Source organism: Macrotis lagotis, chromosome 3 (assembly GCF_037893015.1).
Source record: "Macrotis lagotis isolate mMagLag1 chromosome 3, bilby.v1.9.chrom.fasta, whole genome shotgun sequence".
NCBI lineage: Eukaryota > Metazoa > Chordata > Mammalia > Peramelemorphia > Peramelidae > Macrotis > Macrotis lagotis.
The window spans coordinates 260,886,145-261,030,323 of NC_133660.1; the positions used below are offsets into that span (position 1 = coordinate 260,886,145).

Consider the following 144,179-nt stretch of genomic DNA (forward strand, 5'->3'; position numbering starts at 1 on the left):
AAGCTGGGAAGGATGGCTAGCACAGTGAATGGTCAGAAGATTCAGCTAAATCTCATATAATAAAATTTGATAAGGATAAAGATTTGAAGGAATCAATTTCACATTCTAAGAAGGGAAGATATGGTTAGAACATAATTTATCTGGGATAAAAAAAAATCAGGGATGCTTTAGTGGGCTTCACACTCAATAAATTGAAATTGGAATATGATGGCCAAGAAAGACAACACAGTTTTAGTATACCAGGAATAAGAAACAGAGAGTTCTCTATACCCAGACTGATTAGACCTCATCTAAAGTCCTATGTTCTGTTCTGGATACCACATTTTGGGAGGAATGCTGATAAGTTGGAATTTTCAGTGGATGTATCCAGGATGGTGAAAAGTTCATGCCATGAGGATCAGTTTAAAGAAATGGAGTGTTTAGCCTTGAGAAGAGCCAGCCTTGAGTAAAATAATAAATGTTTGAAATTCACACACTTCAAAGCCTATCATTTGAAAGAGGGATCAGATATATTTTGTCTTCTTTCAGCATATGGAAGTAGACTCAATGGGTACAAGTTGTCAAGAGGCAAATTTTGGCTAACAACTGTAGTAGCCTTAAGTAGACTAGGCTCCCTCCAGAGTCAGTGGGTTCCCCTTCTCATAATAGGTCTTCAAAGAAATGATCCTTTTGGGAATATTTTGTTGGGTTTGATTTTGGTTCCTTCTAATTATGAAATTTGGTGAAATTGTAACTACTATGGATTGTAGCATGCAAGAGTGACTTGGAGTCAGAAGACATAGATTTGAATCAATATAGGACATAGATTTAGAACTGAAAAATAAGTTTAGACATTAACTACTACATTTTACAAATGAGGAAACTGAGGCCCAGAGTGGTTAAATAATTGACTCAGGGTCACATTGGTAATAAGTGGCAGAGCTGGTTTTTGAACCTGTATCCTTTCCCTCCAAATCCATGACTCTTCCCCATATTTTGTGTGGATTCACATCAAATCTTACATGGTAACAAAATATTATTAATCAAAAAATATTAACAGACTTAGGTAGAAGTATGCTAGCATGCTTTAGGTAAGGGTTGCAGAAAAAGTATAGGAAATGAAATTAGATGAGGTTAGGGTCTGGTCCTATTTGATCTTGGTGAATATGATCCCCTCTCCTAAGTCACTTAACTCTGATGCCTCACATCCAGGGCCTTCTCCAGTTGTCTTGATTCACATATCTTGCCACTGGACCCAGATGACTCTGGAGGAGAAAATGAGGTTGGTGACTTAGCACAGTCCCCCCCTCACTCAAATCCAATTTACGTGCTTGTCATGACATCACCTCCCTGATGTTGTGGTCTTTGAAAGTGAAGGACAAACATTATTATTATTTGCTTTACCTATAAAAATGGGGAGAAGATAAGATGGTTTAAAAGTCTTGGTGTAGTTTAAAGTTTTTCCAAGTTCCAAGTTTAAAATTTCATTAAGATTTTAGGAATATCATGTATATTTGTCCTATCATAATATTAGATTATTGTGAAGATCAAGTTTGACCATGTATGTAAAGTGGCCTTTAACCACAGAATGCTGTATCAGCATGAATTTTGATGATTATGACATTTTGTATAGCTTTTCGGACCTTCAGTTGGAAAGACCTGTGCTTTGTTCTGCCCCTGATATTTATTAACTGTGTGACCCTGGAAAAGTCACTTAATCTTATCTGCCTGGTAGAGAGTACAGATTTCATCATCTGGAAAATGAAGCTAAAATACTATAATTCATAGTTAAAAAGCTTGTTTTGAAATCATGTGTATAAAACACTTTATTAATTTTAAAATATGCTATAGATGTCACTTATTGTGATTACTACCTGATAGAGGCTAGAAGGGGTACAAGCCAAAGAGATAGAAAATGAATATCTCAGGAATCAGTAAATGGGGTGCATAAGAGATTCCAGAAAGAGCTGTCACCTGAAGCTATGGGACAGAGTTGAGAAACATGAATGAAGACAGACACTGAGGAATATGTCAGTCTGGTTGAGAGGTGTTTAAAGGATTTTGAAATGGTTCAGGGCTCTTTGGAAAGGATATTGTTCTGTGTAAAAAATATTCAAAGCGGGGATTCCTTTAAAACATTGCTAAGAGAATTGCTTTTAATTAAAAAAAATAAACTTCCATCTTAGAAGCCTCATCCATGGAAGACCCATCAAATTTCAGTAGTTTAGAGGAAAAGCTTAAAAGAAAACTGTTGGCAGATCTTGGGAACAGCCCTTTGTTCTCACTATGAGGTATGTTAGCTTGAGGCAATGTATGTCTCTATGATGGTAAAAATCTCTGGTCAACTTAGTTGGTTAATTCAGTGAAAAACTGGCTGCACCATGGAACCAATTGGCCACAATGGTTGATTTTGTAGCTCAGAATGGACATAGCCAAACTTTTAGGCTAATGACTTTCTGTACAATTTAATTAAGTAATTATTTAATGATCAATCTACTATGTCACAATGAACATACTCTGAATCTTATATGACTGACAATTGAATTTAATTCAACAAAAGTTTATGAAGCCCCTACTCTATTAATTGCTGAGGGAGATAACAGAGATCAATAAGACATTATCTTTGTTCTCATGAGACTTATAATCTAGTGGAAGAATTGGACATATGTACAAACAGATATATTATCAAAAGGACATGTTTGGAGAGAGACTGAAAAAGTATTTCCTAAGAAAGGAAATCTCAACTAGTTATACAACTGGAGAGAGTACTGAATTTGGAATCAGGAAGAGCTGAGTCCAAATCCTGCCTCAGATACTAACTTGAAACTGGGCAAGTCACAATCTCTGTCTCTGCTTGCTCATCTGAAAAATGGGATAATAATAATATCAGATGCCTCTCAGGATTGTTGTGAAGGTCAATGTGTAAAGCTCTTTGTAGATGCTAAATGTTGGGAATCATTTTTGATGGGAGTTTTGGGAAAGGAACTTAAGGGACATAGAGTTTTATAAGAGTTATAAACGGTGGGAACTGGGAATAATACCTATGAAATAAAGAAAGACATTGAGGCAGAGAAGTATAGGATATAAATGGGGAAATGCTGAGTAGCTCAACTTGGCTAAAGGGTAGTAAGTGTTTTAGGAGTAGTCTATAATGCTTAATTAATTAATTATTCTACTTTTCCACTTATATATTAAGAGAATTTGTTAAGTGAGGAAGGGAACAAGTAATTTTAGAGAGCATTATGAATGGGGGTCCTAGAGCATGATGTTAACTTCTATCCCAATTAGTAGAATTCTTTGGTAGGTGTTTGCTGGGCTATTGATGGTGTGTCACAGGCCACTTGCTGAAGGATCCTAATCACAGAACAATAACCACTCCTACTTTATCCCACTTTAAAAAAAAGAAAGAAAAAAGCCTGTAGTATCCAATTATTTGCCAAATAGACGACAATTGAGTGAAGCCTTGCTAACTCTTCAATAGCTCATCTTTGTGGAGTATCCAAGACTCTTGGAACTTTTCATCTGGAAAATTCTTCATAGGGTACCACAGAACACAGAGAATATGGCACAGTGCCCCACAAGTTTGAAGAATCCAGGGATTTTTATAGCCAGTGTAGATACAGCCTTATAATTTACAGCAACATTCTCTAATTAAAATTGCAAGCATAATTACAATTCATAATACTTATTAGCTTGCATTCATAAAGCTCAAGTTGGCTTCATCCTTTCACTTGGTGAATAATTATTTTCTTTGGGTCTGTAGTTTTATCTCTTCTTTATGGCCAGTTTGGAAGGAATAAACAATGAAGCCCTTGAAAGTCTGTTTTCAAAAGCTGGAAATGCAATGTCTGGCTGATGCAGTAAGGGGGAAATCAATGTACAGAATAATAATAACAGCAGGGATTGATATAATGGGCTAAAGTTTGTAAAGAGTTTCACATACATTATCATTTCAATCCACAAGCTTTTATTAAGCACCTACTATATGTGGATTATGTCTATGTCTAACTCTAACCTCACAGAAAACTCCTAAAAGTAGATATAACATTATCCTTTCTTTTTTTTTGTTTATTTTTTCCTTTTTTTTTCTTTCCCCCTTCCTTTCTTTCTTCCTTCTTTCCTTTTCTTTCTTTTCCTCTTCCTTCCAGCTTTTATTCCTTCCTTCCTTCCTTCCTTCCTTCCTTCCTTCCTTCCTTCCTTCCTTCCTTCCTTCCTTCCTATTTTCTTCTTTCTTTTTTCTTTTCACAGATTGGGAGAGGGGGTGACTTACCCAGGAACTTACAGATAGCAAGTGTCAGAGACAGAATTTGAACCCAGGGGCTTCTAGTCTGATACTTCTGGTCTATGACCCCAGAAGTTATCCTTTTGTGTAACTGCCTCTATTTTATTTTAGTGATAATGTAGTATCAGCTTCTACCTCTGACTTGAATAAATAAAATGTCTGGCATTAATTCTCTGTTTCTCAAATTTCCACCTGATCTGACCTTTTCCATTTATTCCCAGGGGCCCTCATCCTTGCCATCATGGAAATACCATTGGCACCAAGTGGAGGACTTAACTCTGCACCAGATGAAATCCAGCACCCACACATGAAATTTTCTGAATGGAAATTCAAACTTTTCAAAGTACGATCCTTTATGAAACCCTCTCCTGAAGAAGCTCAGGGACCAAATAAGAAGGCAGTGGAAGGACAAGCTTCTCTGGAGGAAACACCAGTGGTTATAGGCAGTGCTAACATTCCAGCACCAGAAAAGCCAGTTCTGGTCCAGCCAACCTTCACAGCCCATGCCAAGTCTTTGGAGAAGCCTTCTGATGTCAGGAAGACCCGGGAGAAGGCAATTCACCAGGCCAGTCTCCGGCAGCTTTGCCGTATCTGTGCTGTTTCTTTTAGAGCTGATGGACAGAATAGGAGATACCCTGTCCATGGTCCGGTGGACAGTAAAACTCAGGATCTCCTCCGAAAGAAGGAAAAGAAAGTCACCTCCTGGCCAGAACTGATTGCAAAGGTTTTTAAAATTGATGTGAAAGGGGATATTGACTCCATCCATCCCACCCAGTTTTGCCACAACTGTTGGAATGTTATGTATGGAAGGTTCAGCAATGCTCCATGTGAGGTATACTTCCCAAGAAAGGTTGCCATAGAATGGCACCCACACACCCCATCTTGTGACATCTGCCAGGCAGCCCGCCGGGGACTCAAAAGAAAAGGTCATCAATCCAACCCATCACTCAGCAAAAAACTCAAGGCTGTGACCAACCGGGATAGGAAAGTCACCCATCTCCCCAGGAGTCAAGTTCAGCCTCGAAACAACAACAAAGATCTGATGAATAAGATTACCAATTGCAGTAAGATGCACCTGAGTACTAAACTGCTTGCTGTGGACCACCCTGTGGACTTTGTGAAGGCCATATCTTGCCAGATCTGTGACCACATTTTGACTGACCCAGTGGAAACCACCTGTAAACATTTATTCTGCAGAACCTGCATTTTGAGGTGCCTCAAGGTCATGGGTAGTTATTGCCCTTCTTGCCAATATCCATGCTTCCCTACAGATGTGGAAAGCCCAGTGAGGTCTTTTGTGAACATCCTTAATTCCCTGGTGGTGAAATGCCCTGTAAAAGACTGTGACAAAGAGATCATCCTTGAAAAGTACAATCAGCACATCTCTAGTCACAAGGAACCAAAAGAATCACATGTATACATCAATAAAGGAGGCCGACCCCGGCAGCATCTCCTGTCCCTGACCAGGAGGGCTCAGAAACACCGTCTAAGAGAACTGAAGCTGCAGGTCAAAGCTTTTGCAGACAAAGAAGAAGGAGGTGATTTGAAGGCAGTATGTTTGACTTTGTTTCTTCTGGTCCTGAGAGCAAGGAATGAGCATCGGCAAGCAGATGAGCTTGAGGCCATCATGCAGGGGAGAGGGTCAGGTCTCCAGGCAGCTGTGTGTTTGGCTATTCGGGTCAACACTTTTCTGAGTTGTAGCCAGTACCACAAGATGTACCGGACTGTCAAAGCCATCACCGGGAGGCAGATCTTCCAGCCCTTGCATGCCCTTCGCAATGCAGAGAAGACTCTCCTGCCTGGATACTACCCATTTGAGTGGAAGCCCCCTCTGATGAATGTCTCTGCTCGCACAGACATAGGCATCATTGATGGACTTTCTGGGTGGTCTGCGTCTGTGGATGACTATCCAGTTGACACTATTGCAAAGAGGTTTCGTTATGATGCGGCACTGGTGTCAGCCTTGATGGACATGGAAGAAGATATCCTAGAAGGCATGAAATCCCAAGATTTGGGTGACTACCTGAGTGGCCCTTTCACTGTGGTGGTGAAGGAATCCTGTGATGGGATGGGAGATGTGAGTGAGAAGCATGGGAGTGGGCCAGCTGTTCCCGAGAAGGCTGTTCGCTTTTCGTTCACTATTATGAATATCAGTATAGCTCAGGGTGAGGAGACTGTAAGAATATTTGAAGAAGCCAAGCCCAATTCAGAACTATGCTGTAAGCCCTTGTGTCTCATGCTGGCAGATGAATCTGATCACGAGACTCTCACAGCCATCTTGAGTCCCCTCATTGCAGAGAGAGAGGTGATGAAGAGCAGTGAATTACTTCTGGAGATGGGAGGCATCCAAAGAATATTTAAGTTCATCTTTAGAGGAACTGGCTATGATGAAAAACTTGTTCGGGAAGTTGAAGGTCTTGAGGCTTCTGGCTCTGTCTACATTTGCACCCTCTGTGATGCCACCCGGCTGGAAGCTTCCCAAAATCTTGTCCTTCACTCCATAACTAGAAGTCATTCTGAGAATCTAGAACGTTATGAAGTTTGGAGATCCAACCCCTACCAGGAGTCAGCAGAAGAACTGAGAGATAGAGTGAAGGGAGTCTCAGCCAAGCCTTTCATTGAGACAGTTCCTTCCATTGATGCTCTCCATTGTGATATAGGCAATGCAGCAGAGTTTTATAAACTCTTCCAGCTGGAGATTGGGGAAGTTTATAAGAATCCCAATGCATCCAAAGAAGAAAGGAAACGATGGCAGGCTACCCTGGACAAGCACCTCAGGAAACAAATGAACTTGAAGCCCATCATGAGGATGAATGGCAACTTTGCCAGGAAGCTCATGACCAAGGAGACTGTGGAAGCAGTATGTGAGTTAATTCACTGTGAGGAAAGGCAAGAAGCCTTGAGAGAACTAATGGATCTTTACCTGAAGATGAAACCTGTATGGCGCTCAACATGCCCAGCCAAAGAGTGCCCAGAATCACTTTGCCAGTATAGTTTCAATTCACAGCGATTTGCAGAACTCTTGTCTACCAAGTTCCAGTACAGATATGAGGGCAAAATCACCAATTACTTTCACAAGACATTGGCCCATGTTCCTGAGATCATTGAGAGAGATGGCTCCATTGGAGCCTGGGCCAGTGAAGGGAATGAATCTGGTAATAAACTCTTCCGACGTTTCCGGAAAATGAATGCTAGACAGTCCAAGTGTTATGAAATGGAGGATGTCTTGAAACACCATTGGTTGTATACCTCCAAATACCTCCAAAAGTTTATGAATGCCCATAATGCTGTGAAAAATCCTGGGCTCATTGTCAACTCACAAGCAAGTTTTGAAGACTCCCTAGGACTAGAAGACTCATTAGAAATTCTTGATTCAATGGAATTCTAAATTGAATAACTTCCTAAAAGTAGATTTTACAAGCTAGTCTTCCTGTGGGTGGCCATGGGTCTTCTCCCTCATGTGGTAGCCTTCACTTCTGTGTATTCTAGGCTTTAATGAACCACCCCCAAGATGGGTTTAGTTGTCATGAGGGTGGCAGATGGTGTAGCACAGTCTAATAGATGGTTTAGTATGGGTGGATTGATCTGTTTTAAAGGATTAAAGAGGAGACAATGGTTGTCAGTCTTTTGAAGGTTCAGTAACTCAGGTCCTGAGTAGTTACAGGGGATGAGAGATTGACATGTTTGTTCAAGTGACATGGATTTCAAAGCTATAGATGCAAAAGAAGAATCCATAACACCAGTCAGGGATTTCTCATAAACTGGTTACATTTTATTTGTAATCATTTATGATAATATCATTGTTCTGACATTTTCATTATTATTACTATATACTATTTTTATTTCATCTGAATAGTTAATCATCCTATGTGATATTCCACACATTTACTCTTGTCCACAATTTCCAAAGACTTGTTCAATTTTACAAAATATCTTGGTTATAGATGAGTTAACAATCAGCATCTGTGGAAGGAGTTTCTCCCTTAGGAGTTCCCACATAAGAGGAAATCACAGGCATGGGTCACGTTTGTCTAGTATTTTTGTGCTTTTGAAAATGCTTTACTAAATATTATATCATTTGATGCATAGAGTTTTAGCATGTTACACTTGGAAGGGACTTTAAAAATCTAGGCTGATTTTCACATTTTTCAAATGAGCACAATAAGACTCAGGAATGGGGAGTTGATTACTCAAAGTCACAAGGTTGGTTGTAAATTCAATGACATATAGGTAGGAATGCTATATTTTAAGACTGCCATTGCAAAATGACATTGATTGGAAGTGTGCCTATAGCAATCAGAAAATTTTACAATCAAAGCAATACCTTTCATCCCAGGGGAAATTCAATCCAGTTTGGGAAGTCATACATAGACAAATAAAATAAAATTAAATTAAAATAAAGTAAAAATAAAAAAATAAAATAACAAGCATTAAATGATTTCATGTGAGGTGAACTTTACAGAAGACCATAGTTACAATATTTTGGTTAAGCATGGGCATCTAAGAAAATGTAGCATTTTTCAGTTGGTTGGTTGGTTGTTTTTAAGTAAGCAAGACAATCTGCAGTACTGAGAAGCATTTCTATGATTTTCCAAGACCAGGGAAGCTTTTAAAATGTGAAATTACTCCCTGGAAGTATATCTATGCGATGGAATGCTTTGTTTCAAATTTGACTGTAACTTTTTTTCTTCATCTCTGGAAACCTGGTTCAATTCACTAAAACCAGGTATAATCTGGGGTTTTTCTTCTATTGTAGACTGTTTCTATTATCACCTATTCACTTTCCATATGGATGAATTTTCACTCATAGTATACCCTCCTACTTTTTCATTTCCTATTCTAAATGACTGCTCATCAAAATCACCATGACTTGTTAGCTCTTCAATGGGCAGAATTTCTGAGGCTAACTTAAATGAACAGATAACCTTGGAGCTCACAATTTTGCAATTAAAATTCTGTGGGCAAATTTGAAAGTTTGGGAACCACCTGGTGAATAATAGGAATTAAGCTGAAGGAAGTCATTAAAGCCTAGAGTCTGTTTCATTGCTTAGAAACTCAATATTTTTGTGTGTGTGTGTGTATGAATGTTGTAGTATATATTTTTTTTAAAAATCTAGAAATGTGCTGGCAATTTATAGTAAGCACAGGTTTTTATATATTAGCGATTTATAATGATATATTGGTTAATAAGGGTTTTTTTCCTTTAAAAATATTTTTAGTGGGCATCATTGCCATAGTTTACATATTATTCAAGTGCTTGTAATTTCAGTTGTCAGCTATGGATCAGTACATTTGTCCACCATTGCTTTATTTTTGGTGCCCTTCCAGGTCTAGGATCAGGATGGGATTTCTGACTTTTCTGATGGAAATGGTTCTCATTGCTTTTGATGCAGTGTCTCAAAAGACTTTATATATTTAACTGTCAAAAGTATATGCATACATTTTAACATTGAGAGGTAGTGGAGCATAGTCAATAAAAGCATGACCTTGGCATTGATAAAACATGGGTTCCCACTACTTACATATCTATGTGTGCGTGTATATCTATATCTATATCTATCTATCTATCTATCTATCTATCTATCTATCTATCTATCTATATAAATATATATATATTTCAGCACATGGGTGAAATACTTCAACTGCCAGTGCTCTAAGAGTTGCTCATGGGTGAATGGAGATTCCATACTTGGTGTTCCTTACCATAGTGAAATTACAGGTCTGTTCTCATTTTTCTACTTTCTCATTTTTTAAAAATGTTTGCATATTTTTTTTAAGTTTTTGCAAGGCAAATGGGGTTAAGTGGCTTGCCCAAGGCCACACAGCTAGGTAATTATTAAGTGTCTGAGACCGGATTTGAACCCAGGTACTCCTGACTCCAAGGCCAGTGCTTTATCCACTACGCCACCTAGCTGCCCCAATTTTTGCATGTTTAATGAAAACTATTAGCTTTGTTTTAGGACCCTATTGCAAAAACCAAGCTACTCATTTCAGTAAAAGTTATTTAGTCTCTACAACAACCCTTGGAGGGAAAGAGGATTGTGTGATCGTATAGCAATGACTCACAGCGGTAGATGGTATATTAACTTGTATCTTTGTCCCTCTCCATTTACAGTGTGCTAGATGACTGTACATGCTTTCTAATATTAAATTCTAGCACCCTGACTCCATAAGAACTCTTTTGAATGCATATGCCTAAGAGAATGATTTATAGCCCAATTTTTCCAATAATCTGCTAATCAAATCATATTTTTGCAAAGCCCCAGGACTATATGGCCAAGGGAACATTTTGGTATGCAGAAAGACTACAGATAGTTGTTGTATCTCTGTTGTTGAGATTGCAATATCCTCTATACTTGTTTTTTTACTCAAATTTTATTTTTAACAATGCCTCTTGTAAATGTAATAACAGACTCCAGGGAAATTCACCACATTGAACAGAGCTGCTTTTTGAAGCATGGATTGGGATTTGGGAAGGGCAATGCATTATTCTCCGAACTCATATGTCAAGCCACCAAGGTACACTGTAGAGACCAATGAGGAGCCTTGATGGAAATTGATGAATGCTTAGCATGAGGTCAAAAAGTGGTTTGGGATTAATAAATATGTACAGAGATGCTAGAACAGGAGAGACATATGTCTTTTTTTTCCAGGTGAACTGGAAATTCCTCCTGTCTCAATTTGTTTTTGCAAGATTTAGATGAAGATAAAAATTTGTCTGGTTGAGTGTTTGGACCTCACATTACATCCAAGAGAATTCAAATTCCACACGCCTTCTAGGCAAGATTTGTAAACAACAGTTAGACAGCGGTCTGGGGAGAAAGGAGCCGACCCTCATTTGGATGCAAGCGATTTCTGATTGTGGAGATTAATCGTCTCCTGTTATTTTGGGGGAGATGCTATGTTCTTCCAATTTTTAGATCCTTTGAGGGTAGGGACATGCTCATCTTACTTTTCAAGATTCAAATGTTCTTTCTCCTATAGTGATCTGCATGGATACCTCAGGTGGTCATTTATAAGAGATTGCAAAGGACTTCTTGTGTGGATATATGAAAAAAATTATTTTGGAGAGTTTGTGTCAAGGCTTCTTCCTCAAAGCACTTTTTTGGGGGGTTTGTTTTAGAAAATGAAAACTTATTCACATGCAATGAGTATAATGCATTGAGTTATGGGGACCTATATTTATAACCTGATCATTTCTCAGTTAAATAAAATGAATTTACAGTTTGGTTTCTCTGTATTGTTATGATTATTGCTAAAAAAATTTTTGTCTCAACATTTGAAATAAATATTTGAAATGACCAAAAAACTAAGCATCTTAATTTATGTTCAAGGCCAAGTAAAAATACAAAACAGAAAAAAAAGCAACTTGGGAGTGGGGGTAGAGTATACATTAATATTTCCATATGGATGATCTTGAATGTGGAAAGGATCTGTAATTGTGTCAATGAGGGGAACTTCCAGGGTGGGAATTCCTAGGTAGCTGTTGATGTAGTAGAGAGAATGATGAACTTGGAGTCAGGAAGATCTGATTTCAAATTCTGCCTCAAGCACTTGCTAACTTGTGTGGGAAACCTGTTTCTTCATTTCCAAAATGGGAGAAGTTGAATTCTAGTTATTTCTAGTTCTACATGTATGATTCTATCATAATAACCCCACAGGATGCTGTAGATAAGCTCTTTGGAGGTGCCTGAAGGTTCCTAGGGTCATATTTATATCTAGGTGTCAGAATTGGGGATGGGAACACTAGTTTTTTGGGCTCCAAGTCCAACATGCTCTTTTCACTATGTTGGTTTTGTACTGGGTATCCAATTATATGATATTTCAGCATGAATTTCTTGATGTTTCAAGGGGTGATTTGGTTAAAACAATTAATCACATTATCAGGATATTTAGAGTATACTTAGAGTACATATTATATTTTACATAGAAACAGTACCCATTCCCCAAGGAAAAATCAAGGCAAATCTAATCAAGTTAACAAACACTTATTAAATTTCTACTATGTGCTGAGGGCACAAAGAAAGGCAAAATAGTCTCTACTCTCAAATCTGATGTTAAAGGGAATGTGGGAATAACAGACTATGGGATGGGATGGAGAGAGGAAAGGGGAGAAAATCCCTAGTGTTTAAAAAAATCTGTCTTAATATAAATAAATCTTTTTGGCTGGGATTTTGGAAGGGGGTCATTGAAAAGATCTGATTAAGTGTGCATTTATGTTTCACCTAGTAATCCAACCCTGTTTCAGTTGTGCAAAAACTTTGAGTTCATTTCCAGAATTGCCTTTGAGTGAAAGCCCAACCATGAGAGGCAATTATTTTTCCACTTATGTTGTTATTTAATTCTAATATTTTGTGTGGTATATAAGTGCGTGTGTGTGTGTGTGTGTGTGTGTGTGTGTGTGTGTGTGTGTGTGTGTGAGAGAGAGAGAGAGAGAGAGAGAGAGAGAGAGAGAGAGAGAGGGAGAGAGAGAGACAGACAGACAGACAGACAGACAGAAACAAATAGAAAGAGACAGAGAGAAAGTCTAAGAACCAGAGAGAGAGAAAGAGAGGAAGAGAGAAAGAGAGGAAGAGACAGACAGACAGACAGAAAAATAGAGTAATAGATTATGTGCATATCTGGGCACTGCACACTGGATTGGGTCCCTTATAGTGGGCCTGTATATAATGAAGTAATCTAAGCAAGCCTCACCCAGCTGTTGCATTATTTTCTTCCTCTGGGGGTGGGGAGAGAGAAAGGAGGAAGTTCTGTTTTTTTAAATCCCCTTGTTTTTACTTTCATGGAGGAACTCACACTAGCCCTACCTTGTCCTCACATTAAACCAAAATCTGCCTCCTTGTTACTTCCACTGATGACCTTAGTTCTCCTCTCTGGGTCTAAACAGATCAACTGCCATATCACTTCACCATGATATCCCTTTACATATTTGAACACAGCTGTCATGTAGCCCTTAGTCTTCTCTTCTCCGACTCCTCCTACAGCATGGACTTGAAGACTCTTGTTATTTGGGATGGTTGCCCTTCTGCCAATCTTCAGATTCTCAATCACATTCCTTCTTTCCTTCCTTCCTTCCTTCCTTCCTTCCTTCCTTCCTTCCTTCCTTCCTTCCTTCCTTCCTTCCTTCCTTCTTCCTTCTTTTTTTTATGAAAATTTATTCTGTTTATTTTGTCCAATTACACAAAGGTAGTTTTCTACATTCATCCTTTTACAAACTTTTGACTTCCACATTTTTCTACCACCCTCTCCCCTCCTCAATGTAGCAAACAATCTTTTATAGGCTGTACAGGTTCAATTTTAGTTAACATATTTCCATATTAGTCATATTGTGAAAGAAGAATTAGAAATAAAGGGGGGAAAAACCATGATAAGTAAAGAAAACCATAACATTTTTTTTAAATGATCATAGTATGCTTTGCTCTGCATTTAGACTCCATAGTTTTGGGACTTTTTTTTCCTGGATGTGGATGGCATTTTTCTTGCCTTGGCATTGCCTTCTTCCCTTATCATAACTACTTGACTCCCAACTGTAGATTCACAAAAAAATTGTGAAGCTGTATTTGTGTTTATGTGAATGGAGAAGTAGGGGTGGGAAGAAGATGTCTAGAATCCAGGAAAGAAGGAAGGGGCTATTTCCAGATGACCATGCATAAAAATTAGCTATATTATTGCTACCACAATTAATTTATCATTTACCCAATTGATGTTTTGATCCTTGAGAGATTAAGAAAGAAATATCCCAATGTAAGAGCTTCAGGGAATCAGAGCATAGGAACACAATAAGGACTTGGTATTTTAGAACAAGAAGGGACCTCAGTGATCATGAAGTCCAAATGAAGCCCAAAATAGGGGAATGACTTGTTCAGGGTCACTTGGGAAAGGGGACCATAGACACAAAGGTAGAAGTGACCTGAAAGAGTATCTACTCTAATTCCTTAATGTCCACAATGCCCAAGTAATTGACAGAACTGGGACCAAAATCCTGGCTGCCATTATCCTTAGGCCAGTGCGGTGTTTTTTGTTTTTTGTTTTTTTCCACAACAAGAACTTTATTTACAGGTAAATCTTTTAGGAAATCACTGGAGTTTGGAAGGAGGCAGCCATATTTATTAATAAATATTTGAAGAAATAGGAACTGGAGACTGCCCCTTGAACCAAAACAAGCAACTTCTTTCCTTAATACACGTTTTTTAGTTTTGCAAGGCAATGGGGTTAAGTGGCTTGCTCAAGGCCACACAGCTAGGTAATTATTAAGTGTCTGAGTCCAGATTTGAACCCAGGTACTCCTGACTCCAGGGCCAGTGCTTTATCTACTGCACTCACCTAGCCTTAATACACTTTCAACAAAGTGCTAGTCTTGTGTTTGTTTGAATTGGAGACTCACCCACCAACCCACTCTGACCCTGTTAGAAGGAAGGTGAAGGTTTGGGATTTGGTTTCAGGAACTAGCACTCTTTCCTTGTTTCCCACAAGCACTTTTCTGTTATAGTTAGGCCTTTCTCCTCACTGTACCCTAAAGATAAAAAATAAAATAATAGATTTAGAAGGCAAAGGAAACTTAGCATCCATCTAGTTTAAATCACTAATAAAATTAGTTCAAAGAGCATCTTCTATGTGATAAACAGACACAAAGTGGTTGGCTCTTGTTTTGGAGAAGTTTCCAGTCTAATGGGAGAGATGACATATATACAAAGAGATAAAACACATACAAAGCAGATAATAGGAAACTTGGGAATAGAAGGCCCAAGTAGTTGAGTGGGTAGGATCATGGATGGCACCATGAAGTACCTGATGAATAAATTGGTGCTGGAGCTGAGTCCTGAAGGAAGGTACAGAGACTCTAGGAGGCAGAGGGAAGAAGGGAAGACATCCCTGGGGCATGACTAATGTGGGAGAGATGTCTTTGGTGCCAAAGGATTGGTTTTAAATCTCAAATGGGCTACTTATTCTCTATGTGACTTTGGACAAATTGCCTAACCTTTATGAGGTTTAATGTCCTCTTCTGGAAAATGAGGGGGTTGGACTAAAATATATCCCCTTTCCCTATTCTTCTCACACTCCCTATCCTTCTTTCAAAGAATAAAAATCTAAAAAAAAAAGAAGAAAAGCAATTCAGCAAAACTATCCAACTGACTTTCGAGCTAGGTGGTACAATGTATAAAGTACTGGGCTTGGAGTCAAGAAGACTCATGTTCCTGAGTTCAAATCTACCTCAGACACTTACTAACTGTGTGAACCCTGGGCGAATCACTTCACCCTATTTGCCTCTATTTCATCATCTGTAAATGGGCAAGAGAAGAAAATGGCAAACCACTCCAGTGCCTTTGCCAAGAAAATCCCGAATGGGGTCACTAAGAGTCAGATATGACTGAAAAACGACTGAACAAAAACATGCCCTTCTTGGTTGAAGATGAAGATTAGTCTTGCTTTGTGGAACTGCAGTCACATGCGCCCTTCCATGCTCCCAATATCTCTACCAGAAGCCAATATATTAATACTTGGCAATACCCTTGAGCATCACCCCCATGTTGGCACACATTTGCTCAAACTGTATCATGTCCTCTTTCCTTCAAATCTAAACCAAGTCCGAACTAGGAAGAGCTTATGTATTGTTATCATATCTACTGTTTCCTCAGCACAGTAACATTTCATTACATTCTTGGATAACATTTTGTTCTGTTCTTCCACAAATGATGGGCATCTACTTTGTTTACAATTCTTTGCTACCATAAAAAATGTTGCTATAAATCTTTTGGGGTAAATGTAGTCTGTTTTTGTCCCATCACATCATTTTCAATCTGTGACCAAGTTTTATGTTCTGAAATCTATAACACACTCCATCCTACTTTTGTTAGCAAATCAGAAAGTCAACAAGGAAACAAATAGTGGCTAACATTGATGCAGCATGTCAAAGGTTACACAGCATTTCACATATATTAGAGGCTGCTTGGTACAGTAGAAAGGAGGGGAGCCTTGGAGTCAGGAAACCCTGAATCTCAGTTCTACCATTGACTTCTTATATGACTTTGGGCCAATCACCTCACCTAGACCCTAGTTTCCTCATCTGTAAATTGAGAAAGTAAATTCAATGACCTCTAGGGGCCTTACCAGCTCAGAATCTATGATCCTATGTTCTTAGGAATTTCCATTCTGCAACCCTGTGAAGTAAATATTTTAGTTTGTTGTTTAGGTTAGTTGTTTAGATGAGCAAATTGAGACTGAGAGATGAAATCTCTTGTCTGTGATCACAAAGCATCTGAGGCAGGATTCAAATCAATTCAAACTCTTCTGATTGTCATTTTAGCAATGACTAGAGCAAAAACTCCTTAGTATACTCAGCCTTTCAGGAAAATACAGTGAATCAAAGATAAATCATTGTGCAATACACTTGGCTCCCATGGATTCTGTCCACTTCTTCTATTATATTATCCATAAGAACGAAATGATTTCAGATAGATGAATTGAATATCAGTCCTGACAAATCTGTCACTATGTATCTCTCTCAGTTCAGGAAGACACTGTATGGAATCCATTAGGTTTGCTCAACTGGCAGAGACTATTGAGTGCCATCTCAACAATGATGCATGACCATTGATTGTCCTCCTTCTGCCTCTCACAAAATATTATGTTACTCCACATTGTCATGTTTTTTTTCTTTTTTTTTCCAGCCCTGCAGATAAGTTTTCTCAGTCATATTACTGAATCTGTAATTGCTTATACATTTTCAACACTTGGAGATATTTGGGATGTGAAAGGAAATACTCTACCCATGACTGATGCTCTTAAATGAATTTGCAAATCACTGTTAGGGTGACAAAATGGTAAAGTATAGAGATGTCTTCTCTTTACCAACCCTGTTGGAACCCTGGCAATCAAAGGGATTAGTTTGCAAGTGCTTCAATAGAAACCTATTCTCTTATTGTTTTTTTCACCTTTCTTTTGACCTCAAACCATACTACCCAGTGAGTCATACTTACTTCTTAGATATGTCACTGAATGACATTTTCACAAATCATTCCACCCTCCATGGATGAAGCTTTGCCACCATTGGGCACATTTAAGAGGATGTGAAATGTTTTGTGAATTCCCTTTCTATGGATACTCCAAAAAGTTTTGAGCAATTCAGTCTAATAAACATTAATGGGATAAGTTAATAAAACTTTTGATTAAATACTATGAGTCAGGTCCTATGCTAAGTGTGATAGGGATATAGATAGAACAAGTCAGTCTTTGAACTCAGAAAGTTGGCATGCTAGTGGAGGAATTCCTTCCAATGATGCAGATTGCAACCTGCCCATGTCTTTGCATCTTGTGAGACTTTTTATTCATGTCCTCCCATAGGTCCACTTTAAGTGGTTCATTCCAAGTGCTGGAGACCTACCTCCATTTCTTCTGACATCAAACAGATATCAATATGCAGTTTGACTGTTCAACTATCACCCTTTTCTGTCTCCATGTGACCAGTCCATCTTTTCTTCCTATTATTCATTTCCTCATGGTGCTTTTTACTACTTAGGATGGATGAAGGTCATGGTCTGAGGGGAAGAGAGCATTAACAATAAAGGATTATGAAAAGTTTTCTGTGGGAGAATTCATATGAATGAAGCCTTAAAAGAAGGGGAATTTATTTTAAGAGAAAAGGTAACATATGTGATGGAAGATAAACTCCTTAAGAGTGTGATCGTATTTTGTTTTCTTTTTGAGTAATCAGTACTTAACACAGTGTTGTAAGGGTCCCATAGTAGGTGCTTAATAAGCTCTCATTAAATTAAATTAAATTAGAAGAAGTGAATAGTTTCTCAAGATTACTCCTTTAAAGGGGAGAGAGAGATTGGGTTTTTGGGAATATTTAAGTTCTTGCACATTCAATTTTGTCATATTACAGTCATAGAATAAACATTCCTCTCATTGCTGAGATGAATTAAAAGGATACATTTTGTACACTAGTTCCCCCCCCCCCCCCAAATAAGCAATTTCTCAATCCAATTGGGAATTAAAAGCAACATTGTGAGATGTAAATTTGTCTGTAGATTAAAATGCACAGGGATGTGAACTGCAACAGTGATTTCATTAATATGAGGAACCAATTCTTCCAATGTGGGTTGGCACCTTCTTTGCAAGTTAATCTTATAGAATTACTTATTGCACTGAAGGCTTAGGAGACTTGCCCAGGATCACATAGTCAGAAATTGTATCTAAGGATCTGGATGACCTCACAGAATGGGAAAAAGCCCTGGGATGCTGAAATCTCCTAAGTCAAATTGGTGAAAGCAATGTCCCTGTGAATGACCAAAAGCTCTGTTTCCTTTCAGTAACTTCCAAAAATCCTTTCTCCTTCCTTCTCCACCCCCATGGACCAGCATGAATTAATATCAGTCTGGGCTTCTCACTCCCACCTCCCCAATGCCTGGTCCTGATTAACCCAGATGAAAACCCTCTGAAACACACCAGATTTTACTGGTTTGGTGTGTCCTATACCTCTGGGTCCCAGGCAATCTGGCCTTTTCCCATCGCCCCTGACTACACTTCTTTAATGTGGATATGTTTCTTTTGTTTGTGATGCTCAGTCATGTGCTATCATGTCCAGCTCTCCATGACATCATTTGGGGTTTTCTTGACAAGGATACTGGAGTTGTTTGTCATTTCCTTCTCAAACTTACTTATTTTTTTTTTTTTACAGATGAGGAACCTGAAGCAAACAGGGTTAAGTGATTTGCCCAGGGTCACATAATTACTAAGTGTCTGAGGATAGATTTGTACTCAAGAGGATGAGTCTTCCTTACTTCAGCCTGGCACTCCATCCACTAGGACGCCTAGCTGCCCTTATGTTCCTTTGCTTCTATATTTCATTTTGTACTCTTGTGTTTCTTCTACTGAATTCTGGGTAAGATATTTAACCTCTCTTTAATTTCCTCATCTGTAAAATGAGGGTTTTGGACTAACTATCCTTTTGAGGTCTCTAGGCTTAGATTCTTTTGTAGCTTCATTAACTAAATCAAGGGAGGAGGTCAGTCCACTCCTCTCTAAGGATCACTTCCCTTTCCTGAGTTCTTGTCAAAAACCTTAAGATTGTAGCCATGGCAACACTGCCATATGATGCCTATAAATACAATAGGACATGATGACTGAGGTCTGTTGAGGGAAGGAAGTAGCAGAATTCTGCTCACTTATGAATGACTGTGAATAGTTGATAAAAAAAATAGAAACAAACTCTTTAGACTTTATTGGTTTAATATGATAGTATTAACCACAACAGCATAATGAACACTGTAAAGAAGGCTATATCGGTGATCTTTGGAAGGCAAGAAGATGAGACCACAATTGAAGAGATGTGGGCGGTGTGGCTTGTGTCTTCTCTGTGGCATCTCACACTGTGGGCTTCTTGAAGAAGATTGATAACCAGGGATGGTAGGGCAACTGTTTTTAGGAGAAGATGCAATTCCTTCTTAAGAAAACACTCCATCAGAGGGGATGTTTATTTCTAATCCTGTCTAGTGATCGATGGAAGCCCTGGAGTCTCAAAATTAATAGTCCTTGTAACTTCCATTCTAGTTGGTGCAAAGCTTATTCTTTTTCCTGTTAAGTGTCTAATTGAACCTTCCTAAGCTCACTGATTTTACAATATTCTTTGGCATCCAACTGCACAGGTTAACTAGATACTAAATAAAAAAATAATGAGGCCCCATTTTAACTCATTTCTAATCACATGATTTTTAATTTCATCAACTATCTTTAGCTTCTCTTGAAGAGATTCAATAAAAACATTTGATTGGTCTTCACATTGGTAATTCCATTAATACTCCTCTTAACCCCTCCTTAATTGCATCTCTTTCATTTTCACAGAGCTCACAGTCTTGATCTTCCATTTCTTATGAAAATGTGTTCATAGGTTTTTGGGGTTTAGGAGGGTTTGGGGCCCCCAGAGATAAAAAAGTCCAGGTTTCCCCTCACTTAGGGTTGAGGATACTGAAACCCTGAGAGGTCACTCTCACCTGGAAAAGTCCCACAGTGGGTAAATAGCAAAGCCAGGAACAGAACAAGATTCTCTGAGCCTATGTGTGTGATCTTTCCAAGGTACCAGGTGATCTGCTTGGGCTCAGCAGCCAAATGAGATGTGACAAATTCTGTTCAGGTCTTTGATCTCAGCCCCTGAAGTCTGATGATGAGTGGGGTGTGGACACTTGGGGATGTGACTGATGCTGATGAGAACTGGAAAGATGTTACATCTAATTGTTCCCTTTAAGCTGTTAGGTAGACATTAAAAAATGAGATCCTGGACACAGACTTTAAGTTCAATATGATGTAGAAGAAAGGACATCAGAAGTACTGCATTCTGGTCTTAGCTTTGACACTAATTAACTGCTTGATATTGGGCAACAGAAGGCAGAACTAGGGTGGGGAGATCAGAGTCCCCCCCCCCCCCACACACACACAAGGTGTTGAAGTTTAAAGGGCATTCCTTTGGCAAAAGTTGGTTGGCTCTCTCCCCCCTGGAAAATCCAAACTAAGAATCCCTTGAGCAAAGTAGTTTTGCCATCCCCTCCTCCCAACTGAGTTAGTCTTAAAAAACATTTATATGATGGTATGTTTTGTGCTGCTTGCTTAGATGAATGTTCTGTGAAACTTGCCTTGGGTGTAAAAAAATGCTCTCTAAGGGAGTCACAGATATTTTCTATATCTCAAGTCTCATTTATCAAGTGGTTCAATCCTATCTCATGGGATTGTTGTGAGGATAGAATGACCTAAGGCAGTGGAGTCAAACTCTGATAAAAATGGTGCCACTAACCAGCATATGAGGATCCCTGCAGGCCTCCCTGTTGACTTAGAAAACTACCTATTAACATTACCCAAATTCTATTACACTTCTATTTATTTATTTGTTCATTCATTCATTCATTCATTCATTTATTTTTTATTTATTGCAAGGCAATGGGGTTAAGTGGCTTGCCCAAGGCCACACAGCTAGGTAATTATTGAGTGTCTGAAGCCGGATTTGAACTCAGGCCCTCCTGACTCCAGGGCTGGTGCTCTATCCACTGCACCACCTAGCCACCCTTCACTTTTATTTATTTATTTTGTTAAATATTTCCCAATTATATTTTAATTTGGTTTGGCTACTCTTATGTTGATCACATGTCTCACATCTCTGACCAAATATGGCACAAAAATTATATATATTTTTTTCAGGTTTTACAAGGCAAATGGGGTTAAGTGACTTGCCCAAGGCCACAAAGCTAGGTAATCATTAAGTGTCTGAAGTCAGATTTGAACTCAGGTACTCCTGACTCCAGGGCTGGTGCTCTAGCCACTGCGCCAACTAGCTGCCCCTACAAAAATATTTTTTAAAAAATTCAAAGTTTCTCAGAACGTAAATATTATTTCTATTTTTAAAGATTCTTTATGTGTAATATTCAGATATGAAAATCAATGGAAATGAGGCTGGATTTAGAGTCAGGTGTTTTGAGTTCAAATTTTAATCTGCTGCTTACCACTTCTGTGGCCTTAGACACATTTCATAACCTTTCTGGAATTCAGGTTCCTCATCTGAAAATAACGAGATTGGATATAATGACCTCTAATGTCTCTTTAAAATTCAAAGTTATGATTTGGAAGCATTTCTGTATATTACTTACTGAACTTAGTCTCAATAAAAAAAGGTATTTGGAATTGTACTTTCTGGACTCTCCTTATCCTAGCACTAAACTCATTATGAGTAAAAGAAAGTTACATTTTTTTCAGTGCACAAAACAGAAATTCCCTGTGTTAAAACAGTGATTGTTTTAACTTAGGTCTAAAAAAACTGAAGCATGAACTTGAAATACAAAAATTCTCATAATTCTAATCAAATAACTTTCTAAAAAACAATTTCTTGGCTGGAGTTATTATTTTCACTGGGGCTTTTTTGCGGAGGGGTTTCAATGGGGTTCTCTTTAAAGGCAGAATCTTTTTCGGTGTTTTCAGGCCCCTTGCCATCTCCACATGCTCATTGCAGAAATATTTACTGCTTCCTTCTGAGAGATGAATGAGCAACTGTTCGGCCAAGTTCATACACTGGGCATGGACCCAGTGGCCATCTCCGTGAGAACAGTAGATCATGGCAGGTTTGTTGAGTTCAGTGGAATAGAAGGGTACCCAGGTATTGATGTCAACATCACAGGTGGGGCAGCAGATGATCCAATAGCCTGTTTCTGATTCATCTTCTTCATCGTCTTCATTATAAGTGTCAATATCATCATCCCCATCGAAGTTGGTGATTTCTGCACTGAAACAAAATTCTTCTGAGTCTTCAAAGGGAGTGGAGTCCCCTGGATCTTCTACTGATGCTTGATTGCAGGAAAATGTGGCCTGTTCTTCTTCTATTTGGTCATCTCCACCACATTTCAAGGTATAGAAGTAGTGTGCATCTGACAGCATTTGCTTATTTTCTCCCGGTATACCAAGAAAAACAGTCCCATCCCCCATACTGCTTCCAAACCATAATTTGCTATGTTTAATATCAGGGGTCCAATCTGGGGTCTCCATATCTCGGATCTCAATCTTGTTGTCCTCTACAGTGACGATACTGCAAACCATCCTCTTCTGATTTTCAAACTGGTAGCCCCCTACAATGACAAATTCATTGCTTTTAGTTTGAGTCAGGATGGCACTGGAGATTGAGATTCCTCCTGGCAAGACAGTGCAACTCACATCTGGACTCCCCAGAGGCAGATTTACCTTCAGTCTGTATAGGCTAGGTGGTCTGCTATTGTTAGTGAGAGAATGGCCCCCAAGAATGTAAATGGTGTCATTTCTGGCAATGGAGACGTGGAAAGAGAGCCCATCTTGGAGCTCTGGAAAGTTGTAGGAGGTACAGCATCCAAATTCAAAATCCATTAAGAAGACATGTGGAGAGCAGTCAATGACACTGTTCCATTTTTCTGTGGTCCTCTGGGCAGTTGGCATATAGGACCGTCCTCCAAAAACAACACACCTGCTCTTTCCTCGACTATATACCACATCAATGGTATGGCCGTATCTTGCCTCAGGAATATCTCCAACTAACTCTTTCTCTGTACAACGAAAAGTAACTTTTTTGTTGTTTTTGCAAATGGCACTCATGATGTAGAACTTATCCGACAGTTCATTGTTTGGTGTTTTTCCTCCATGGATGATATATTGCTTTGTCTCTGAATCAAGGTTACTTTGGAAGGTACATGTGGCTGGGTATCGAAGTGGGGGAAGGTAGCAGGAGTCCTTAGAGAAAAGAGCTGGCTTTAGTTTGAGCTGATTCTGTTTGAGATCGAAGAGAAAAACACCAGTGGGGCATGATCTCTTAGGCCAGCCTTTTTGTCCAAAGAAAAAAACTTGCCCATCAAAATTCATCAAAGAGAAGCCCGGTTGGATTAAGGAGGCATTATTATTCACTGCTATCATCTGTAGAGACATATTGCAGATGAGAGGCTGCTCCTTTATCTAAAGAAATTACAGAAAACAACGGTAAGAAATCACATTTTATGGGTTATTATTCAGTCATGTTGGACTCTATGTGACCACATTTGAAATTTTTTTTTTTTTTGGCAAAGATACTGGAGTGGTTTGTCATTTCCTTCTCCAACGTGTCCCCATTTTACAGATGAAGAAATTGGGGTCAGAGAGAATTAAGTGACTTGCCTTGGGTCATACAACTAGAAAGAGAATGAGACTGGATTTAAATTTGTGAAGGTTTCTTGATTTCAAACTTACGTTCTGTTTACTGTTCCACATAACTGCCCTTAAAGTAAATACATTTTTTTGTTTATATAGAAATTTGAACTGGTAGATATATGCCTATATACATACATATATTATATAAAAATATATATATACACATATATACCTATATACACACTGTAGTTAAAGATGAGGTTTGAATTGATCTCACCACTAGTCTGAGCCAGGCTACAAACCCAGGTATCCTGAGTCTTGATCCACTGCTGCTACACAGTGATCCTGGAGTTGAAGGTTTTGTTCCTGCCAGGACCGTGAACTCGGCCTTGGGAGAACCACCCCCCAGTGTTTGCCTTTTCACACTTGGGCTCCTGGTTATTTCCACTGGCAGCTAGGTAACCCAGTGGGGAGACAGCTTTAGACTTGGGAGTCAGAAATTCAGGTTCATTTTCAGAAACTCAGTTGTTATGGGACCTTAGGCTACTCGTTGATCCCCCAGCTTTAACCACCATGAAAGGCAGCTCTCTTTTGCTTCCACTCCTGCAGTCTTTTCTTACTCTGAAGCGCTCTTCCCCGAATTTTCTTCATTTTGGGGAATGATGCTTTGAACTTGGCTGTGATGTCCCAGCCCAGGTATTTTCTCTCCCTCCTTCACCTTTCACTGTTGCCTCCACCCCCTAGTATGTCAGCCCCTCGAGGGCCTCAGGGACTGTCCTTTTGCCTTTTTTTTGTATTTTGGTGTTTTGGATAATGTTTAATAGATTTCCTATAGTTGCCTGTTCTTCTAGCCTTGGTTTTCCCATCTGATAAAGGATCTCTAAGAGGATCTGCCCCCCAGGGTAGTTGAGGGGATCTTCCTCTTCAGATGGGGGAGCTGGAAGCAAGGCCACCCCCTGGCCCTCAGCAGAACTGGCCTTGGACGCTGAAGCTTGGGCCCAAGATGGATTTGAACCCAGGCCCCCCGATCCCCACTTCAGCCCTTTTTCTTTCTTTCTTTATTTGTTTTTAGGTTTTCCCAAGGCAGTGGGGTTAGGCGGCTTGGCCAAGGCCACACAGGCAGGTCACTGAGGTCGCGTTTGAACCCAGGCCCTCCTGACCCCGGGCCGGCGCTCTCTCCAGCCCTCGGGGCTCTGTCAAGGTCAAGGGGAGCATCCCTTGGGGTCAATGCCCTCTGGGGGCCGGGCGGGGCTGCTGTCTCATCCGGGCACCCCAACACCGCCAAGGCCGGCCTTCCGGAACCTCTAGACCGAGGCTCGTCCGGCCGCGGGGGCGGGCGTCCGGGGAGGACGCGTTTCTCTGGGCCTTCTGGGAATTGTAGTTCCGGGCGCCCACGCCTCCTCCTGCGGGAAGCACCCGAAACTACAATTCCCAACAGCCTTTGCGGCGAGCGATGCGCGGCCTCGGGGAGGCGCCGGGCGGCCTCGGGAGCGGAGGGAAGGAGGCCGGGCGCCGCCGGGCCCGGAGCGGCAGCGCGGAGCCACGAGGTGAGCGTCGAGGCCCACTGCGCCCGGGCCGCCCGACGGAAATGGCGGGGGAGCCGCCGTCGTCATGGCCCGCCCCTCCTCGGGCCGCTCCCCCCTCGTACCGGGGCCCGAGGCGGAGGATTCGAACCCAGACCCTTGGGCTCCCCGCCATGGGGCAGCTTTTCTGTGGGGGGTGGCTTCAAGCAGGCCAGACCCGGGTTCCAGTCCTGTTTGGACCCTGACCTTGCCCTCCAGACCCGGATTTCACGGGGTGCCCCAGGCAGGACTCGAACCCAGAGCTTTCTGGCTTTGTCTGGCCTCTCTGATCGTTATGAAGCCTCAGGCTCCTTCTGAGACTCGGGGTGCGGGGGGGCCCCCACCCCCACCCCCGCCCCAGCCCCTCTTTTGCCCTCTTTCCACCAAAGTGCAGCGACTTGGTTCACTTTCCCCTTCCTGGCCTCGGCCCAACCGCGGACTCACCGTGTGCCTGAGCCCCAAAGGGTTAATGAGGTCTCGTGATCCCAGGGGTCTGAGTTTGCTTCAACCTTTGGACTTTCCCCAAATGTTTTTAAATCTATGAAGTAAATCACATGGAATTTTAAGGGAAACCGATCCTAGGGACAAAATGCAAGAAGTCCCATCCTCTCATTTTACGTTGGAAGAAACCGAGACAGAAAGTGACCTTAACAAAGGCAGAGGCCTAACAAAGGGCAACGCCAAATTTGGGTCTGGATATTTTGGGGATTTTGATCTGAAGTTTAGTGGTCTCTCCACCACATTTCCTCCCACCAGTCTCAATTTCTTTATCTTTCACTGCATAGGTCGCACAGAAGTCCAGTGTAAATGTGACTCACTCTTACGAGGCAAGCCGGTCTCCCTCTTTTCTTTCTCCAAAGAACAGCTAGGAAAAATGGGACAAGCTAGTTGCTGCCTTTTTTTCCCCTTATTCTTCTGATTTTTGAGATGGGAAGGATCTTTGTGTCTTCTCTAAGAACAAATTATTTAGTGAAAAGCATACGTTCACATATAAGAATATGTCTAATAATTTAGTTCAATGGACATTTATTAAGTAAGCATTAAAGGCAAAAACAAAACAGTCCCTGTCCTGAAGAGATTATATTTTCCTGGACAGCTGTATTATCAAGTACACTGAGAAGTATAATCCAAGGTAATTTGAAGAAGGGGGTGGGGCATCTTCATTTAGGAAGTCTCCACAAAGTGACCCTAAATCTAATCCTTGCTTGAAACCATTTATTACAGTGATCTGAAATGAGAGGGGACAGGAGTCGGGTGTCGGAGGTACTGTCGGAGGTATTGTCAAATACCAGAGGGAATGTCATTCTGGGCATGGCTAGTATCTGGGTCAGGTTGTCAATGCAGAGTGTTCTGAAATAAGGCAGGAAAGGTAGGTTGGAATCAGATTATGGAGCTGACTAAATACCAACTCGAAAAATTTTTATTCTTACTATTTATTCAGAGGTAATAGAAAACCACTGAAGCTTTTTGAGTTGGGTCATGATAAAGTCAGACCCTGGTCATCAGAAGATTATTTTGGCCATGGATCATGGTATCACACAGGGGAGTGACTGGAAGCAGGTGAAGCAAGTAGGCGACTCTCACAGAAAGTCCAGAGAAGAGGTGATGGAGTTCTGAACGAGGATGTTAACTGCAAAGTAAAGAGATAGGGACTGAAGAGAAAGATGGTAGAGGCAGAATTGACAAGATTTGCCAGGAGATTGGGTATAAGGAGTGAGGGATAGGAAGTAATCCAGGATAACATTGAAGTTATAAAACCAAGTTCACTGAGAGAAATAGGGAAATTTGAAAGAGATGACTTTTTGGGGGGAGATAATGGCTCCCCCATTTTGAGCATTATGTTTGATATACTGGGGGAATATGTAAGTTGAAATTTTAGGGAGATGATATGGGATTTGGGTGTAGAAATGAGATGATGGCTGGATACATAGATAAAGGGACTCTTGTATTTCACCACAGTAAAGGAAGATCAGCAAGAAATGAGAGTGTAGAGAGAAGAAAAGGGATAGAACAGAGCCCCACCACAAAAGAGGCTGAGAAGGGGAACTGCCTACAAGAGAGAAATCCAAACAGAGCAGTTCTAGGGAAGCACCTGTTTACTGGGAGCCAGGGTGACAAGAAGGCATTATTTCTTTCTTCAACTGTGAAAAACAACAGTCTCTTTCCTAAAGGAGCTTATAATCTCCTAAGGCAAAGGGGATTCATATTATACTAAGTTTTCTATGGAATTTTAAAGTATATATATGTACATGAATATACATGTATATATATGTATACATATACACCATATATAAATGTTTCTCTCTATATATATGTATATACTCTATCATCTGTCTGTTCATCCATCCATCCATCCATCCATCCATCCATCCATCCATCCATCCATCTATCCATCTGCCTATCCATACATCTCTGTCTCATCTATCCTTCTGTCCGTCCATCCATCGCCTGTCCCTACATCTCTCACCTATCCATCCATCCATCCATCCATCTACCTACCTATCTAACTCATCATATCAGTAATTTTTTTTTTGTTTGAAAAGCCCATTCAAGTCTGGTTCAAGGTAGAATGTAAATACCCTTTACCATTGCAAAGTCAGTATAATTAGATCTCAGTATATGAACATTAAGAGGAGTTTCTTAAATACCCTTTATCATTGCAAAGTCAGTATAATTAGATCTCAGTACACGAACGTTAAGAGAAGTTTTGGGGTCTATGGATACAGTCCCTGTTTAAATAGCAAAACTAAGACCAAGAGGTTGAGGAAACAGACAGAAACAGCAGTGTCAGAATGGAACAGGGAAACATGTCTTGGATTTATTGGGCTCTTTTTTAATATGCTACTAAATCTCTACATCTGAACCTGTCACAAGTGATGCTGTTATTTTATAATAACTTGTCACACTTGGAGGATGATGGTCTTAACTTTGACAGGTGATTACTAAGTTTTGGAAACTGGGACAGGTAGTTATTGTGTACAAATTTTTAACCTTTTGGGCTAAATGGGACTGATCAGGGATAGAATATGAGTCACCTTCAGTGACTCCCCATTACCCTTAGTATAAAAGTCAAATTCCTTACTTTGGCATTTAAAGGGAGGTACCTACTACTATTGTAGTTACTATTAACTACTAGTGGTAGTGGTACTAGTGGTACAGTGTGGATAAAACACAAGACCTGAAGTTACGAAAGACCTGGGTTTGAATCTTGTCTGTCACCAACTCTGGGGCTTTGGGCAAGTCACTTGACCTCTTTGTGCCTCAGGTTCCTCCTCTGCAAAATGGGGATAATAACAGTAGCTACCTCTAGGGTTATTGTGATGATCAAATGCAATCACATATGAAGAACCATGGAAATGTTAGTTATCACTAACCTTTATTAAAACTTTTTACAGTCTAGCTTCAGACTACCTCGTTTGATACTGCTCCCCATCATACACTCTGCTCCAGTGTAATCGTTCCATTTACATCTGGGTATACATATAGGCTACCTTGACCCTCCTGCCTACAACCTACTCCTCCCCTTCTCTACTTGTTGAAATCCTTCTCTTCTGTAACCAAGCTCATGAGCCTCTTTGAATCCTTCCCTAAAAGTGATCTTGTCTCCTTCAGTTTTCTTCTAGCATTTTGTTTCCCTCTGCCCCTATCCTTGTTACATTCCTCTTTGTTTCACACCAAATGCCTCCCCTTTGGATTGTAATGGCATTGCTGCTATTAACTTTTTATCCTTAGGGCCTAATGTAGCCCTTAAAAATAGGATAGTGCTTAAAAATCCTTGAATTACATTGGTGGTCCTGAAGTCAATTCAAATAACACAATTTAGTGCCTACCTCTTATGACCTTTACCTCAGTCTTTCAGACCCCTAGTTTATTGTCTTATTCAGGCTCCCAGGGACTAGAACATTAGGGATTGAAGAGTGAGAGATTTAAGTGACATGACCTTTAAAGGTGCTTCCAGATTCTTGGAATCTTTGATTCTAGGATGAGTTTACCATCTATATATCCTTGAACTTAACCTTAATTTTCAGGGAGCAGTTGGTGCTTCTGCCTAGAATCACTGCTCAAAAAAAAATATCACTGCTTATTAGATATTCTCATTATAAATAAAGGTTTTGAACTGAGCAATGACCTTAAATGTTCACTCGAGATGGAATCCATTGATAATAAATCTTGGTCCCCTGGACACTAATACGACTAGAAGTGATGTATAAGAAGGGATTTTTTTAAACCATAAAATTAAAAATAAAATCTTGATTTTCTTTTTCCTTGGAAAATAGAAGTATGTAAATTCAGCAAGGTTTTTTTTTTAAATTTTTTTGTTTTATATTTATGTATTAGTCCTGGTAGGCAGGTTTATTTACCATTGGCTTATCCTGGCACAAGAAGAGATGGCAGTTGTATAATTAAGAAGGTGCTGGCTATGAGTCCATATTAACTGAAAAGAATTCTTACTGGTCCTCAATTCAATAAAGTGGAGCACATGGGTGATTATACACAGCAGTATGCACATCATTCTTTCATTGCTGTATATATCTGGGGCACAGGTAGCAAAAGAGCCAAAGACTGGTTGTTTCTAACATCTGGGAAAGCTGTTATTAGACTAGAAAACAAATTTTGCAGTAGGAATGACTTCTGGATCCCACAGATGAGGTAGATACTATGGAGCAGGATAGTTTTTGTTCAGTAAGGCTTTTAAAAACAAGTTTTTGTTTTATCTTGCTGGCTTCATTTTTTGGATGTCATAGGGAGCTTGGACTCTGCTATGTTGAAAACATGATTATTTTTGATTAAATAAAAAAAATTTGGTAGTCAAGGAAGGCTTTCCTCATCCCTGCTAACTTAGGGTTACTGTGGATTTTCCTAGCAGCTGTAAAAATGATTACTTGACAATACTGAATTTTTGACTTGCCCTCCCTTTGATCCCCTGTTGGTAACTACTCATTTCATTGTTATTGCAGGGTCCTTAGAACAGTGGCTGATATAAAAGTAAGTAAGGTCATTTGCTTCCTGTGTTTTGTAACACTCATCAAATATTTTTCTATTTAATTAAAAATTGCTTCCTATATAAAGTTAAGTAATGCATTTTATCTGTGGAACCCTTTTTTCCCCTCTCATTTTTGGTTACATATGTGTCACTTTTCAGGGTCAAATAGATTTTCCTTGGTTTAGACAGTTTTACATTTTTACACTATTTTCATATATATTTGCCATGCATTAGTTTTTAAAGGAACACTGGAAATAAAAATTATTTAACAATGATATGTCTTTTAAAAAAAGAATAAGTTAAAATGGGCCAAATTTTAAACAAGAGACTATTCTGTAACCGAGGGAAATTTCAAAATTAGCACACATTGAAGAGCCTTTCAAAAAGACAGAACTCTCCTACCATTTCCCTTCTATAATTTTTCTAACCCCTTGCTAACAGTTGTCAGTGGGAGAATTTCATTTATTCATTTTGAAGCCAAGAGCATAGATTTTACTCAAGCCAAGTCGATCATATGAGGGTTGATTTTACAGTATCAGTCCTCCTTAGTCCTTCACCCTGTTTTTTTTCTTCCTGAAGAAAGTACTGGACTCTGGATTAAGATCAGATTTGATTGGTCAGTATTGCCTATGTTTTCAGATCTTAGCAGATAAGTTTGGGTAACTGCAGACATTTCGTGTATGAATTAACACCATCTTGCAAGGTTAATCAGGTTTGATGCATACATTATTTGATTTTTGCTAGCAGTAAAACTGGGATTAGTTTTTCTTTCTGACAGTTCTGCCAAGAAAGCATTTGTGCACTAAGATTAATACACAGCTCTCTAAAGGCACAAGGATTAAATTCCCGCAGTGTGCTGAGCCAGAAAAGCAACCTAGCTTCCCAATTCTTCATTATCCATTCCCCATCTGGACACCCGGCCACTTGAAATGAATAAGCTTTTGAAGTGTGGCATTGTCATTTCCCCCAAAGTTTAGAAAGTGGCTTGAGATTTGGTAGAAATGAATGGATCGGACCTACCTGAATGCCAGAGGGGCTGCTTCCCCCTCCCTGAAATCTTTGCGTCTAAACCAGGATTAAAATGTCAGCACTTTGGGCAGATTCTCTGCTTGTGCACAGTGGTCGTGGCAGCAGAAAGCTGACAGTGAGAGAGAGTGTGTGTGTGCTTACAGATGTTCTAATGAACACTTCAAATGTGGGTAACTGGCTGTGACCGTTTTTTTTTTTCTACCCTTCAGATGGTTCAGGAAGATACCAGAAGGGTATGTTCACAATTTAACTGTTTCATGACTAGTCAGAGAACAGGGAAGAATGGTGGGGATGGTGGTGGAGGGGTGGAGGATTCCACTTGCGCTTGTGAAGATATGTTCCTTTGACATGTGAATTTTATAAAAAAACATTTTAGACAAATTTTAACAAATGTGTACTTCCTCTTAAAGTAGAGGCTGTTGTGCCAAATGTGTGTGAGAGTGTGTGTGTGTGTGTGTGTGTGTGTGTGTGTGTGTGTGTATAATAAACTGTATGCAGAATAAATAGGAAATAATGAAGAGAGAGAAGGCACTGGAATTAACAAGTGTTGGGGAAGGCTTTCTGTAGAAGGTGGGATTTTAGTTGGGACTGAAGGGAAGCGAGGGAGGTCAGTAGTCAGATCAGAGGAGAGAGAACATTCCAGGGATAGGGGACAGCCACGTGATTATCCCGATCCAAGAGATAGTGTTGTTCATGGAACAGCTAGGAAGCTAGTGTTATTGGGTTTAAGAGTATTGGGGAACAAGGTGTAAGAAGAAGGACTTTGAATTCCAGAGTATTTTGTTTTTGATCCTGGAGGTGATAAGGGACCCAGTGAAGTTTATTTAGAGGGTTTGACATGATTGATTCTGAGCTTCAGGAAAATCACTTTAGTGGCTGAATGGAGGAAGGATTGAAGTAGGGATAGATCCACCTGCAGCTATGGCAATAATCCAGGCAGAAGGTGGTGCAGAGTGTCATTGGAGAGAAGGGGGTGCATTTGAGAGGGACTGAAAAGGTGAACTTGACAGGCCTTGGGAACAATTTGGATATGGGGAGAGAGAGAGATAATGAGGAGGCCAAAATGACTCTTAAGTTGTGAGCCTGAGGGACTTGGAGGTTGGTGCTACGGTTAAAGAGAAAGTAGGGATCAAGGGGATGAGAAGATGCATTTGGGAAGAATAATTCTGGTTTGGACTTAGTAAGTTTAAGTTGTTTACTGGACAGCCATTTCAAAATGTCTGAAAGGCAATTGGAGATGCCAGACTGAAGATCAGCAGAGGGTTTGGGGCAAGAAAGGTAGATTTGAGAATCATCAGCATAGATAAAATGTAATGTAGATAATCAAACCCCATGGAAACTGATGAGATCAAGTGGGAGAAGAGAAGAGGGGTAAGGATGGAACCCTGAGGGTCAACCATGGCATGACCTGAAGAAGATCTAGAAAGGAGAGAGAAGGAGCAGTCAGATTAGGAGGTGAAAAAGGACAGTTGATAATGCAAAAACCTAGAGAGAAGGAAAAAATATAAAGGAGGAGAGAGTGATCAACAGTGCCAAAGGCTGCAGAGAGGTCAAGGAGAACAAGGAGTGAGAAAAGGCCAATAGATTTAGCACTAAGAAATCATTAGTAACTTTGGAGAGAACATTTTTTTTGAGGGAGTGATAAGGTTGGAAGCTGGAATAGAGTGAGGAGAGGAAATGGAGGCACCTTTTGTAGATGGCCCTTAAAGAGAAATATTGTAAAAGTCCATTGAGGGTTTTCAGGATAGGGAAGACATGGGCACATTTGTAGGCAGTAGGGAATCAGCCAGTAAACAAGAAGAGATTGAAAATAAGAGAAAGAGTGGGGATGACAGAGGAGTCTTTTCATTGGAGGAATTGGGATGAAATGGAATGACTTGAACAAGGAGAGGGATTAGCCTTGATAAGGAATATAAGGCCTGTTTATCATGTGAGACAAAGATGAAGGAGAGAGTGACAGAAGGGATCTGAGTGATAGGAGATGAGGAAGTTCACAGGGAATGGCTTCAATGTTTTCTGTACAATATGAGGCAAAGTTCTCAACTCAAAGAGGAGGAGCAGGGGAGCCATGAAAGGTTTGAGGAGGGACGAAATGGAGAATGGGAGAGTTGAGATCCTGATGTTTGGTGACCTAATGAAAGGGGCCTTACATCTAGTTTTAGTATTCTTAGCAGTGGCTTTCATATGGTTGAAGGATGAGTAAACCAGAATGAAGTTTCAGCTAGGCCACTCTGGTTTTCTTTAGGAATTAATGTTAGTAATGAATGCTGATTGGTATTCAATAATGGCATGTCTGTCTTCCTAAAGGATATACAGAATAGGAGAAACAAAGCCAGCCAGCCATGTGGTGAATATGAGGGACTAGCACATAGCCTCAATGCTGCCTTCCTATCCATGACAGTGAAACACGTTCAGAGCAAGACTGCCTTCTTACTCCTAGCTCCCCAATACTCTTAAACCCAGTGACACTAGCTAGCCTCCTGGCTGATTTTTGTGGGGTAATGGGATGAAGGTCATATAGCTAGTAAGTATCAAGTGGCTGAGCCTGGACTTGAATTCAGGTCCTTCCAACTCCAGGGCCTGAGTTTTATCTACTGCACCACTTAGTTGTCCCAGACAGAATCTTTGAGGAATGATTTATGCAGCCACATAACAAGAATTTTACAGCAGGAGCAAGTTGTCTAGATGGATTGTAGTTTGTTGTAGGGTAGGCTGATGAAATCACAGATCAATTGGAATATATGGTTTCCATTGATTAGGGTATTTGCTCATTCTTTTAAAAGTGGCAATATCTATTCCAGATATTTCTTTCAGATAAACAGATTCTACAGGATCTTTTTAACACTGTTTATATTGACATGTAGGAGCTATGATTGATTTCAAGAAGAAAGTATAAAGAGGAATTCAAATGAGGACTATCAAAGAATTGGCATACCAGGTGTCCTATGGTCTGAATTTACCAACACAAATTAAATAGCATGGAATAGAAAAATTAATAATTATTGGCTAGTTTCTGAGATTATGAATTTTAGTAATACCCAATAACTAGAAACAGGTTCATTAAATTTCTCAGCACAGAGCAGAATTGTTGACTTCCATGGAGGTTTGGAATAAGCAAAAATGTGGGTCCATAGAATTCAGAGCATGAAGGAAAGCACTTGGATAATCAGATATCTAACCTTTTCATTTTATATTTTAGGAAGATGAGGCCTTGAGAGATGAAGTGAATCACTGAAGTCCTATTGTGTGGACTCCAAACCTGGTGCTCTTGGTGCTTAGACTGTGAACATGCCACCTCATTGGATGTTAGCAAATGTTAGATTCAAAGGCAGGCACTCTGCCCTGCTGATGTCTTATAAGTCATCTCAAAAAGAAATTGCCAGTCAGCACCATGCCAGCACCCTCTCTGTACAGAACCAGGGCTCAGGAGGGCTCCAGTGAGTTAGGAAGGAAGCGTTGGATATAGGGCAGGCCTCTAAAGACCTCAGAATGATGGGAAAGGGCAGCCACAGATGGCTTCTGCTTGTGGTTATGTCTGATCAGAATTATCTGACTCCTTTTCCTGCCTGATTTAGCATTTCTGAATAAGTCACCAATAGGGAAATCACAGTCATAAGTTAAATGTTCTTCCCCGATTCCAGCCAGGATGAATTTCAAATTCTTACTGTAATATATTTCTATACTTGTCTTGAATAAGAAGCAAATGAACATTTGTAGAATGGGAGTAAATATAATCCCAAAGGCATTAAAAAAATCTTTGTATCTGTGTGTATTTGGAAGACTTAATGAGGTGATATACTTATGTCCTTGGATCCTTGCATGGAACTTGATGTCCACAGTGAGGACACTCCCATTCCCCAGGACAGATTTAAACTTCTCTACAATTTCTCATCCTGTGCCATCATACCTTTTTTGAGGTCCATCAAAGCAGACACATTCAAGGAACTGGAGGCTTCCTGTGATTCATTCTCTTAGGGCTACTATTAGACTATGGATTATTCACCAATTTGTTTATCATTTCTGTGGCATGACTGGTCCCTTACTTTTTGAATGACATATGTTATCAATGCTGTCTTTTATTTCACTTCTCATGATTGAGTCACCCTTAGTAATATGTGGCAGTATCTTTATATCAACCATATATTTTTCTGTTACCTTTTGGACTACTTGTAATTTTGATTCTTCTGAGGTTGTGATCTTCCATTAGATACAGTGAAATAGCATTGCTGAGAAAATATTTGTGTTAAAAGAGATATATTTTTTCTTTTTGACAATGAGAATTTTGGGATCTTTGAGAACATGAGTTATTAGAAGTTAACCAAATAAGACCCAATCTGATCTCCTTTTACTTAATTCTAGAATTAGACTTAAATAAGTAATGAATTGTCTATATACACTTCATTTTTCATGGACACTCTGACCCATATCCATGGGCTGAAGATATTTGAGAAATTGTGTGGTGTGTTTAGTGAACCAGAGTTTTTCCTGGGATAGGGAGCAACCTAACTTTTTAAACAGCAGTACTCTTCCAGAGATGCTGTGTGGATAAGGCTTTGAATATCACAGTGTCCAAAGAATTAATACTGAGTCTCCCCCAAAGACGAACGTAGTAGGCAGCAATAGGTTACCCACAAAGAATCATGAAAGGAAAACTGAAGAGAGATTGTCACTAAGCAGAGAGAAAACTGAGCAGAAAAGGCAAGTTAGTTAGTCCTGTGGTTAGACTAAATTGTCCATATGATGGGTATCCAAACAATGTTGGATCCCCTGTAGAAGACTTACAGGAAGATGAAGGCATAGTCATGAAGAATGAGGGAATGTGGCTGGACTCTGATTGGCACCTTTGGAGAGAGTACCCACATTGTCCATTGGTGATAGTACTATTTCTGAAGAGTAGGGAAATCACACTCACTAGTTATCCAGTCTTCTCCCTGTTTCCAGGCAGAATGAAATTTATATTCTTAGTGCAAGGTATGTAGATATGGACATAACGTGTAGATATCTAATATGTCTCATCTGTATGCACATTGAATGTAATATTTCTCCAACTGTGTCACAGTAGCTCTACAAGTGTTGGAGTGGTTACCCATCCAACTTGATGAGGCAATGAAAACACAAGGGAAGAGATTCAGGAACATAAACCAGAGCTATAGAAGAACATTTTGAACTGGAAGGAACTTTAGACATCATTTAGAATATTCTTTTGTTTTATAAATGGAAAGCTGAGGCCCAAGGATTTGAATCAACTTTTGTCCAGTATTACACAGTGGGGAAGAATAGGGCAATATTTTTCATTAATTTATTTTGGTAATATCAAAAGTATCTGTGCAAACCTTGCAAGCCTTTTTTTTTTTCCATGTACAAATAGAGTATCAGTTTAAATAAATAATAAGATGAACATCAAAAGAAATAAATGTAAAATTTTGTATTTAAGTTAAAACTTTCAGCTGTGTGAGTACTTTTGACTAGAACACCTAATTCATGTGAAAAAACTCACGAGCCTGGCATTCTTCACTAACTCAGTATAAGCCATCAATGTGGTGTGGCAGCTAACAGTGAGTGTCTTCTTAGTCACCTTAATAATGATATACAGATTAAGGGAGGAAACAATCACACTTTGTTCACACTGGTCAAACCACAGCTGGGATTTGATGATTGGTATTGCACATTATATTTTGGCAAAGTAGAGAAAATGTTTCAGGGAGAGCAGTCAGAGTTTTGAGGGATCTGGAAATGACTGTGTTTAATAATTGGATTAAGGGTATTAGAGATTTTAGGCCTTAAAAGGTAGACTCTGGGGAAACAATAGAACTCTATAGATATTTGAAATGCTGTGATTTGGAAGAGGGAGTAGTAGTTTATTATGTGTGAGATCAGAAGGCAGAATTAGAACTAATGGAGGAAGTTCTAGAAAGGCAGAATTGGGCTTCCTATGATAAAGACCTTTCTAACAATCAAGGCAGTTTAAGCAGTGGAATGGGTTGTGTCACAAAATAGTGATCTTCCTGTCACTAGAGGATTTCAAAAAGAGATGGACACCTGTCAGGGATGTTACAGTAGAATGGAGAGAAATTGGGAGAAATGTTAGATTCAGTGACCTCTAAGGTACCTTCCAAGGCTGATTCTATCATTTTAAGACATAGTTGTCCAGTGAGTCAATAAAAATATCTAAAAATAGAATCAGTGGCAGTTTTTCACAATGTTTTAAGATTAGCCTGGAAAATTGAATCATTGCTCTCTGTTAACAAGTGCCTGACCTGTCAGGAAATAATAAAACTGAGATTGGGAGATCGTTTGGCTTGTTGAATGAATGATTATTACTATGAGTACCTCCTGAAACCGGCAAAAAGGGGGAAAGAGGAAATGAAGGGAAATACAAAGAAAGGGGCAATTTCTAATTAGCATGATTGAATTGATAAGAGGAGAATAAAGATGAAAATTGATGTGCCACTGTCATTTAAAACAATTAATTAAATATAGCCAGCTGACAGGAATGATTAGAATGATTTTTCATTAAAATGTTCTATGATTTCTTCTTTAAAGACAAAAAAATGATACTTGAAAATGAAGATGAAACCCAATTCTAGGGCAGGTTTGCAGTGGTGATTGAAAATTCATTTCCAGAGGGAGAAATCTTGTCTTTCCACCCTTTGAGCATGGAAAAAATGTTGGCAAAGTGAAACTATGTTTTTTGACACATTGAGAAAGTGGAATCAAAACTGCAAAAAGAAAATATTGAAAGCAATCTGTTTCAAACTTTTAGAATTTTACTTCTCAAAAAATTTGAATTCAATAAAATGTGCAGACCTAGTAAAATCACTCAAAACTCATACATACATTATATTTAAACTTGATTTTACTTAATAACCTATTTCTAGTATACATTAGATTTTCTTTAATATTTTAATTTAAAGTTTTGTTTCCAAATTCTAACCTTCCCTCCCTCCTTCTTCCTTCCCCTTCCCCCTTTGCCTTGGCTGAGATAGTAAGCAATCAGTTATAGTTATACATGTACAATTATGTAAAATGTTTTATAATTGTGGATCCGTGTGTGTGTGTGTGTGTGTGTGTGTGTGTGTGTTTATATAGTTTATATAGTCCATAGGTTTGTCTTGGCAGGTACACTTTCAAGTATTTTATGCTGTTTACAGTTATTTTATTTTATTTTTTAAAAATGTATTTATTTTCATCCATATGCACATGTATATTTTTAAGTTACAAAATTTCCCCCCACCCTCCCTTCCTACCCCCTTCCCCTCAACGGTGAACAGTCAGGTTAGCATTATACATACATATTTTGATAAACATGTTTACAGATTAACCATTTTCGGTATGAGGAATTAGGATTAAGGGAAAGAGATACATAAGAGATAATTTTTATAAAGTTCATCAGATTCTGAAGGGTTGGGTTTTTTTTTTTTGGTGAGTTTTGTTTTGTTTTGTTTTTCTTCCTCTGGATGGGTATAATATAATCCATAGCCAGTCTAATACAGTTTTTCTAGCTCAGTGGACTGCTGAGAAGTCTACGGTTATTTTAAATGGTATTTTTCTCTTTCTATCTCTTCCTGTGGATATATAGCAATGATAAAGATTCATATAGCTTTCTTTTCTAACCTAAAACTTTGCTAAAACTGTTAATAATTTTAAATGATTTTTAGTTGATTCTCTAAGATTTTATATGTATTATATCACACCATTTGCAAAATAATTTTGTTTCCTCTTTACCTATTTTAATTCCTTTAATTCATTTTTCTTCTCATGTTGCTATAGCTAACATTTCATTAAATAATAGAGGTGATAATGGGCATTTTGGTTTACCCTTGATTGTATTGGGAAGATTTCAAGCTTTATATTACAGATATATTACAGATAATACTTATTGATGGTTTTAGATAAATGTTACTTATTATTTTAAGGTAAGCTCCATTTATTCCTATGCTCTTTAGTGTTTTTTTTTAATAAGAATGGTGCTGTATGAAAAAGGACTTTTTTTCTGCCTCATTGCAATAATCATATGATTTTTGTTGGTTTTGTGATTGATATTGTCAGTTGTGCTGATAGTTTTCCTAATATTGAACCAGCCCAGCATTCCTGGTATAAGTCCCACCTGGTTGTATTGTATTATTCTTGTGATAGATTGCTATAATCTCTTTGCTAGTATTTTGTTTAAAAAAATTTCCATCTATAGTCATTAGGGAAATTGTTCTATAATTTTCTTTCTCTGTTTTGGTTCTTCCTGGTTTGGGTATCATCACCCTATTTGTGTCATAAAAGTAATTCTTCTTGACCTGTTTTTCCAAATAGTTTATATAGAATTGGGATTAACTATTCTTTAAATGTTTGATAGAATTTCCTTATGAAATGGTCTCATCCTAGGAATTTTTTCTTGGGAAGTTCACTGATGGCTTGTTCAATTTCTTTTTCTAAGATTGGATTATTTAGATATTTTTGTTTTAATTTGGTTAATTTATAGATATTCATCTTTTCCATTTATATTAAAAAAATTTATTGACCTATAATTGGGCAAAATAGCTCCTAATAACTGTCTTAATTTCCCCTTCATTGGTAGTGAGTTCACCCCTTTCATTTTTCTATTAGTAATTTGGTTTTTCTTATTTCCTTTTATTAAATCAAATTAACTAATAAAGACTTTTATTTTTTCATAAATGAAGCTTCTGGTTTTATTAGTTCAAAGGTTTTCTTACTTTAAATTTTATTAATCTCTTGATTTTCAGTATTTTTAATTTGGTGTTTAATTGGGGAATTTTAATTTGTTCTTTTTCCTAGTTTTTTTTCAATGTGACCTCAAATTCAATGATCTGCTTTTTTCTCTATTTTATTGACATAAGCAATTAGAGCTATAAATTTTTTCCCCAAGTGTTACTTTGGCTGCATCCCATTAATTTTGTATATTGTCTCATTGTTATTTTCTTTAATGAAATTTTTGTTTGTTTCTATGATTTTTTCTCTGACCCATTTGTTTTTAGGATTAGATTATTTAATTTCCAGTTAACCTTTATTTTCTCTTTGTTCATTATTAAATGTAATTATCTATTGCATTATGATCTGAGAAGGATGCACTTAATATTTCTGTTTTTCTGCCTTTGGTTATGTGGTCAATTTTTTGTTTAGGTGCATGTACAGCTGAGGAAATGGGATATTCCTTTCCCTTCCCCATTCAGTTTTCTCCAGAAGTCTATCAAATCTAACTTTCCTAAAATTCTATTCATCTCCTTCTTTCTTGTTTTATTTTTTGTTTAGATTTCTCTAGTACTGAGAAGGGAAAGTTCACATTCCTAGTATTGTTTTATTATCTATAGTTTAATTATTTATTTCTTCCTGTAACTCATTCAAGTTTTCCCTCAAAAATTTAGATGCTATATACTTTGGTGCCTTTATGTTTAGTATTGATACGACTTCAGTGTCTCTGGTTCTTTCCATCAAGATATAATTTCCTTCCTTATCTCTTTTAATTAGATCTTTTTTTTTTTGGCTTTTGCTTTGTCTGAGATCATGATTGCTATCCCTGCTTAATTTTTGCTGAAGCATTATAAATTTTTTCTCCAGTGTCTTACCTTTACCTTGTGTGTGTGTCTCTCTGTTTCAAATGTGTTTCTTATAAAAAAAATTATTATGGGATTCTGGTTTTAAATCCATGCTGCTATATGCTTCCATTTTATAGGTAAATTCATCCCATTTCCATTTGTAATTATGATAACTGTGTATTTTCATCCATGTCTTTTCTCTTGTTAATCCCTCTCTCTTCCCTTCTACCTTTTCCCTCATCACAAGTGTTTTACTTCTGATCATTGCCTTCCCCAATGTACACTCCCTTTCCCCTTTCTATTATCCCTGTCCCTTTTTACTTCCTTATAAGATAAATAGATTTCTATATTCAACTGTTAACCATTTTGAACCAATTTTGATTGAAAATAAGATTTAAGTTTTGCTTGTTCTCTCTGCCCTCCCCATCTTCCCCTCCATTATAATAGATTTTTCATGACTCTTATGTGGGATAATTTATGCCATTCAATCCTCTCCCCATTCCCCCTTCTTCTTCCATTGCAATTTTCTTTCTCATCCCTTTATTTTTTTGGGGAGGTATCCTCTAATCAAAGTCTTCTTATATCCACACCTTCTGTTTTCATCTACTTTTAATGACCCTTATAGTAATAAAAGTTGTTGAATAATAAATATTATTAAGTGTCTGAGACTGAATTTGAACTCAGGTCCTCCTGATTCCACTATCTACTGCACCACTTAGCTGTCCCCACCTGAGATCAAATGTGACCTCAGACACTTGTTATTGACTGTGTGACCTTGGGCAAATCACTTAACCCTGATTACCTTGCATCCAGGGCCATCTCCAGTCTTCCTGATCCATACCTCCCTGATGTCATGGTCTTCTCATCTTCACCTTGTGGTTAAAAATAATAGCTTTATTTGAATATTTTTTTTCTCACTCTCTCTGGACATTCATCTCAAGAATCTTAATTCTTAGCCTGATGACCTGAGTCCCTACTACAGATGAGATCAATGTGATTTGAGAGAACATTTCCTCCACAATTAGCTTCCTGAAACTGAATTGATCAGGGACCTCTCAAGAGTTCTTGAAGTTCTGCTTTGGAATGTTATTGGTCCACTCTGCTTTGCTGGGCACTTGATAGCATCTGGCTGTTGCGCATAGGGCTCCCACCTTTAGGAAGGGTCTGTCTCCTGGCCTTTCATTCACACTCATTGCTCAGCCCCACTGCAGGATGCTTGGCCCATAGTGACTGTCTAGCCTGCAGATCTAGTGATTGAGGGATCACAGCTACTGGGCTTAGGAGCCCAACCTTGAGGCTGATTCAGGGTCCAAGCTGGATTTAAGTCCTCTAAGAACTAAGTCATGAGAGTGCAGGGAAGCTCTCTCCTTTCTCATCTGAGATGATTTTGAATGTGAATGAGATGTGAATCATATAGACAAAATCTATGTTTTCTGGGTTTCCTAAAGGGGAATTTGGACAGGGGGTATTATTGTAGCTTTATTTGATGCAGATTACAAACACCTCTGATATTTCAAAAGTTCAAGTGTTTTAATCTACTTAATTAAAAGATAATGGATTTTTACAAGATTTTGTTTTATAGGCACATAATTCAGGTTCCTTGTACTCAAGAGAATTTTGGTGATTTTTTTTTAATAAGAAGAAGCTCAAGCTTAACTATTTTTCTTTGTTTAATGGAATTAATAACTGTGTAATTGAAATCACACTAATATTCAGCTGACCTAACTTGATGATTCAATGCAGACGTTTCCAGTTTGGTTTAAACAGCTGGGAGGAAGACTATGTTTTGTTTTTTGTATTTTTGGAAACAAAATTGATTTTATACAATCTGCTGATGTTCAGTAAGACTTAATGAATGATAGCCTCAAGAAACTTAATTATTATTATTTGGATGGATGAACAGAAAAGAAAAGCACATTTTTTCAATAGGAAAGAAAGTTTCTGTTTAGCCATATAATTTTACAGGCTAGCTTTGTTTTCATTTCCCCAGAACTTTATGAACAAGGATAAAAATGGGCCACTCTGAACTGTAGTACTACAAAGGCAACAGAAACAGTGGAAAGAAGGCTGGGATAGAATTAGGAGATGTGAATTCAAATTCTGATACTGGCCCTTAGTTATGTGACCCTAACCTCCTAATTTTATCATTTGTAAAATAAAAACAACAGCAATAAAGATAATTTCTCCACTTAATTCATAGGTTTGTTTTGAGAAAAGTGCTTTGTAAAGTACCATATTACTGCAAACTGCTATTATATACAATTTTGGATAAATTGACATCCTTATAACTTTGCTTATACCATTAGTTTCCTTTTGTCACTAATCTGTGTTCTGTTTATTTTGCTAATTTCTTTTTTTAGTCTCCATCCCTTTGCTTGTTTTTTTTTTTTTGCCTTTCTTTTACTATAATATTGTTCTGATCTATGTAGTTACAACAAGGATAATCTGAGTGACCCTGCTATAATGCTGAAAAACTCTTACTAAATAACTAAGTAGATTATAGGTCTTTTGAGAATAGAGTTCAGATCTTCTTTCTATATAATTTGTCACACTTGTTCTTTCTGGATAGAGAGTAGAATGGAGTCAGGATCATCTTCCTGAGTTCAAATCTGACCTCAGACATATAATATCTGTGTGACTCTGACAAATCCCTTAACTTTTGTTTGTCTTAATCCACCTGAACAAGAACTGGCAAAATATTCCAGTATTTTTTCCAAGAAAACTTTAAATGGATCACAGAGAGTGGGACACAACTGCAAAATGGCAGTCTTACTTTGATGGAATTGTGATATCCCTGTTGAGGTCTTCCTCTGCTGGCATCTCAGGCCATCTGTGCATTCTCATTCTGTGATATTCTTATTCATGGTCCTTTATGAAGGAGGCCTTCCCAGATAACAATGATTGCTGATGTTTTCAGGTATAAGGGACCCCCTTTTGATGCAGAAAAAAGGTTGCAGATTGCCTTCCCCCACCACATGATGGTAGTTATATTATTATTGTTCATTAATTGAGAAAGTATTTGACCAACATGCTTCTGGGAATTCAGTGATGCTTTGAAATAGCACTTACATTCATTTAGAAAAGACTGACCTACATTGTGAGGCATTTTTTTTTTTATAGTTTTGCACATGCCTTTGTGAACTTTTACAATTATTCCACAGCCCCTCCAAGGTTCATGTCCTGAAGCTTGGGAATCACTTCTGATCTTTTCTGTAGCTTAGAGGTCCCAATGTACTGTCAGACCATCTGTCCATTATTGTTGCCCATGTTATATAATTGGCCCACTGCCATTCAGGATTGTATATTTTCTTCATGATGTCTTTTATGTTTCTTCTGACATGTAAATCATTACTGTAATAAGCTGCCGCATACTTAGACTCACCATGTATCTGACAACTTTAATTCTTCAGTGACTATGGTATGTCATGATAGGATTGGGGTTCATAATCATAATATGGTTTGGAGATTATTGATGTTAAAAAGACAAGCTTTTGTGACAGGGAGCAGCAGGGAGGTCATTGAATCTCTCTATAGATTCCCGGATACAAACTAACGTGTCCTCCTTCTCCTTGTCATTTCTGTGCTTAGCTCACTGTCTCTCTGTTTCTTTGTCTAAGATAGATGTAATACTGGACTAACTCATTGGACTGCCTAGAAGGTTTAATATCATTATTTGGACACTGCACATTCTTCATCTACTCTTTGTTTCTTTTTCCCGTATAGGCTTCTGGGTCTTTTTGAATGACCAAGGACCTTAATGAGGAGAGCTTTTATTATCCTGGGGCTTGATATAATCAGTACAACATGATCCCTAAAGGGGAGCATTTGGAGGACTTCACTGTCACTAGGAGTCTCTCTTTGGTTTGGATTCTATCTGGGAGTCCCTCATTAGTATTGACCATCTTTGGGGAGCATGTATCTTTTTATTTTATGCCACACCATGCTTGAATGGACCCTACTCTATTTCCTTCTCATGGTATGTATGTAGGTGATCCTGCCACCCCCCACAGCTTTTCTAGTGGATCACTCACAGTGCCAGCTTCCACCAACTGGAAAGGCAGAAGTGTGGTCTGGGTGACAGGCCAGCCTAGTCAGGTTTGCTGATCTCTAGCAGATGGATCTCTACTAACTGATGAGAGTACTTGGCCATGGTGCCTTGTGAAACAAGTCACCCCCAGTCCTCTGTGGACATGTTCTTTTTCTGCAGTGATTGTGATGGAATAGGAAGGGGTTAGACTATCTATAAACACAAAGTTAATACAAAAATCATTCTTTAAGTATGTACTTACTACCATTGTGCTAAGCATTTGAGATGAAAAACAAAAGCAATTGCTGTTTTCAAGGAACTTAATACTTCTGGAGGGGAAACAGCACAAAGTTAGCCCTGTACAGTGGAAAGAACTTGGAATTTCAAATCAGGGAAAGCTGATTTTTGATCAGATGCTGATTCTTCTACTTGCTACCTATTTTGCCTGGAACATAGAATGTGTGAGCTGGGAAGAAAAAAAAATAATTACCAGTACTCTAAAGGTGAAATTCTTGCCCACTAACCAATGTCAATATGCTATTGGAGTAATCAACTTGTATTTGTGTTGACATTATCACTATAAATGAAACAAGAAAACATAAGGAGGTTGAAGATTGATGATATACAGATTCACTGTCAAGAGAGAAATAAAGGCAGTGGCAAGGTTGCTTCCAAAGGCCATAAGAAACATAATTTGTTATCTTGTCTTGCCATGTCTGTGATACAAACAGATCACCATAAAAGAAAGGAGAGAAAGAGAACAACCATTTATTAAATACCTACTATTGTGCTAAGTACTTTAAAATATTACTTCATTTACTTCCTACAACTATACAAAGTAGGCGTTTGGATGGTTCTCATTTTGCAGTTGAGGAAACTGAGACAGCTAGTATAATTAAGTGATTTGCCTAGTAAATATCTGAGGTCAGATTCAAGCTTGGGAAGATAATGCTGACTCCAGCCCAACATTCAACCCACTATGCCAACTGGCTGCCCCAGAATAAGAGGAGGCATGACTAGTTAGACTGGAAGAGGACCCCAGAACCTACTGACTGCAGGCCCACTATTCTTTTCTCTGTGCCACCCAGCTGCTGATCTATGAGTATTCATTGATACTCAGTAATCTTGATGTGAATGATTGTAAGGAATGAGTAGAAAATGTAATTTGAAATGTAAAATGAAAAATGGGGGGCGGCTAGGTGGCACAGTGGATAGAGCACTGGCCCTGGAGTCAGGAGTACCTGAGTTAAAATCCGGTCTCAGACACTTAATAATTACCTAGCTGTGTGGCCTTGGGCAAGCCACTTAACCCCATTGCCTTGCAAAAACCTAAAAAAAAAAAAAAATCCAAAAAGCCTCAGGTCTGTAGACGGACTAATCAGAAGCCTCATGCTTATATATCATGAATACTTTAAGAGGTAGACTGCCGAACATTGAACAATGTCACAAATACAAAATTGACTGTACTAATAGACTGCTAATAATCGGTTACTGTTGTATTATTCTCTGTATACAGTCAGATAACTTAGAAGAAGAAATAAAGCCATCCAGTTGCAACAGTATCAACTTGATTCATTTATGTTGCATGATGGGAAACATAAAAAAACAAAAAAGTTCTTGGCATGCACTATCACCATTTCCTACAGAAGTTATCTAAGATAAAATCATTGCTGTAGTAAGGAAACTGGAGGAGTCAAGAAACTGCTTCTGTTGGAAAACATTTGATCTTAATGAGGAGGAATAAAGGAAGCAAGGGCAATATTAGTTTTGAATAGAAGTTATTTTGCAAAATATTAGAGGAAGACTGGCAGAAAGCTTTGTGCAATATTATTTCAAGAGAATGACAACAGCAAAGGGGTAGAAGAAGTCTGGAAAGTTTGATTTTAGATTTAACTAAGCCAGATTATCCCAAGAACATTTAGAGAAGGGCAATAAAGATGTTGAAAATAGTGTGACTCTAAGAATTCTTCTTGCAAACTTTTCATCATTGTTAATGGAAAAGCGCCTGTTGTGTTCTGTGAAGTTGAAATGGCAGCTATAAGAGAAATATTGAAAGAACAGCAACACCAGGTCAGATGAACCCCAGAAAACATTCATGCTGGAGGATTCACAACATTAGGGAGGTGATACTATGGCAAGCAGGTGAATTGGATTTGAGTGAGGGAATGCTGTGCTAAGTCACCAGCTTCAGTTTCTCTTCCAGAGACATCTGGGTCCAGTGGCCCAGATATGAATCAGAATGATGAGATGGCCCTGGATGCAAGGCAACAAGGATTAAGTGACTTGCCCAAGCTCACCCAGCTAGTTAGAGTCAAGTGTCTGAGGCTGGATATGAACTGCTGTCGTCCTGATTCCCAAGGCCAGTGCTCCATTCACTGTGCCACTTAACTGCCCCTGCTAGAGTCCAGGTCGGTGTTGAAAGCATTGAGGGAATCAAATGATTTTCAAGATATGTGAAAATAAGGAAAGTACTTGTAACTAGTAACTAGAAAGAGCCATGAATAGTATCATTTTTAAAAAATACTATTGATAGTTTATTAATAGCTATACATTTGCCTATTTTCTCATTTCTATAACATCTTTATGAAAATGCTCCACTTACTTTTTGAGTATATTCTTGATGAAATTGTGAAAAGAACAGAATCTTTTTGTAAATTATTTTTAGCAGACTATAGCTTCAGTCTCACATAGTTAAATGAAAGACACAGAGGACACAAAATCCTTCCATTTATTGCTTGCTGATTATTGTAAAAAAACATTTTGCTTAGTAGAACAGAAGGCATGCTTAAAAGTCTTCTTCCATCAAATTGTTTCCCATGCATATGTGAAAATCATACAAGATTCCTTGATTGCTACAATCCCAGCAAAATCTTTACTCAGTAATCTTCTAATTACTGGTGTCAAACAAAGCATAAAACAGATATGTATTGCCAGTTTTCACTCCTGCTTTTGAGGAGGTTGTCCAGTTTAGCATCCAAATGAAAGAAGGCTTCCCTATAGATAAGTCCTCCAGATGGTATTATACTGATTACATCAAACCCCAGAATAGTACAAGATCTCTTTAATGAGCTCTACAACCACTTAAAAGAAATCACACAGGGAAAACCAAATGGATTAAGTATGCCTATCACAATCTAATGAGGGAGACAACAAATGCAGAAGGTAAGGTTGGAGCAGAGTCTTTGAGGAAGATGAATAGTAAGAAGCCAAGGGGAGAAGAGAGAATAGTCTAAGCATGGTAGACAGCCAGTGTAAATGAAAAATTTGGAAGGGGAGAGGCTATAAAGAACTTAAAATACCAATTTCTATTTTATTCTTGAGGTAATAGGAAGCTTCCAGATCTTAATGTGTAGGGAGGTAACTTGGTTAGGTATGCTTTAGGAAAATCACTTTGCTACCTGAGTGGAGGAGGGAATGGAGGAAAATTTATGGTAGGGAAGCCAATTAAAAGATCATTATTCTATTCCAGGGGAGAGATGGTGAAAGTATAAACTAGGGTAGTGGCTCCATCAGTGGCTAAAAAGTAGTTTACATAAGAGGTGCTGAGAAGGTAAAAAAACATTTCACAATGAATTGGATATGTGGGATTGGAGTGAGTAAGGAGCTAAGGATGACATTGAAGTTATGACCTGAAGTGACTGTGAAGATGGTGATAATAACATTGGATAGTAAATTGGGAAATTGGATAGAGGGGCAAGTTTTTTTTTTTTTTGGTAGGGATGAGCTCTATTTTGAATATGTTGAATTTGAGATGCCTGTGAGACTTCTGAATGGATATTATTACTAAAAAGAGGTAACTGATAGATACAGATCTTGTGAAGCTCCAGGGTTAGACTTGAGTTGGGTATGTAATTAGGAGACACAGCCAAAGAGATGGTAATGGAACCCTTAGCTGCTGATGAGATCTTCGAGTGAGATCAAGGGGAAAAAAAAACAGGGCCTAAGACAGAGCTTTGGAGGATACTCTTAGTGAATATACCTGGATAAAGACCAAACAAATGAGACTGAGAAGGAGGGATCAAATAGATCTGGAGAACTCATCGTGTTCAGTATTTGCCTAGAACAGTGGCAGGGTATTGCTTCCCATATTGCCTGTGCAGAGAGATGGAGAGAATGCCACCAATCATCAACACACTGACATTAATATTGGTGATTTGCATATCCCTTTTAAGAGAATTTTGTGAATACCCTAAACTGTGTAATAATGAACATTCTTTTTAAAAGAGTCATACCACCATCAACCAAATACTTCATACCTCGTCTTATTTGATAAGGCTTAAATCTTAGCAGTTGTTGTTCAGTTGTGTATGACTCTTCTTGGCCCCGTTTGGGATTTTCTTGGAAATGAAAGTGGGGTGTTTGTCATTTTCTTCTCTGGCCCATTTACAGATGAGTTAAATAGGATTAAGGCTTGCCCAGGGTTACACAGTTAGTTAAGAGTCTGAGGTCAAGATTTGAACTCAGGAAGCTGAGTCTTCCTGACTCCAGGTCTGACACTGTAGCCACTATGCAATCTCATTCTTAATTATTAGCGACTACATTTTATAGTATGCCAGGCTGAATTTTATGCAATGTTAAGATCTTGAAAATCTACAAAATGTTATCCTTAATTTTGTCTTTATTAGACCCTTAGGTTTGAAGGTGTTTGTGATCTAGATTAGTTTGGAAAGCTAGACCAATTGAGCATGGAAGCATATCTCACTGCCTTTTATCATGTGGGAATTTGCAGACCATTTCTTCTTAATAGAGTCATAAATTGATAAAGACCCCTCTTGATCTTTCTTTTCCATTGTATTCTATTTTATTATCCATTGACTCCTCCCTTACCTTCAACATAACCATAAAGGCATAATCAACATTAGATGGTTGCATCTCAGAACAAATACTAGTCTTAACTATCATTTGAATCAGTCAATCCAATTTTATTATTTGGTTTCCTTGGACTTTGGTCATTTGCTCAAATATAAAAAGAAATCTACATTGAAAATTACAGAGGTTATTTGCTTTAAATTTGCTTAGCCAAGCTGAGTTATTTTCATAGTATCCTTTTTCATCTCTAATCATAGCAACAGATTCCTATTGAACTTAGAACCATCAAAATTTGAGAAAGAAGGCTTTAATGGACCCTTTAAAGTGCCCAGAAAATGTCATATTATTTATTACTTCTAAGCAGAAGCAATAAGCCTCAAGTTATGTGTTTCTTTTAAAAACTTTTTTTAAAATGTAGATCCACAATCCCCTGTGGTGTTAAAAGGAGTTTGTACTTTGAGAGGAGACTAGTCTCCAGGGGGCTAGTTTCACAAAGTCTCTGGCACTCTCTTTTGAACACATGACCCTTCAGGTAATTTTCATTTTTATGATAAGTGGGAATTTGAATTTAAATATATTAGAGGTAGAAAGTAAGGTCCTCATAGCTGGAATACTGATATTCAATCTGTAGTGAAATTAATGGTGATAGATGATGATTTTATAGGTGGGATTGTGACCATCACTGATACAGTTTTTACACTTTACATGTTTTGTGATTCTTGACTGTGCTTTATTGTAAGTCTCATGGAGGATTATAATATAGTGGAAAGATTGCGTTGTGTCTGTGGGGTAAGCTTCTGTCCCTCAGTTTCTTCATCAGCAAAATAAATGATAATGTATCTTGCAGGATTGTTGTTCCAGTATCTTGGGGCAGGAATCAGTATTTTATTTAGGCTGTCCATAAGGCTTAATTTTCCCAGCAGTTTGTCACTGCATTGGTTGTAGAAAGAAGATCACAAAGTGAGGGAACTATTATTTAAATGAACATTTGTATCCAGTCCCCAATTCTGTGCATCATTTCCCTGTTTCTGCCTTTCTGGACATTTTTGCTTTAGAATGAAAAGAGGAGTGAACAGGGCTCAAAACCATATTTTAATTTGTAATTTGTAAAGGCTGCTGTGACCAAAAATATTCCCCTGCATGGTGGTCAGCCTTCTGATGATGAGCCTCTTCATGTTTTGCTTCTCTTTTCCAAACTTCTCTGCCGGGCCAGTACTGGAAATCTTACTGGACCTAGCCAGAGCTTGTGCTGTATTGGCATAACCTCAAAAGATGTGGGGTTTCCTGAAGGACTTTAGTGGACCTTTAATAGTTATTGTTACATACTATATTCTCCTTAGTAATTTCCTTTCAAGGAGTATTCAGTACTCATAAATATAATCTCAGATGATTGTTTTTATATTTTGAAAGATGGGGAAATAATAAGATAATCATGATTATAATAACTAGTGTTTACATAACTCCTATCTAGGATAGATAAATCTAGATCTTTTTATAAAAGTATTATAGAATGTTTGAATATTGGCAAAATATGGTACTTATGTTATCTTCTTGGCTGAAATAGAAATTGATTAGTGGTTAAGTGATTTTTTCCCTCATGATTGATTACTGGGAACAGAAGGGTTTTTTCTTCTTTTCCAGTGCCAGTGGTATCATTTATTTATTCTCAGTGTTCCAGAGACAAGCGTACAATATTGACTTCTTTTCTTGGCTTGGAGAAAAGTGGGAGAAAGGGACTGATGCATTAGAATGGAAGGCAGGAAACAAACTCTGATAAGGCACCTTCTAGGTACTAGCACTGTCCTTTGCAAGATTTGTCATAACCACACAGGAAGTCCTGTTTTATTATACCCACCTTATAGTTGGGGAAATTGAGGCTGACAGGTGTAGTGACTTTCATAATATGTATTTGATACCAGGCTGGAACACACTTCCCTAACTTCAAATCCAGAGTTCTTTACCTTGCATCACTGAGCTCCTATACCACTTATCACATGAACACGAATCATTAAGACTGTCCTGCCATGCTCCCATTATGGTACTGAGTGAGCCATAAGGTCTCAGATAGGACCAGAGGAAATGCATGAGCTCTGACAGAACCCCTTCCAGGGACAAAGGATCCAAGACTGAGCCTTGTTTTGGATAGTGTGTCTGTCACCAGAGGATAAGACATGTTCAGAGAGCTGGGGAGACTAGAGAGTCTTCTTGACTCCAGGACCAGTGCTCTATCCACCGCACTACTCACCTGTCCCCCATGAACACAAACATGAATAATTTGAGGAAACTCATTACAGTAGCATTTTTGCTCATGGAAACTCTTTAAATTGTCTATTAATACAAATCATTCCCCATTGAGAAATGGTCATAGAATATGAACAGGCAGTTTTCAGATGAAAAAATTAAAGCAATCTTAGAATCTTATGAAAAAATACTCTAAATCACTGTTGCTTAGAGAAATAGAAAACAGCTCTGAGGTACCACCTCATAGCAGAATAATTATTATGATGGAAAAGGAAAATGATCAATGTTGGAGGGGATGTGGGAAAACTGGGACATTAATGCATTGGCAGAGTTGTGAACTGATTCCAACATTCTGGAGAGAAATTTTGAGCTCTGCCCACAAGACAATAAAAATGAGGGGAGGCCCATCAATTGGGAAATGGCTGAACAAATTGTGGAATATGATTGTAATGGGATACTATTGTACTATAAGAATGATAATCAGATAGTTTTTAGAAAAACCTGGAAAGATTTGCATGAATTCATGCCGAGTGAAGTGAACAGAACCAGAACATTGTACACAGTAAAAGCAACTCTGTACGAAGATCAAATATACAATGTTTCAAGCCAATTCCAAAAGACTTATGATAAAAAGTGCTATCCACATCTAGAGAAAGAACTGATGGTGTCTGAATGCAGATCAAAGCCAACTAATTCACTTTCTTGGTGACTTTTCCCTTTTGTTCTGTTTCTTCTTTCACATCATGACTCTTGTGATTACACATATATAACCTATATCAGATTCCTTGCCATCTTGGAAGAGGGGTGTTGGAACAGAGGGAGAGAGAAAAATTTGGAACTTAAAATCTTATAAAAACAAATGTTGAAAACTATCTTTGCTTGTAATTAGAAAATAACATTATTTACAAAAAAGGAATGATAGTTTTGTTTTAGTTTTTATTTCCTCAATTTCTTTTTCTTGTCTTATTTCTATACTAGCATTTCTATCTACTGCAATATTGAATAATAATGGTGATGATGGACATCAATGCTTCATTCCTGATCTTATTGAAAAGGCTTCCAGTTAATTCCCATTAACAGAGATATTGCTTATTCTTGGTTTTAAGTGGATGTTACTTGTCATTTTGAAGAAAGGTTCCATTGATTCCTATGCTTTCTAGTGTTTTTTAGGAATGGGTGTTAGATTTTGTCAGAGACTTTTTTTGCCTCTATTTATATATGATTTTTATTGTTATTGATATGGTCAATTTTACTTTACCAGTATTGAGCAGCCCTGCAATTATGATATAAATCCCACCTGCTGTAATTTTTGTGATATATTGCTGTAATCTCTTTGCTAGCATTTGATTTAACATTTTTAGATAGATATTTATTAAGAAAATTGGTCTACAGTTTTGATTCTCTGGTTTGCTCTCTCTGGCTTATCCCTTTACATATCAAAACCATATTTGTATCTTAAAAAGATTTTGGTAACACTCCTTTGCATATTTAAAAGTAACTTAAATAGTATTTAGATTAATTATTCCTTAAATCTTTGATAGAATTCACTTGTGAATCCATCTGGTCCTAGGGATTTTTAATCAGGGAACTTAATTACGACTTGTTCAATTTCTTTTTTCTATGATAAATTATTCAAGTATTCTTTTTTCTCTTCTGTTAATCTAGGCAGTTTATATTTTTTTGTAAATATTCATCCACTTCACTTAGATTGTCAGTTTTACTGACATATAATTGTGCAAACTAATTCCTAACAATTGATTTAATTTCATCTTACTTGGTGACCATTCACCCTTTTCATTTTTGATGCTAGTAATTTTCTTTTATTAAAAATCAAATTAACCAATGATTTATCTATTTTAATGTTCCCCTCAATAAAACCAGATCCCAGTTTTACTTATTAGTTCAATGATTTTCTTTCAGTTTTGTTAATCTCTTCTTTGATTTTAATATTTCAATTTTTTTGTTTTAATTGGGAATTTAAAATGTGTTCTTTTTCTATTTTTTAAGGCACATATTTAATTTATTGATCTGCTCTTTCTCTCTTTTATTGACATATACATTTAGAGATATAAATTTTCCCCTAAGCACTTCTTTAGTTACCTAGCAGAATTTTGGAATGTTGTTTTATTATCATTCTCTTTATTGAAATAATTGTTTCTATGATTTTGTTCTTTGACCCGTTCATTCTTTATGTTTAGATTACTTGGTTTCCAATTAACTTTTAATCTCTGCTTCCATGATTCTATTAAATGTAATTTTTGTTTCATTATGATCTCAAAAGGGTACATTTAATATTTCTGCTTTTCTGCATTTGGTTGTGAGGTCTTTATGTTCTAATAAATATGGTCAGTTTTTATGCTATGTATAGCTGAGAAAAAGATATACTTTCAGAGGTCTATTATGTCTAACTTTTCTAAGATTTGATTCTACTCCTTTACTTCTTATTTTATGTTTAAATTTATCAACTCTGAAAGAGTATAATTGGGGTGCCCTACTAGTATAATTTTACTGTTTCCTCCTGTAATTCACTTAACTCTTCCTTTGTATTTGGATAGTATGTCATTTGATGCATATATGTTAATCTTGATATTATTTCATTGTTTATGATCTTTTTAATAAGATGTAATTTCCCTGCCTTTTTTTCTTTTTAGTTATGTTTCTTTTTGCTTCTGCTTTGACTAAGATCATAATTGCTATCCCTCTTTTTTTTTTACTTCAGCTGAAACATAATAGATTCTGAACTAACTACTTATTTTAACTCTGTGTGGCTCTTTGTTCCAAGTATGATTCTTATTAAAAAAAAAAGCAAATAGCAACATTGTTGGATTCTGGTTTCTAATTCATTCCATTTTATGGGTGAATACATCCCATTCACGTTCACAGTAAATTACTAACTGCATTTTCCTCCATCCTACTTTCTTCTGCTTATCCTGCCTCTCCTGTAATGTCTGCTTTGCTTCTGATCACTCCCTTCTTTTATCTGCTCTCCCTTTTATTACCTTTGTCACCTCCCCCTTTTCTTATTTCTTTTCCCTTCTTCCCTATTGGGTAGTATAGAGTTCTCTTAATAATTGAATGTGTGTTCATGCATATGTACAGAATACTAATTTTCCCCTTTTCCAACCAATCTAGATGGGAGTGAGATTCAAGCATTGCCAGCTCCCCATTACCCTAACAATTTCCCCTATTAAATTCTCCCCAGAGCAGGGGGATTAATTCCCCTCAGGAGAGAAATGAGATGTGTACACATGGGTGGAGTTGCTAGCAGGACAACTAGCAGAGCTGTTTATTCAGTTTCAGACAGTTCTTTATAGCAGAAAACCACAACATTAGCATACAAGTAAAAACAAGTAAATGATGTTTCTGTGACTTGTGCAGGGTGTAATCTTGTTCAGAAAGTTTGGGTTCAAGGCTTATCACACAAGTGAAGTCATGCATTGACACAGATGTGTTATAGCAGAGTTCCATGGAAAACCTTTTGCTTGAGGGTCACATAAGCCCAGAATTTAGTCATGGCTGACCTTCTCCAGACTTCTCAAGTGGCTCTCAACATTCCCCTTCATTGTAAAAGCTTTTTCTTACATGTTTCTTTTATTAGTTTTCTCCATTCTTCCTCTCCCTTGCCCCTTCTCCCAGTATATCCCCCTTTCTTAAGTATGTATGTATATATATATGTATACATACATATATGTGTAGTTTACATAATTCTGCATAATTAAGTCACTCTTGTACTCTCTTTCTATGTAGATTTTTTCCCCTAACTGATCTACTGATAAAGTTCTTATATCATCTTTTTGAATAGAAAGGCATACAGTTCAACCTTATTGAATTCCTTATGGATTTTTTTTATGTTTGCCTTTTCATACTTTTCTGGAGTTTTGTATTTGAAAATCAGAAGGCAATTCTTGAAAGTTCTCTATTTCACTAAATATCCATTTTTCTCTTGAAAAATTAATTATTAACTTTTGTAGGGGAGAAATTCTTGGTTTTAATTAATTACTGCTCTTTTGTCTTCCAAAATATATTCCAAGTCTTTGGCTCCTTTTACATAGTAGCTGCTAAATCTTAGATGATCTTGACTGTATTTTAATGTTTTTATTTTTGCTACAAGAAGTATTTTCTCTTTGACCCGAAGGTCTGTAATATTCCTGGGAGCTTTCATTTTGGGATTTTTTTTAAGATAGTGATTGGTGGATTCTTTCAGTTTCTATTTTACTCTCTAATTCTAGAATAGTTAGGGACAGTTTTCCTGGGTAATTTCTTGAAACATGATATCTAGTCTCTTTATTTGATTAGAATTCTTAAATTATTTCTCCTAGTTCTATTTTCTAGGTCAGTTCTTCTAATGAGATATTTCACATTTATTTTCATTCATTTGACTTTGTTTTATTGATACCTTATGGAGTCATTAATTTTTACTTGCCCAATTTTAATTTTTAAGGAATTATGTTCTTCGGTGAACTTTTGTATCTCTTTTCTGATTTGACCAGTACTGCTTTATAAAGAGTTATTTTGGGGCTTATAACCAAATTTTTCTATGATGCTTTAGCACATAGCTGTTTTGACTTCATTGCTTTTTTCTGAGTTTGTATCTACATTTTCCCTATTGCCATAGTAGCTATTTATGGTTAGGTTATTTGATTTCCCATTCTGCGTATTAATTTTGAATTTTATGTTAACTTTGGGCTCTGTTCCGGATTGGGAATAATTATTTTTATTGTTGATGATGATATGTTGTTATTGTTGTCACTGTGTCTTTGTTTTTTGAAAAAGACCATGGCATCAGGGAAGGATTATGGGTACAGTGTGAGGATGTGGTGAAAGGTCTCTCTCTCAAGCTTTAGAGTTTTTCATAGTACTATTTTCAGAGCCTGTTCTTAGGATTTGAAAGTTTTCAGTACTTGCAGATCGGTGTGATTTGGGGACAGATATAGTCACTGTTCTCTCAGTCTTCTTCTGGTTCCTACTGGGAAAGAGTTCCTGAACTCTTAGAATTGCAATCAGTATTGCTTCTCAGGGCCATTCCTCCCTTGGCACAGAAGAGATACTCTGTCTGATCCCTTGGGACTGGGAGTGATACTGCTCCTCCTACTTTCTTCTCTGCCCTGGAATTATAACTCAGAAGTCAATATCGGCAGTGGTGTTGCCAAATAGCACATGACCCTGCATCCAGTGCTAGCAAAAAAGTTTCTTGTTCACTCAGGTTTTTGACCAATTGCCAGGTCCCCTTGCCCTTTCTGGCTTGAGAGCTCCCCAAACTGCTGCTGCTTTTGTCCCAGAACATGGACTCTTGGCCAGCTTCTACTCCCGTGTCAGAAATCTCTTTTTCTAACCTCCTATGTTATCTTGGACTGATAGAACATTTCATGCTAACTTTTTTGTTGAGTCAGCCACTCTAGAATTTGATTTTGAGGTCTGATTTTAAAGTTATTTGGAGGAAAATATTGGGAGAACTCAGATTAATGCTTTTCCACCATCTTGGCACTATACCTGGAAGTTTCAAATAGTATCAATATTAACACAAATCAATCACATGATATGTTAAGGTTTTAATATAAAATATTTCCAGAAAGACCTCAGAAGATATTTCTTAGGGCAGGTGATTTTTCTGAGAAAACCATCTTATTGTTAAAAGCACTAGTGAGTGAGTAGTGACTGAAAGAGCATTACTTCCTCTAGACAACCACCACAATTTGCATAAACCACTTGCACTGTCTGGCAAAAAGATTATTTGCTGTGTCAGTCCCTGGAGACTTTTAGATTGAACTTTTTTTTTTTAAATAGATTTAAAGACAGTTCTGAATTTCTAGATATGTGTTTTTTAAACATTTTGAATGATGACATTTGTTAAATTGAATATTCCAGAAAGCCTTAGAAAGGCAATAAAAGCACTGCTATAAATCCCCACTTCTCTCTTTTTTCATTTCTTTTTTTTTTAATTCTATGTAACTACATGCATAAGATGAAAGAGTGTAATGGATTTTGTAGCTAATTCTTGTTAATTATTTACTATTGGTATCACTAAAATAGCTGTGAGAAATTATGATATGAACTTCAGTTTGTGTATTGGAAGGAATATTTTAGAAATATTTTAAGTTGATTTTGAAAATCCTTATTGAGACACATAGAACTAGTATGAACTGCAGTGAGACTGGTACTTGGTTCCAATGATATTACAAAGAAAGGTATATTGTTGAAATCTTGTCTTGCACTAGCCAGATTGATAGGGAGATTCTTGAAGCATTTGATTTCATGGAAAAAAGGATTATACACTGAAACTCAGTTAACCCAAGTTCTAGACATTACTTCTTTTTTCCTTCTTTTTAAAGACAAATGACTAGGTGACTTTGGTCAAGTCATATTACTTTCTGGGCTTTGGTTTCTATATTTGTAAAATGAGATTGAATTTATTTATTTTTTATTTTTATTTTTGTTTTTTGCAAGGCAGTGGTGTTAAGTGACTTAACCAAGGTCACATAATTATTACGTATCTGAGGTCAGATTTGAACTCAGGGTCTTCTTGACTCCAGGGTTGGTGCTCTATCCATTGCACTATCTAGCTGCCCCAGTGATTTTTTTTTTTGCCAGGCAAATGGGGTTAAGTGGCTTGCCCAAGGCCACACAGCTAGGTAATTATTAAGTGTCTGAGGTCGGATTTGAACTCAGGTCCTCCTGACTCCAGGGCCGGTGCTCTATCCACTATGCCACCTAGCCACTCCCACCACAGTGATTTTTTTAACTCCCTTTTAAGCTCTTAAAATTCTGTGATTCTAAATAAAGTGAATCTCAATGACAGATTAGACAACTGTATGTGTTTCTAGTAATATTTTTGTAGAAACAAATTTTTGTCACAGAACCCAGATTACTACATTATATATTTCAGAATTCTTCCAATTAGAGTAATTACTGGTGAAGTATCTAATTTTATATCAAAATATATATACTTCATGTATAAATATGTCTATTGGATACAACTTAGTAGATGACAAATCTAATTTTGTATATCATATATATCTAATGGTATCTTAATTCATATATAGATGTCTCTGAAATTATCTTTAAAAAAGTTCATTGACCAATTCATTACTGGCAAGTCCTTTCATTTTAAGCCTCTGTAGTGAAAGTCAGAAGAGGACTGAATTTGAATTCCAAATGACATTTATTAGTACTATAACCTTGGGTGAATCTCGCCAACTCTCTATTTCTCAGATTTGTTATCTTTAAAGAATGAGACCTATCAAATCTACAAGGTTATATGGAATGTTCAGGGAAGAAAAAAAAGAAGTACAAGGAGGACTATAGCGTGTCAGGTCGGGGGTCTTTCCTATTCATCTTTGGAGTCTACTTTATGCTCAACTCTCACCTGTGGGTAGTATGCTCAGCAATCATGCCCTGGTAAATTGTCTAAGCAGACAGGCTGAAAACAAGGTTGTTGGTAAGCAGTGGACCTCAAACTTATCAGCTAGTTGGGGGGGGGGTCTGCCCCAAGCATGTGAAGACTTCCCCTGGTGAAATGGGCAGATGAGAACAATTTATTCCATTGGCCATGAAGGCAGTTGACGCAGGTGCAGTGGATCACTTAGAACTTGCTCCGACATTGAAGACAACAAACTCATCTATCGCATCCTGTGCCATTGTTAGTTATCTTGACTTTTGTCTTTTCACTGGATGTTGATAACTCTGGAAGAAAACTGAGATTGAAATTTTGTGAAATTTCTGCCTCATTTAAATTTGAATCATGCATGAATCAAGGCATCATCCTATGATGTCATTGGTCCTCTGAAAATGAAAGACAAAACCTTACAGGTTTATTAGGAAAATCAAATGAAATATTGAAAATTCTATATAAATGTGAGCTATTAATGTTAACAAATGACAGTTTAGTATTAGACCACATATGTTAGATAGTCCTGTTCCTTACTGAATAATACCTTCATTTTGTTAACTGCAATTTGTATTAAAGACTTAGAGTTTTGGCTTGATTTCTTTTCAGGTTATATTATAAATTTTTTAAATATTATATTATAAGTTTGTTTTTGCATGGCAATTAGGTTAAGTGACTTGCCTAAGGTCACACAACTAGGTAATTATTGTCTGAGTCAGAATTGAACTCAGATCCTCTTGACTCCAGGGCTGATGCTCTATCTAGTGTGCCACATAGCTGTCACTACATTATAAATTCTAAAGTCATAGGACCACAGAGACCCGTCAGATTTGTTTACTGTTTCGTTATCAAAGGAGAATTTAGGATCAGATTTCTAACTTTATTTCTTTGTGGTAAAACATTTAATATTTATCAAATCACAGAGACAATTGTGAGGTATAAAAATAGAGGTACCACTGTAGAAATGGGAAAAGTATATGGTAGAGATGGTGATTCCCATTTTCTCTCTGTGGTGTTTATTTAAATACTAGGTTCCCAACAGTGTACTAACTCCATAGGTCCACTTGCCACAAAACCATGAAACATTTTGCCTTCTGATAATGTTTTCCCCTTCTGCCTGTGTCCCTAGGGTAGAGATTCTATTATGCCTAAACTTTTTATCCTAACCCAAAGTTTTATAGTGGTAACCCTTAGCACTGACTTTTATAAATTTCTTTTTAGAGTGTTCAGAATAGTTTCATAATCAGGAAGTTATTTGATGGAAAATTGAAGAAGAAAAGTTAATTGACTTGTCTGTGACGATTATCAAGGGAATCTTAGAGATATATAGCTTTTTGATTTCTAAGTTCCATGCTATCTCAGATGTTTCCATTTCTCTTTTGGTCTCCTAAGCCTACAATTCTTCATTTACCTTATTCAGAAAATTTTCAGAATTCGTAATTGGGTGACTTGGTCTTAGAGTTTTTATTTGTTTTTATCTTTATATCACAGATAAAGAGACTGCTCAAAGAGATATATGCCTGTTCAGTTGTGGGGATTGGGGATCATGGATGAAGATCAGTTAACTAAACAAGTCCTGGATCAGTTTATTAATTGCCATAATCAGACATATGAAGAATTTTTGAATACTTTCACTCATCTTTCAAAAGGTAAAATTGAAGTGTGATGCATTTATATTTTTAATACAGTAATGAAAATATATTTTACTCTACTTCTTGATGTATTTATTGTCTCTTCATAGAGTCTCAATAGAGCACTTTATAAACATTTCATTTATCCACTCCATTGCCATGTAACCAGCAAGCTCTCTGACCACCAACCAAAGACCATGTAGATGGTTATCAGCATAGAAAAGTATTTATTAAGTTTTCCTTTGTGACTGTACCATATGAACATTGTGATTTCTTTGGACAGACAAGAGGAGAAAAAATGGTCTACTTATGACAATATGTGAATTTGGAAACATTTCTGATGTCAAACATGTATATATATATATATGGCCTACTTAGAAAGAGGCATATATTCTTGCCATAAATTGTTGCAAAAATTGAACTGAAATAAATGATTTCACAAGCCACATAAACTGCATTTCCAAGTACACTAGCTTGTTTTTTTCTCCTTTCAATATATCCCAAGGCACTAGTTCACATTATAAACTAATGACCTGAAAAAAATCCACTTAAGGCACAAAGTATTTCCGAGTTGTAAGTGCAAAAACGTGTCTTAAACAAGTAAACTCTCATTTTCTTTTCTGAAGCATTTAAAAAAATTTGTGAAGAGCTAAACTGGTCTTAACTAAAGGACCTACTCCTTGGGTGGTGGGCAACATAATTGGCCCCTCTGAAGGTGGGCTGATTCATAGTCCATCTGCCTGAGGAGGACACAAATGCCACTGCTCCAAAAGCCCTCATTCTTTCATTTTCCACAAGCCCTTCATTTGTCTTACTGGGTTCTGTTGCTTCACTGATATGCAGTAGAATCAGTTTGGTGTGAAAGTGGTTATCACCCTGCATACGTTTGCATATTTCTCTAGTAAGTTTAGTTTCCCAAGTCTATTTCAATTCAAAAAGAATGACTGTTCTATTTATTGTTATAATACTTATACGCCAGGATGCTCATGGGATTCATTTTCTTTCCAAGACTGTTAAAAGGGTCAGTAATCCTATTAAAAATATTTCCGGGAAAAAATTAAACCATAGCTTTATTAAAAGAAATTCACATTGCTGATTCATAATCTTGGAAATCAGTCTGAAACTGTTAATATTTTAATATAATCCTCACCTATGGTATATTTATTTTAACTAGTTTTTGCAGTTTTTATTAGTTAACACCTCTGCCTTGCTGAACTGTGTCAAGCAGACAAATAAATATTGAGCTCAGAATGCATTGTTTAATAGCTGATTCACTCAATGTTTCTGAATGACCAAAAACAGCATTTGTGTCTTTTATTCATCTGTTAATGTTCAGGTCCTTCATTAAACATGTCTCAGACTATCAAGATGTAGAGTTTGACATCATTCATTGGTGAAAATTTCTTGGTGCAAAGAATACAAGACTTGGGAGTCAGAAGACTTGGGTTCTGTCTTTTAATAGCTATGTATCATGAACAAGTTACTAATCTCTGAGTCTCAATTTACTCATGTAAAATAGGGATAATATTTGCATTGTCTGTTTCACAAAGTTGGAAACACTTTTTAAACCTTAAAAACTATATAAATGTGAATTTATATTGTTATAGTGTATATATTTAATCATATGCAAAGCATATAATTATAAGAGTACTAATATTGTTATTAATATGATTGTAGTTATGCTTTATTAAGCTTATTATTAAGCATATTCATTAAAAATGTTTTTGAAGACATGACTCTAACCCACCTTTCTAGGCCTATTTACCTATTATGCTCCCTTCCTTCTCTCTGCTCTTCAGTTACACTGTCATTCTTCTCCTTCATCATATATGACAATTTTATCTCCCATTTCTGAGCTTTGCACAAGCTCCCCTGTAGGCATGTTATCTTATCCCTCTCCCCCCCCCCCCCACTTTGAATCCTTTGCTTTCTTCCAGATTTAGATTAAATGATACCATCCACCCTTTAATGAATTTCCCTGTAGGTATTAGTGCTCCCTTAGGCAGCTAGGTAGTTCAAATACAGCCTCAGCTAGATGTCTCTGGGCAAGTCACGTCACACTGTGCCTCAGTTTCCTCATCTGTAAAATGAACTGGAAAAAGAAATGGCAAACCACTCCAGTATCTTGGATAAGAAAACTCTAGGGGCAGTTAGGTGGCACAGTGGATAGAGCATCAGCCCTGGAGTCAGGAGGATCTGAGTTCAAATTTGACCTCAGACACTTAATTGCCTAGTTGTGTGACCTTGAGCAAGTCACTTAAACCCCATTGCCTTAAATAAATAGGAATTTAAAAAAAAAGAAAACTCCAAAAGAGGTCATGAGGAGTCAGGTATGATGGAAAACAACTAAACAATAACAAATTAGTGTCCCTCCCACCAAAATTATCTTGTATTTACTTTGTAATTGTTTACATATTAATTCCATGTATATTTGTTGCTTCTCCCATAGACATAAACTCCCAAATGATAGGATATAAAAGGTTTTGTCTTCATATCCCCAGCAACCTGCATAGTGAATGGGACATAGTAGATGCTTAAATAATTGTTGATTGATCAATTCTTTAGATTGTCCATATGATGAAAAATGCCATTTTCTTTTAAAAACATTTTAACATGCTCAATTTATTGTTATGTTTATTCTTAAAACAAACTCATATGCTTGAGTATAGAATAAAAAAATATGAAACTTTATCAAACAGAGCCATTGACTTGCATGTTGCTTTAACTAGGAGTCCCATAATTGCTAGATCATAATGCCTTCATTGGCAATGATGATTTCTGTCCTCATTTTCATTTATTTTTGTGCTAATATAGACATATCTCTCAAGAGCAGCTCTCCACTGATATCGCTTTGTTCAAATGTGACTTAGTGGCTGTTCTCAACAGTTGTACATCCTAGAAAACTTTCTTTCATTTCTGTCCATACCAGAATTACCATATGACCCAATTTGGGAAGCATTCACTCTATCTTTCAGAATTGTAATTATTGGTCATATTTCTCACACAGAGAAATTGTATATTCAGGAAATCAGTGGCTTAGAAACTGGCATTAAACCTCTTCAACCCCATTTTATTGCATCTGGTGACCATGAAGAGGTGCATCAGTTCTATTTGGTTCAATATCACTCAATTCATTCTTCACAAAGAGGGCTAGTTGCACTGATTTCATGCTTCAGCCCAAGATATATCAGTTCCCAGAAAAGTTGTCTTTTTTTACTGATTATCAGCAGTTTGGGGATGAAGATGAATCTACTGTGCCCCTCTGATTAGTCCTTAAATAATTTATCCATTCTTTGCTTTTCAGTATCAATTCTAATGATTCTGAAAGATTTTTTTTCCACTGATGCCCATTTTCAGCTTTTTTTAGTATTCTTTCAGTGCAATTCACACAGTCTTCATTTCTTACTATATTCATAACCATGAATTTAACTACTTATTCTTGAGTTCAAGACTTTATGATTTTAAGTGTAATTTTGTTTCCAATAGTTGTTGATCTGAATTTCACTGGAGTGTATTGTGCTTCCAGGATTTTTATTGTTCTTTCATATTATATCCTTCTTAAAAAACAGAATTCCTCTCTTTCTGATCTCTTTCCTTCAGGATTTTGAATACTTTTCACTTTTGGTTTAGTTATTGTGCTCCTGAATATTCAGAAACAAATTTGAACTGATTTGTGAAGTGATTTGGATTTAGGATTTTCAGGTCATTGGCATTTAAAAAAAACTCAAGTTCACTTCATTTTCTCTTTGATTAAAAAAAAACACCAATGAATATAACTTGCAGACAATTGAGTCCATATGCTTCTGCTTTATTGCCTTACTCACGCTTTTAGCTTTTAAGGAGCTATTTTGATGAGTAAATGAAAAAGAAAAGGAATTTATTATCTTTGATATACAGAGAAGTGGTGCTAAGCCCTAAAGATAATAAATCGAAAAGTAAGACTGTCTTGACTTTAGATGAGTCCCTATCCTCATAGGAGGAGACAGAATATGCAGTGATATCAGGGGCAGAGGATTGTAGAGGCTAAAGCCTCCTGGTCCATAGGGTTCAGCTGCATGGCAGGGCTTGGTGGTCCTTTGGTTAGATAGTAGAAACTAGGTCTCCACTATTAAAACAAAGGTCAGGATTGAACAGTTCTACATGATTTGGGAATGGGTGGGCAAGCAAGTCCAATAGACCTGTTCTTAAATAACTGGACCATCTACATTCTTTCAGATCACTAGAATTGTTCAACTCTTATCTTTATTTAGGCTATAGAGATATTAGGGGATATTTTGAAGTACTATTTTTGCCAGTGAATTTTCCTCCTCATTTTCTCAAGAGCCTAAAATTTTTGAAATTGGGGTTTAGTTTGCAATTCAGCTATTTCCATTTGAAAACTTGATCGAAAGGGATTAAGAATGAGACTGGTGACATCCACATTGTACCATATGGTATAAAAGCTTTCCTCTTCAGTGTCCCTCCCTGCCTTCCAACCCTCTTGAGAGTAGGACTACTGTTTATGTTTGCTGCTTCCCAGGTTCCTAGCCCAGTGGATAGCAGGAACTCAAATCTTTGATGAATGTTGAATAAGTATCTGAAATTTAGTTCTATTCCTGGCCTACATAAAACTGACCCATCTCACTTGGGTGCCCCAAAGTGTTTTGAGTTTGAACATAAAAATGCATCTTTAGACTTCTTGGGATACAGAGAGAGGCTTTTCCCAATCTGAAGAATAAATTTGAAATCTGCTGTAGAAAAACACCACAGAGAATAATATAAAAAAGCAGCTGGGCCTCTTACCAATTTCAGAGCAGGAAGGGAATTTCAGTAGAGCATAAAAACAGCTTTCCCTTATTAAAAAAAAAAGCCAACAGAATAATAATCCTTGCTGTGTTCCCCTTTGCTATTGTTTCCTATCGAGGGCTAGCCAGAGTATGGCAGCCTTAGCAATGTTTTGCTCTCTCTGCATCTGGCAGTTTGCCTATCAGAGGAAGTTGGAAACGGACTGCCCAGTTTGAGGGTTCCAGGTGGCTCTCCAGCCGCCTTCTCTAGGCTGTTTTTATTAGTTACTTAATTCCCAGCTGAATATTGAGTGGTGTTTTGAGTTCACAGCCCCTCTGCCAGTATCTTTCATATTGCTTCCTTAATTCTTTTTTTTTTTTTTTTTTTTTTTTTTTAGATTTTTCAAGGCAACGGGGTTAAGTGGCTTGCCCAAGGCCATACAGCTAAGATAATTAAGTGTCTGAGGCCAGATTTGAACTCAGGTACTCCTGACTCCAAGGCCAGTGCTCTATCCACTGTACCACCTAGCCATCCCTTAATTTTTTTTTTTAAGAGCCAGCTTTGGAAGCACTTTTGCAAATGTGAGTTTTAGCAGGAAAAAAAAGGATAACAGAAAAATATCACATCAAATAGTAATAAACTTACTTTAACTTAAGAAATAGACTGATGAGATAGGGTTATCCCCATGAGAAATTTGTAGAAGGCATCATGTGAGTGGACCTGCCAATAGAAGCAACTAGGCAGTTCAATAAAACTAATTAAATTAATCTGGTATCCCAAGGGAAGTTGAGCAAGGACTGGAATAAAGGAAACAATGTCATTTTGAGGTCTTTTTTATAGATGTGTTTGTCATTTTGCCAAGAAAAATATCAAAGAAAAAAAAGCTTGCAATTTTCTATTGATCATAAATTCAGCAGCTATCTGTATGTAACTGCTTTATCACAATGTAAAATCAACAATCATATTGAATACTGAAGAGAGGAAAGTTAGGAACAAATGAAATGAGCTAATTTATAAAAGCTTCTTATGCACAGATAAGGCATCAGCAGGATTAACCTGTTCTTTTTCTTTGGGGAATCATCTGCAAATTGTAATTAAGCAGTTTTTCTCTTGCTTCTTTAATTCTTTTTTCATAACCAAATCACAACTGTTAGGGAACAAATCAGACAATTTATGAAACACAGAAAATCTGCTGGTTCAGTTGTAGAAGGGAATTTTACCACTTAAATTATGTCAGATTTTAAGCTGACAGAGGCCTTTTAATTCAGATAATTTAGCATAAATCTCCAGCCACAGTTGTTGCAATTCATTTCCATTGTTCACATGGCAGTTAGTCCTATAGATATTTATTTGTTCCTTATGTCTGATCTAGCTTATATGCAATTGTTTAAAAAAGAAAACATTTCATTGTTTCCAACATTTTGAATTTTAATTACTAAATTTATCTTCTCTGTCAGTTTGTGATGTAAATCTGCTTTTGCAATATGTAATATGTACATGTCTTCTTTCAATTAAGCCAGATGTTATAAGAATCATAAAATTGTTTTAGGAATTATCTTGCCAGATTCTGTCCTCACATTATAGATATATGCTTTTTTTGTCTTTTTAAAACAGAGAAATCAGAGAGAGAGAGAGTGAGAGAACCAGTCTTTTCTGACCAGTAAAAATTTTAACTTCAGCAAAATATAGGTCAGACCTTACTACTGTTGTCCATATAACCACCACTGATCTGTCTATTCATCTCTCTTCCCAGTTGAAGCAACATGAAACATAGCTATTTTTGTATGTATTTTCTTTCTCAGTTGAGAATTATTTTTAGCCATGGTTATTATATTTTCTTCTTTTGTGGAAAAATGGAGAATTGTTCAACCAGGCAACTGAAGTGGTCGTAAGCTTATATTGTGAGATCCAACCCAATGGGCACACATTCAAATGTGAGTGATTTTTAGCCAAATGCTCTTTCAACCATAGAACAATAATATTTTCTTTGAAATGGCCAACTGAACAAAAAAAGGACACAAACAGGAAGCTGTCTGAAACAAACCCATATGTTTATATGAAGAACAAAACATAGGACATCTAACATCTGGTTTCAGCAGGTATTTTCAGTGTCATCTAGTTTATTAGCTAATCTACCTAAATCATGGGCATAGAAAAGTCTCTATATTGCCAGCTTTAAAACTACTCTCACTATCTGTTGTTCTTTATCAATTTTATTGCTTCATTAACACATGGAAGAATAATTTTCCTTATGTTTTCATATATGTAGCTTAAATTATATCATTAAGAGGGAGAGTAAGGAATTGTGAATTAAAAATCTTTTCATTTCCCTATTCAGTCAGTGATGCTCTCTGTACCCTGAGGCAAATTTCTGTTGAATTTAATCTCTGTTGATAGTTTAAACTCATTTGTTGATAACCTTTTAGTTATTTGGTTTTTTAGAATTATTGATTCTTGATTATAGAATGCTGAGACACTAAAATGCTAGATGTCAGAAATAAAAAAAAGTACATTTTCTTAAGTTTGCAAAGGATAGTGGTTGATGGGTAGGGGTCTGACAGTCACCCTTTGTATTATTCTGATAAGACTACATTTGGAATATTTCATTCTCTTTTGATACCTCTACCATTTAAATGCATAGATTACCCAGTAGCTCTGAAAAGAACAGCAAGAATGATTGAATGCTTTTCAAACCACATTCCTTTAAACTAAAACTTCTACTTTGTCATGGAGTAGGAGGGTTATACCACTTTATCCAAGATATTCAAGGACTCTGAAGAAAAAAAAGTATTGGAACCTTAGCCTCCTCTTCTGGTTCCTTGCATTGTATTATAATCATATAAACTTTTGTGAGATTTTCTGGCAAGAAGATACCAGAGGAGTAATGTACAGTGGCTGGGGGGGGGGCACCTCAGAAATTGCTCTCACTCTCTATTCAAAGTAGGGGATATTGAAGCAGCTGAGTATTGGACTTGGAGTTAAGAAGTGAGTTCAGATCTTGCCTCAAATACTCACCACCCATGTGACTGCTTAAATCACAACCTTTCTCAGCCTGTTTTTTCATCTATAAAATGATGGGAATGAATTCAGTGGACTCTTAAAATCTCTTCTAAGTCCATTCTCTGATTCAGTGATGGTTTATATTCTTTGACCCCTGTAAAAAGGTTAGGATAACTAGGCTGCCTCAGCAGGGATGTGATAACTCTTCTCAGTGTGGCACACTGGCAGTGGGTGATGGATATTGAGAGAGGAACATTACAAGGATGATGGGATTAAAGAAGATATGAAAGACACTAAAGTTCAACATTAAGAAAATCTAGGTACATATAACCTTAAGAAATTGTGCAATATTATCTCTAGTGGATGTGCTAAGAACTGCATTCATGGAAATAAAACCAAACTAGAGAGAGAATCAGTCCTCAAAGTGTGGTCTGCAGACCCCTGGGGAGAGGGGGGATGTCCCCAAGATACTTTTAAATGGCCAACTCAAAACTATTTTCATAAAATGGTAAATTTTTATTAACCTATTCAAATACTCCTCCTTTTTTCAACCATATGCCTGTGTGAGTGCTAATCTTTCATATATTTTAACCAAAATAATATATTACAGCAGATTGACTTGCAGAAGCATATAATTTAGCTATTTCCTATTAAGCCAGCCATTAAAGAAATGTCCAAAGATAAATAAAACAATACCATTTTTCATGATATTTTTCCAGAAAAAGTTATTTTTTCATGAAAATATTTTTGGTTTAATATATAATGGATTTATTATTGCTATTTTAAATAAATTAATTATAAAAAACTTTTATCCATTTTTAATTTCTATTATAGTAAATATTGGTAGATATATCCACAATAAACAAATACTTTTGGGGGTCTTTGATAATTTTTAGATTGTAAAGGGTTCTTGAATTCAAAAAGTTTGAGAATCACTGGAATAGATAAGGGATAGTCCTACACTGGCCTCTGGTGGAGGGATTAAGTCAATGAATATTATTTATATATAGTGTCCATAGCTTCTATCAATCCTGCTTGACAAAAAGAGACTTCTTTTGTATCACATTTTTAGATTGTATTGAAAAATTCACTTGGAAGGGTGGCAAGTTTATAGTATACCATTATAAAGCATGTTGGCCATGAAAAGTGAGGTCTGTTGATTATTATTTTATTTTATTGTTTCTATCTTTGACCTGAAGCTTGAAATATAGAAGATGGTTGCCTCCTAGGGAGATGACCTGGCTTTTGTTGGAGGTTCTTCTGAGAGAGACTCATGGGATCAGAGAAAATCATAGCTTGAAGGAACTTCCGAGATCATATAGTTCAACCTTTTCCTTTTAGAACTAAGAAAATTTTTATGTAGAGACATGAAATTTGCCCAAAGTCATAGATATTAAAAGGAAGAGTTGGGATTTGATCTCAGATCTTCTGATTCAGGTCCAGTATTATTTCCACTATATCATACTGCTTTCTTCTCCCAAAATTTTCTGCTCCAAACTTTATAGAGAACTGTGCCCATGGCTTTATGATGCTGTGGGCAGGGATTGTGGCTTCCATATTTCCTTTCTCAAACTTCTTTTTCTTACTTCTCTATTTCTTATGTAGAGTCTAGCAGGCATTTATCTAATAGAAAATTGCTTGGTAGGATTGGTAGCATCCTGCAGATTCAGGATTGTTTTGTTTTCTTTGGTCTGGAAATCTACAAGTGTGAGGCTATTTAGTTTTTTTAATTTTTAGTTTTTTTTTAATTTGAATTTTTTATGATTTTCCCCCCTAATCTTGCTCCCCCCCCCCCCACAGAAGGCAGTCTGTTAGTCTTTATATTGTTTCCATGGTTTACATCAATCCAAGTTGAATGTGATGAGAGAGAAAGCATAACCTCAAGGAAGAAAAATAAAGTATTGTGACTGACTGTTGCACTAATGGAATGAGCAAGTCCATCAAGGCTGTCCATCCTCCCCATGTTGTTGCCAGGGTTCTGCTCATCTCGCTCAGCATCAGTCCATGCAAATCCTTCTGGGTTTCCCTGAATTCCCACCCTTCCTGGCTTCCAACAGAACAATAGTGTTCCATCACATACATATACCACATTTTGTTAAGCCATTCCCCAATTGAAGGGCATTTACTTAATTTCTAATTCTTTGCCACCATGAACAGAGCTGCCATGAATATTCTTGCACAAGTAATATTTTTTATACATTACTAAAATACTCTTGTTTAAGAGCAAATATAATACCCCTCTCCCCAAAAAATATAGACCCTCATGAGAAAGTAAAGGAAAGAGAAAAAAATGTGTTTCTATCTGTGTTCTGATACTATCAACTCTGTCTTGGGTGGATAAGTCCATCAATATTTTTCCACTGTTGCTGTTGGCTGATTGTAATTCCCTCTATCCATTCCTCTCCACTACCATATATTATATTTTCTCTCTCCTTTCACTCTGTCCCTCTTTTAAAATATGCTGTAGGGTAGCTGAGTGGTGCAACAGACAGAGAACTGGCTTTGGGGCCAAGAGGCCCTTAGCCCATGTACTACCCCTGAGACCCAGCAACCACCTAGCCCTGAAGTCCTGGACATGCCACCCAATCCTAACCCCTTGCAAGAAGTTAAAAAGAAAATGTGTTATATCTGACTGTTCTTTCCTATGATCTACCCTCTTCTCTATCACCCACATCCCCCCTTCCCCCTTTCCCCCTTCTCTCCTTTTTCCTCTAGATGTCAATACCATATTGAGTGTGTATGCTGTTTCCTAGGCCATTTCTGATGAGAGTGAAGGTTCCCTCATTCCTTCTTGCCTTCCCCCCTTCCATATCATTACAAAAGCTCATTGTAAAATATCTATCTATCTATCTATCTATCTATCTATCTATCTATCTATCTAAAATATGAAATATCTTAGCCTATTCTACCTCTCCTTTCTCTTACTCCCAGAGCATTTCCCTTTTAGCCATTGTCTCCATTTTTACAATATATCTTCAAATTCAGCTCTCTCCTATGCTTCATCTATAAAAGCTCCTTCTACCTGCTCTATTCAATGAGAAGTTTCATATGAGTATTATCAGTATCATTTTTCTATGCAGGAATACATACAGTTCATCATTAAGTCCCTCATATTTTACCCTTCTCCTCCACTCTCGATGCTTCATCTAGTCCTTTTTGAAGGTCAAACTTTCTGTTCAGCTCTGGTTGTTTCAACAGGAATATTTGAAATTCCCCTGATTCATTGAAAGTCCATCTTTTCCCCTGGAAGAGGATGTTCAGTTTTGCTGGGTAGTTGATTTGCAGTTGCATTCCAAGTTCTTTTGCCTTCCAGAATATTATATTCCAAGCCCTAAGAGCCCTTAATGTAGTTGCTGCTAAGTTCTGTGTGATCCTGACTGCATCTCCACGATATTTGAATTGTGTCCTTCTGACTGCTTGTAATATTTTCTCTTAGACTTGGGAATTCTGGGACTTGGCTATAATATTTCTAGGGTTTTTTTTTTTTTTTGGATCTCTTTCTGGGGGGAGATCAGTGGATTCTCTCAATTTCTATTTTGCCCTCTGCTTCTAGGATATCAGGGCAATTTTCCTATAGGATTTCTTTAAAAATGAGGTCAAGGCTCTTTTCCTGATCATGACTTCCAGGTATCCTGATAATTTTTAAATTATCTTTCCTGAATCTGCTTTCCAGATCAGTTATTTTTTTCAATGAGATGTTTCACATTTTCTTCTAATTTTTCATTCTTTTGGTGTTGCAGTATTGTGTATTAACTTCCCATAAAGTCCTCAGCTTCCTTTAGCTCCATTCTACATCTGAATGATTTGTTTTGTTCAGAGAGCTTTCTTATCTCCTTTTCCATCTGGCCAATTCTGCTTTTTAAAGCATTCTTCTTCTCAATAACTTTTTTGAACTGTTTTATCCATTTGACCTATGCTGGTTTTTAACATATTATTTTCTTCAGCATTTTTTTTTTTTTGGATCTCCTTGACAAAGATGCTGACTTCTTTTTCATGTTTTTCCTGCATCTCTCTCATTTCTTTTCCCAATTTTTCTTCAGTCTACCTTACTTTATTTTCAAAATCTTTTTTTGAGCTCTGTCATAGCCTGAACCCAACTTTGTTTTTCTTGGAATCTTTAGATGCAGAAGCTTATACTTCCTCATCTTCAGACTGAGTATTTTGATCCTTCTTGGGATCATAGACAAAGAACTTCTCAATGGTGTTCCCCTTTTTTTCCTGTTTCCTCATTTCTCCAACCTGTGCCTGGTTTTGGGGTGCTTCCTGAATTTTTTGAGTATTATTGGGACACACACTTTGGGTTTTTTTTTTTGGGACACCCCACTGGGACCTTTATTCCTCCAAGGTTTATGCTCTCTTGCCTGTGCTTTGATATGTAGATGACCACAGGCATTCCCCTTTGCCCTGGAGCTGTGAAGAGGGTCCCTGCTATCTTAATATGGAAGGCCAAACTGCAACCTGGATCTGAGTGTGGGTAAACAGCAGAGCCCTGCCCTAGGGAGAGCAGAGAGATTTCTGTAGTCTCCCCTGACCCCCTTACCGTCTGTGGGCTGTGCTCTGGAGGTGTAAGCTGGTTTCCCCAGATTCCCGTTGCAGCTTCTCACTGCAGGGCTGCTCTGAGGCCGGTGCTCCTCACTCCACACTCAATTCTGGTGCAGCAGAGTTCTCTCACTGCCCCTTCAAGCTGTTCCTGGTGATCCCTGGACTGGCCTGGGCTGGGCTGCACTGAACTGTGCGCAGGGTTTTTTCCCAACCCCCAGTCCTGCTGAATCACACCTTTCCTGTGGAACTTCTAAGTTATCTTGGACTGGGAAAATGTATCACTCAGTCTTTCTGTGGGTTCTGCTCCTCTAAATTTTGGCTAGTCATCATTTATAGCTTTTGGAGTTTTTTTTGGGAAACAAGTTTCTGGAAAATGCTGCCTTCATGCTGCCATCTTGGTTCCACCTCTGGATGGAAAAATATTTTGACAGCAGTGATATACTATAGGCTACTTAGTTTTTAATCATTGTGGACAACTAAAAGGAAAGAGCCAGTACCCGCATTACTGAAATCCCTCTTGGATTTTGTATATCAAAATTTCCTGGTCCCACTTCTTCCATTAACTCATGAGGTTTGGTGTCATTTGTTGTCCTTGGTTCATTTCCTTCTTTACAAAATGAGAAGGTTCCATTGGAGGATCTCCAAAGTGGTTTCCAGCTTTGACTCTATGAGTGGGGTGACCTTGTAAGGACTCAAACTTCCCTCTATGTGTTAGATAACTCGTGAATAATAGGACTAAAATAACTGATATGAAATTTTAGAATCTGCTTTCTCATTTGTTCTGTCACAACTAGCCTATGAGGTGAGTTGTGCAAGGATGATGACTTCTCTGTTACAGGTATGGATCTCTGCTTTGGGCTGCCTCCTGGGGGGAGCCTAGGCAGTTGCTTCTGTCCTCCAGATGAGGGCAAATGGGGACTCATTCCTTTTCTTTTCATTGTTAGGAATCAATACAGGATCTGGTACTTGTGGGTTGATTCTAGAAAATTAAAGAGATTATCACCCAGAGGGTAAGAACATTGTTTCTTTAAGGGTAGGGATGGTTTATTTTTGTATTTGCACCCCCTAACTTGGCACAGTGACCCCAGTAGGGGTTTCACTGATGTTTATTGATTGAGTGATTGATTGTAAGGTACTGGGAGAAATACCATGATGAATATGGTACAATCCTCATTCTCCAGGAGATTACAGTGTCTTTAGTAGAAGGAAGATAAGATATATTCAAAAATTTAATACAGCTTAAAAGTTCATAAATGCCATAAGATAGGAGTTCTTAAACTTTTGGTTATAGATACCCTCTTATACAGGATTACAAAGGAAACCAATTAGATTGAACTATCATTTTCAAAATCTATATAAAAACCCCAAAACAACAGGTTTACAAAGCCCTGTCCTCGATGGACTGTCCATTTTGAATTTGGCTGCATGTTTGGAGTCTCTCACAGTCCCTGGTGGTGGTCATTATCCTCAGCCACATCAGCCAGAAACCTAGTACTCTGAGAGAAGATGGGATTCCTCCACAGTGCATCCTAAAGAAGGAGTAGAAGTGGCAGAGGAGAGACAATGTTAACCTTTTAATATCTGTAGAGAAAAGGAAAACAACTGAGGTGGATATAGTCTTCTTAATTATCAATCTTCAAAATGTTGCGGCTAACCTCTTTGAACTTGAGTCACAGAATTCACTCAACTCTCTCCCAGATTTACTTCCAGCCTTCTCAGACAAACCCCTTTCCACTGCGTTGTGCTGTTAAGTGACTTCCACAAGCCATTTCACAATTCATCCTTGTGCCCCTCATCTAGAGACTCTGTCCCACACTCTCCAGGCCCCATAGTGTGTGCGGTGCCTTGGCAGGTAGAGAGCTGCTGTGAATAATGAGTCAATTATCCCCTCGCCCAGGGGAAAGCACAATTATTTCTGGCTACCCAGACTGAGGTAATCCTCTCCTCCCCATGCCCTTTCAGACGAAGACCATAAAACAGTTGGAATTCAGAGCACTGAAAAGGAAATTCAAGCGAGATATTTGTCTGCTGGATTTGGTTTCTTTGGGTCTATTCTGATTTATGATTGATTGGTTTTTAAATTGCTTATTTAATTCCATCTACCACCACCTTGGGAGAGACTGGTTGCCAAGGGACCTGTGATCAAGGAGCAAGGAAAGAATTTGCCTCAATGGACAAAGCCAGAACAGACAGCATTGTCCTGGAGGGATGTCACCCTGCCAGAATGTGAGACTCTGACCACCCCTGCCTCTCATAGAACCTGATCTTATCACAAGCATGAGGACTCAACTCTTCTTTTCTTTTGCAGCAAGATTTTTGCAACTCCTTAGTGTTGCACAGAATTTTTTCCTTGTGATTTTTTACCCCCTTCTAGCAATAAATCCAGTTGCTTCACTGGGAAGATGTTTTTGAAATATATGATACTGACAATTGCTGAGCAATTGTGCCAAAGATTCCGTGATAGGATCTGGTCATGTGATCTAAATGATGCTAGTCTAGATCTGTGAAAACAGCTTTGAATTTTGACGTCCCATCCAACCCTATTGAAAGCTGTCTAGTTTGTATCTCCATCTATTAGGGTTAAAAGGCTTTTCTACCAGAATCAAGGAAATTTGCTCTACGTCTCTCAGAAATATCACTGTTTTTTGGAAAATACGTAATCAGGCTATGGTTAGTATCTAATGTTTCAAGGAATCAATAGCTTCAACCTTTTCAAGGAATGTAACCTTTTTCTTAGATCTGAAATTAGATACTGGTTGCAGTGGTGGTCTTGTAAGGGTGATCTCTTTTGCCTGTTCGGTATCAAAAGGAAATTGAAATTCCATTGCTGCAGAATAATGAAACCTTTTAAAACCTTTAGAAAAACTTTTGTTTCATCTATATTGAAGTTTTGACTCAGAAATACCCAAAGAAAAGCTCTTTCAGGTCCCAATAACCTCCTTGTTCTCTGAAATATTGCTGTTAGATTTATAAAGTGTATTATGTCTGACACTTATTTCAAAGCAAGAAACATTGGGGATGAGATGAAAGGGTGGGAAAGGACTGTGAAGAAAAATAGAAACAGAAAGAGGATGAGAACATTTATGTAGCAAATTTAGATTGCTGCATGCATCTAGGTGTGGAAAGTGTTTGGCTACTTAGTTATGGTATTGGGCCACCCTAAACTCCAGGCTTTGCCCAAATCTGCCATCTTCAGCATTACTACATTGAAAAAGAAAAAAATTTTTTTTGTTTTTGCTCTGCCAGAGGTTAATTTTTTGCTAAAAATATTTTTCAATTGTGAAGAAAAACTATTGAAAGGAGAACTTCCCTAAATCTGAAATCTATAGAGTGCTGCTTTCTAAAGGTTTGCCTTTATATCTGTCCAAAGCTTAGAAGAAGTCCATAATTATTTAGATAGACAGACAGACAGACAGAGAGAGAGAGAGAGAGAGAGACAGAGAGAGAGAGACAGAGAGACAGAGAGACAGAAACAGAGACAGAGACAGACAGAAACAGAGACAAAGGCAGACAGACACACATAGAGACAGAAAAAGAGGAAGAAGAAGAAAGAGAGAGACAGTGACCAAGTCAGAGACAGAAACAGAAAGATCAGTTTCCTTTCTGTGGTATTGTTTTTTGTCATTTAAAAAAATTAAGATTTTCTCTTTATAAAAGGGAATAATAGGTGAGAAACTAAGAAATTTTAGAGAAAAATTTTAGAGAGGCAGGATGGAGTAGATGTTAGAGAGCTGATTTCAGTACCAGAAATACCTGAGTTCAAGTCCTACCACAGATAAACTCTGACTGTATGATGCTGGTTAAGTTACAACTTCTCAATGAGACAGTGGGTATTTCCTTCCTACCAATAGGTAAGAAGCTGAAATTGAAGCTGAATAGAAAATATAAATTGCGTTGAAAGTAGAAATAGCTCAACTAAAGTTTCTTGACGAATGGGATCTTAGATCCTGGCCCTGCCCCAGTCAAGAGTTTCTAATATTGCAAATAAAACTTTGCAGAATTAAAGACCTTAGAGATAATTATATTGCTTACATTTTATTGAGGGAATACCACATGTGCATGGTTAATTCTTGAACGTAGAAGCCACCATATGGGAAGATCAGACTAGGTTTTGTGTGAGAAATAGGATCTGAGCTTGAAAGAAGATCATAATTCTGAGAGTGGGAGATGAGGAAGATGTACAAAGACTCAGGCAAATTCATGAAGGTGGTAGACAGAATGTTGAGTTTGATGAATAGTCATTTCTCTAGTTTGTCTGGAATGGAGAGTCTGCAAAGATGCAAAGAAAGTTGGAACCAGACTCTGGAAGTTCAGGAATGTCAGAGGAAATTTTTTTTTTTTTAATCCTGGAGTCAGTTGGGAACTTTTGCAGGTCAGATCTATACCTTAGTAGGAAGTTTATTTGGATAGTGGAGGATTGAGGGAAGGATGTAGATAAATGATATAGGGTGACTCTTCAGGTAGCTCAGACCTTTGGTGGAGGGAAGAGGGCAGGTGAGAGAGGTTGTATTTGGGGAAGAAGAAAGGAAAGGCAAGGCCCGCTTTGAGCTTATATACTTTAGCAGAAATAGGACTTGGAAGGAATCTGGGTTTGGGGGCTGGGGTGGACACTAGAAATTGAGATCATAGATTTAGAGCTGAATGAGGCCTCAGAAGGCGTAGTGTTCAGCTCTTGAGGCAGATAGAACAGAGAGAGTACAGGACTTGGAATTAGGAAGACCAAAGTTTGAAGCTCACTTGAGACATTTAATAATAGGGTGAAGCTGGACAAATACTGGTGGGATTTGATTCCAGATTCTTTGACTCTGGATTAGGTGTGTATTCCACTCACCCCATGATGGACTTGAGATACTGAGGGGACATCCAGGAAGAGGAGGTATGCTTAGTAGGTACTTAAGAATGCAATTTAGAAGAGATGTTTATTGTTATTCAGTCATTATTTCAGGCATGTCTCACTCTTTATGATACTTCTTTTTGGGGTTTCCTTGGCAAAAATATTGTAGTGCTTTGCCATTTCTTTCTCTAGCTTATTTTACAGATGAGGAAACTGAGACAGATAGCATTAAGTGACTTGCCCAGGGTCACATAATTATTAAGTGTCTGAGATTGGTTTTGAACTTAGGTTTTCCTGACTTCATGATCACCTCTCTATTTGCTGAACCATCTAGCTTGACTGGGTATATTGAGATCTGAGGACATACATAATTCAATTTATGGCAGTAGATGGGATCACCAAGTGGGTTCAGTGAAGAGGGCCTATAACAGAGAATTCAATATATTTCTGTTGATTGGCTATACTAGAAGTAAGGTATAAAGCGAGAGGACTGAAATACAGGCATCTCTAAATAATACCTGATACTTTTATGAGAAAATAGGACTGGTATAGATGTAATTCCTTTTGAATTCAGCATATAGACTTCTGGAAATGTGACACAACATTTGTAGGGGGTTAATGGGAAGTTTGATTACCAAGGACTTAAGAGTCTCAGCAGTTTTATGACTCATAAGAAAGATGATGTCTCTTATAATTGTAAGAAATCATCATAGTAATATTGAAACATTCACTAAATGCATTAGAAGGCCTGCACCATTGTATCTCTAGATTATTTGATGGTTTTGGCAGCCTATTTGAGATTTTATTGTTTATAAGTACACTTTTTTAACCAATAAATGGTTTTTCAATATCTTTAGCACTTTCCCCTTAAATCTCAAAATAGCTTATAAATACCAGCTTATTATCTTTAGAACATGTCCTCAGGAAAGGTGGAATATCATTAAAAATTAAGGGAGTCATTAGACTAGTGGCACTTTGAATCACTTTTAGGAATGGGGCTAAAAGGGGAATGGATTTGCTGCTCTGGATGTAGAAACAGTGATTTATTAAGTTATATTATATTTTTGCTATTAAAAATAAAAGGTATGTCCACTAGTTGGATAAAAAACCTTGAAGTGAAGAAATTATGAATTTTAGATGCTTTCTTTTAAGAAAGGTATAAGAAAAACCAAAAATGAATCGAACAGAAAGTTGTCTTCCTTTCCCTTATCTTCCATTTTGAATCACTCCCCCCAATACTTTCATTTCTACCTCTGAAATGTCTTAGTTATCCATTCCTTTTCACTCACATGTTCCTTATGTTTGTTCAGGCTATTGTTATATAAAGCGTCACAGACCTTAGACATCATTTAGTCCAATCTTCCCATTTTGCAAAAGAGAGAGATGAGGTCCAGAGACCTCATCTTTATAATGACTTGACTCAGCTTGCCCAGGTTAATGTAAGAGGGAGAAACCAAAGTCAGACACTCCCAAAACAGAGACTCTTCCCACTCTATCTTGTTCTGGTAATTGCGATTGCTTCCTACTTTGTCTTTTTTGCTTCTAATTTTTCTTTTCTCCCCCTTGACCCCCAGTCTTTTTAAATGTTGTTTTAAAATTTTTTATTATATGAATATTTTGTTTGTTTTCCAATTATATACAGTAGTAGTTTCTACTTAGAATTTTTTGGTAAAGTTTTGAGTTTTATAATTTTTCCCCCACCATTCCTTCCTTCCCCCTCCCCCCAGAGAAGACAATCTGATAATCTTTACATTGTTTCCATGTTATGTATGGATCAAAATTGAATGTGTTGAGAGAAAAACATATCCTTGAGGATTAAATAAAATTAGAGATAGCAAAATTATGTAGTCCATGAGACAACTTTTTTTAACAGTTGAAAGTGATAATCTTTGTTTAAATTTCACAGTTCTTTCTCTGGATACAGATGGCATTCTCCATCACAGATCCCCTAAAATTGTCCCTGATTATTGTACTGATGGAATGAGCAAGTCCATTAGGGTTGATCATCACCCCCATGTTGCTGTTAAAGTGTATAATGTTATTCTGGTTCTGCTCATTTCGCTCAACATCGTTCATTCAAATTTTTCCAAGCTTCTCTGAAATCCCATCCCTCCTAATCTCTAAGAAATAATAGTGTTCCATCACATGCATATCCCGCAATTTGTTTAGCCATTCCCCAATTGATGAGCATCGTTTTGATTTCCAGTGGCCACCACAAGCAGAGATGCTATGAATATTTTTGTACAAGTGATGTTTTTATCCTTTTTCATGATCTCTTCAGGGTATAGACCCAGTAGTGGTATTGCTGGATCAAGATATATGCACATTTTTGTTGCCTTCTTATTGTTAATTGAACAATCATCAACATTCATAGACAGATGAAACTAGCACATAAGGTTACACAAAATAAGCACTTGATAAAGATTTGTTAAATTGAATGATACAAAGTAGATTGTGAAAAAGACAAAAGATAGATTCAGAATATTTTGAGGAGGGAAATATTGGATCCATGGACTGACCATTCAGGAAAGATCACTTTCTCCCCTGATAGATCAAAATACATCTGATGGAGGAAGTGATGCATGAACTGAGCCTTGAAGCTAGAAAAGGATTTCAGTAGTTGAGATGTAAAGAACATATTTATTTATGAGTGTAGGAAGGTGTGAAAGAGAAGGATGAAGATTCAGAAACAGTTACTGATCCAATTTGTATCACATAGAATATATACACATAGTATGTGAAGTAAAACTTGAAGGGTAGATTGGAGCCAGCATACACAGGACCTAGTTGCCTGAGAGAAAATCTATATTCTAGATTCTAGAGTAAAAGTCAGCAAACTCGTGCCCAGTAGGTCAAATTTGACCAAATCCCATCCACTGCCTGTTTTGTTTTTTGGTCATATTTATATGCTAAGAACAGTCACATTTTTAGCTTGGAATGCCGTACAGAAACAGGCAAAGGAACTGGATTTAGCCCTTGGTCAGCAGTTTACAGATCCCATTCTACACAAAGGATCAATACCCATAATAGACCAAAAACATCTAGGTATCTTTGATCATACTTTGCTTTTTCAAATAATAACTCATCTGTTCAATAATTTGCTCTTGGATTTTGCCAGGTGTTGAAGTTAAACCGTTTTGCATAGTTTGCAAAAAAAGGTCTATTTTTTTTAAGTCAAGGCTATATTTGACCATCTTCAGTTCTGTGGTATCACTCTTTTCCCTAAATCCTGGAAAATCCTTAAATCCTAAAATCCTAGCAGTCACATTTTCCAGCCCTCTTAAAGTGGAATGGTCTTCATCTGGGTTAGAGGACTTGAGTTCATTTATATCAGCCAAGTGATTCCTTATTATTTCTTTCCTTCTTTTTTATTTTAGTTCCCTGTTGACCTTTTTATCCTCTCTCTCTCTCTTGCAGTCAGGGGGTCGTTCTCCTTGATGGCAAAAAATAGCAAAAAAAAAAAAAAAGAATTGAGTATTTCTGCTTAACAAAGTCAAGGATCTGTGAGGTAGTAGAAATGACCATAGAAGTTAAGTAGTCCAATCTCGGAGAAGTGACCACTAACCTTTGTTTGAAGATTTTGGGAGAGGTTTTTTTGGTCATCTGTTACCAGTTCTATCTCCACTTCTCCAAACAGAGTAAAAACAAATAAAAGCCCAACAAAAACAAAAACCAAACCCAAACCAAACAAGCCAAACCAAAAAACAAAATTCTTTTTTTGTGTACTTGTTTTGCTTTCACTTTTTTATATACTCTTTTTTTTTTTAATGTTTTTGCAAGACAAATGGGGTTAAGTGGCTTGCCTAAGGCCACACAGCTAGGTAATTATTAAGTGTCACAGGTCGGATTTGAACTCAGGTAGTCCTGACTCCAGGGCCAGTCCTCTATCCACTGTGCCACCTAGTCACTCCTTGTATATACTCTTTAAAAATATGAATTCATTAGGAAACTCTAACCTCTTCCATATGTCTGTGCATTTCCCCATTTTTCTTTCAGGATTATTTGAATAGATTAGTTGTAAGAATTTCATTCTTGAGTCCTCAATTCCTCTTAAGCCAACTTCCCTTTCTTTCCCCAACACCACCAACTCTGTTGCGGGTGGATCACATTCTTTATGATAAGTCCATCACAAAAGTTACTTCCATATTTTTCCACCATTGCCATTGCTGATCGCAACTCCCTCCTTTCATATTTCTCCACTACCATGTACTATATTTTCTCTCTCCTTTCACTCTGACTCTGCTGTAGGGTAGCTGAGTGGTGCGGCATACAGATCCCTGGCTTTGGGGCCAAGAGGCCCCGAGCCCCCATACCACCCCTTAGGCCCAGCATCCACCTGGCCCTATGGTCCCGGACAGACCATCCAATCCCAGTCCCTTGCAAGAAGTAAAAAAAGAAAATGTGTTATATCTGACCACTCTCCCCCCATGGTCCATCCTCCATCATTCACATTCCCCCTCTTCCCCCGTCCCCCCCCTCACTCCAGATGCCTATACCCCATTGAGTATATATGCTGTTTCCTCTCCTAACCACCTCTGATGAGAGTGAAGATTTCCCTCATTCCCCCTTGCCTTCCCCCTTCCATATCATTGCAATAGCTCATTGTAATAAAGAAAAATCTTGTTATATGAAATGTCTTGGCCTGTTCCCCCTCTCCTTTTTCTTTCTCCCATTACATTTCCCTTTTTTTCTATTGACTCCATTTTTACACCATATTTTATCTTCAAATTCAGCTTTCTCCTGTGCTTCATCTATAAACGCTCCTTCTACCTTCTCTGTAAATTGAGAAGGTTCATATGAGTATTATCAGTGTCATTTTTCTATACAGGAATACATGCAGTTCATCATCATTTAGACCCTCATATTTTCCCCTTCTCCTCCAATCTTTATGCTTCACCTGAGTCCTGTATTTGAAGATCAAACCTTCTGTTCAGCTCTGGCCATTCCAACACGAACATTTGAAATTCCCCTGGTTCATCGAAAGTCCATCTTTTTCCCTGGAAGACGACATTCGGTTTTGCTGGGTAGTTGATTCTCGGTTGCATTCTAAGCTCTTTTGCCTTCCGGTATATTATATTCCAAGCCCTATGAGCTTTTAATATAGTTGCTGCTAAGTCCTGTGAGATCCTGACTGCAGCTCCATGGTATTTGAACTGTGTCCTTCTGGCTGCTTGTAATATTTTCTCTTTGACTTGGGAGTTCTGGAACTTGGCTATAATATTCTTGGGGGTTGGTTTTTTGGGATCTCTTTCTTGGGATCAGTGGATTCTCTCCATTTCTATTTTTGCCCTCTGCTTCTAGGATATCAGGGCAATTTTCCTGTAGTAATTCTTTGAAAATGATGTCAAGGCTCTTTTCCTGATCATGACTTTCAGGTATTCCAATAATTTTTAAATTATCTTTCCTAAATCTGTTTTCCATATCAGTTGTTTTTTCAATGAGATGTTTCACATTTTCTTCTAATTTTTCATTCTTTTGGTTTTGTAGTATTGAGTCCTGATTTCTCATAAATTCATCAATGTCCCTGAGTTCTATTCTTTGTCTGAAGAATTTGTTTTCCTCAGAGAGCTTTCTTATCTCTTTTTCCATCTGGCCAATTCTGCTTTTTAAAGCATTCTTCTCCTCAATAACTTTTTGAACTGTTTTATCCATTTGACCTAAGCTGGTTTTTAGTATGCTATTTTCTTCAGCATTTTTTTTGGATTTCCTTGACTAAGCTGCTGACTTCATTTTCATGTTTTTCCTGCATCTCTCTCATTTCTTTTCCCGGTTTTTCTTCTGTCTCCCTCATTTGATTTTCAAAATCTTTTTTGAGCTCTGTCGTAGCCTGAACCCAATTTCTGCTTTTCTTGGAGTCTTTAGATGCAGGAGCTTGTGCTTCCTCATCTTCAGACTGAGTGTTTTGATCCTTCTTGGGCTCACAGGCAAAATATTTCTCAGTGGTCTTCCTCTTGTTTCTCTGCTTGCCCATTTTCCCATCCTGAGCCTGTTTTGCGGGTGCTTCCTGAGCTTTTGGCACACTCCCACAAGGGTCTCAGTGTGTGAGGCTCTGTCCTCCCTACTGGTCTGTGAATGACCATAAGCTCCCCCCTCTGCCACGGGGCTGAGGTGGGGGGGCCGCTGCTGTTCTATGGGGGGCCTAGACTAGGATCAGGATCTGATGTGGTCAGAGCCCCAGAGTCCTGTTCCAGGGGCAGAGGACAGTCTCTGCAGTCTCTCTCTCTTCACTCCCCTCCCTCAGCTCAATGGGCTCATGCCCTGGGGGCTCCTGCTTACTGGCTCCGCCTGCTTCTGTTTCCTGGATCAGGGCTGGGGAAACACCAAGCTGCTTGCTGTGTGCCCTGAGGGTTGGGCTCCACGTGTTCCTCTGGCAGAGGTCCCCCGCTGTTCCCCCACTTTGTGCCCGGTACTCTCTGGGGCATAGGTCAGGAAACTCCCCTGCTGCTGTGAGCCAGGGCTCCCAGTGCCCTGGGACTGCCTGGGGGGGGAGGGCTGAAGTCCTCTGGCAGGCCACCCCTCCAACCCCGGGGAGCAGAGCCTTTCTGCTCTTTTCCAGGTTACCCTGAGTAGGAGAACTGCCTCACTGGGTCCCTCTGTGGGTTCTGTCTCTTGAAAATTTAGTTAGAGTCCTTAGTTTAGAAGTGGGTTTTTTTTTTTTTAGGTTTTTGCAAGGCAAATGGAGTTAAGTGGCTTGCCCAAGGCCACACAGCTAGGGAATTATTAAGTGTCTGAGACTGGATTTGAACCCAGGTACTCCAGACTCCAAGGCTGGTGCTTTATCCACTTACGCCACCTAGCTGCCCCGGTTTAGAAGTTTTATGAGAGAGCGCCTAAGACACGATCCTCTCTTGTCGCCATCTTGGTTCCGCCCCCCCCCCAACTTCCCTTTTTAAAAAAAGCCTCAGGTCAAAGGACTATGACTATATTTTCTCTGAACTTTTTTTGAAATCATCTTTCTGAAAGTCTAAGTGGTGCATATCAAGGTTGTCACCCTCCTTATTTACCACAAACTCCAAGATTACAGGTCCCATTTCTATGTTGGGAGTAAATGGATCAAAAGAAATTACCTTCTGAGGTCATTCAACTCTACAATGTGACTTTGTCCCACATCAACTAAGAGCAATGCTGTATGACTGTATGCAAGATCTGACTTACCTTTGTTTGGCTAAAAAAAATTATATTAAAAAGCTAGAGGGAATTCTGATCCCCCCCCACCAGAATTAACTAACTGTAATATAATTATTACCCTTTACAAAAGAAGTGCTAAAGGTCAGTGGCTCTCTGGGGACAAACTATGTCAATATTTTGAAGGATTCATTGAAGAGAAGTAATCTTACAATAAATTAACAAGGTGAGACAATGGACATGGTTATTCAGAAAGACATTTCCTTATGGGAAGTTATATGGTGGAGTGCTAAGAATACTGGTTCTAAGTGTCAGAAGACTTAATTTTGAGTCCTTCTTTTGCCACTTGCAAGGTAGGTAATCCTAGTCAGGTCACTCTGAGCCTCAGTTTCTTCATCTGTAGTTGTGTCCAACTTTTTGCGATCCCTTGTGGAGATTTTCTTGCCAAAGGTACCAAGGTGGGTTATTACTTCCTTCTCCAGGTCATTTTACAGAAGAGAAAACTGAGGAAAATAGGATGAAGTGACTTGTCTAGGATCACACAACTAGCAAGTAAGATTTGAACTCATGTCTTCCTGACTTTCTCTGGCACTCTATCTGCTGTGCCACCTAGCTGCCTTTAATCTGTAGAATGGGAATAAAGTATTTACACTATGTATCCCAGGCTAATTCTTTTTTTTTTTTTTGGCAAGGCAGTGGAGTTAAGTGACTTGGCCAAAGTCATACAGTTATTATTAAGTGGCTGAGGTTGGAGTTGAATTCAGATTCTCCTGACTCCAGGGCCAGTGCTTTATACTGTACCACCTCTTCCCTAGAGAAGAAAGTATCTTGTAAATCTTATATTGCTTTGTAAATGTAAGCTATTAGGATAATAAGATGACAGATTTAGAACTCAAAGGGCCTTAGAGATCATTTAGTCCAACTCCTTCATGTTACCAATGAGGATTGATAAAGGAGCCTGGGAACAAGAAACAGAACCCACATCTGGACCCAGTTTTTTCTATTTATATTTCTCTCTGTTGACTATCATCTCATTCTTCTCATTTTAAGAAGTACTGCTAAACCAGCCTTGGGGCAGATCTCAGTCATTATTCTATCACTGTTCTTTTTATCATTAATCATTCATGTTGTCATTGATTAGCTACTGGGGGAGTATTGTATGCAGTTTGAGAAAACACGTGCCCTTCATTTCAGGAGTTAAACTCAGCTTTCTTGATCCCAGAAAGTACATTGAAAATTTTGATTTGATGGGTTGTTGAATTCTTTAAGTTGAAGTTTCCATTCCTAGTTCTATTTCGAGATTAAACATTTGTGTTCTACTCTTTGGTGGCACACATACTAAGAGTAGAATGAGGCAGAGATAATCAGGTGATCCTGCACAAGGGGTCATGCAGATTCATTTAGTGTTCATATTAGAAAAAGAAAACCCCAAAATCCATGTTACCAGCCATGGCCAAAGTGATCAAATTGCATTGTCCCTTTATATTTCTGTTAGAAGACTTGGTAGTAGTGGAAGAGTTGGGTGTCACACAGTGGTCTCCAGATCACTGTTTGACCCCCTTTGGATTGGGGTGTTAATTTTTCAGCAGCCACTGGTATTGATTTCTACTTCTACAGTGAATTTGTATTTTACTTCTTCAGTGAATCAGTACAGATGTGATGTTTCATTGACACTTGGAGAAGAGTAACTTAGGTGAAGTTCACATTTGTTACTATAGAGGCTGGTAAGTCTGGGTGTGCTGCTAAAGGAACCTGTGGAATCATTTTGCTTGAACATCCTAAAAAAAGGCTAAATGGTTTTCTTTCCCTTTCCCTGGCAGTTACACAATGATGTCTTGCTTATAAGAAGGAATTAGTATACTTTTTTAAAGAAAGATTTTATTTATTTTTAGTTTTACAATTTTCCCCCTAATTTTGCTTCCCTCCCCCCACCTCCACAGAAGGCATTCTGTTAGTCTTTACATTGGTTCCTTGGTATACATTGGTCCAAACTGAATGTGATGAGAGAGAAATCATATCCTTAAGGAAGAAAAATAAAGTATAAGAGATAGCAGAATTACATAATGTTAATGGCTTTTTTTTTCTAAATTAAAGGTAATAGTCCTTGGTCTTTGTTCAAAGTCCTTAATTCTTTCTCTGGATACAGATGATATTATCCATTGCAGATTGTGCCTGATTGTTGTACTGATGGAATGAGCAAGTCCATCAAGGTTGATCATTGCCCCTCTGTTGCTGTTAGGGTGTACAATGTTTTTCTGGTTCTGCTCATCTCACTCAGCATCAGTTCATGCAAATCCTTCCAGGCTTCCCTGAATTCCCATCCCTCCTGGTATCTACTAGAACAATAGTGTTCCATCACCTACATATACCACAGCTTGTTAAATCTTTCCCCAATTGAAGGACATTGACTTGATTTCCAATGTTTTGCCACCACAAACAGGGCTGCTATGAATATTTTTGTACAAATGATGTTTTTACCCTTTTTCATCATCTTTTCAGGTTATATACCCAGCAGTGGTATTGCTGGATCATAGGGTATGCACATTTTTGTTGCCCTTTGGGTGTAATTCCAAATTGCTCTCCCGAAAGGATGGATGAGTTCAGAGCTCCACCAACAATGTATTAGTGTCCCAGATTTCCCATAACCCTTCCTGTATTGATCATTGTCTTTTCTGATCATATTGGCTAGTCTGAGAGATGTCAGGTAGTATCTCAGAAATGCTTTTTATTATACTTTCTTATACTAAGAGGGAAGTTTAGTTATATTGTTTTCTTGGGACAAGAGCAAATGATCTCTTCACATGCTTTTATTTCATTACCAATCAGTAGAATTCATAAGAAGTAGTCATACCATAAGTGATATACTTATGAAACACTTTGAAATGTTTAGAAGAAAGGTGTTACATAATGAAAAGATCACTTGTCAATAGGGTCTAGAGGAGGATTCTCTTTTTGTTTGTTTTTTGCAAGGCAATGGGATTAAATGACTTGCCCAAGGTCATGCAGCTAGGTGATTATTAAGTGTCTGAGGCTGGATTTGAATTCAAGACCTCTTGTTTCCAGGACTGGTGCTCTATCCACTGCGCCATCTGACTGTTCCTAGAGGAAGATTCTAATGTAAACTCATTTGTCCTTCTAGATCATCAAGTGATCAAGAACCAAAGGTCTGGAACAGACTCTGCAGAAAACAACTTTGCCCAGTTCCTGCTTCCCAACCTTTCATGCTATCCTGCCTCACAGTCTCTGGAGGAAGAGCAGGTAATAAATACTATGTACACCTTTCTTTCTCTGGAGTCAGAGGCAGGACACCTGGGCTGGAGAGCCAGGGATTGTTCTGGAACCTTCGTTTTCTTATCTGTAAAATAGCAATAACAAGATTTGTCCTTAGTAATCAGTGTCAGGTGTGTGGTATGGGAGCCAGCCAGATGTGGTATCTGCCAGGGGTCAGGGGAAGATCAGTGAGATCACTTCTTGGCAGATGGTAGTCCAGATGTGAGCTGGGGTCAGAGTCCTGAAGCCACCCCCCCCCCCCAGCAGGTGCCATGATATATGACAAGTACAGTCAGGGCTGCCTGGCCCTGGCCTGGCTCAAGCCTCTTCTTTTTCATAGCTTTGGAAGTGACCATAGTTTCAGAATTGGGATTGGGATTCAAATCTGACTCTGAATTTCTAATACATCACCAGGACTTTGTCCTGATTGCCTCTAGGGCAGGAATAGTCTTTCTCCTTACTTTTGCCTCTCGAAAGCTCCACACCATCCCACCTTTCCTGAATCTTCCTCTGGCTACAGGTGCCTGCCTTCTGCACTTTTGAGCATATGATGTAGGTATTGTCCTATATATGGAGCTGTGTCTAGGAGAAAGGGAGCTTTTTGAACACGAGGATTATTTCATTTTGCCTTCTCAATTCTCATTTAGTCTCTGGTTCATCCCAGGTGCTTAATAAAAGGCCTCCCTGATCCACTAATTAGGATTGGAACATGATCTATTCTCACATGGTTACCTTGTAAAGCTAGAGTGCTTAAGCTCGAGTCCATGAATTTGTTTCTTAAAAAAATTATTAATTTTATGACAATATAATTGACTTCCTTTGTAATGCCATATAATGTACTTAAAAATTTTTAAATCATTATTCTGAGAAGAGATACTTAGGCCTCACAAGCCAGGGGTCGGTCCATGACCAGAAACAAGGAGGTTCTTTATACTGCTCTAAAATGTCACTCTCCAGTGGCTATGGATGCCCCTGTAGACTTCCTCCAAAACCTATGAGGACTCTCCCATGTAGGATTTTCACTCGAACCCATTATTAATTTGCCTATTTACTTACAGTAATGAGTTCTACTGTGTTAGCAATCTAGAGTAGAAAAATGAAACTCACTATTTTATGGTCTTAAAAACCTCCTGCTTCAAAGGACATTCTTATTTTACTGTTTCCAGATTTGGCAACCAAATCTATATTCTTCATGCTTTTGTGAACTTCATTCTTATCTCTTATTGCCAAGAAGGCTTGTTTCTTTAAGCATGTTAATTTTCTTTTTCTTTTTCTGTTTTGGAATCTTGTGGCTGGGATTGCACATGGTGGTCTAGTTATAATCACAGAGTAGTTTTGCAAAAGGTCAGAAAAAAAGGTTGTATGAAAAAAATCTGTTTTTCAAATAACAACAATGACCTTTATTTATTTATTTATTTAGCAGTAGAAGCTAGACCAGGTGAGAACTCATGGGATTTAAGATTATAGATTGTCCCACTGCCTTTTTTTTTGGTGGATGCAGAGATCTTTTTTCTTTCTTTTTTTTATATAAAGCAGTACTTATTATCCTACCCTCTACCAGAGTTGGGAGCTAGGGAGGGGAAGAAGGAGCAGGTGCAGAGTTCTAATGGCAATGCATGTTTCTGAGTGGTAGGCATTCTAGAAACTCTTGGATTATTGCATTAGGCCCTTGAGGGCATTTAGGGAGAAGGACTTTGGATTCACTCTGGAAAGCCCCAAGAAACTAAAAATGTTGCCTTTGTATTTTCTCATTTGTTCTTTCATTATTCCTTGTATTATTCCCCTTGGACATAGGAGAAGTTTAGGTACCTGAGACTTCTTCTGCTGTGGATGAGTTAGGGGAAACAGAAGGAGGAGCCAGGATTCAGGAAGCCCCTCCTGGGGCTTCTGCTGCTACTTAGTGAGGTGGACCCACCAGCACATCTAATGAGCAGGGCAGAGAAGGGAAGGCTGACCTGGCCTTTGGAGAGAGGTGTGTGGCTTTGGCTGTTGCATTTCCCATCTTTCTCTTCTTATTGTATTTACAGATCATGATTGATGAAGGCCAGAAAGTTGGCATTTCCATTCAAGGGGACCTAAATCGTGCAGGAAAGCTGAAGGTGAGGCATGATTAATTGTTTTTCAGTCATTATATTACAGAGTTCCTTTGCTTAATCTCAGGCAGACTTGGGCATAAGCAGCTTTCATTTATTTTTCTTTTTAAAATTGTTTTAATGATCTTTATTTTGTGTTCAGGCAGCCAGGTGACAAAGTGGATATGGAGTCAGGCCTGGTGTCAGGAGGACCTGAGTTCAAATCCAGCCTCAGTCATTTATCAGCAGTAGTGACTCTGGGGAAAGTCATTTGTCCTGTGCCTCAGTTTCTCCTCTGTAAAGTGAGCTGGAGAAGTAAATAGTAAACCATTCCAGTATCTTTGCCAAGGAAACCCCAATAGGGTCATGAAGAGTCAGATAGAACTAAAACCAGTGAACAACAGCATTTTGTTTTGGAGTTGGTTTGAGTTGAGGGCTCTCCTTCCTAGATGTGCGGTAGAGTGAAGGATTTGCTTGTGATAGGGTAAAGTGACTCTTGTTTCCTAGAGAATATACTGACTGAGACATACAGAAACCTCACAATTGCCTAAACTATTCCAACTATTCCCCAAAAACATTTACATTGAAAATAAATGGAGGGGAAATGCCTCTTGGATGCCCACAAATGACTGCAGTTAAGCATGGAAAGAAAAAACAAAGATGTGACCAGTTATTTTTAGGATTTTAAAGCAACGTCCTATTGTTGTCTGAGAAATAGTGGGCTGATGAAAAAGTGTCAGGGTTGTGTATTTTTACAAAGCCTAATACTATTTGGGAGGTCATAACTGCCATTGCAAAGTGTTTTGTCATGAATAAGCTGTTTCTCAAGGAGGTGAGGAGGGGGCTTTCGTCTTTACTCCCATAGGTCTTATGCTTGCAAGCGGCAAAATCATTTGATCATTTTCACCTTCGGGTATTCCCTGAAATGAATTAGATGAGGTTGGAAATGTTCTCATTTTGTCTGTGTGTTGTGAGAGGTGATATTTCACCTGTAATATTTATTTTTCGGTGATGTGCTACCATTATGTCTCTAAAGGTCATTTGCTCTACATTTTACTTCAAAGACATTTGTAGTTGTATTTGTGTGAGAGAACACATGGTTTTCTTTTGCTCTTCTCATCTTTCATATTCTCTTCCTGAAGCAGGGTGTTTTATTTGGCAGAGCTCTTGCCTCAGACACTGACTTATTTATGTGACCCTCGAAAAATCACTTAACTCTCTCAGACTCAGTTTCCTTTTCCATAAAAGGGGAAGAACACCTGCCTCACAGGGGTATTGCGAGAACTAATGAAAAAGGTCTTGTAAATGCTAAATGGAGACTGGCAGAGTCCTCAAGAAGCCACTGTGGAGCCTCGGGGACCTCTGGCAGATGCTGTTCAATTTATCACCACCAAGAACTGGGGGCTCTTTGGGCCCCCATGTCCATAGTGGGCAGCCAAGCCCTGGGTCTGGATTCCCCCCACCCCAGCATGGAGAGTTCTGATTGTTAGACCAAGATGGTCTATAGACCCATAGACCAAGATGGAACCCAGAGAGAAGAACAAGAGCTCTCATTTCAAAGGTACCTTGAATGGGCCCAGAGCTCCTTGCCAGTGTTCTAGATCCTCATGCCATTGCCATCTTGGAGGTCATTTGCTGCAGTTGTCCCGTTTTTCCAGGGGACCTAGGGGAGGTTTAGCATGGCCTCTGAGGACCAGGACTGCCCTCTAGATAAACGTCTGAGTGTCGGATTCCTGAATCCAGGTCCAGCATGATGTCTCCTATTCCACGCTGCCTTTACCAATTTGCAATCGAGCTGAAAGGCAATGCAGAGGCCATCTCCCCTCTCCCCAAAGCAGAGACAGATTCAGGGGATGTGTCCCTTTCAAAGGAGAAGCATCTTTTTTCTTCAGTGCAGATACTCCAAAGGTTTTATTTGTCAGCTCAACAAGTCAGCAAACATTTATTAATTACTTGCCACATGTTAGGTCCTGTGCTAGAGCAAAGACAAGTAGAAAGAAAGACAGGCATACATTTGAGGGGCTTACCTTGAAATGGAGGAGGGGACCACAGCAGAGTAAACTGCTAGGGATGAGGAGGGAAGAGAGGAGGGCAGCCTGCAGAGGAAGGAAGATGGGACTTCCCTGGGCATTGGCTGTCAAGCAGAGGGGATGCAGCAGGGCTGCAGCCTACTTTCAGAGTGGGAAATCTGGGAGTTCAGTGAGTGGCTGGGCTGAAGTAGTTTTCTGGGGCTTGGGAGATAAAGGCGAGAGTCAGAAGGGCAGCCTGGTGAGGCCCCAGCCTATCTCACAGCTGCAGAGATGCTTTGGCCATCTAAGAAAGGCAGACTGGACAGGAGGACTTCTAGCTTTGCCCCCAAATTGGAGGAGAAAAGTGAAGTCTGCTGCTCATTTGGGAAACTTGGCTGAGCTGGATTTCTTTATTTTTGCTAGAGTATTCACTAGGATAGTTGGTCTCTCTCTCTTGATCTCTTATTTATTTCTGTCAGTGTCTTTCTCTCATCTCTGTCTCTTTGTCTCTCTTGGTTTTCTGTTTGTCTCTGTCTCTGTCTCTCTCTGTCTCTCTGTCTCTCTGTCTCTCTGTCTCTCTCTCTCTCTCTCTCCTCTTCTAGCTCTCTTTCACTCTCTATCTCTGTCTCTCTCTCTACCTGTCTATGACTATCTCTGCCTCTGTCCTCTGTGTTCTCTCTGATTCTGACTCTTTCTCTATGTCTCTTCTGACTCTCTCTCTCTGACTCTGACTCTTTCCCTCTCTCTCTGTCTCTCTCTCTCATTCAATATCTACATAAAAATAGATTTATTTTTTTCCCCTCTAGGTAGACAATTTCCTAGATTTGGAAGATTTTGACATGGATGAAGAGACTCACCACAAGTTGTGCCCAGGTTTGCTTTCTCTCTTGCCCTCCTTCTTGGATTGTTCTTACAAACTAACAAACCTTGATGTAGCCTTCTTTTGCTTAGCAAGACATCTTCTCTGCTTTCCATGGAGATAATAAACTTTGAACTAATAAAACCACTTTGAGTAATCAGAGTTCTAGTTCAAGGTGCAGGAATGTCCTTTCTGTTTTCAGGGATTTTTCTTGGCCTTAAGATTTATCCTAGACATTCATGTTTTCCTGAAGTTCATAATGCCTTCTGAGATAAGTCACCTCCCATGACTCACATTATTAGCACTTTCATTAGATGCACAAGTTTTCGCTATTTCTGGCCAGTCTCTGGACCAGGTCAACTCAGATATTTAGAAGATTCCATTAGCTCTGTGACCCTGAGCCTCAGTTTCCTTATTTATAAAATGGGAATTCTTCACTTAGAATATCTAATTCAGAGCATATGGTGAAGATCAGATGAAATACTATCTTCTTATAATAATGTGCATTGTAGACACAATCACTATAAATATGTGTTATTATCACTGCTATTGTATACAATTAAGGAGGAGATAATAATGAGGATATCAGTGTGAGAGAGATTTTCTGATTTTTATTTTCTGCCAGTGATGAGATTATTATTATTATTGATTGGTGTTGACAAGAGTTTTATGTATATTAAATGTGACATTGTTATTTGATTTATTATATCACATGGACAGGGGCGTCAGAGTGCACAAAGCCCTGGACCAGAAGTCAGGAAGATCTGGAGATTTGAATTCTGCCTGAGACACAACCTCGATGTTTGACCCTGGGCTAGTCCCTTTCCCTCTATCTGCTTCAGTTTCCTCAACCATAAAGTAGGAATGATCACAAGCACCTTCTTCCCAGGGTTATTATGAGGATCGAAGGAGATATTTATAAGGTGCTAGGGGAAGGCTAGCTGTTCTTTATTGTTATTATCCTTACACAGAGTATCTTTTTTACTTTATTTTTTCTTTTCAAGTTGCCTCAAAATATTTAGGAATTCTTTGCTTTCATAATCTGCTCTCTTAATTTACTCCTCCTTGTTTTCTCCTAAAGAGGGCTTCATGCTATTGTCCTTCTTGGAAGCAGCTAAGAGACCCTGCTGCAATTATGGGACAAAACCACTTGGATTAATCCATCTCTCACCTGTTTAGAATGAGGGAGTCATCATCTTTTTATCCTGGGGGGGAAGAACTTTGGAAAAAACCTTTAGAAAAGTGAACTAGGTACTGCTGCATTGTTACAATGATTAAAAAGACCACTAGGACTTGGGTGATTTTCTTTATGTACAAGTTGTGTCATTAGAAAAAAAAATGAATAACCTGCACCTTGGACAATCACCATTTGAGCCTCATTTGTATTGGTACCTTCAGGAATTTGAGCAGAAGGAGCTATTTATTTCAGATGGGGACATTTTAAATAGGCAACTGACTGAATGATTTTGGCATCTGGAAGGCTGGCTGATTAGATTCTGTTGTTATTATTTAAGCAGCAGCTTTTGCCTGGGGTGACAAAGAAGTGGCTTGCATATTGTTTTCCTACCCTTTCCTGTACTTGTTTCTAGCACAAAATCTTTTCTGCATTCAGGCTCATGAATCTCTTTTCATGTTCTATTCCTCTTTCTGGATTCTCTGGTGGAGAGGAAGCATGAACACAAACCCCCTTGGGCAGGGTCATTCATTGTACTGTCAGTCACCTGAAGCTAGGCTGATGGTCAAACCTGTTCTGCCTTGCTTTGGGACTTGCTAGAGATGCTTTTTCCCCTTTGGATTTAAGGCAGACTAGTTAAACCTGATGGAATTGGTGATGATAGAATGGCCATGTATACCCCAGATGAGGTGGTCAATGCCATCTGCATCCAGAGAAGGATCTGTGGAGTTTGAATGAAAAACCAAAGATTATTATTTTCAATTTTTAAAAGTTGTCATACGAATTATGTATTTTTTCTATCTCTAATGCTTTCTTTCTTCCTTTTGAATGTTTTTTCTTTTAACAAATTCAACTTGGATCTATGTGTATCATGGAAATAAATATAAAGCCTATGTTGGAGTGTCTTCTGTTATGGGGAGGGAAGGGAGGGAGGGGAGAAAAGAATTTGTAAAAAAAAAATAAATTTTCTGGGTCTCAGTTTCCTCATGTAAAATGGAGACCAGAACAGAACCTGTCTCACAGGATGCTGTGAGGATCAAATGAGATAATATTTCTGAAGCGTTCAGCACAGTTTCGGACAATGTGTAGTCAGTTCTGTATAGATACTTAATCCCTTCTGCCCCTCTTCCCAAGATTTACCAGCAAAGTCCTTCTTATTTACAGTAAATGTTAGTATTTTACTGAAGCCCTTTAAGGGAGGAAGATCTCTTCTTTTCATCTGTTTTTGACCCTCTTGTGGGGATGAACTGGTCTTTTTTTTGAGGTCTATTTCCCTGAATTGTGCTGGTTTCCATGTTAGCATTGTTGTACATGTCAATTGTGGGTCCCCTGCTAGACCAGAGTGGGCAGGATCAGGCCCTTTGGTGCTAGAAATATTGTAGCAGGACTTTGTTGGATGAGTAGGTAGTCAGTCATCCTTGTGGCTTCTCTTTATTGATAATGTCACCAACCCAAGTATTTTTTTTTTAGGTTTTTGCAAGGCAAATGGGGTTAAGTGGCTTGTCCAAGGCCACACAGCTAGGTAATTATTAAGTGTCTGAGACCGGATTTGAACTCAGGTACTCCTGACTCCAGGGCTGGTGCTTTATCCACTGCACCACCTAGCCACCCCCCAAGTATCTTTTCATGCCAAACCAGAGATGTGAAAACCGAGGAATACTTTCTCTTTACTGTTTATTAATATCTATTTACAACTTAAATTAGTCTAAGGTATTCATGATATTCTTATCTTTTATCTTCCTTGTACAAATAGTGCCTGAATTATACTTTTATGACTATTCAGAATATCTGTAGAATATAGGCTTTTTGACGGCAGGGATTATTGATTTCTTTGCATATAGGCAGATCCTTGCTTGCAGTAAGCACTTAATAATGTATGTTGAATTGTAAATCTGTTTTTTTTTCCACTGCTTAAAAAAATAGTTCAGTTACATCATTAGAAAAAAATTCTGCCCTCCTAATGAATTTTTGAAGACCTTAAGAAGGTGAAATATCATGGGGATTTCTTGACATTACTTGATGCAGATTGGGTATTAAATGAATTGTATGTGGGACATCCAAATAGAGAATAAACTTCAAAAGACCATCATATATATCATTGTATATTCTGGAATCCCAAAGTAACCATTCATTAATCATTCCCTTTGAGAGAGAGTTTGCCTAGTCATACATTTGGAGATAAGGAAATAGAAAGATTTGATGATTTGTCCATAGTTCTATAATGAATCTCCTTGATATAGGCAGGATCCAGATACACACTTTTCATCTTCTGGGACAGGTTTGGTCTACACATAGTAGAGGCTTTGATTTTGTGCAAAAATGGCTTTTATATCACCCACATTCAATTTCCTCTTTTTTTCTTTTTTTCAAAAAAATCAGGAAGAAATATTTAGATAAATTGAAAGGTCTAGGACTTTGCATACTCAAAAATAGTTATGATCACCTTTTGAAGGTGAGGGAAAACAAGAGAAAATTTTTTTCAAATGACTTGTAGTGATGATTTTAAATGAGTATTTGTACTTTTTCTATGTGTTTTTTTTAATATGCTGCCTCAGATCCTTTTTTTTTTGCAAGCAAGTGAGATCATCCAACATAAATAAATACAAGATTAAAAATAAACTTTATCTGTTTCAGAATTTACCACTTTTGAAAGGGTATCAGTAATAACTCCATACAATATTAGACCCATCAGTGACAGTTCTTTTTACTCCAAAGCAGTTTAAATTGGTCAAATCCAACTCCAGCTACTTACTGTGTAACCTTCAGCAAACAGCAAAAGCAAAAACAAAAACCAAACAAATACTTTACTGTGTTTTTTATATCTCTGGAGGTATTGCTCCAGAGCTAGAGCTGGGAATCTTGGGAAGAGGGGCAGAAGAGAATAAGTATCTATACAGAACCTACTACACATTGTCCAAAACTGTGCTGAATGCTTCAGAAATATTATCTCATTTGATCCTCACAGCACCCTGTGAGACAGGTTCTGTTCTGGTCTCCATTTTGCATAAGGAAACTGAGCTCCAAAAAATGTATTATTTATTTATTTTTCGACCATTTTTTTCTTCCTCCCTCCCCTCTCCCCCCAAAGAAGGCACTCCAATGTAGTCTTTATATTTGCTTCCGTGACATATAGATCTAAGTTGACTGTGTTAAAAGAAAAAAAAACATATTCAAAAGGAAGAAAGAAAGCATTAGAGATAGAAAAATTGCATAATATATATGACAACTTTTAAAAATTGAAGATAATAATTTTTGGTCTTCATTCAAACTCCACAGATCCTTCTCTGGATACAGATAGCATTCTCCATCACAGATCCCCTAAAATTGTCCCTGATCATTGCACTGATGCAGTGAGCTTGTCCATCAGGGTTGATCATTGCCCTATATTGTTGTTAAGGTATATTATGTTCTTGTGCTTCTGCTCTTCTCATTTAGCATCAATTCATGCAAATTTTTCCAGACTTTTCTGAAATCCTGTCCTTCATGAGTTTATCTAGAACAATAGTGTTCCATCACATTCATATACCACAATTTATTCAGCTATTCCCCAGTTGATGAATATCCCCTTGATTTCCAATTCTTTGCTACTATAAACAGAGCTGCTATGAATATTTTTGTGCATGTGGGATTTTTACTCTTTTTTGTGATCTCTTTGGGATACAGACCTAGTAATGCTATATAACCGGATCAAAGGGTATACACATTTTTATTGTCCTTTAGGCATAATTACAGATTGCTCTCCAGAAAGGCTGGATGAGTTCACAGCTCTACCAACAATGCATCAATGTCCCAGATTTCCCACATCTCCTCCAGCATTGATCATTATCTTTTCTGGTCATATTAGCCAATCTGAGAGGTGTGAGATGATACCTCAGAGATGCTCTAATTTGCATTTCTCTTATCAATAATGATTTAGAGCAATTTTTCATATGAGTATAGATAGTTTTGATTTCATCATCTGGGTCCAGAGAGTTTATATGCCACATTTGTCATCCAGTTGAGTCTCAGAGTTGAGCTGAGGCACTCCGACTCCATGGCCAGGAGTCATTCCTCTGTGCCACACTGGCCTTTTTCTTTAAAGGACTGTTTCTCATAGTAAGGCCTGCAGTTCTTTTTAGCCTGAACATAGCACCTGGCTGTATAAAAAGCCAACTTCTTAAACTGACTTTTATTTGATTGATATAAAAGGAAATCAGTTATTTTGAAACGTATTTATCATTCTATTAAAAAAAAAAAAAAGGACCTAGGCCCCATGTTAAGAATCCCTGCCTTTCTATTCACTTGGTCCCAGGAGCCGTGCTTGGAGACAGACAACATTAGCTGACTCTGAGTTGTATGGAACTTCAGAGATGTTGCTTAATTCAATTCCTACTCGAGCATGAATCTTCTTTACCCCCTCTGCTTGACTGACCCTCATAATGAGACAGCTCATCCCCCTTCTGGATAACCCAACTGCTTTCCACTGAGCTATCAGTGTAAGAAAAGGAAAGAAAAACAAGCAGAACTGCCACGGTCCTACCTAGTTCCAAAGAAAGTAGGTTATTCTGGGTTCCCTACCCACACAACTGTGCCCTGTAGTCCTGGAGACTGAGCAACATGTAATTGTACAATTGGAAAAGATGTTTTTCACGATGGGAAGCAAGGTGCATTTCTAGTAAGTCTCTGTTCCGATATCAGTACTTGCTCTGTTATCTCCCTATTCATTCTGCCATTGGCAGCAACCAAGGCATTCCTCTTCATTAATCACCTTCTCTAAAAACTTAATTAGTGACTTAATTAGGATCATCCCTAGCTCAGTAGCATCATCCTGGACAGGGCCAGTTGTGGATCACTAAATATGTCTTGTGACTGCGAACTATTCCAGAGAAGTTCAAACCAAGGAAGAAAACCATTTCAGGTTTTCACCCTCTCTCATTTTCCATTGTACCAGAGAGGAGAAACTAGGAACAATGGATGAAATTTGCTGAGAGCCAGACTTTTTTTCCCCTCAATATAAGGAAAAGAAATTCCCCATCTAAAATTAGAATGGAGTTTCCTGTCATCAGAGGTCATGGATGCCGAGGACGTAGTAGAGTTTCTGACCAGGAAGGGAATAGACCCCATATATTTGACATCCCAACTCTGACATACCACGGTCCTTTTGAGAGCTTTCTGGAATGTGTATGTTTTTCCATTATGGCAGCTTTGCTTGGACCTATGTAGAATTAAGAAGAAACAATTCATTTATGTTGGCTCTATTGGAAAATAAATAGCAATCGCTGATTCTGAAAGACTATGATAAAGAAGCTAAAAACATGTTTCAGTTTTTTGCCAGGGCTAAAAATTAGACCATGCATTTTGAATATGACAGTTTTCTTTTTTGCTGAAAGTTAAAGTACTTTGCTTCTGCCTTTCTTATTTTTCAGCATTATCTTTTTTGAGAGATTGCCAGATTGTTGCATGATGAATTCAGCACTTTGTTTTCCTCTCTTACTTTGTATCTCTCTTTGGGAATGGGAAGAGTAGAACTAGAGGGTAAAAAGAAGATGCAGTATAAATGAATATAGGAAAACCCTTAACTACCCTCAGACCCTATAACTTCCTATTGTGATATGGCCTAAAATATCCTTCTTCCCATGAATCACCTGACTAATCCATGTCTTTTGAGTCTATATGATTCTTGTGCATGATCTGCCATAGATCTTCCATAGGAGATGTACCCAGTGTACTGGAGACCTTTCTATTGGGATGATGATGTTGTTTTAAATAGTAGATCACATCAATACTATCCATTTCTTATTCCTTACTCTGACTGTAAGACTGTCCCAGTTTCTTTTCTGATAACCCATGTCTGTGTGAATGTTAGGTTTCTTTTGGGGGCAGGGAGGGCAGTTCTCAAATATAAATTGTCATTAGTTGTGTCACACCCTGTCTTTCCATTATTTTTTAGATCACCTAGATTTTGAGTCGTCTGAGATTTTTGTTTTTGTGCTTTCTGAGCATGAGAATCACAGGGAAAATATGTTAAAAAAAGATTTTTCTTTTAATCAAGGAGCAGCTTGGGGTCCCTAAAAATGCTGTAGTCTAGATAGATTGTTTCTTTCTCCTCCTCAATTCTGGATCTATTTCATTGAATATTTTCAGTATGTTTCTGGGACATTTATACCCAATATACATATACACACACATACGTATACATACACACATACATATAACATACACGTAACATATACATATACACACAAAATATACATATACACATATACACCAACTTCACATATATAAAATACATGTACATGTGTATATTTGTCTATTCCTGTGTATCCATCTGTATCTGTATATTCCTGTGTATGTATCTTCCTTCTTTCCTTCCTTCCTTCTTTCCTTCCTTCCTTCCTTCCTTCCTTCCTTCCTTCCTTCCTTCCTTCCTTCCTATCTATCTATCTATCTATCTATCTATCTATCTATCTATCTATCTATCTTTCTATCGATCCCTCTGGCCTGAATGACTAACTCAGTGGGCTACCCATCCAACATGAATGTTGCAATATGGGGGATTTACATTTGTTATCTATTTCCTTTTTATCTGTGTGGATTGCTAGACTAATATCTTTTGAATGACCATGGCTCTCATAGAGGAATCTATAGTGGACTACTTAGAAAATACTATCAATTAATCAGTAAGCATTTATTAAGCTCTTATTGTATATGTGTCAGGACACATGGAAGCAGGACAATCTATCATTTAAAAACAAAACCACTTAGAAAATCATTCTCTTCCTTTGAATAGAAAGTAATTTGACACCTTGCAATAAAAAAATATGTGGATTATAATTTTCTTATTTGGTAAAAATGATCCTCACTTAAATTTTACATCAGAATTTAATCATGAACTTTAGACTAGACTTCTTGTCTGTGTATAGTGTCTATGTGATGTTTTATTTTGAATATTATTGGCTAGTAAATGATCTAGTGAAGTTGTGTACTCCGTGAAAGGGTCAAGTGAACTCTTCTTTGTTTCCCAGAGTTGCTGCTTCCAGGAGCAGTAGAAGAGGAGGTCCATTTCTCTGCCTCATGCTATACTCCTTCTTTTGACCAGCATTCTCATCCTGAACCAAAGATTTGGCCAACAAAGCAACCAATGTCCAGGCATTTGGAGGAGGTACCTTCCCTTCCAGGGCATGCTCTTCTCTTTCCCCCATAGGGGTATGGGATGGGGTGGACACCTGAGGATCACCAGAATTCTGAGGCTTGCTATGTTTTTTTTGACAGGTCACTGTATGGACTTGAAAATTTTTACATCTTCCCTCCATCTTTATGGATGTTTAAAATTAAAGTTACTTCATTGTTCCTCCTCACTGTCATTCATATTAAACTTATTTATTTTAGCATATTTAGTAGGGAACTTCTCATGAAACTGATTTTCACTTTATGATAGTATTATGCTGAGAGTCAGTCTTATCTACACACACTCCAATAGAAAAGACAGTTTCTTTGCTGACCTTTGTTTTTACCTTGCCATTTTTTTATTCCTTATTGCATTTTGCAATTACAGCAAACTTTTACCACTGTGGACCTTATATCCTTTTTGTCATTTGTTTGAGGTCATTGTTTAAGTCTTTGAAAACAGGACCCTAAGAGGAACCAGTTTTTCTTTGGGTTCAAGAGAGAGTTTGACTTCTATATACTCCTCATGTTGTTGGGGGGGGGATTCCTTTTTTTTTGAGTCCGAAACAAATGCCTGAATGACCAGGTGACCTTGGACAAGTCACTTCCCTTCCTCTGGTTTCAAGTTTCTAGATTAGAGGATCTCTAAGTTCCTCCCAACTCCGAATCTCTGAAAGGGAGTTTCTAAGGTCTCCTTAATTAATTGGTTTCCTAAAAATATCCCAGGAGCATTTCTCGTTTGTAGGAGGTACATGATTATTGGGAATTTAACTGTGAAACATTAAAAAAAAAACTTCTCTGCAAATTTCTGTGCAATTGATATATTATGAAGCTCAGTTTTTCAATTGGAAGCAGTCAGTGCATTGTAATTTAAAATTGACCTTCCTCTTGGAACTTTTGTCCTATTCAAGTCACAAGGGAAGAGACCAGAATGCTTTGAACTCCTATTACACTCTTAAGATGGTTGACAGACCACTTGGTAGGAACAGTCTCCTTTGAGTATCATTTTTTAATTAAGAATATCTTACCTTCCCCAAGATTCAAGAAGCTCAAATTATAAGGTTGTTTCTGGCAGGATTCCATTTATTTTATAGACCATTTCTCTTTCTTGACGTGAAGCATGATTACAAAATATATTAGAACAGTAAGTGGTTATAGCACCTGACAGAGTTTTGACAATTGTTATAAAGTGATTTTTGTTATTGGGCAAAAAAGGGTGAAATATTTCTGGAGCCCTTCAGATAGATGACAAAATGCTAGCTAAATTCTGTACTTATACCAGTGATTTTTGAAAGAAACAATTAGTAAAAGCAAAATAGTAAGAACAACTCGTGCATTAGCAGCATCTGATGTGTGCACTGTGAGCTTTGACTCTATGATGTGATGGGAAAAATCATTTAACTTCTCAGACCCTCAGTTTCCTCATCTGTAAAATGAGAATTATAATAATAACTTTCTATGTACATAATACATATACATATGGATATATAAACTTTCAGATTTGCAGCACTTCTATTTATATATACCTTGCCAGAATTATGAAGATTAAAGGCTATAAGGTGTTTTGTAATCATAAAGTGCTGTGTAAATGTGAGTTATGATTTTTTTTATTATTATTGGCAAACTTGTGGCTTGTGGACAGATATCTCTTATCTGGAGGCTATATCACACTGCCTCTGATGGATTTTTTTTCCTTTCTTAACATGGGGAGCTGCCTTATGATTGTTTGGGAGGGAACCTTTTTTTGATTCACAACAGCTCCAATGACTGTTCTGCCCTTGTCTCCTTTGGCATCTGCCACCTTCTTCTTCTAGTGCCTCACATTGTCTGTGAAAGAACACCAGTATTTATTTTTCTCATTGTAAAAATAACAGAAATGAGGTGAATGGAAGTTCTGAAGATGTTAAATGTATTAGAAGTTCAACCTGATTCTCCCCAATTTCATGTTCTAACAGGAAAAAAAAATCTAAAATTAGGGAAATGTTTCTACTATTTTAGTATTATCTGTTCTACTATTTTAGTATTATCTGTTTGCGGGGTGGATGGAATGATTTGCATATGGAAGTATAATCCAACCAGTCCTACTAGACATTGGAAAGGGAGGACAAATACCATAGCCTCCTTTAGAAGATGTACAGACAGAACTCTAGGAATCACTCAATAAATGTGTACTTCCTGAGCCCTCCGGTATGGCAGCCACTTTGTTAGGATCTAAGGAGACAAGTCCAGAGAAGGAAACAGGCCTTCCCCGCCCTAGCACTCATAGTCCAATGGAGGAGACCACAGATATTGGTTAGATAGAGACACCATGAATATAAAGTGAATAGATACAGAGAATTCAAACAGTTAAGTGTGGGATGTTTGGGGAGGTGGGGTTCATTGTCTCTACAATGCCTCAAATGCATTTCCTTCTCACCTTTGCTCCTGCAAAAGATGGTGTGTGAGGCAGAAAGGGACTTTGTGAGGGAGTATATTCCTGGCATGTCCAGTGGCCTTTATTTTCTGAGACCTTCAAAGTCTTGGAGGTGGGAGATGCCATGTTGTATGGATAGCTAGAGAGAGGTCCTGGGTTGCAGAGTATGGCAAAGGGGTCAATGGTCCAGTGAGGCTGCAGAGATGGGTTGGAGCCAGGTTATGTGGGATTTTAGAGGATTTTAGATTTTAGCCTCAAGGGAATAGGAAGCTACTGAATTTGGTTGAGAGGAGACTCACATGATCAAATTTGTGCTCAAGGAGAATGACTGTGGCAGCATAATGAGAATGGATTGGAGTAAGAGTGAGATGGTGAGGCCTGCTCATTAGAAAGGTCACTGACAACTGAGTGGAAGATGAACTCGCAAGGAAAACAGCTGTGTGACAGGGAGCTCAACCCGAAGGTTGTTGTCCAGCTGTGAGTTGATGAGGGTCTGCTCCAAGATGGTGGCAGGCTCAGAAGGGAGAAGGAGTGTGTGTAAGAGATGGTGCTGAGGTAAAATCGACTGGTCTTGGAAACAGCTTGACTGGGGGGCGGTGATAAGAGAGAGGAATCGAGGATGACTCCTAGATGGTGAGCTTGGTCCACTTGGAGGATGATGATAACCCTTGAACAGTAACAGGAAAGTTAGGAAAATGGAAAGGTTTTTGGAGAAAGACAATAAAATCAGTTGAGGCTTGTTGCATTTGAGATGTCTACTAGTCATTCAGCTCAAGATGTCTGAAAGGTACTTGGAGATTTGAGATTGGAGAGTAGCAGAGAGGTTGGGATGGAGATGTGGATCTGAGAATCATCAATATAGAGACAGTAAGTGAATCAGTGGGAACTGATCAGGGTTGGGGATAGGTGAGCCCATGAGGTCAATAGTGCTAATACTATTAATACCTTATTTACTTAACTCCTTAGATTCCCAGAGTGACCCTGTGAGGGAGGTAGAGGGGCAGTTCTTGTCATCCCAACTCTTTAGACTAGAACACTAAAACCAGAGAAGTGGCAGCCAAAAAGGCCATAGCAATGATCTTCAATGGTCATCTTGTCTCTCCTCTCTACCTCCTCCAACCCAGCCTCCACTCACCAAAGGGAGTTTCCTAGAGCCCAAGGCTGATTATATCAGCCCCTTGCTTATAAATTGCAGTGAATCACAATTGCTTCTACTATAAAGTGTACATTCTTACATTTGCCATGTAAGACCCTGTAAAATCTGACTTAAAACTACTATTCCAGCCTCCAACCCTTCCAGTATTCCAGGGTCTTGCCCAACAGCCTTCTCATTATTTCCACAAAGAAGATATTCCACCTTCTGCTTTTTTGTGCTTTAGTATATAGTTTGTTTCTACGATGCCTTGAATGCATTTCCTTTTCACCTTGGCCACGCAGAATCCCTTGTTTCTTTTAAACTTTAGTTGAAGCTTCATCTTTTTTCCCTCCATATTCTTTCAAATTTATTTTTCTAATTGTTATGTAAAGATAATTTTCAACATTCATTTTTTTGAAGTTTTCTCCCTCCTAACCTTCCTTCCTCCCACACTAGGATAGTAAATACTCTGATAGAGATTATACATGTACAATTGTGTTGTATCAATTTCCATTTTAGTCTGTGAAAGAAGAATCAGAGTAAAAAGAGAAAAACCAGAAGGAAAAAAGAAAAACAAAACACAAATTTAAAAAAGATGAAAATAGTTTGAAGGATCCTCTTCTAAATGAAACTTTTTATGATCTTCTTACTTATTAGTGCCTTATCCCCATTTACATTCTGTTATCTCTCTTTCTCTCCAAGGCGGGGTACATGTTGTCCTATGTTGTCACTCCTCGGGGGAGAAGAATTGTTTCATTTGCAAACTTTTTACTGCTATATAGATTCTACTATTGTTAATTTCAGTCTTTATATTCCTAGTGCTTAATAAAATTCTTGACAAAGAAGAGCTCTTTAATAATTATTTTCTCATTGATTTTTTTTAAAAATACTCATCCAACCTTTGAAATTTGATACAATTAAATTTTGTTCTTGATTTTAGTTAAAGGTTTTTAGATGTATTTTACCTTTGAAGCCAGGTTTTCTTCGGAAGACTTGTATTCTCTCTTTGTATCTTGCTTATTGTGTTCTAGGGAGTCTGAGAACATTCAACCAGTTTTATTGGGCAAAAGGAGTTCACCTTAGGGAGGTGAAAATTGCGTGCTTTTAATTCAGAAGCAGGGGGGAAAAGGTAATCTGTAAAGGGCAGAGAGGAGAAGCTCTTTGGTGTACTTTAATATTAGTTAGCATTTCTGGGCCGAGTAAAGACTGCTTTGCCTATTCTTAATAGACTTTTAAAGTTCTCGTCTCCAGATAGTTTATTTAGACCATTTCTCTGCAAAATAACCTACAGCTAAATGCTGCTGTTATTGATATGAGCATTAAATTCTTTCCCCCTAATTTGGACATGCAGTCCTATGAATGAAAATGATTCTTACCTTAACACCCGTGCAGTTAGAGTAAGTCACATGGGCAATTTTAGGGAAACTGGCAGTTTTGCTAATAGTGCACAAATTCTATTCCCAAAGAGTATACAGCAAAGATTTCAATTAGATCTGAAATTAGACACCTGAAATCCACATATTTCTCTCAGCTCCTTAGGCAAAAATAACAAGTTAATAACTTGGTTCACAGTTGTTTTTTTTGTTCTATGGCAGGGGATTCAGTGTTCCACTGTGCAAATTCTTCCTTTTGAAATAAATTAGAATTTCAGTTTGTAGTCTAAAGGTCTTCCTACAAGACAGTTGAAATGAACTAAAACTTAAAAGAAGAACTCCCAAAGCATTCCTCAAAAGAAGAGATACAGGTACATTGGCTTTCACTAGGGATGCCACAAGACTGTAGACTGGACATTACGTTTCTATCCAGTTTCACTTTGAATTTATCTCAGTGTCTATATTTATGCATGCATACACATATAAATGCATACACAGACATCCTTGTGGGGGAAGAATTTTATTTCATTTGCATGTTCACAAAAACAATTAAAATGCAAATTGTTAGATAACTTTTTTTCGGCATCACCCTTCTAGCTGGGTATGTGTCCAATGCATCTAATACTAGTAAGAAAAGAGAAAATGCTGCAAAAGTGAAGATATATTTCACTTTCTGTTAACTATCACCTTCATTGGTTTTTTTAGTTACTTAGCATTTGACTTCATTTTTGTTTATCTTTTCAATTACATTGTTGTAGGCATGTTGTTCTCCTGGTTTTCCTGATAACATTCTGCATCAGTTCATATAGATTTTCCCATGTTTTCTAAGTTCTTCCTATTGATAAAGTCTTCCCTTACAGTAATATCCCATTTTATTTATAAACCATTATATTTGAAGCTGGTTTTCTAGCTTTTGACTCCCACAAAGCACACTGCTGTGAGTAGTTTGGTTTATAATGACCCTTTCTGTCTTTGTTTAATTTGAGTTGGGTCCCTAGGGCTAGTGGTATGAACAGTCCAGTCACTTATTGTATAATTTCCAATTATTTTCCAGCATGAAAGGAGCAACCAAAACTGTAGCAAGAGTATATCTGTGCCTAAGGAAGGAAGATAGTCTTGCAATTTAGTATAGTTTTTTCCCTTAGAACACCCTTTTCCAAAAAGAATTTATTGACTTTGGTACAATGTCCACAGTTCTGACATCCCCAGTTATACTTGTTTAAAAACTACTGAGTGTCATATTTTGGCACAGAAATATGATAATCTATGACTGTTCTTGGCTGCATACTTTTTAATTTCATCCTTTAATTGATTGCCCAGGAAATTAATCTAGCAACATTTGCTGATAATGACTCTTCTTTCTAAGTGGAGAAAACATTTACAGCTCTTAGAATACTATCAGCTGTCTGTGTGTGAGAATAATCCTTTTGCTAGAATTCTATTTACTGACTTAACCACCCAACAATCCTTACTTTTGGTGTGATCATCACTATATGACTGATGAAGAAAAACATGTGGTCCAGGAAAGAAATATTGAAATGTCAGGATGAAAATATTGAAAGGAAAGCAGGTTAGGGAATGCTTCTGTTAAAAAGAGAGCAGCCCTGTCTAACAGGAAGAAGTTAAGTGGTCAGATCATGGCCTGATTTTGTGTGTGTGTGTTTTTGCCAGTTTTGGAGTAGCTGTCAGAGAATGATTGCTGGGTGGTCAGTTTGCCTGTTGTGACCAGAGTAGACTCAAATGAGTGAATCTGGTTCCCTTGCTTTATCTCCTGTCTAGAAGTGAAGACTTAAAGAAGCTAAACTGGAGATGTCCTGGAGCCTTTTTGTAAAGTACCTTGGCCTGGGCTGCAGGAAGACCTTAGCTTTGCAAGTCTTGGCTTTGTAAATAGTTCTCTGACTTTGGCAAGTCATTTCCTTTCTTTGAGGCTCAGATTTCTCATCTGTAGAATGAAGACATTGAATTGGATGGCATCTCACACCGCTTTTAGGTTTAATGATCTGTTGTTATAGTATTACCATCTGTGACAGGTTATGAGAGCGCTTTACCATGTTCTCACAAAGATCTAGGGCATTGGCCTTGTCCTTTTTCTAAGTTGATTTTTACTTGGCATTTCAGGGAAGAGGAAAACTACTGAAACAGGCTCCATAAGTGGCCGTGGCAGAGGCAGAGAAACCTGGCCTCACTTGGCACAAGTTCCTCAGATGGTTTCACAAGGGTGGCATGGTGATTTACAAAGTTGTCTTGGAGGACAAATGAGCAGATCCTTGGTTTGGGAGGGGATTGAAGGAGGAAGGAGATTGCCCTCCTCATGGCCTTTTTTCAGTATTAATACCATCCAGTCCTTTCTGAGCCAGATATCAGCGATTGGCAGGTGGCCACAGCAACATTCAAGAAATCGCCATTCTATGCTCTTGGATACTCTTGTCTGACCAGGCTTCCTCGCTGTGGCAACCTTAGTGTGGCCCTGCACATGGGATACTACCCCTTTCACTGAGTTATACGTGTGCCTTTGCAGAGATCTGAGGGGAAGATGCAACGAGAGTTGAAGAAGTATCTTCTTGATCATTTACTGAGAATATTTTTAAGTTCATTCTCTTTTTACTAAACACATCTTTAAAGATGATGAATCAGGAATTAGGAAGGATAATTTATTGCACTTCTTTTCAGCTACCCTTATTGTTTACATTTAAAAATTCTATACTATAGATTATTCATGTTTGGATATAGGGAAAAAGACATCTGGACCTTGTAATCCAATGTGATTGGAATTTCCCACTTACTGCTCTTATTTGCCCAGTGGGTGTAGTTGTTATCTGAGGCTAGGTAATATGTACATAAACAAATTATTTCCATTCTTAAAGAATGCATTTCATTGAGACAATTTATTTTAAGTGTCAGTCAAAGAAAACTTTAGACATAATACTGATCCACGGACATATATGATCACAATTTAGTATAAATTCTAATTTACCCATACCCCTGCAGCCTTGCTTCTGTGACTGGTAAAAATGGAATGGATATGTGCAGGAGATGCTTTTGAATTCTTTGCCTAGAGCCAAATTAGTTAATGATCATTCAAATACAGTATAGTACAAATGGGGCCTATTAAGAGGCTTAAATTAGGTCAGATTGAATAATTGAATTTATTCTTTTACTTAAAAACAGCTTAATCAGTTGAGAGTGCTCTGAAATCTGAAAATGTTTAATTAAATATTAATAGATAGTGTATGTTTTCACCTTTTTCATCTTACTTTAACATCATTTCTGCATTTGAAACATGTCTCTTTCCTCCCTTTATTATCTTAGGTATCTGGAGATGAAGTTCAGCCATTCACACTTGATGAAGACTTTGACTATGACAATGTGATGCTCACTCCCAAGTTCTCCAGTGATGAGATGAAAACAGTTCTGGAAAAGTTGAGCAGACTGAGCCCTAACATGCAGGCCTAAGAACCAACTATTGATTTATGATAATGTTTGTTTCTTTTTTCCCTCTTGTTCTTATTCAAGCAATTTTAGAATAAAAGACAGAACATCTGTTGTACATTATGATACAGAGCTGGATTAAATGTATCTCTTTTGTCTGTGTGTCCCACTTCTCTCCAGTAGAATGTAAATTCTTCCAGGTTAAGGATCGTGTTGTCTTTGTCTTTTTGCCCCCCCCCCCCCCCCCCCCCCGGATTACTGCTTCTCTGCTAAGATAGAAGTCAAATGAAAGAGAGTGGCATTGCACTAACAGATTTGTTGACTTCAATTGGAACCAAATATGTGGAAATATGTAAAGAATAAGTCCCTGAAGTCAGGATTCTGAGAAGGGGAGGATAGGAGGATGAGGGAGGGGATCAGGAAGATTCAGAGAGAGGTAAGATGTTGAATAAAACAGAAGAGACAGGCACAGAGATAGAAACAGACAGAAAGAGAGAGACAGACAGCCAAAGATAGAATATAGATATACTGAGAGGGAAAGGGAGGGAGGGAGGGAGGGAGAAGAGAGATAGAGAGACAGAGGCAGAAAGACAGACATGCAGAAACAGGTGTAGAGAGACAGGCAGGGCCAGAGAGAAACTGAGACAGACTGAGACATATGGACAAAGAGACAAAGAGAGACAGACAGAGATTAAATCTGAATCATTGCAGAACTGAGTGAGATTTTGGGGGGCATTAATTTTAATTATATTTGAGAATTTAAAAGAATCTGTGTGGAGTCATTAAGGGGCTACCACATTTCTATCCTGGGAAGTGAAATGCAAGTTATAAGAACTGTCTTCAAGAAACTTATAATATACTTAGGAATTCAATAAATATTCATATGAAACCATTGTAGAAAGAGATAATATAGAAATCAGTCTTGAATCCATGAGTGTCTATTAATCACTTGTTCTGTGCCAGTCACTATGTTAGATGCTGGAGGTAGAAATGCAAGGATTAAAACAAATTCTAATTGTGTGAAGTAAGACCACGGGGATGGGTTTTAGCAGAGACTTGAAATTCTAGTCCCTCCCAGAGAGCTGGACCTGGAACTGGGAAGACCAGCTTGTCATTGTGTGACCCTGGGCACACCTCTTCACCTCTGTCTGCCTCAGTTTCCTCAACTATAATGAGGAGACTAGTAGCAACACCTCCCCGGGCCATTGTAAGCATTCTGTAAGCTGCTATAGGTAATGCTTCTTCTTTGGCCTCTCCCTCTTTTCCACTTCCCCACATTGCTGCAGCACCTGAGAGATGGTGGGGCATAGTGGGAAGAGAGCAGGCTTCGAAGTCAGGGTCTGGCTGGATCCAAGCTCTGTCATGTACTTACTGTGGGAACTTGGACAGGTTCCTTCCTGTCATGAGGCCCCAGGTTCTTTGAACTGAGGTCTTCTTGGCTCCAGAAATGGTGCTCTATCCACTGAGCTGCCTAGCTGTCCCTATGATAATGTAATAATAGTAATAGTAATAGTAACAACAACAAACAACAGCAATAAATAATAATAACAACAGCTTATTCAGTATACTTCACTCTGAGAAAGGAAATCCCTTCTCACAATGAAGATCACCAACTGCTCCACAATTGAGGGTTTTAGAGAGTTGCCTAGGGTCCGGAAGGACCAGTTTGTGCCAAAGGTGGGATTCAAATTCAGGGAGTCCTGATGTCAAGGCTGCCCCTCTAACCACTTGGTTATTGTGCCTTGGTGTTAACAGAAAGTACAAAGTCATAATCTTTTTCTCTCTGTCTCTGTCTCTCTGATCTGTCTTTATCCTCTTTTTCTGTCTCTTTTCTGTTTCTCTGACTCTCTCTCTTTCTCTCTCTCTCTCTCTCTCTCTCTCTCTCTCTCTCTCTCTCTCTCTCTCTCTCTCTCTCTCTCTGTTCCCCCCCCCCATCTTCTCCATTCCTTCTTTCTCAGTATTGGAAACATTTCTATAGATAACTCCCACTCTCACTTTGCATAGCAGACAACAAGGCAAACTTGGTCTGTTGAACTATATATTTGGAACTCTACTCTTTTCCAGCTTTTCTTTTTCCTCTTGGCATCTTTTCATCCATTTCTGTCTTTGTATTAATGATCTCACTTGATTCCCCTATAATTAGCTTGTGGAATCATAATCGGAAGAGAGATTTTTATTCATTATTTTTGTTTTCTGAACCCCTGTGGCAATCTGATATAGCATATGGGCTCCTCAAAATAACATTTTTAAATGAACAATAGGATTACAAAAGAAAATCAAAGGTGAGTGAAAATAAAGGTATCATTTCTTCCCATCCAAGTATCCAGGTCTTCTCAACTTTATCCATATATACTATAGATTAAGAACACCTGCCCTTGAGGTTGTCTATTATAACCCCTGTCTGAAACAAAATCCTCCCTACAACATCTTTGACTCGGATGAATGAATTTAAAACACATTGTGTGGAAAATCTGCTTTGTGCTGGGGGAGATGAGGAATAGAATGGTGGTGGTGGAGGAGAGAGGTGTCCCACCCCCGAATTAATGCTTCTTTGCTAAGATAGAACTCAAATGAAAGAGAGTGGCATTGCACTGACAGAGAAAGTCCTTTGTTTCAGGCTGAATCACAAATGGGAGCCTTGTGTCTTTGGCAGTCTAATGATCTTGCTCTGATTGATGGGGCAAGTGTCCGGTCAGATGAATCAGTGAGGGGAAGAAAGAAGCACCTGAGTGTAAGACCCAATGGGAGAGAAAAACATCAAATACCACAAAGCACCTTGAAAAAAATGTGAAAGTGCTAACGCCAACTGGCCAGAACTGAGAAATTCAGCTCCAAGGCCTCAGCCTCAGCCTCTACTCTGTCACAGCTGTCTTAGCTGATTCTCTTTGGCAGAACACACTGAACATTTAATTCAGACTCATTTCTTTCATTCAGTGTCTGTCTCATTGAGAAGAACACTCAGCCCTGACACTGGATTCCCCCTCTTTACTCAATAAGCATCTTCTAGTCGTTTCCTGTGAATGTACTATGTCCTTGAGGGATTTTCACCGAAAGACTTTTAGTTTGGTTGGTTTCTGTATGGCCAAATTATGATATTAAATAAGCTAATAAATGGGAAAATGCTCAACACACATCTGCAGAAGCAACTGAAGAGGATAATAGAGGAAAAGCAAATACATAAATGGGCTTTTGACTGGGGGAGGAAATATCACCATCATTATTGATGTATAGAAGAGAAACCTAGAAGATACTCTAAGCTAATTATTTTGTATTCTTGAACTTTAGATCCTGCTTCTTTTCAAGGCAGTTAGGAATTAGAGTCAGGTTGATGTATAATCTGAAGATTAACAAGGTTGAGGAACTTGAGAGACTATTTCATCTTCATGATGAAACAAACACACACACACATATACATAGATTTTCTTTCTGTGAGAATTTAGGAGTATGAATGATAGAATAGAAAACCTTATTACTCTTGTGATCGTTCTTGTGGAAAAGTTTTGTTTCTTTGAATTAGCATTCCCTTTAGAAGTCAGAATAACAGAAAACAAGCAAAGAAAAAGTAAATTTAAAGAGGATAGGAAGAGGAAACATTGTTAGTCTTGAAATCAAATTCATTTGTTCATTCAACCAATATGTTTTGAACCCTTAGACCACACAAGCAAGGCACTATGTGTGTTAACTGTATAGGTTACAAAGATGGGTGAGACTTAGCCCCTGCTTTCAAGGAATTGACTTTGATATTTCAGTGGGGGATCTCATTGAGGTGGGTCCATCTGGTCACCTTTGCTTGCCAATCTGTGTAATGCCTGTCCCTGTACTCTTAGCAATTTGCCACCCACCCTGCTGGGGCCTTCATTCAAGGCTCTAGACATTACAAAAGCCCCAAGGGAGAGCATCTTTCTATTTTTCCATTATCTCTTCCCATCACCATGAGTTCTAATTTCTCAACCGTATTTCCCTCCATCCCCCCATCACCCCTGGCCTGATGCTTCCTTTTATTCTACTTCTCGGGAATTCCATGGTTATCACATGAGACTAGCCTGCTTTTGCCCATTCCGAGGTTCTCTGTTGCCCTTTTCCTGTTTCCCAACTTGAGTTTTACAATTCCTCTTAAAAACAGCAACAACCAACATGCTGCCTGTTATAGAACTCTTTGGAGGTCTGGTGAAGTTGTTAAACCCTTTTACAAAATATTTTAAATGTATAAAATAAAATAATTAGAATTACAGAGGAATTGTACTGAAATTCAGTTATCAAAATATGTGTGTATATGTTATATGTTATATACATATATATTTGCATCATATATTTAACTTATGAAAAATGTACACATAAACTACATAGATCTCTATCCATCACTATATCCATTTCTATGCTTCTCTCCCTCTCTCTCTCTCTCTCTCTCTCTCTCTCTCTCTCTCTCTCTCTCTCACATCTATCTTTCTATACATTTATTTAACTATTCACAGGACCCAGGCTAAGAACTTCTGAACCAAAGCAATTCTCTAACCACCCCTTCATTTCTTCCTCTATTTAAACTGCAGAAATCCAACTCAAGAGGTGTTGATACTTTATATTCATATACTTTTTATGAAAACAACAGCTATGAAATTCTATAGAATGTATCACCCTGGATAAAGGCTTTATAGGTAGACATCACTTTGTTAAAGGATAGTGTTGCAAAAAGATTGTTTTTATAAATACCCTTGTTTGGAACTTGATTCGCATTTTCCCATAGAAAAATGTTATACATGATGGTGATGGTTTGGTTTCTAGGCTGGCCAACGGAAGACTTGGACAGAGTAACATTAGCTTTTTATGAATAACCAGGACTCTCATTCAGAATTCTAACTCAGAAGGGGTACCAGGAACCCTTTTCAGAGAGGGAAGATGGTGCCATGGAATGTATGCAAAATTTAGAGGCAAGGGACCTAGATTCAAATCCTCACTTACTGTGTGAATTTGGGAAATTTACATAAATACTTGGAACCTTAGTTGCTTCATATAGAAACAGAGATTGGATTAAATTCCCTTTGAGGTCCCTTTCATACCTAAATCTAAGATCTTATGACCCACTGTGACCCCAGACTTTGAGGTTTTCAGCCTACCAAGAACCTTTTCACATAATCGGTGTTCAGTATTTACTGAATGAAGTCATGAATCTCTCCTGTTGCTGACTCCATCAGCAAAAAATGGGTTTCTGAGCATCTTAAAAAGGGATAAGAAAGGACTGTGATATCTACAGTAACAGAGAGGAGAGAAAGAGGATCTTTGGGACCCTAGGGTGGAGGAGAGGTTTGGAGAATTGTGTATCTACCAGGACAGCTATTTGTATAAAACGGATGTTTGTAACTTGGATGTGAGTGGGGACCATCTAATAAATGAAGACCTTTAACACAATGAATTATATAGCATTTAATGTGGTTCTTGAAACAAGTGCAGTCAGCAGACAATACTGTGTTCCCCTTAAATTATATATATATATTTTGTCATAGAAATAAAGGATCAGTTTCCTGATGCAACATTGTTTGATTTGGGGTAGAGGAATTAATGAAAAAGCAGCCTAAGGGGGGCACGTTTAAGTGGGGCGGCTAGGTGGCGCAGTGGATAGAGCACTGGCCCTGGAGTCAGGAGGACCTGAGTTCCAATCCAACCTCAGACACTTAATAATTACCTATGTGGCCTTGTGCAAGCCACGTAATCCCATTGCCTTGCAAAAACCTAAAAACAAAAAAGCAGCTAAAGATGTTGTATGAATTTAGAATTCCTGAAATAGAAATGGGAACAAGTATTTCCAATTGCTGTAAAAACAAAACAAATTTATATATGAATAGTAACAGTCTAGTTCATGCGCGTTCGTTTTTGTGTGGAGGAGTACAAGAATGTTCAATCTATTGTATTTCCCTACTGAAAGTGAGGCAACCAGCAATATAGGTTAAAAGCACATAATACTTAATTATGTAACGTATTGTCTTTCCACAGCAATGCAGCATTTTCTAGATATTTTTGTTGGTTCCACATCAGATCACATTACATTGCCATCTCCATTGTGTGCACTTGGGATATCGGCATTCTTGTTAAGATTAAAAAATAAATCCAATAACTCTTAAAATTGTGTTAATATTGGCTATGTTCTCAGAAAGAGATTAGCATCAATTTTACTTGAGATTGAAAAGTATTTTCAAAGGATAGCTTTGTGCAAGTGGCGGTAAATGGCGCTTGAAGTAATTAGGGTGTTTAACAACCAGGCAGGAAAAAAAGTCACTAATTACTCCCAGATACATTTCCCCCCCCCCCCCACATAGAGAGGAAAACCTGGAAAGGATTTGAATTTTATAAAGACTGAGAAATTTTTAATTTGTTAATTAGTTTTCTTTTACTTGCTTGGTTGGGTTGGGGTAGAGGAGAAGGAACACTTTTCAAAAGGACTTTCTGATTTGTCAACATCTTAGAGATCTTAGAGTGCCTACTGCATAAGGAGCACTTGGACAGCCTGGGGACATTAAGTTAACATTTCTGAGTTACATACCATCTCATGTATGATTTTGAGAGTGTGGTTATTTGGGCTTTAAAAACCTTAGGATTACTGTTCTGCTACTAACTCATTTTTTGCCATCTTAGCTCATTTCCCTACCCTGTAAAAACAAAGCAAATTTATATATGAATAGCATCAGTCTAGTTCATGAGAGTTTGTTTTTGTGTGGACATGTGTAAAATGAGGCAGTTCAACTGGATGACGCCTACAGTTCCCCTCAGCTGTAAGATTCAGGAACATCCATGGTTTTTGAGCTCTACCTGAGGAAATAAGATAGTTTTTGTTGTTTATGCAGAAGGACTAGAGTGGGGCATTTAGGTGGTGGCCCTAGAGTCAGGAGGACCTGAGTTCAAATGTGACCTAAGACACTTAAAATTACGTAGCTATATGTGACCTTGGGCAAGTCGCTTAACTCCATTGCCTTGCAAAAACCAAAAATAAATACCTAAACAAAAAAAGTTAAGGGAAGCAAATCTGATTAAAAAAGGACTAGAATGGAGGACTCTTGATCTTTACCTTTGTCATATATGTACAGTAGGTAATAAATAAATGTTTGTTGACATTCCCATAGATTTTTAATCTTTTCTCATAATAGCAGCATCCTTCTACAGGCACAAATAATGACGTCTGCTAAACCACCATACAGAGACTGTTAAAAACAAAAACTAATTTGGTTTTACATTTCCACAGGATTTTCTTTGCCTTCCCCTGTCCCCAGTTCCCTTCTCCCACTCATCTTTTTTAATATTTACAGAATTAGGTTTTTATCAACTCCATTTTTTTGTTCTTTTAGGAACATTATTTTCTTACCCTGTGGTTCTGGGTGGACCAAATGGTCTTGTTCTGTCCTGTGTCCTATTTTAAAATGTTATATAGAGATTTCTTTTTCATAGGGAGCCACTGAAGTTTATTGAATGGGAGGGAGCATATTTAGACTTTTTTTTTAAAAAAAGATTTGATTTATTTTGAGTTTTACAATTCCCCCCCATCTTACTTTCCTCCCTCCACACCCACAGAAGGCAATTTGCCAGTCTTTACATTGTTTCCATGGTATACACTGATCCAAATTGAGTGTGATGAGAGAGAAATCATATCCTTAAGGAAGAAACATAAAGTATAAGAGATAGCAAGACTAGACAATAATATATCAGTTTTTTTTAAATTAAAGAGAATAGTTCTTGAACTTTGTTCAAACTCCACAGTTCTTTCTCTGGATACAGATGGTATTCTCCATCACAGACAGCCCCAAATTGTCCCTGATTGTTGCACTGATGGAATGAGTGAGTCCATCAAGGTTGATCATCACTCCCATGTTGCTGTTAGGGTGTACAGTGCTTTTCTGGTTCTGCTTATCTTGCTCAGCATCAGTTCATGCAAATCCCTCCAGTTTTCCCTGAAATCCCGTTCCTCCTGGTTTCTAATAGAACAATAGTGTTCCATGACATACATATACCACAGTTTGCTAAGCCATTCCCCAATTGAAGGACATTTGCTTGATTAGAGATGTTTTTTTTAAAAGCCATGTTTTTGACACCTGACTGTCTAAACACAGGTGCATAGTATTTGGGTATGGGTTTTTGGTTACCAAAAGTCCCTGACAACCCTACTTCATTGCAGGTGAGGGTTTGCGGTGTGAAACAAGAAACTTAACTGGGGTTATTTTGTTTTGGGAAAATGGCCTTACATCAGGGCAGTATATTGGAGCATAAAGTAGTCATATCAAAGGGGAGACTGCCTTGAATCTTGAGACTCAAGGCTAGAACACCCCAGAGCCTCAATTACCTCATAAAATGGATCATAGATTCATAGAGCTAGAAATGGAAGGGTCCCAGAAGCTTGTAAGAAATTTCCCCTTGCCGTTGTTAGTCAGTGGTAAAGAAGAATGGATAGTGTGCTTGGATTTGCAGAGGGCTTTACACATTAGCTCATTATTATTTCAGTTCTGCGAGGTAGGTATTATTATTATTATTCCCATGTGAGGAAACTGAAGTTCAGAGTAGTGAAATCCCTGGAGCAGTGTAACAAGCTCGTATTTTCCCGATATTCCAAGTCTAATGTTCCATCCATTATGCCACACTACCTCCTAGAAATGTGATCAAGTTTGGTATTCTTTTTCTAGCAAATACAAGGCTATTCATTTATAAAATATTTATATAAAATATTATAACACATAAAATATTTACTGTTTGCCAGAACCATGGAGAGTGCTACTACCCACAATACTTCTTTTTTTTTGTTGTTGTTGTAAGAGAGCTTGAATAGGCCATACCTCACTGATTATTTAACCAATTCCAAAGTGACTATTAGCATAGGGAAAGAAACACAGCCAACCTGGCAGTGAGCATTCCCATAAGGGACATTTTCCCCAAGCCTATAACAACATTAATAATGATAATAGCACAACAAATCAATTAAGTATTAAGTGCCCACTGTATGGTCAACACCATCTTGGGCACTGTAGGGATTACTTTAAAGCACCCCAGAGAGACATATATTCATATCAGCTCAAAATTGCTGGTTAAATCAATACAGAAGTGGGAATATAGTTCAAACTCTTTATTTCATACTCGGCCCATTTCATGACTCTTTCATATATCCTTCTTTAAAAAAAATAGCTGGGCTCATGAGAAAACTTAGGAGGATTCTTTCTGTTTTTACATGCTGCATTGTTCTTAATGGAGAAACATTTCAGGGAAATCATAGTATAGAGAAAAAGAACATTGGATTTGGAGCAGAAAATTATGTGTTCAAATCCCTAGTCTGCTACACAATCTTGTTAATATGTCTTTATCTCTTTGGTTCTTAATTTCACTGTTTGTAAAATGAGGTTGTTGGTGATTTTGAAGGTCTCTTTCAAATTAAAAAAACCTCTCTATGATCTTGGTCATATGTTTGGTTGGTAAAACATCCTTAGGTCATTCTTTGCATGCCCACTGTTTTTTCATAAATGTCTATCCATTTTAAATGTTTTTTTATGAACTAAATAACTTGTACAAATATTTTCATATACAAAGAACACCAGCAAAAGAGGATTATATATGAAACATGAATTTCTCTGACATAGTTTGTTTTTTAAAAAGTATTAAATTTAGCAAGAAAGATTTCACCTCAAACTTAATAAATTAGCAAAAGATAGGAATAGATAGAGAAAAGATAGGATTAGTCAGTTTTAAAGGTGGTATAGTGGCAAGGTGGGTACACTATTGTATGCTTGATGGGATATGAATTGATCCAATTATTCTAGAAATTTTAGGATCTAGAAATTCTAGAAAGTAATTTGGAATTATGTTTAAAAAAGTCTATATTCTTTGACTTGGAAATTCCACTGCAAGCCAAATATCCAAAGGAGCCCAACATCAAAAAGGAAATTCCTTGTACATTGAAATATTTATAGCAATACTTTTTTGGGGGGGTAGTAAATAAATGAGGGGAGAGGAAGAGGAAGTAGATGTCTATTAATTGAGGAATAATTGAATAAATTATAGAATCTAAATGCAATGGAATATTACTGTGCTGTTGAAAAACAAATCAATGAATATTATGATTTTTGAGATGCATGAGAAGATATGTGAACTGATGGAAAATAAAGAAAGAACTGGGTACACAGCATGATGAATAAGGACTAACAATTAATAAAAAAAGCCAATAATGAAATAATTGAAATAGAATTCTGCAGAATTTTTTTTCCTTTGGTTTTTGCTAGGCAACGGGGTTAAGTGGCTTGCCCAAGGCCACACAGCTAGGCAATTATTAAGCGTCTGAGACCGGATTTGAACCCAGGTACTCTTGACCCCAGGGCCAGTGCTTTATCCACTGCACCACCTAGCCGCCCCAAATTCTGCAGAATTATAAGGATCAATGCTGGTCCTCCCAAAAAACTATAAGACAGCACTTATCCCTGCCATTTTAATGCAGAGATTGGTTAGTTTTTTTGAACAGATCCCCCCCCCCCACTTTGTTATAAGGAATCATTTGGAGTGGAGGTAGAGAGTAGAGAGACACAGTGTAGGGAAAAGATGTCATTAAATTTTAATTTTAAAAATATGAAAATTAAACTCATTTTTACATTAATTTGAAAAGAAATTTTAAAAAGAACACTGAAAAATATGAGGTCCTCTTTATATCCCTTAATGATTTTCTCTTTATTGTCTTTGGTGTATTTATTTCTTCTTAAAAATATTTTCAACTCCAAATTCTCTTTTCCCTCTATCACCCATTGTAAATGCAAGAAATCTGATATTTGTTATATATTTTGATGCTATATTGATGCTTTAAAATTTTTTCTAGTATCTTTATTACTAACCACTAATATATCTCCCTTTGCACAGTTGAGCACAATACAACACATTGACCATGTATGAAAAAGTACCTGATTTTAATCTCCAGCCCATTGCTTTTCTAAGAGGTGAGAGGCATGCCCACCTTAGAAGGCAGAGCCTTTTGGCCTCACTAGCCCTCTTTGGTATCTGAATTCTGCTACACAGATGGCAGCAGGCTCCCTTTGTAGTGGTGCAGGCTTGACATGAAAGGCAGAGAAATCCTTGACAGCCATCCCTCTCAACCCCACAAGAACAACTCTCTGGAGCCGCAGAGATGAAAGCTCCAGATAGAGGGGGCATTCCCACCACGGAACGCTCTCTTGTGGGTGAATGACAGTTAACGCAGGTGGGCGTCAAGGGCTCCCTTTCTTTTGAAGTCTGTCTGTTGAAAGATGGTGCCACCTGTTGGTGATTTGGAGGTTTTTCTGGTCAGCTCAACCAGGTGGCTATTACCTGTCCAACCATGCTCAGAACCATAGGTGGTTGTCAAAAGATCCAATCAGGGTGTGAAGTTGGAGTGAGGGGCAAGGTAGCAGTCTGGTAAACCTTGGTGCTGTGTGGACGTTGAAGGTGACAGATTGCCATTTGGGTTTTTTGGAAACTGGGACAGGTGTCTCATTTGTCTTCCACTTTAAGGACTGACTACACTTGGGGTACAAGTTATTGATGTTAAAAAAAATCACATGTTAAATGATACTTCCATCTCTCTAATCAAATAGCATTTGTTGGGAATTCCATGGTCTTATTTTGAATTGTTTCACAGCTAAAAGAAGCCCATTGCAAAATATGGCATCCAAAATGTTTGGTGCATTAAATAGGAAGGGTAATGCGATTCTTAGATACTTGCATTGTGTTGAACCAAAATCTTGGTCCAGTTTTACCCCACCTCCCTTTTTGTCAATATTCTCTCTGTACTTAAGTCCTAAATAAACCAGCCCTCAAATCCTTAGTAAAGTTCTTGCCTTAGTAAGAAGGGCTTTTGGATTGTGATTTTAAAAGTAAATTAAAAACAAACAAACAAACTTCTAGATTAGTAGCTAGACAAATGTCCCCGGAAAAAGTATCATTTGCCAGATAATCTAAGCTTTTCAAAAAAACCTCAGAGAGCAAGAGTTGGACTGAAGAAAATGTATTTAGTGGTGTTGACTGATGTGATTTTCTGTCATCTTTTCAGTTTTTGCAAAAGCACAATTATTATTTCATGCTAACAAGGCATGATATTGTAATACAAAGAATAAACATCATTTGAGAGCAGAGAAGGGATCTCAGAAGTCATCAAGGCCACATTTTTAAAGATGAGGACATTGAGGACTGGGGAAGTTAGGTGATTTGCCTAAGTTCACACACAAAGTAAGTGTGGGAGATTGCATATGAATCCAAGAAAAGCTCGTGTTCCTTACTGTACTAAACTTGCTCCAAAGTCAATCAGCAAGCATTTATTAGGCACTTATTGTATACCAGACTTGGTTTAAAAAACAAAATAAAATCAAAACAAGCAAACAAGCAAATAACCCAATGAAATAGTCCCCGTTCTCCTTACACATTCAGAAGACCTTGCTTCAAGCCTTGACTCTCCCATAGAGGCAAGTCAGATAATTTCACTGAGCCTCATTTTCCTCATTTCTAGAATGTGAGAAATAATCTTGAATGACATAACTTCATAGATATTGTGAGGATCAAATAAGGTACATCCAGGTTTTGATTACTGTAACTAATCCCATGAAGTAGACATACAAAATTTATATGAATTAATAATATAAAATGATACATACACAAAATTTGTATGAATTAATTATGTAAGAGTTTCTAATTGGTCCTATTCTAATGGACATATAGTAGAAATTCAAATAATATGACACTTCATGGGATTCATTACTGACCTTAATCAGGACCTAGGAGCAATGTGCATGAAGTCCTCTGAAATTAGAGAGTGCCATTTTTCACCACTATCAAGGCTCTGCAATTTCCTCAGTGTGATAATTTCACCAACAAAATTGGCAAACTTGACCATTTAGTTTCAAAATGTTGCTTTAGGTCAATGATGGGAAGTGACTTGCCCGTGGTTGTACACCTATGTGTTAGAGGTAGAATTTGAGCCTAGGGTTTCCTAACTCCAAGTTATAATACTATATCTATGTTGTCTCTCTCTCAAGAGTCATACAAAGAGAATTTATTTAACTATTGCTTATTTAATCTATTTATTAGTGTTATTATTTATTACAGGAGCCAATGTGCCCAATTCAATTTGCCCTCATCAAACTTGAATGATCCTGTAACACTATCATTTTGTGGTCCTCTATTCTATGACATGCTTTTTATTCCACTCACCTCAGCTATTATTGGGAAGCAGCAGATAATTAACAGTTGATAGAGCTAGGATCAGACTTGAATTCAAATCCTACCTCAGATACCTATGAACTTTGTGACCACAGACAATTCATAACTTTTGCCTTAGTTTCCTCATCAGTAAAATTAGAAAAAAAATTACTTGTGTACCATGATTATTGTGAGAATAAAATGAGATAATAATTATAAAGTATTTTGCGAACTCTGAAGTGCTATTTATTCTGTGTGTCAAGAGGGGTTTTTACTATATTTTTATTATTATCATTTTGTTTTTTAAGCAACTGAGAAATAGAGACTCACAATGTTAGAATCTCACAATTTGTCAGAGGTCATTGGATGCACTGGGAGTGGGATATAATGGAAACCAGGCAGAACCAACTCCACCATTTGATCACTGAGTATGGCCTTCCATGGAGTATATCCATCTGATGATGTAAGGGGAAAAATGAATTCTTTAAGCAGTTTTTAGAAAAAATTTTTAAGGAAAAATTTATTGACTGAAAAAAGAACTAGAGAAAAGATGAAAAGAGGCAGCAAATTTCACAGAATACTGGTGCATATCTTTATAGTATCCATGTGATCATTCAGTCAAAATATAAGTGCATTTTATCTATACAGTTACTAAATGTTTTAGAATCATTTTCAGCATCCTGCCTGTTTTAAAGTTCATCTTTTGGAATAGAAAGTCCTGAAGAAAAGTTAGCATGAGCCATCTTATAGGCTTCATTGAAGCTTGAGAAACTATGCTCTTTTCTGTCTCTGTATTCTCTCCTTGTAGATCTCACTATTGGTAAGCAAACATTTAATAAATATTTGTTACATTGAATTTTTTAAATTAACTCTCATACATTCTCATAACTCATTTATTACCTCTATCTATGCTTATGCCTTCCAAATATCCACTTCTTCTTTTAACTTTATTCTGGAGCTCTATTTCTGTAATTTCTAATCATCTGCTTGATAATTTCTCTTGATAATTTCCCAATTATCCATCCCAAGTTAGATTCAAAATTTAAATTAAAAAATTGTACACATTATTCCTTTGGCCTCACCATTATCCTAACTTTCCTTATTTTATGAAATGCATCTCCCTCCATCATGTAAACTGAAGTCATCTCTGATTTCTGTTTCTTTCACTATATATATATATATATATATATATATATATATATATATATATACATATATATATATATATATATATATACAGGCACTTGACAAGTCCTATGTTTTTAATTTTTATTTACTTTTTTAAATTTCCATGCTAGTTGTATTGGGGAAAAAAAGAAACAGATCAAAAAAGTGTCATGAAAAAAGGCAAAAATAATATGCTTCCAACTGCATTCTGTCTGACTCCATTAATTTTTTTCCTCTGGGAGTGAATAGCATTTTTCATTATGAGTATTTTAAATTTGTCTGGGATCACTGTATGGCTGAAATTCATCATTCAAAGTTAATCATGATACAATGTTCTGACACTGTGTATAATGTTCTCCTGATTCTGCTCATTTCACTACTTCACTTGGCATCAGTTTATGTAAATCTTTACAGGATTTTCTGAAATAGTCCTGCTCATTATTTCTTATAATATAGTAATAATACATTATAATCATATACTACAACTTGTTCAACCATTTGATGGTCATCACCTCAATTTCCAATTCTTTGCCATCTCAAGAAGAGATACCTCAAATCTTTTTGTACAAATAGGTCCTTTCCATCCCTTCCCCCCTTTAAAAAATCTTTTTGGGATACAAACCTATTAGTGGTATTGTTGGATCAAAGGGTATTGAAATTTTTTGTATCCCTTTGAATATAGATTAGATCATAACTAGAAATGGTGCATTAGAGTTCCAATAGTCCCACAAACCCTCCAATATTTATCATATCCTTTGCTGTCATATTAACCAGTCTGATAGGGGTGAGGGGTACCTTAGAGTTACTTTAATTTGCATTTCTCTAATCAATAATGATTTAGTCTTTTTTTTTCATAAGCCTATTGGTAGCTTTGATTTCTTCATCTGAAAACTTCCCATTTCTATCTTTTGACTATTATCAGTTGGGAAATGACATATTATAAATTCATCTCAGTTCTCTATATATTGGAGAAATGAGGAGTTTAGAGATACTGTAAAAATTATTTCCTAGATTTCTGCTTTCCTTTTAATTTTGGTTGCATTGGTTTCGCTTGTGCAAAACCTTTTAAATTTAATAGAATCCAAATTACCCATTCTATAACTTGTAATTTTATATCTTGTTTGATTATAAATTATTCCCTTTTCCCTAAATCTGTCAGGTAAACTATTCTTTGTTCTCCTAATTTGTTTATGTTTTACCTTTAATGTCCAGATTATGTATTCATTTTGAATTTATCTTGATATATTGTAGAAGTTGTTGGTCTATACCTAATTTCTGCCATACTGTTTTTTAGTTTTCTGGAAATTTTGTTAAATAGTAAGTTCTTGGGGCACCTAGGTGGCACAGTGGATAGAGCACTGGCCCTGGAGTCAGGAGTACCTGGGTTCAAATCCAGTCTCAGACACTTTCTAATTACCTAGCTTTGTGGCTTTGGGCAAGTCACTTAACCCCATTGCCCTCCCCCCCCAAAAAATTAGTTAGTTCTTGTCCCCAAAGCCTGGGTCTTTGGGTTTCTCAAACACTGGCATTACTATGTCATTTATTACTGTGTCTTATTTTTTTCCTTAATTGCCTTCATATTCTTGACTTTTTGAACTTCCAGAAGAATTTTGTTATTATTTTTCTAGCTCTATAAAATATTTTTGGGTCATTTTATTGGTATAGCACTAAACAAGTAAGTTAATTTAGGTAGAATTAATGTTTTCATTGTATTGGCCTGGCCTACCTGTAAGCAAATGATGTTTTTCTAATTTTTTTTATGTCAGTTTTTATTTGTATGAAAAGTATTTTGTAACTTTCTTTATATATTTCCCAGATTTGTCTTGGAAGGTAGAGTTCCAAGTATTTTATATTGTTTATAGTTATTTTAAATGGAATTTCTTTTCTATCTCTTATTGAGGAATTTATTGATAATATTTAGAAATACTGATGATTTATATGGCTTTATTTCATATCCTGCAACTTTGCTTAAAAAGTATTCATTATTTCAGGTGGTTTTGTGGTTGCTAAAATACACTACTATATTATATGGAAGGGATGATAGTTTTGTTTTCTCATTGCCTGTTCTAATTTCTTTATTTCTTTTTCTTCTCTTATAACTAAAATGAACATTTCTAGTATAATATTGAATAATACTTTGATTATGGCATTCTTGTTTCACTTATGATCTTAGTGGGAAGACTTATCCCACTAAGACTTGTAGCTTATCTCTATTACAGATAAGGCTTGGTGATGGTTGTAGATAACTACTATTTACATTTTTTTAAAAAAAATAAAGCTCATTTTAATCCTATGTTCTCTTGTGTTTTCAAAAGAACTGGATGTTGTATTTTGTCAGAAATATTTTTGGCATATATTTAGCATCTATTAGATAATCATATGATTTCTGTTGGTTTTGTTATTGATATGGTCAATTATACAAATAGTTTTCTTAATATAGAACCCTGCACTCGTGGTATAAATCTCAGCTGGTCAGAGTGTCTGATCCTTGCTATATATTACTGTAATATCCCTCCTAGTATTTTATTTTTAAAATTTCCATCAATATTCATTAAGGAAATTGGTCTGTAGTTTTCTTCCTCTGTGTTTTCCTGGTTTAGGTAAAATCACTATATTTGTCTTGTAAAAGGAATTTAATAGGATTTCTTTATCTATTTTTCCAAATAGTTTGAATTCAAATATTTGAATAAATTGTTCCTTAAATAACTGATAGAATTCACTTATGAATCCATCTGGTCTGGGGATTTTTTTCTTAGGAAGTTTATTGATGACTTGTTTGACTTTTTTCCTAAAATGGAGTCATTTAATTATTCTTTTTCTCTTATTATTCTGGGCAATTTATATTTTTATAAATATTCATTACTATTTTGCTTAGATTGTCACATTTACTGGTATATAATTGGGCAAAATGATTGCTAATAATTGCTTAATTATTTCGATGATTTATGCTATGACTACTCATTCTTTAGGATTAGATAATTTAGTTTCCAATTAATTTTAATCTATCTTTCTATTATCCTTTTTTACATATAATTTTTATTGCATTGTCTTTCTGAATTTGACTGTGAGGTTTTTAGTATCCTAATGCTCAATTTTTTGTAGGTGCCATGTATCACCAAGGAAAAAAAAAGTATGCTATTGTCTATTTCCATTCAATTTTCTCTAGACATCTATTATATTTAACTTTTCTAAAAATTCTATTCATCACTGTGAGCAATGAGTCTTGGCCTCTCCCCCCACAATTTATCCTACTTGGCCTTTTAAGAACAGAATCAGGGAATTAGCTGATAAAATCACCTTCCACACAGAGAACTTCCTGTTAATCAGAACAAATTAGCAATTATAAAAGATGAAAATGATAACTCTTGAAGAGAATGTGGAAAACTCAGGTACTAATGCATTGTCAATGGCATTGTGATCTGCTCCAACCATTTTGGAGAGCAATTTGAAACTATTCCAAAATTAATATCAATCAGTGCACATCCTTTGAGCCAGTCATGCCACTACTTCTTATCTAGGATAAAGTCAATCTCTCTTTAGTCTTTTCCATTTTTTGATCTGCAGGATGATTCCATTTTATTGACCAAATCATTTTTCTGATGAATGGCTATAATCATGTCAGTCCTCAATTCAAAAGTCTTCAATGACTTCTCTCAGTAAATCGATTAAAATTTAAACAATTATCCCTGACATTCAAAGTTGAGAGAGAGAGAGAGAGAGAGAGAGAGAGAGAGAGAGAGAGAGAGAAAGAAAGTCAGTCATTATATATTACTCTTCATCAAAATATCATAGAATTAGAGGTCATCTTGTATAATCTGTTCATTCTGAGCACAAGAAGTCCTAGACATTAAGTGATTTGCTCAACATATATAAGTGGCAAAGTCATGAATAGAACCTGTATGATTTGACTTATAAACAGTATTCTTTTGTTACACCATGAGAACCCCTGAGAGATAGTATGGTGTAGCAAGCAGAGATTTGGCCTCAAAGGCAGGAAGGTTTAGGTCTTGTCTCTGATATAAACTGACTCTGTGAGTTTGGGAGTCACTTGGTGCCCAAGTTACTGTTCTAAGGCAATTCACTAGAAGAAGGAATTTTCTTTAGCTCAAGGTTTCTGAAATAAATAAAATGAGTTTTATTTTTTGCAAGGCAAATGGGGTTAAGTGGCTTGCCCAAGGTCACAAAGCTAGACAACTATTAAGTGTCTGAGACCGGATTTGAACCCAGGTCCTCCTGACTCCACGGCCAGTGCTCTATCCACTGCGCCACCTAGCCGCCCCCAAATAAAATAAGTTTAATCTATATACCAAGTGCCTGTGAGAATCTCTATTTTCTAGCCAAGTTAGATTGAAATGAAGAAGATCAGAGTTCAACTCTGACCTTGTACACTTACTAGATGTGAAACCCTGGGCAAAATAGTCACTTTACCTCTCTCTTTTTCATTTGTAAAATATGGAAAATTAATGGCATCTACATCATAGAACAGTATGAGATACCACATGTAAAATATTTTGAAGAACTTAAGATCCTATATAAATGATAGATAGTAATATTATTGTTGCTGTTATTATTTCTTTTCAAAACCCTTTTCTTTCTGTTTTTTATATTTCCATGTCTTTGCTTCCACTATCTTCAATATCTAGAATAGAATTACTATTTGTGTCCAAGTGGATTCATTAACCATGCCCCTCCTCATCTTTGTTGAAGCCCAGTTCAGAAGCTACTTCCTTTTCAGTTAAAAATAATCTCTTGCTTTCTGACAAATTTCAAAGCTTTTGCCAGAAGCATATCTTCTTTGAACCTATCTTATTTTCTTATATTATTAGTTAGATATTTGTCTCTCTCCCTTCCTCTATTAAGTTGCAGTTTGTTTGAGGACTTGTGATTTTCCTAGTACTTTGCACTATTATTTGTACAAAGTAAGCACTAAATTCATCCATCCATCCATCCATCCATCCATCCATCCATCCATTTGAAAGTAAGGTGGCATAATGACTAGAATGTTGGCATTAGATTCAGGAAGACTTGAATTTGAATGCTGCCTCTGAAACTTGCTATAATCTCCCTTACTTTCAGCTTCCATATCAATAAAACAGGGATAAGAATTGTATCTACCTTACAGTAGATCCTTATAAGGATCTAATTAAATAATGGAAAGTGCTTACTAAATCTTTAAAGGTTATATAAATATTAATTATTATTTCATTGAAAAATTACTCCATTTATTAAACACCTAGTATGTCAGGGACTCTTTATTTAGCATCTACTATATTCAGGACTAGGGAAAGAAAAATAACGACAGGAGATTCTGACTTCAAGGAGTTCACAATTTGTTGAAGGTGGAGTAGACAAATTTATTCACAGAGAAGTAAATATAACATGCATACAAAGTAGATATAAAGTGATTTCCCAGGGTGAGAAGTTTACCTGCAGGATCAGGACTGGCTTCCTGTAGGGGGTGCCACTATAGCTGAACTAGGGAAGGAAACTAGAATTCCCTTTATTGACTTAAAGATTTACTGCTATGTGTTTAGTTGATAAGAATTGAATATGCTCTGGACAGCCCCTGGAGTGCAGTACCTGATGACTTTTCTAAGGTCATGAATGAGCTAGGCTCAGTGTATAGCCCAGGAGTGGTCTGACTTTTTTAAAGGAGATTTGTGGAAGAAACAAACCCTATTGGAGCTGAGGGTCATGGAAGAAGGGGACCCACTGATCTTTTCTGGCTCAATCTCCACCAAGACTGTGAATGCTTTTGTCATGATGCTCATTTTTCAAGCCTGTGATTTTGATCTGCTTTCTTCCCAAATCCTCATCTCTGTGAAATAGCAACCCACAAATCAACCTTTGGTCCCCATGTTTTATTAGACATAAATAAAAAGAGGTTGTGATGGGTTTCTATGTTGGAAAAATACAATTGTTCTTCAGAGGGGCTTCTGCAAGGAAAGCTTGGACTTGCTCACTTCTTGCTATGATGGTCCTTAGGCCTCTCATTAGATCAGCTTCATTTTTCTCTATATCTGCCTTTATGGGATGTGGTCATTGCCAAAAGGAAATGATTAGAGGTTAGTTTAAGAATCTTTATAGATGGTGATAATTCTGTTGATGCCCAAAACAAAACCCAGATAAGGAAAATTGGTTACTTGACCTTAGAAGTCCTGAGATCTTGTTTGGGTCACTAACTAATTGAACTCAACTCCAGTAAATATAAATGGTTTAAAAAATCAAGTATCACTTTTGTTAGTGGAAAAAATCATTATGTAACATTCATTAATTCAAAAGGCATTTATTAATCACCTACTACATGCCAGGTGCTAGGGATTCAAAAAATAGTCCCTGTTCTCATTTTTTCTCTCTTACAAATTAGTTTGATCTTTAATTCAATAAACATTTATTAAATGTACACAGTATGAAAGGTTCTAACTCAGGTGTGTAGGGTACAAAGAAAAAAAGTGCTAGTCTCTCTCTTTTTTTTAGGTTTTTGCAAGGGAAATGGGGTTAAGTGGCTTGTCTAAGGCCACACAGCTCGGTAATTATTAAGTGTCTGAGACCGGATTTGAGCCCAGGTACTCCTGACTCCAGGGCTGGTGCTTTATCCACTGTGCAACCTAGCCGCCCCTGGTCTTTCTCTTCAATGAACATCCTAATCCTAATTATCCTCCTAGTAAATTAGTTCTATTCTCTATTCAGTTAGCTTTTATTAAGTGTCTACTGTATATATAGCTTGGGATATAAAAACAAAAGAGAAAGCCATTAAACCTTATTCCTCACTTCCAACAGTTTACATTCTATTAGGGAGAACAACATGAAAACATATAAATAAATACAAGTTCATTTGAGGGAGAAGAAGAACTAAGAGTTAGGGGGATCTGGAGGTGCCACCATTAGAAACTGAGCTCTAAAAGAAAGTAGAGATTCTAAGAGGCTGAGGTGAGGAGTGCTAAAGATGCTAAGGTGATGAAAAAGTCATAGAAAATCACAGATATAGATGATATTGTGCTAAGTGTAAACCAGTTTTGTCTGTTTCTTGGAATTTTGTTCTAAATTGGAATTTAGAATATGTTAAGGGGGAGCAATAGGAAATACGTCCATATATCTGGAAAGGTTAGAGTCAGGCTGTTTAGCACTTTACCTTTCAACCACATGTATTTTCATTTTGTTCAAGGGGCAATAGGGAGCCATTAAAAATGCTTGAACATGTCAACATTGATAGAGTAGATGTCCACATGCCTTACTGACAAGGTCCTAGTATTCTGGAAGAGACTAACTAAGCTATGTTTAATGCCATTAGTCAGAACCTAACTGTAGGCCCCAGAAAGAAAAATAGACGACAGACAGACATAGAGGGATGAATGAATGGATGGATGGATGGATGGATGGATGGATGGATGGATAGATAGATGGAAAGATGATAGATAGGTATGTTGATAGATGGATAGATAAACATAGCTAGACATACAAATAGATAGATATATAGGCAACAAGTGATTAAATAGATAGCTGTATAGCTGGATAAGCAGGTGGATTGACAAAAGACAGATGGCCATGTATGACAATGTATGTTTCTTATTCTTTACTTCTAGTCTTACCTGATCTGGATATTACTGTTAGTAACTTCAAGTATTGATTAGTGGTGTGACCTTGCTCATTCTTCACTTCCATATGGTTTAGTTTTCTCCTCTGTAAAATGGGAATAATAATTACATTACTTGCCAGGGATTCTGTGAGGATAAAAGGAGATACTATTTATAAATTGCTTTATAAATCTTACAGTGTTAGATAAAAGGTATTATATATAAATTATTATTATCATTATTATTATTCAATTGTTTAAGGAAATGTAGCCTACCCTGCCACAGACTGTGATTCCTTTATAGTGACATTGATCTTTAAATGGTGCTTTTTATAGATTGTCTTGTTTGATTCTCATAATAGTCCTATGAGTTATTTAGTATAGGTTATTATATTTTTCCATTTTATGGAGGAGAAAACTGAGACTTAAGAAAGTCATGTGATTTGTACATGATCATTGAATTTTATTGGTTATGAGAACAAACTCCAAAATCTGAAATACTTTAAGAAATTTATTTGGTTATTTGGTAGAGGAGAGAGTCAGAAGAAGAATTATAAAGAGTTCACACAAGAGTATAAGAACATTGGTCATGTAGCAGTCTTCAGAGAAGGACAATTTAAGATATAAGTTAATCTAATTTGCAGAACCCCAAACTTTTCATGGACCCAAAACCAACTCTGGTGGGATCTCCCTGAAGTGTCTTTGAGATCAGCCTGACTTCTACAGTAAGCTTTTGGCTTAGTCAATTTTCTATTCACATGAAACTAGTTTCAAAATTATTAATAAATGATAAATAATAATGTTTTCACAACTTGTAAATATCAGAGTCAGTATTAGAACTCAACTTTTCTTGATTTCAAGTCCAGGATTCTATTGATTATACTAAACTGTCTAAAAATAACTTAGTAGATGATCTTCAGATATTGCTGTGGTCATAAAGCTCATTAGGTTTTTGCCAACCTAGGGATGATTCTTTGAGGTTTATTAGACCAGTTCTTAGACAATAATCACGTGGTCTGTCACTTGGTCCATACTCACAGTGTTCTCAGTTTTAGAAGGAGAGTTGGGATTTTTGAAGATCATGTCTACATCATGGTGAATCAATGGAGGATAATGTTAATGGAAGACATACCTAGTTAATTTGATAAATTAATTCAAGAGAATAATGGGGGGTCAATTAGGTGGCACAATGAATAGAACACTGGCCCTGGAGTCAGGAGGACCTGAGTTCCAATCTGATCTCAGACATTTAATAATTACCTAGCTGTGTGGCCTTGGGCAAGTCACTTAACCCCATTGCCTTGCAAAAACAAACAAACAAAAATAAGAGAATAATGGCTAGGACTTTTATCAAATTCTAAGATTTACAAAGCACTTTCACATTATTATTGTAACAAGACTTGTCTTGAGATATTCAGAAAAGGAGAAACACAAAAGAGACAATCTAAACAGAGACTCAGGTTTACTTCAGCAGGACATGTGCCTCAGATGCTGTTCATTCATGGCTACATGGAGAGCTGGATAGAAGTTTACTGTTCCTTCCCTCATTTCTGTAAGGGAGAGGCTTGAAAAAAGTCTTGACATAATTTGTAGTTAGAGAGGAGGGAAGGGTCACTTGTTTCCTTTTGCAGATCCTCTGAATCATCAGTGCTTCACCATGGTGTAGAAATTAGCTTCTAAAATCCCAACCATCCCTTCAAAGCTCAGAACACTTTGAGCATGAACTAAGTGACAGACCATATTACTATTGTCTAAAGAATCGGTCTAATAAACTTTGGAGAATCATCCCTAGGTTGGCAAAAAAGTAATGAACTTTATGACCACAGCAACATCTGAAGATCATCTACTCAGTTATTTTTAGACAGTCTAGTATAATCAAAAGAGTCCTGGACTTGAAATCAAGAAGACTGGGCTTCTAATAATGACTCTGATATCTACCCTTGCCAACTTTGGGTATGTTAGAGTATATTTCTCTCTCTCTCTCTCTCTCTCTCTCTCTCTCTCTCTCTGTCTTTCTGTCTCTCTCTCAATTACTAAATCTTTAGTGGATTGAGACCTTTCATGACCCATGAAAATACACACACACACACACACATACACACACACAAGCACACACACACAAACAAATACCCTATCTATGTTTTGGTATCAAGCAAGTTATAACTAACAATTTCTTCATCCAGTGAAAATAATAAGAAAATAGGCTTTCAAATCAACTTTTTAACAGTCAGATTCAATGGAGGGTAGGAGCTAGGGACACATTGAGAACAATGATAGCAAAACACCTACTGAAGAGTTAGAATGGGTTAGACTTAGCTGGAAAGGAACTTACTTGGAGCTAGTGGGGAAGGGAGAAAGCTATCTGCTTGTTTCCCCTTTTATTTCATTTAATTATTCAACTATAATTATTCTTGCTGACTAGGTAAACTATCTATTATTATTATTATTATTAGTAGTAGTAGTAGTTTTATGCTGCTCAAGAATTACAGGATCATTGGATTGTAGATTTAGAGTTAGAATGAATTTTAGAGTTCACCTAGTCCTCCTCTCTCATTTTACAGATAAGGAAACTAAGGCCAAGAATCTGAATGACTTTGAGAGAGCAGTTAAAAACCACGTCTTCATCACTAAATGACTGCCAGCACTGCCAGTATTCTCTAAATTTCACTGCCCTGTGGCTAAGGCCGGTTCACCCTGCCCTTGTTATGGTTTTACCCATCATCTATCCACTGGAGCATTAGCCATGTTCAGTGCCCCAAGTTTCTCTGTGGACTCTGAGTTCCTTTTGGTGGATGATGTGATCTCATTTCCAGCAGTGCCTTAGAACTCAGCTGAGAATGCTTCAGAAATCCCAGCCTTTTATGAATCCTCATTTGAAAACTTAAAAAAAAAGAGATATAAAAATCAATTAACTTCACACATGAAAAAATACCTCATATGGTTAATCTTCCCTTACATGGTTTCCTGATTATGTTTGGAAGTAAATTGCCTTGATTATACCTTGGATGGAAAGGAATGTCTTTTAATTAATTTGATACATGCTGTAGTGATGCTGATTTGTACCAAAGAATGATAAATTGGGTTGGAAGCAGGAACTCTCTCCAGTAGGACTGAGTACAGTTCAGATGGCTGCACTTTAGTTTTAATTTTATTTTTGGTTGGGTTGTAAAATTCTCAGCACTACTTTTTTTTTTTAAAGGGGAAGATGGAAGGCTCTGGAAAAGCAGTTTTGTAAAATGAAAAATAGCAGGAAGATTACAGCGTTTGACTTAGATCTTCCCCCTAATTACCTGGAAGGCTTTGGGCAAGTGAATTCCTTTATCATTTGAACCACATTTTTCTTGTTTCTAAAAATAAAGACATTGGAATATGAAAGAAAAGAACAATAAAATGAAACTGTTATATAATCATATAATCATAATGACCAATCTTGGCCTTGGAAAAGAAATGTAGAAAGTACATCTCTCTTTTCATTGGTGAAATACTATGATTGTGGAATGTGTCATACCCTACCAAATAATTATTATTCTTTTTTTTGTTACAAAGTAAGTATAACTAGAGAAGTTCAAGGGATGACAGAAAAGTTAACATACCCAGACCAAAAGGAATCAAAAATTTTAAACAGAAACAAAGGATCAAGCTAGATGATCCTTAAGGAAGCCTATTCCTATTAAGAGACTTATGGAGGACATTATCAATTTTTTCAAGTATTTGGAACTGTCATATGGAAGGATGGACTAGAAGCTCCTGTAGAGAAAGGGTTATTTCATTTTTGTCTTTTTTAGCCACTTGTGTTTAACACAACCCATTCACATTTTAGGCACTTAGAAAAAGAAAAGAACAAAAACTCACTGAATGAATTGAAGATTGGAATTGTTCTCTTTGTTCCTAGAAGGATAACCTGGGAGTCTAAGGGTGTGTGTGTGTGTGTGTGTGTGTGTGTGTGTGTGTGTGTGTGTGTATGCGTGTGTGTGTGAGAGAGACAGAAAAAGACAGAGACAGAGAATGAGAGAGAGAGAGAGAGAGAGAGAGGAGGAGAGGGGAGGGGAGGGGAGGGGGGGAGAGAGAGAGAGAGAGAGAGAGAGAGAGAGAGAGAGAGAGAGAGAGAGAGAGAGAGATGAATTTATTTGAATGTTAAGAAACATTTCCAAACAACTAGAATCCTTCAGAAAGGGAATGCTTTACCTCACTGGTTTTTCTTCCTTGGGGGTTTTCAAGTACAATCTATAATGACCTCTTGAGGACTTTGCAGAAGGAATCTTGTTCAAGCTAGTTGTTCAAGAGAGAATGTTGGACTTGGAATCAGGAAGACTTGAGTTCAATTTCCACCTCAGACATGATATAGTTATGGACAAATTATTTAATCTTTTTTTGCCTCAGTTTCTACTTCTGTCTAGGGACATTAATAGACTAGCTCACAGGGTCATTGTAGGGATATGATGCTTTGATAAATCATAAAGTGCTCTATACATGCTAGTTAAAATTGTTCATTTACAGATGGCCTAGATTTCCCTTTACCCCCAGGTACTTTCCATCTCTGAGATGCTATGACTGGAGATTCAGATTGATTTCCTTGAATTGGATGCTATTAATAATTTTAGGGAGAGAAGGCAGTTTTGATGCCTTCTTAAGGCTGTTGAGTCTTTGAATGATTGGTATCATAAATTATGATTCTTCTATGTACAATGAGAAGAATTTTGAGCTCTTAGGTGACACACTAGATTAAGAGATTCCATTTGGATTATTGGGATCCTTTTAGATTTGGGCAATTAATTTAAAAAAATAGTAGCTTCTTACTTGAAATGATAAATCATAACTCAAATCTGTCCCATAGGGACTAAGCTATTGTTGCTGATTGAATGGAACAAACCTTTGAATTATGAAGTTCTGTTTTAGGAAATAGCAAAACATTCCATTTCCCCTTTTCCCATCACCATCCTTAATTTGTCTCTGTCTTAATCTGGTCCTGATGGAATATATAACTCAAGGAAAATGATTTTTTCTTTTTTTTCTTTTTTTGACTTGAAGTCATCATTTATTACCTTGCTTTGCTTCAATTATAGGCAAAAATATTCAAAGTATTTATGCCAGAGTTTTAAAGTATACTGAAATTGAGCATTACGAAAAATCTTCAAGAGAGTTTGTGTATTTTTCTAGAAATGGGTTTATACAGTATTTGAAATGCTCTTTTTGTTGTTCAGTTGTGTCCAATTTCTTGTGACCCCATTGAAATTTTCTTGGCAAATATACTGGAATATTTTGCTATTTCCTTCTCTGCCTCATTTACAAATGAGAAACCTGAGTCAGAAAGGATTAAGTGACTTGCCCAGGGTCACACAGCTAGTAAGTGTATGAGACTGGATTTGGATTTAAGAAAATGAGCTGTCCTGACTCCAAGTTCTGACACTAGCTGAGCCTGCTTGATAAATAGCAAGAGCTTCATGAATGTTTATTAACTTGGCCTGTGTATCTTTCTTCTTCAACCATCCCAACAACATGATGTGATAGAAAGAATCAAGGTTTAAATCATAGGTTAAAAATCTACATTGGTGGAGGGAATTCTATCACTAGACATTTTGTGTGCTAATAATATTTTGAATTAATCCAGGAATTTACCACACTAGGAGATCCACATGTTAGTGAACTCACAGATCCTTAGTGTATCCTCATATTACAATAAATGGAGCTAATATGCTTTTAATAACAGTCATAAAGATCATCTAGATTCTTCTTTTCTTGAATCTGAGTCTTGTGAGGTAGAGACTGAGTGAGCTTATAGAGTCTCTTCCATACAGAATGGTAAAAATTGGTTTCCTAATTTCATTTGATATTATGAAATAATCGGGGCTAATCCTTAGCCATATATGACTCTGGTCTTACACTTGGGGAAGACAAAGAGATCCCTTATTGACTGCAGAGTGAGAGTAGCTAATGACTAAGTGGACCTTTTAAAAGAGGAAATTATTTTAAGCTGAAATGAGCTCAGCTGCAACTTTTCAGGTAGAAGGGGATGGGGAAAGAGAAGCCCTTCTTCTCTTCGGTATCCTAATACCTTTACCACAAGGCAGGTAGTGACAGGTGCTGCAACTGTCAGCTGGTGGTCTCATCTTGTTTTTTTTTCCTTCTTAATCATTGGTGAGTGAGAGTTCCAGGGTAGATATGATCAAGATTAGAGAAAGACCATGAGAATTCAAAGGCCCACAGGGTCACCAGTGGGCAGAACTGAATGGCAGCAAGGGAAATATCCATGGCAACCACCACAGTGCTTTTGGAGAGGATGATCACCCAAAAGAAGAGGTTTTGACCAATACTGGTTGTTTCATTAGTAGATCTATTGAGACAATGTCAAGAGAAGTAAAATGTAAAATATCTATACAATACTTTATGTTCTGAAGCGATTTATCTTATAAAAGTAATACAAATTCTAATTTTCTATGAATTCTCATTGAGAAAAGGTAGCTTTCATTCACCAGAAAATAGGCTTCCAAGGAGAGATTTTGGTCCAAAGTCCCACTTGATTCATAACAGGGAGTGACTCAGACTCTTCAGCCTCTTTTGGGTCCACCAGTGATTCTCTCAATGTTGGTTTTACTTCTATCTTGCTTATCAGACTATCAGACAAATACATCATATTAGGTTAGTTGAGATTCATGATAGTCTTATATTGTTCTCTTAAGGGATATTGCTGAAAATCAAAGTGGATGTGAAAATTCTATCAGCACCATCAGGGAAGTGTTTTTTTTTTTTCTTTTGTTGTAAAAAATCATTTCACGTATAGAAGACCGGAGAGAAACAACAGACTTTGCATAATATTTTAATTAGAGGATGTTTGCTTTGTAAAACCTTATGTGATCCATGAAATGATCAAAATAATTATGGGCACAAATTGCAAATGCAAAAACCGAGACCTGGTAGGTGTTCTCTAATCCACAATGTTTATACCCCAGGGGACTGCTGGGTAATGACACTAAAAGTGTCACAACTGTGCAGGATCTGCTTTCCATTGCTTTACTTGAATAAATTTCTGTCCCATACAGATAGACAACATTCTGGACTTACTTGGAATCATTGAGCTTCAAGGAGTCTCCCGACTCCAGGTAGCCTTATCAGTTATTGTCCATAGTGAATATTGTCTCTAATTGGATGGTGGAAGGGCAAGGTGGTTGAAGAAAGCCTGGATTTGGAGGCAGAGGGGATCTGGGTTCAACTCATACTTCCAATATTGTTAACTGTATAACCATGGACAATTTACTGTAACGTTAACTTTGAAATTCTTTATCTGGCCAGTGGGGATAATTAGTATCCCCTACCCTTTGGTAGCAACTTAGAAGACTGTGATGAGATTCAGGTGACAATGCTATAAAGTTCATTGTAAGTCTTAAGACACTAGACAGAGATAAGTTAATATTGTTTTCAATTTTACTGTCTCTAAGTATATTTTTGTGACTATTTTCAATTCAATGAATATTAAGTACCTGCAGCCATTGTACAGTGACTAGAAGCCAGTTGCAGAAAAAAAAAATAGAAACCAGTTGCAGAGTCTAAAAGATCTGAGTTTGAGGATCATTTCTGACTCTTGTTGGTTGAATCTGGACAAGCTATTTAAGAGCAAAGGCTCCATATTCCCAAGAAATCTCAGAGCTTATGTTTTCCGGCACTATTCTCTTTCTTCCCCTCCATTGTACTAGGTCCCTGGAACACTAGAGATGGTTTTGGGTCTTTCTTTGCATTTCTCATGTCTAGCCAATTGGCTAGCATATAGTAGGTGATGGATAAAATGCTTGTTCACTATTGAACTGACAAAAAGCTTAAATTAACATAGCAGCGTATATGTGGAAATCGAAGGGACCTTAACATTTAATTCAACATTTTCATTTTACAGCTGAATAAAAAGAGACACAGGTTGCATGACTTTCCCAAGTCTACACAGAGAATAAATATCACAGAAAGGATTTGAACCTAGGTATGATTTTTTTTCCCCTGGGCTAGATTCATATCGATTACTCATCTGGAAAGAGCTTAGAGCTGTTGTTTTTCAGGATCCAAGTGACATATGAGCTACAAATCTCAAGGTTGAATGTCGAGGGGGTATGAAAGAATCAGATTCATCTCAAGGGCTTTACCCAGTCATCCAAGATGCTCCAGGGGAACAGAGAAGAAATGATCACCTCGTTCTGTCAGCCCTATTCTGTTAATAGCCACCAGGTGGCAATATTATACCATTCCTGGGTCTCCCAGTCTTCCACAGTGCCAGCGTAGCACCTAAGAGAATGACATTTCATTTGTTAAAGCGAAAAATTGGCAGATGCAATAATCCAATGTTGGTTTAACCAGTGAACATTATACTTGTACTTTGTGCCACTGATTGTGTTTTCCATGATAAAATATAGCAGCCAACAGGAAAAGTAATACATTCTTCCCCCTTGTTCGAACATGGGTATAATTCAGGCAAATAATAAACATGGACGCAGTTTGAATTCTGCAGTCATACCGACTCAGTTTTACCCAAGATTAGATCAGTCTAATTAGTTTTATTCCACTCAGCCAACACCTGTTTGAGGAGAACATTTAATGTAATAAAACAAACCACCCACCAAGATGCCAAGGAAGCTCTCTGAAGTCTGAACTCTAAAACAAACCCTCACTCTGCACCCCATTGCAATCTCTTGTAGAAACTCCATTTTCTACTAGAAGCTGCTCTGCAGAAAACAGTTCTCTGGATTCTGAAATATTATTCTTGGAGAATACTTGCCATTTCATTAGGAAACACTATGGATGGGTCACTCTTAAGGTTGGTTGACTTTTGGAGGCTCCAGAGATTTTTGATTAGCAGTTGTCTCTGAGGGAAACCAGAAATGAGATTTGATGGGTCTTTTGACCTTGTCTCCTGTTTTGGATTATCTTTAAAAGAGGCTAAAACTAAATGGTAAATCCTCTACAAGATGGTAAAAGGTAGATCAGCGTAGATTTGGATCTTAGAGAGATCTTAGAGGTCATTTAGCCCGGCTTCTCACATGGGCCATCTAGGTTAAATACCTTATTTAATATCACTATGCTAGCAAATAACCCCCTTCTCTTTAAATTATCATGTATATTTTTATCTGTTTACAGTGAACATTTATATATCACTTTAAGGTTTGCAATGAATTTTACATGATTGTTTCAACAGCTCTGTGAGGTAGATGACACTGCCTCCATATTGTAGATGAGGAAACTAAGTTTGAGAAGTTAAATGACTGTGCAGAGGGTTACAAAACTAGCGATATTTGAAAAACATATTTATCGATTGGTTTACATTCATCTATTTATTTGACTTCATTATTTGTTTATTTCTATTTATTATTGTTATTTGTTTATTCTTTCCTGTACTTAAGAAATAAAATCAACATTTCCATAAGTAGAACAAACATTTTTATGTGCTATAGAATATGTTCTAATCTAGAGAATAGGAAACAAAGGTGGTTGTACATGAAACTGCAGATCTAGTAATGTATTACTTGCTATTCTTTCTCAATAAATAATAATGTCATCTTGTGACATTATTTTTTCCTTCTCTCTTCTTTCCAAGATGGTTACCATTAGTGGTATTTGAATGCAGTTCTTTCAGTATTCTAGCTGCTCAATCAAGATGTTTCAACGTTTTCATGTTATTTAATGATTGGTAGAATATAAACTTTTTGATGTCAGGGATTAGTTTTCAAAGAATCATAGAGGTGCATTGTTTGAGATTTAAAAGGATCTCAGCAGATATTTACTCCCACCTATGTCCCCAAAGAGTTCAATGACATGGTTAGCAACTATTCTTTTAGCTTTTGCTTGCAGACTTCCATTAAGGGGAAAACCATCTCTCAAAGACAATCCATTCCACTTTTGAATAACTCTAATTGTTAAGAAGTTTTCCTTGTTATCAAACTGCAATTTTTCTCTTAGCAACTTGCACCCACCCATCATGCCTGGTATCGGCTTTCTGGGGCTAAAACAGAGGCAGTAGCTTCTTCTCTCCAAGAGAATTCTTTCTTTTTGCCTGCATTTTCATTACCCAGGATAGTACCATGCCTAGAGTAGATGGTTACTAAAGGCTTAATGGATTGGAAATAAGAGAACCAGGATTCAAACGTGATCCTTGGTACAGTACACTGTCCACTCCCCTGTAGTTTAAGAGTATTATCTTCTTGGTAAGACCCAGGGGATAACTAGTTTATTCTCTTGGAATAATTGGGTTTTTTGCAAGGCAATGAGGTTAGGTGACTTGCCCAAGGTGATACAGCTAGGTAATTATTAAGTGTCTGAGTCTGGATTTGAACTCAGGTCCTCCTGACTCCAGGGCCAGTGCTCTATACACCTAGCTTCCCCTCTCTTGGATAAGTTAAAGGAAGAACATTCTCCATCAGTAGCACTAGGTATTCTTCGTCTTCCTTTAATACTTGACAAGGGGGCAGAGTTTTATGCCTAAGTCAAAAAGAGATCGCCACATCATTTATTTACACTGTATATTTTGATTTTACAAATTGCTGGACAGATGCTTTTTCAAAGGGACCAGCTTAATTGGGGGAGATTTTCCAGGATTCATGGAGAAGCATTGCTAACACTGGAACAAACTTCAGACTAGACTCTCCTCTGTTTTTGATATTTTTAGATGGGAATAAACAGCCAAGGGAAATTCTGTGATTTGGAGGACAGTATTGAACTTTGATTTAGAAAGTTCCAGGTTCAAAGCTTGCTTATGACATCTGCTAGCTAAGTTGCCTCGGGCAATTCATTTAACTTCACTAACATAGACTGTACTAAATAACAGACTACAATCTGTATTGGGCCAGGAGCTGCCATAGTGTTGAAATCATAGATCCTCAATTCATGAAGGCTTTATTAAAAGTAAGCTATATATCATGCAGTACACTAGGCACTGGGGATATAAAGATGAAAACAAAATAATCCCTGTCCTCTGGGAGCTTGCATTCTATTGGTGGTGTCCATACATGTGTTTGTATATATGTATGTATGTGTTTGTGTATATATATATATATATATATATATGCGCATATATATATGAAGCAAGATAAACATAAAAAATCAAATATGAAACAAATGAAAAACATTTTTGAGGGGTAGAATGGGTCCCATGGATAATTAAATGTCATTCTATTTAGATAAAGAATTTTGTATCCCTTGTCCAATTCCATCATCCAATGTCCTAGAGGGTTTTGGGCCAAGGACCATGCTCAGCATATGTTCTCTAGTGCAAAGAGTGACCGATTTCTATCGTCTGAGGTTATCCATGTGATGCCAACATATCCTGTTGTCTTTCATTCATCCCCTGTATAAGAATTCATATGACCTCCCTGGACCTCATTTGAAAACTGAGTTAAGTTGGACTTGATGGATATTTGGTAACTAGGGTCTTTTGGAAACGAAATAAAGTTAAGAGTAAAAAACAAATTAAATACTATTAAATACACTGTGCTATGTGGGGGAGGGGAGAATGTGAAGCTTAGAGAAATGGTCTATGCCTTGCCAAATAACTGGTCTAGTGAATTTTTCTATTGGATTGATAGCGACTAAGCCAGCAGTTTAGTTTGGGGTTGTGTGGTTTACGAGTATAGCAAAGTGTACGAATTCCTCTAGGTCTTTATGTCTCTAGATCACAGATAGTTGTCTGGGGTGGGGTGGAGAAAGGGCACATGAGAAATACAAATGTTCTTAGGACTTATCATGTGTGATGTGCACTGAGCTGGCATTGTGCATTTTTGGCTTAATTTGGGATTGTCTCTTGACCCAGTTGCCTCCTATTGAAGGTGATCTGGAGGGAATCTGGCACCTCTTGAGGCAGCAGCCCATCAGGACTGGCTGGCCCCATCCCTGCTGCCACTGACTGTTCCCTGAGCATGGGAAATTGTTGTTAGTTCTTCAATGAGTCCAGACTGTCACTTTGATCCTCCTTGTTGGGCTGTTGTTCTGGCCCTTTGTCTGGTCCAGGTGCTGGCTTGCTATTTCTCTACATTCTTAAGAACTTATTCCATGCCTGCAC

The 144,179-nt window shown here is 37.5% G+C and overlaps 3 protein-coding genes across 5 annotated transcripts in view; 2 read left to right on the forward strand and 1 right to left on the reverse strand.

The window, feature by feature from the left end:
• Nucleotides 1-8,088, forward strand: part of RAG1 (recombination activating 1) — a 9,455-nt gene extending 1,367 nt beyond the window's left edge. Inside the window, exon 2 of the mRNA XM_074227578.1 lies at nucleotides 4,483-8,088. Within this exon, the coding sequence (XP_074083679.1) occupies nucleotides 4,503-7,649 (3,147 nt within the window). The 5' untranslated portion in view covers nucleotides 4,483-4,502 and the 3' untranslated portion in view covers nucleotides 7,650-8,088. The remainder of the gene's footprint in view (nucleotides 1-4,482) is intronic.
• Nucleotides 8,089-21,663: 13,575 nt separating this feature from the next.
• RAG2 (recombination activating 2) lies at nucleotides 21,664-25,115 on the reverse strand. Its single transcript, XM_074227579.1, has 2 exons — nucleotides 24,505-25,115; nucleotides 21,664-23,713 (listed from the first exon to the last, which is right to left on the reverse strand). Exon 2 carries the CDS (start codon nucleotides 23,684-23,686, stop codon nucleotides 22,100-22,102), a length of 1,587 nt encoding a protein of 528 aa, XP_074083680.1. The 5' UTR covers nucleotides 23,687-23,713; nucleotides 24,505-25,115; the 3' UTR covers nucleotides 21,664-22,099.
• A 206-nt stretch (nucleotides 25,116-25,321) lies between these two features.
• On the forward strand, nucleotides 25,322-110,373 carry IFTAP (intraflagellar transport associated protein). 3 transcript variants are annotated; one of them, XM_074230496.1, is made up of 8 exons: nucleotides 25,326-25,431; nucleotides 30,405-30,432; nucleotides 60,957-61,114; nucleotides 88,501-88,619; nucleotides 90,659-90,730; nucleotides 93,519-93,585; nucleotides 101,750-101,886; nucleotides 110,122-110,373. In XM_074230496.1, the coding sequence occupies exons 3-8, from the start codon at nucleotides 60,982-60,984 to the stop codon at nucleotides 110,263-110,265; spliced, it is 672 nt and encodes a 223-aa protein (XP_074086597.1). In that variant the 5' UTR covers nucleotides 25,326-25,431; nucleotides 30,405-30,432; nucleotides 60,957-60,981; the 3' UTR covers nucleotides 110,266-110,373. The 3 variants fall into 3 exon arrangements, with proteins under 3 accessions (XP_074086599.1, XP_074086597.1, XP_074086598.1); XM_074230498.1 differs by lacking the exon at nucleotides 90,659-90,730 and having other exon boundaries at nucleotides 25,322-25,431; XM_074230497.1 differs by lacking the exon at nucleotides 30,405-30,432.
• Nucleotides 110,374-144,179: the final 33,806 nt, after the last annotated feature.

Coding starts and splice junctions, on each gene's coding strand:
- RAG2 (XM_074227579.1), bottom strand. CDS start 23,686: ATGTCTCTACAGATGATAGCAGTGAATAATAATGCCTCCTTAATCCAA.
- IFTAP (XM_074230496.1), top strand. CDS start 60,982: ATGCCTGTTCAGTTGTGGGGATTGGGGATCATGGATGAAGATCAGTTA. Junction 93,586..101,749: donor TCACCACAAGTTGTGCCCAG/GTTTGCTTTCTC, acceptor TTTGTTTCCCAG/AGTTGCTGCTTCCAGGAGCA. Junction 101,887..110,121: donor TGTCCAGGCATTTGGAGGAG/GTACCTTCCCTT, acceptor TTATTATCTTAG/GTATCTGGAGATGAAGTTCA.